The sequence below is a fragment of the Xiphophorus hellerii genome, chromosome 7 (assembly GCF_003331165.1).
Source record: "Xiphophorus hellerii strain 12219 chromosome 7, Xiphophorus_hellerii-4.1, whole genome shotgun sequence".
In the NCBI taxonomy this organism is placed as follows: domain Eukaryota; kingdom Metazoa; phylum Chordata; class Actinopteri; order Cyprinodontiformes; family Poeciliidae; genus Xiphophorus; species Xiphophorus hellerii.
In genome coordinates, this window is record NC_045678.1 from 7300342 (window position 1) to 7422237 (window position 121896).

The following is a 121896-nucleotide window of genomic DNA, read 5'->3' on the forward strand; positions in this document are numbered from 1 at the left end:
GCGCACAAATGAAGCACAGCGTTGTGATTCGTCTGGATTTCTCTCAAACCGTTTCTGGTCAGTGTATGATGTTGCTTAACCATCTGAAGAGAGGCTTCTGATTGATATCGACTGACCTAACATTTGCTTAGTCTTTAGAGATGAAACGCTTTGCATTAGCAGAATTTATTGCAGGTATAAACATTTGCTATAAACAGCTATCAGGCTTACAAGAAAAAAATATAAACCATGTTTCTCAACGGGCTCTACATCACACACACGCGCGCACACACACGTTTGCGTGGCTATTTTTGTGGGGACTTTCCATCGACTTCCATTCATTTCTACAGTCTAAACGTTACCCTTATCCTAACCCTAACCATTACATACCTAACCTTAACCCTAACCAAAACTCAATTCGCACCGTAGTCCTAAATCTGACCCCTGACCAAAAACAATGTTTCCCCTTGTGGGAACCAGGCTTTGGTCCCCACAAGGAGCAGTGGGTCCCCACAATGTAGTATAAGTCAGGAAAATGGTCCCCACAAGGTATTAAAAACAAATGTACACACACTCGCACGCCCCCATACACGCGCGTGCACACACACACACCAAACCTTATCGGCCAGTTTTCCGTTAACGTGTTGATTCAAACGTTGCAACATTGGAGTGCAGTTATTCTCCCTGAGTGTTATTAATCACAGCTTCTAGCCCAGATGTCACATGACAGAATGAGGTCTAGACACGAAGGAGCCAATCAGGATCAGAGGTCAGATGCGGTGTTTCATGTCCAGTTATGCAAATCAACCAGGAAGTAGCCGCTCGCTGCTCTCCTGTTGCCGTTGGAGGCCAGATGAGGCTCTAAGTCAGTCCGTGTTTAACGTCTGCCACCTGGTATGTGATGCATGCCGTCTGCAATTCGTTCTGAGAAGAAGAGACAGAATGTGAATATCAGCTTTTTTCCAAATGGGGCCATTCATTTTATGCTCTGCTTATGGCCCTTACAGATAAAAAAAAAAAAAAACATAATATAAGATAAAACATTTAAAAAGTCTCCAAAGTGTTTCATCTCTGTAGACTTGTTCTAATAAAACCAGTTTTATTAGAACGAGTTTCAACGTATAGTATAAATTTATCATTTTTAACCTTTTCAATGTCAGTTTTAATATTTGACATTTCTCTTCCTCTATTGTTGTTTAACAAAAGTGATTTTTTTCTATCAAATATACTTAAACTTATATGTTTAAAGAGATTCATCAATCTTTTAAAAAATGTATTTAATGTTATTCATATGGGGGAAAAAATGCTCTTTTAAGGATTAAGATCAAAATATTACGATTTTCTTTCCAACTTGTAATTGAATCTCATTATTAGCTTCAGTTCTCAGCATGCATGGCTAGTATTCACATGTTCAACAGTTTAATTAGCACTTTTATCAAGTGCGTTTAAAACCCTGACACTGCATTTAGTACGACGATATTTTGATCCACGATGAAAATTATCATCTTCAGCAGAAAATGAAACCAACGTAGAAAAAGTCAGTAGACAAAGACTGAGTGATTTCAAAACATCTTTATTTGGTTTTATTGTGGTACAAAAATACATGTTTTTCTTGTGAACAGTTGGCTGAATCAGAACTGATAAAAAAAAACAAAAAAAAAAAACAGATGGAGACAAAATTCTGATCAAATATATCTGGAGAAAATGTTTCGGGTGAACATGTGCAGACGTCAGCGAAATTTCTCTAAAGGAGCCGCAGTATTTTTAGAGAAAATATCCATTAATTAACAACACTTGGAACCATATTGATTATTAAGTTATTTTCTTTGCTCCTCTCAGAAGACCAGCATCATGGCTTGTGAGTGAAAATTTTAACATTTCCCGTCCTTATTTATAGAGATTAGGAAAATGGAAATATGTTGGGTTTTTTCCCCCCCACACTGAATAATTGCATTATAGCTCCGGGTTGATTGATTTGTTATCCACATAGATTTGTCCTCAGTTGGAAATCGCAGAAGTAGTCTACTTAGAATACTTTCAGGTTTAAAGAAATGATTGAAAATGCTACTGTAAATACAACTTGTCTTACAAAATATTGTATCTTTTGGTTTTCTCTTTGTGTATAAACTGAATATGCCCCATGAAAGCTGTGTGTTTTTTTGTTGTTGTTGCTTAAAGGTAAATGCTTAATGTAATAAACTGATAAGACATCGATATAATGTATTTTCTCCCATAACATCTCTACATGTCGGCGTACGTGGAAAAAGTCCTCTAAACAAGCAGAGTTGGACTGTAAGTGTCGGTTTTTACACGGAGCGAGTCGACGCATGAGCTCGCCTTATAAAAGTGCAAATGTTGCACCGAATCTCACTGCTGGAACTTCAGAGCTCGTTTTACTCCCATTACATGCCGTTCATCTTATAGAGTTGAAGCGTTTTAACAACCGTTGCTACGAATTTTGTTTTATTTTACAGTGTCGATCGACTCCAACGCAAGTAAAATCAGCTCTGAGATTCCAACGGTGAGATCAGTGCAACGTTTATGAGTTCTCAGGGTGGAACCGTACGGCGACTGGCTCGGTGTTGGAAGTGACTCTTATTAGTGTCGCAACAAACCCTGCTGCTTATTTTACTGTGCAAATCTCTCTCTAGATTGTTTAAAATCTAAAACACTTTGCCTGTCATTTATTCAAAAACAGGCAGCAACATTGATTCTTATTTTTATTCTGATTTTTTTTTTTTTTTAAATAAAACTGTTTAAGAAATGTCAAAAGGCTTACATATTTTTCTATCCCTTTGCCCATATAGAGCTTGTATTTACAGGACATGAAAATATCTTCAGCATAGAAAAACGACAACATTGTTTTTGGAGAGTTATTTCAGAACAATAGTGTTTTAAAAATGAAAATGACAGTCAAAATTGAATTTTATTTAAACTGCAACGTTGAAGTACTAGAAACGTGATCTTCAATGGGAGTCGATGGAACAAAAAGAATGTCAAATGGAAACAGATTGGCCATAACTAGCCTTAAAATAAACCCCCTATCAATCAATATAAAACCTATAAACTGGTGAAATGCGATGTTTGGTCTAAAACAGCCAAAGTTTGGCAGAAAGTAAAGTAAAAGAAACCAAAAAACACAAAATATTCCCTAAAGGGTTGGTACAAAGAAATCTAAATTAGGGGAAAGGTGAGCTAAAGATGTTGCAAAAATGATTTAAAGGGAGAGACACAGTCGGGCTTAAAAAGGACTCCTGCGTTTGACAAACACACTCACAAAACCAAACCAACGTGCTGGTTCTGTCCTGGCAGGTTTTTTTTTTTTTTGTTTTCTCCGAAGAGTTTTTGCGGCGCTAGTGACTCGTATTTTTTCAACAGTAGGCAGACAGGAAGGAGGGTGAGGAGAGGAGGGAAGACATGTGGTAAAGGTCGTCAGGACCGGGAGTCGAACCCGCGACGTCCGCGTCGAGGACTAAGGCCTCCAAACGTGGGGCGTGCTAACCCCCTGCGCCACCACAGCACGCCCCCTGTCCTGGCAGGTTTAAGCAGCAGCTGTTGAACCAGGTCACAGGCTAAAACTTCAACTTGAGTTCTTCGCTTTTTGAGAACGTCCTGTCATCCAAAGCCGGACAGAATTCCAGACATAGTTTCTGATTGGTAATGGATTCCTCCGCTGTGCAGAGCCAGCTCACGATTATCACCACATCTGTACTTCCATCTTTCCTGACAACATGAACTCTCCAGCTGTCAGTAGGATTTGGATGTTTAACGTAATCGACTGTGTTTGAAAAGCAGAGGAGACCCACACGAAGGCATAACCGACAGGCTTCCAGATCCCTGTTTCTCTGCCTTTGGCGAACGAGCGTCGCTTTTCTACACCTCTGATGTTAGACTTCACACAATTTGATCATCGGGTAAGAAAAGCTGCCACAGATTTTCCTGGAAATGCTGAAACGTTACGCAGCATGAGCAACTATTGTTACAAGTAATGATATTCTGGGAGTTGAACAATGCACACTCAGAGAGCCGTTCAATAGAAATATCAAAGGGAAAAACTAGAGTCCTTCTTGCTGACAGTTCTCATCCTTTACAAGCAGAGTTCCCGTTTCTTCCTTTTGGCCTCTGGCTCAGCTTTTCTGTGTAAAAAGTTGCAGCTACAGTGATTTCTCATTTTAATGGAGGACAGGATGAGTTGCATCACATTGTTGGGATTGATTGGCTCCTTTCTACATTTATTTATTCCACATATGGTACTGATGTTCGTAGTAATTTTCGGTTGATGATGATGATGATGATACATTGCTGGTACTCTCCCTATCTTGTATGGACTGATATTTGTATCATCCCTCATTTTTAGAACTTCGATTGTACGTTTCTTAGTCTTTATGTCATCGTCTTCTTTCTTTCTTTACTTGCTGTAACATTAATTTCCCCTTTGGGACTCAACCTCAAACCTGAACCTTATGCTTACAGAGTAGTGTCTGAAAAAGACAGAAAAGGAGTAGCAACTGAAGGAATCAGCTGTTACAACCAAGGAATGTGGATCAGTCTCTCTGATTGAAAAACTCAATCAGACCTTGAAGCAGATGGGCTACAGCAGCAGAAGACAACACCAACAGAAAACGGATGCTCACCAGCATTGGACAACTACAGGCTTTCGATTTGATGACTCTAGATTTCAGCAACAACGTTGCACGATAGAGTTAAAATTTGTGAACAAGACGAAAGCTTAGATCCATTTTACCTCGTATTAGAGTGTAGGAGTTACATTCTTGCCCAACTTAAGGGTTCTTTAGTACCAATTAAGTATCATTGAACGCCAGCGCTGACCAGAGTCAACGCCGCCACAACACCTCCAACCTTTCTGTCCCACAGTGCACCTTTCTTTTCAGGGTTACTTCGCCTCGAGCTGGCTACCCAAACACAACAATGAATTCACTTTCCTCAGCTTCAGCTGGTTGGTAAGATCATCTGGGCAGTTCAGAAAGATCCAACCGGACTTTGCAAATCTAAACGTGTCTCAGCAAAGGTGTTTTCAGTGAGGCTCTTCTCGGATTCGACGTTCCTGTTTTGCCAGGCTTTACTGCCAGTTTGAGCTCGCAGCCGCAGTCTCTTGCGGTTGTGCAAATAAAATCGACTCTTCGAAGCCTAAACAGTTTACATTTGCATGCCGTGAGGACACAGTAACATCCCCGCAACAAATACAAATACAAATGAGCTCACCAAAAGTAAAGCGAAGCGCAGGGTTCAATAGTTTAAGCGTACTAACTGCGACTGACGAAATGGTTTTATACCACAGTAATCTGGTATAATATGTCTCAGTGATTAAACACGGCGTATCTGTTCTGAAATGACACCGGATTGAACTGAAGGTGTGACGCTGCCCTACATTAGATAATCTTTTTCTGCCTTTGCTTAATATGCATAAAGATAAACGCAAATCCTCTCACAGCAGCAGGGCAACAGAGTCCACACAAAGCGCCGACTGGACTTTGAAAAGAAACAGTTCTCGTCTCTCTCCTCATTTGTCAGGTTGAAGATTCTCAGAAAGAAAAAGGGGGAGGAGGGAAAAAAGATGTTATCACTGGATGACTGAACTGCAGGGAAAGATGGGAGTGGATGCACGGAGAAAGAAAGAGAGAGTGAAAAATATAAACATGGTCTGTAGTTGTGCATTCGTTAAACAAGACGTCTTTGGGCCAACAAAGATAGAAATGTTAACTCTTAAAGGTTCCACTAAACATCTCTAGATTAAAATAAAGAATAAAGAGAGAGAACCACTCCTTGGAAGAAGAATTAAAAACAGTCTTACTCTAAAGTCTTTATGGAGGATTTTCTAATATGACGGCTCATAGACTGAATTTCTGGTTTCCACTGCGTTGCTTAAAAGAGTCCAGCAGATGCAGGAGACCCAACTTGTCTGGGTTAACAGGTCCAGCAGACTCTGGTAGACACTTTTAGATTGACTGAAGTATGAAAAAAATATACAGTAGATCGTTAAATCCGGGCTGCGCAGTTGGTAGCACTGTTGCCTTACAGCAGTGCTTCTCAATTCCAGTCCTCAGGCCCCCCTGCTCTGCATGTTTTAGATGTGCCTCTATTCCAGAACAGCTGATTCAAATGACTGCATGACCATCAAGTAGTGGAGAAGCCTGTTAATCACACAAATATTCAATCCAGGTGTGTGGCAGGAGGGAAACACCTAAAACATGCAGGACAGGGGGGCGTGAGGACCGGAATTGAGAAACACTGGCTTACAGCAAGGAGGTCCTGGGTTCGATTCCCAGCCCGGGGTCTTTCTGCACGGAGTTTGCATGTTCTCCGGTCCAAAAACATGACTGTCAGGTTATGACTGTCTCTAAATTCTGCTTAGGTATGTGTGCATGGCTGTCTGTCTCTGTGTTGCCCTGCGATGGACTGGCGACCTGTCCAGCCTTTTGCCTGAATTGTCTAGCTGGAGATGGGCACCAGCACCCATCCCGAACCCGCTAGGGACAAGGGTGTACAGAAAATGGATGGATGGATCATTACATCCAAAAATGCTTGACAAATGGGTGAAATAATGGACAACAAACAAACCTGTTTGTGTGTTGGTCGACCTTGTGGTTGGTTGACTAGCTGCCAGCTAGCTAATTGGATGTTTTATTGGATGACTGACAGGCTGAATAAAAAACGGAGTGAGTGGTTAGTTGGTAGAATGGTTAGTTGAATGACTTGCTAAATGTTTGGTTGGTTTGTTGGCACCTGAATGGATAGTCATTGATAGTCATTGTCAAAAACATGACTGTTAGGTTAATTGGTCTCTCTAAATTCTCCCTAGCTGTGTGTGTGTGTGCATGGCTGTGTGTCCTGTCTGTCTCTGTGTTGCCCTGCGACAGACTGGCGACCTGTCCAGGGTGACCCCGCCTCTCGCCCGAAACGTTAGCTAGAGATAGACACCAGCACCTCCTGACCCCACTAGGGACAAGGGTGTTAGAAAATGAATGGATGGATTAATTGGTTTATTTCTTACTGCAACTCCTTTCAGTTTGCTTCTTTCACTCTTTGTGCACTCTGAAAATCTATGAAAAATAATCATAATCCTCTTCTTGATTAAATTCTTCATACACCTATACTCTGACTGCTCTTTACATCTGAATTTCCAGTTAAAAAATATTTAAATATGTTATTGTTTTAATTCTTCTCTCTCACAGTCAGTGCCTCTCCACCCTTCTTCTGAGTCCCTGCTCTTAAATGCTGCGATTAAGCCGTGCAAAAACATCTGCATATTTTAGGAAGACTAATTGGACAGCAGGGAAATGTGTTGCTTTATAATAAAAATACGAAAAACTGACAACAATCCCAAAGTGCCTAATATTGAGAAACAATGCCGAAGTGATAAAAGCCATCTGGTTTGCAGACAATTCCTAGTTTTTGGAGGATTTTAAAAATACATTTTGCATAATAATCCTTGGTTATAAGAAGCAGAATTTTGGCAGAGGCTCAAACGGGTCAAAGTGAAGTGAAAAACAAACAAACAAAAACCCAGTGAATGCTTTGTAAATCCGGATCTGAAATTAAAATGGTATTAATTTATTGTAATTTTGGCAGAGAAGACGAATTTCCATCCCCCCGTGGCAGGCGGCCCACTGGAGAAACACAAGACACATGCTCATCAGATCACTTTGATTTCTGTCCCTCTTTTCCATCTCAAAAGGCGGCATTATGTAACACTGAGGCGGAAATGAAAGCAACAGATTCCATAATGAGGATCTGCTTTTCGTCAGCCGCATGCAAAAGCCACAAAACCGTGTCGGCACGACAACGCGATCAAGAAAAGGTGAAACCCTGGAACGAATGAAACAAATCGTTGTCCCAACTTCTGGAAACAAGCAGAAGAAAAATCTCTGAACAAAGCAAATGAATAGGAACTAGTCGACTTGTGTCATATCTGCGTGCACAAACATGTCTTTTGGGAGGAGGTGCTCAAGTGTAAATAAAAAAAGGCACAAATAACCCCCAGGCCACACACTACAGTGTTAGAAATAAAAATAAATACATTTCAGAAGGGCACTTTTTTTGTCTGGACAAAAAAAGTGCCAGTGCTCTAGCACCACCTAGTGTTTATCTGTGCACACCTCTGTCTACCGGGGATGTGTCCAGGTCCTTTTGATAATTCTGGAGAAATATTCAGTTTTGTAGAGTCTCTGTTGTCCCGTGTTTTCTCCATTTTTTTTTTTTTTTTACTGTAATTAACTAAAAAATACCTCAAACTCTTATATTTTATTTTTATTTTTTATTTTATCTACAACTACTACTCAGTGGTAGTTGTTATTGTGTCTTGTCTCTATGCTGTAACTGCGAAGTAATTTCCCTGCTGGGATGAATAAAGTACTTCTATTCTATTCTATTCTATTCTATTCTATTCTATTTCACTTTGGGTCACATCAAGACCATGAATGTACTGAAGAGCCGGTTGTGCCAGAGTGTATTGATAAAACCCTTTAAACAGCTCTCAAGTGTAGCTGTACTTCTTAAAATTAAATGATATTGAACACATTTTCATCTCCATCCATCCAAAGTCACAAATTTTGTGTGGCTATTTTAGACGCATTTGCAAGGAATTTTGCAATCGTCACATTTATGTATGGCGTTACATTTGACTTTTTGCTCTTCTCCATATTGATCACGTACTATAACTTGACATCGTTCAGGCTGAAGCAGCAGCGTCGTGTGAGTATACTTTTACGGGGCGTGCTGTGGTGGCGCAGGGGGTTAGCACGCCCCACGTTTGGAGGCCTTAGTCCTCGACGCGGACGTCGCGGGTTCGACTCCCGGTCCCGACGACCTTTGCCGCATGTCTTCCCCCCTCTCCTCACCCTCCTTCCTGTCTGCCTACTGTAGAAAAAAATACGAGCCACTAGCGCCGCAAAAACTCTTTGGAGAAAAAAAAGTATACTTTTACCTACAGGTGAGAGTTACTTATACCCAACGTTTTGTGGAAAATATGCAATAAATTCACAATTATGCATTAGCATGAAAAAATGCGGTGCTCCGTTGAGTTTGCGTTAATTTCAGCTATCGTGGATTTGTGAAAAACTGGGGAATTTGGAGGCTGGGCCACATAAAAAGCTATGGCGGGCCGGATTTGGCCCCCGGACCTTGAGTTTGACACTTGCTCTATAACTGATACTTTCAGACAAGCAAAACATTTGGATTCTTTGCTCTGCAAACTGTGGCTCTAGCTGAATAATGTATATGGGAAAATGGAAACTATAAGAAGAATCTATAAACAAAGTTAGCCAAATCTACCTATTGGTGTAAATAAAGTTGATTGGTTGATTTAACTGGAAAGCTGAACTAGAGATGACTGTAGCTTTTCTCATGTTTTTACATTTTCCCTTCTTGCCTTTCTTTTTGCTTTTTAGCTGTATTGTACAAACCAATTGTAACGTTATATGTGGGGAAGCTTTAAAATGATTTATCATGGTTTCATTCTGGCACATCACCAAAAGGGATGGGGAATTTGTTTAACTTCTGCGTCGTCCTGCTTACGACCTGAAAAACAGAAACAGAGGACACGTGGGTTGCCGTGACACTTGCAATTCAGATTCACACATTAAAGTCAGCCAGCTAAGGGGCGTTGTGGGAAGTTTTTTAAAATTTTTATTTTCAAATGCTAAACTTTTTGTTTACTTGGCAAAAAACAAAAAATCTTCAGGCTTTCACACCACAAAGCTTAATTCGGCACTTTAAAGCCCATTTGTGCTGTATGATTGGACAGGACAATCGCGTGGCATTTTTCACGCCAATTGCATAAGGCGACGTATTTTTATCTTTACTATTATTATTTTTTTCGGACATGCAGACCTAGTTCAGAACAACTTTCTAAACAGAGAAACAAGAATGTAAATGTTAACAACTCGGAGGTTTAAATAAGACCCTAACAAATTAGTGTTATAGTTTGTGGTCGCAGAGATTATTTTTTTTTTCCTCACGGGTGTAGAGCAACGAACCAGCTCCAAGTGTAAACACGGGCCGTTGCGAACTGCGCCGTACTTTTAAGGAACTACTAAAGAGCGGCATGCCGCGCTGACGTCAAATAAACTGAACACGTGCTTGCTTAAAACTGCACGAGCTCAACGGATGGAAAATGCCGCGAGCAAACACCAGGATCAGAAGCTGCAGCGGTGTTTAGTGAAGGAGGAATCTGCAGCAGCAAGTGGGGGTCTGCTGCCCTCTTGTGGCCGCTGTACAAACTGCTAGAGCAGGGGTGTCCAAACTTTTTGCAAAGAGGGCCAGATTTGATCAAGTGAAGATGCCTGGGGGCCAATAGTTTGTTCGGACATTTTTTAACTACAAAAGTTTCATGCAAATACACTCTGTTATAAAACTATTTTCATTGTCACAGTTATCTTTATCTTTCAAATGACAAAAAAACCAAATATAAGCCACTCAGGCAGATGAGAACAACTCTAAAAACCCAAATTCTGCCTTTCATTCATATCTGGAGAGTCAGATAACATTGAACAAACTGTATGAAATACCTTAAATTTACATGAGTTTAAAAATATCTTTGCCTCAAGAACATTTTAAACAGGAGTTATAAGTAATGCAAAGTTGTCTGTTATTATTAAATCTTAAAACAAGTTAATTTTGCTCTTGTCATTTACAATATCTTTCAGAAAGTAATAGTTTGTGTCACATCTACAGGTTCATAACATCAACAGTAATAACCAAATCTTACTCAAGAGTTTAATAAAAATAAGTGCCATAAATCCAAGTGCATAAATGTTCTTTTGGCTCTTCACTGTTGATAGTGACAGATGTTACCGTTCAAAATACTCAATTTCATGTCCTCAACTCTCTGTGCCACACTGTTACGTGCCAAGCAAACATTCGCAAATTCTTGCTTCTTCTCAGGGCAAATGTTCTCCACCATTTTCATAACACAGTCTTTGATAAATGTACCTTCAGTAGAAGGTTTGCCATGTTTAGCTATTAACATGGCCACTTCGTAGCTTGCTTTGGTGGTATTTTCTTTTGACTCAGGCCTGCGTGAAGAATCGCTGTTGTGATGCCAGTGCAGCTTGGAGCTGCTTCAGTTTTTCAGCACGGTCACTCCCTGTTAGCTTGTTGTATGCGTTAGCATGTTTAGTCTGGTAGTGTCTCTTTACGTTGAAATCCTTAAACAAGACAACCGTCTCATTACAAATTAGACAAGCACAATTGCCTTGATTTTCAGTGAAGAAGTATTGTAATTCCCATCTCTCTTGAAAGCGGCGGCCCTCACTGTTAACTTGTTTTCTTCGCAGTGGCCATGGCAGAAATGAGCGGAGAGGGGTTCGCTGCACGAAGGCAGACTGATAGTATTAAAGTGGTGCTGCCACCATTTGGTGAAAGGAGGAATTACAGTTTCAAGTTTTATGATTTATTTATTCTGTTTGACAGTGCAGGCGGGCTATAAATAATACATTATAAGACTGAAGCTGCGGGCCGTATGAAATCTGACCGCGGGCCATGATTGGCCCCCGGGCCGGACTTTGGACATGCCTGTGCTAGAGTTTGGATCTGTTGCTGATTTATGTTTCTGAAGTAGAGCGATGTGTACCAAGGCTATCCAAAGCCGCGCAGTCGAACAATATCAGGAATTACACTAAATGCAAAAATGAATATTTAAAGGGGCCATGTTATGTGTTTTCCAGCCCCATGCTATCATTTTACAGCACAATTAAGTACGTCACTTTCCATTGTTTATATATATATATATATATATATATATATATATATATATATATATATATATATATATATATATATATGACTTATGACAGAAATTTAACTTCATAATTTAATGCCTTGAATTTGGGCTTCTGTCTTTTTAAGAAACTCCCCCGTTTCAAATCATTGTAGCCAGCAGTAATCTTATTATTTATCAACAAGCTTCGGTGTATTTTATTGGTATTTTCTGTGGTAGATCGACATAAAGTTGTGAAGAGTTTTTTTCTTCTTCTTTTAAATGAAACACTCACTGATGAGCCTGTTCTCTTGTTAAGCTATAAGCTCATTTCCTCTCTTTCGTTTTGTCGGCAAATAACCGGGAGTCCACGTTTCTTTCTTCCTATTTAATGTGGATAAAACAAAGACGGAGGTTTACCCTGCGGCGTCTCCTACATCCCAGATTGCCATGGAGACTAACAAACAGCTGCGATAAGGTGAATGGCCAGAAGATGTCAGTGTTGCACAGCAGAAAACATTATGGTTCATCTTTTTTCTCATCTTTTATTTGTAAAAAAAAAAAAAAAAAAAAAAAAGAGTTACGACTTTAGCTAAATATCTCAGATTCACATCTTTTTTAATCACTGGGCATCTAAATTCTGACATATGTAGCTGTACATAAAAACATAGATAGATAGATAGATAGATAGATAGATAGATAGATAGATAGATAGATAGATAGATAGATAGATAGATAGATAGATAGATAGATAGATAGATAGAACAAGACATAGTTGTTCTCTTGTTCCAATTTTGCTTCTGTGACCTTTGAATGCTGTTTATGCAGGAACCAATATACTTGCAGACGCCTGAACTCGTCAAGGTGAACGACTGAACTCATAATCTTCAAACTAATCATTTAAAAACAAAAGTTGATTTAATAGTTGTCAAACAACCTAATCATATATAAGCGGTGGAATTTGCACACAAAAAAACAACAAAATTTAATTTTAAAAATGAGTTTTTCCTTGAAACGGAATGGACGGCAGTCGCAGGTCGCAGTGCAGCGATGACTGTAATCCCATTTAATGCACGACATCGCTTCCTAAAAACCGCCGACTGAAAAGCACACGGCAGAAAGCGAGCGGACATGGCCTCGGCGGGACAGAACGCATGCGCGGGAAGAATGTCAGCAACGTTAAGAGATGTTGGACGTTTTCACACAGGCGGCAGGGAGGACCTGGACCTCCTTTCAGGGAGGACCTGGACCAGTCCCAGCTGTCGGAGGAAACGGAGGCCAACGCTTTCTGCTGCGTGAGGAGGCAGGCCTGTAGAGCTGTGGACGGATCAGAGTAGAAGGGGGCAAATACAAACACACACACACCAGGTTTTCTTCACAACCATAAACCAGTTTGTGTTGGTTTATCACCTAAAATGTCAAAAAATAAAAAATACCCTGCAGTTTGTGGTTTTCATGTGGATTGCAACATTTTGCTCTCCAGTTTCAGTTAGAGAGATTTACACAGATCAGAGATGCAAACAAATGAATCATGAGTTGTTGTTTTTTTCTTTCTACCGCAACCTGGTGTCTAAACTCAGCCAGCTGGATTTAGTTTCTTCTCACCATATGCTTGAGAGGTGCAGGATGATGCATTCCTTTGAGCAGATGTTTAAGAGAGAGAGAGAGAAAAAAGATTAGAAAACCTGTGGCCACATTTCAGAGACCCCTGGCTATCATCTGTGCGTTTGTGTTGGTTGTCATGGGTTCAGGTTGGGGCAGGCTGCATGCCAGCGACTCACAGCCCACAGACGATGCATCTCTCCTCCTCACAACCACGGGCTCTGCTTCACAACACGGCTGTTTTCAAAAAGCCTTCGTTAACGCGGGCGGCCATATGAATGGAGAGCTCTTCCAGGAGATGATGTAGATGAGCCCCTGTGTTTATTATTGCTGTTGTGTGTTTATGAGACAAAATGTTGTAGTAATCACAGCAGCTCTGGAGGAAATTGGCGACTGGATTTGTCCAATATTTAGAATACAAAGTGATGGATCATATTTGCTAAACACATTTTTTTTTTTTTGCTGGGGGGTTGAGACGGTGTATTCTTTGTGTTTATGCCTTTAAATTCACTTTATAACTCTGAATTGTTTCCCGAGAGCTAAAACGTAATGGTTTGAAGGGAAAACATAGAAATGGTTTAGAACGATCCAGTCAAAGTTTGGGCCAGTCCTGGTGAAGTTTTCAGACTCAAAACATCGAGAATTAGCGGCGCAACCGATTGCAGTTTTCTGGACGATCACCGATCTTTTAAAAGGTCTGACCTGACTCGATTCCGATTTTAGCTGCTACCAATTTCTTTTCTTTTTTCTCTGATAAGTTGCTCAATCTAGCAAGAAAGTTGCTGAATTGGCTACAGTGGGGTGACTATTGTTAACTGTAAATGTGCAGAAGTGACCTGGTGGGCCGGTCTGTCAGCCAAACCTCTCTGAAGGGAGAGCAGAAGAGGACTGTGGGTGACTTTTAAACATTTGCTGAGCTAGATAAGATCGGCTTCACATGTAAAAATCGTCCCAAAGTGAAGGGAATCGGCACCGATAAATCGGTGCACCTCTATCGAGAATACGTAAGAATCCCAGTCTCTGGATGTGGAAAGGTGATGGAGACATACACCCGAACCAACTTGCAGCTGTAACCGCAACGAAATTTTGGTTCCACTAAGTACCACCTCAAAGGGCCTGAATACAAAAGCACTCCACACTTTTTAGATTTTTTCCTCCCCAAAGAAATCAGAATAATAATAAAGTACACTGAAGTGACATTACAAAATGTGAAGAATACTAAGCGTCAGCAAAGCACCGATGAACATAATGATCACGCTCAGATGGTTTGGAAAAGTCTTTCTCCATTTTTTTTAAAGGTGCATTTCAAAACTCTCCACTTTTTATGGGTTGCTCAGCTTTCACTTTGCAACACTTTTCCTGAATTTTGTTAACGTGTGGCTATATATGGTTTACACTGATATCACTTTGATTTTGATCACTTATTGCAAAGAGTTATCAGTTTAGAGCCCTACTAACTGCGTTTCTATAACCTGTAGTAGGCCTACGACCCATAGGATCATTATTTAAATTTAACATAACATATGCCTATGTGTAGTGAATCATTGCATGTTTCATAAAGCAGCAGGGTGAACCTCTCGAAATAAAACGTGATCCAGCACATTTACCAGAAGGGCCTGTAGGGCTGGAAGCCTCTCCTTATTGGGTGTGAGGAAGTTTGGGGTCCCTGGTCGGTTTGGACCCCGCAGCCAGCAGCTCTGCAGTTTGAGCCACCGGGTGAGGAGAGAGGAGGGGTGGAGAGGGGGTGAATCTGCAAGGCTCAGCTCACCACGCCTCGGCACGGTGAGTTCGTCAGCCATATTGACTACCTCCTCTGCTGTCGTGGGAAGCGGGCGAGAGGAACTCCGCTGGCCCGAAAAGCCTGCGTGCTATCACCGAGCCCTCCGAAGTGCGCTCCGCGTCCGGTAAGCAGCGCAGAGGGGGTCGGCCGGGAAGGTGAAACGCTCTATTTTTAAACCCCGCCGTGGATATATAAAGCAAGCGCTGCCGGCTGGAGGAGGTGACAGCACGGCGCATCCTCAGAGGAGCCGCCTGGCGTTAGAGGTGAGTTTTTATCGGCTTCACCTGCAGACCGCCTCACCTTTAAGCCGCTAATACGGGTGGGGATTTGTTCGCTCGTCTGAGCGTGGAGGTGTTTTAACTCGGAAGGGCCGGTAACAAGTTGTGTCGCAGCACGTAGCCGCCTGAGTGACGGACGGACGGACAGCCAAGCGTAGGGGCCGCGTGCTCGGACGGCGGTATCCGTCTCACCGCGGTACCAAACCGGCTTTCTAACGGGAGGACGGGTGAGTCAGCCAACACCAGGTGGTGTCGCTTGTCCCTCCGGTGCTGTGTGTCAGTAAATGTTACGCAACAGCGTAGCCTTGGTAATAAGATGCTGGTTGCTTCTCGCTGAGTGACTGGGAAGAGAACTCGCTCAGCTTCATTCACATCAAACGAACAGGGTCACAACACCGGTTCCGGTTGGTCTGTGTTCACGGGTTCTGTAGTTCTCTAGACGAGCCTGAACGAGTCGAGCTTTGAAATGGGAAACTCTGCGGTTTGCTCTGTAGCTCGAGTGGAATTCGTGTTTGTAACTTTTGGAGAGACACAGTTGAGTTTATAAAAATTTTTTAAAAATGTGTTTGGGTCGCTTCACATCCCGCTGTTAGTCATTTCTCATACACCTTTGTCGGTCAGCTCACAGCCGAAACTTTCAAAAGTTTCAAACTTGTCAAGGCGGTGAGTCTCGCCTACATTGCGGGCCCTTTTTTGATTAAGCCTAATTGTTTACTGTCCGTCATGGAAACCCTACCCAGAGTCTAGTTAAGCTTTCGGACGTAAACGTCAGTCTTGAATACGCCTCCAGCAGCGCACCCGCACATGTTAGCGGACGCTGCGGAGGCACCGCGCAGGAAATTAGCGGCCGCTGATTGGCCGCATTTGTGCGCGTGAAGTGTTTTATTGGTTCATGTCCGCGTAGCTCAAGTAATTTTCCCGCCGTCGATGCCGCCCCCCGCTGGGACCAAATTACAACTCATTTGAGAAAGAGGCTCGGAGCATGATGACATGAGATAGGCTACCTTTGACAGCTGGTTTTGGATTTCTCTCAGCTGGGCTTTGTGTGTGTGTGTGTGTGTGTGTGTGGGGGGGTGTGTGTGTGTGTGTGTGTGTGCCCTGTTGAATAATCATCCAGGTTAAGACCGAGGAAGTAGAATTTTACCTACTTTGCTTTGCTCATCCATTATTATAATGTTTTTCTCCTATGTACATTCTTATTTTGAACCCAAATCTCAAAGTGAAGATTTCCAAGGTTTTCTAAAACTCTTTTCTGTAACATTGTCCCGTAGTACATAATCTAGGGCTGCAACTAACGATTATTGTAGTTAACCGTAACGCTTAATTGATTGATCTGACAATAACCTTTTTTTTAAAAACAATATTAGAAATGCATTAAAATATGCAAATAAATCAATAATTTTTTATATTAGGAAAAATTTTATTGCCTAAAGTTGCAATAACTGCGTTTCTTTAGTGAACACTGGATCATTTGTAAAGGATGCATTTGCAGCTAAAACAGTTAGGCTTTTGGAAGTCAACATTTAGCATCAACATTTTAAAAAATTTGGTCCTTCCTGTTTGCTTGACTTTGCATCAGTACAGCGTATCGCTGAACTGTTGACTTTTTTTTTAAATTAGCTGGATAGCAAAATGAGCTTGATTTATATTTTTATTTTTAAACAATACTTTGAACCGGATGAAGCTAAAAGTGCCACTAGATGACTTTTGGGTATAACATATTTACAAAGTTGTTTTTTTTCTTTCTTTTTAATCGTAAATGCAAAATGTGTCTATTTATTTGTGCAGTTTTGACTTACTTACTGTTCTGAGTATATTGTTCTTTCAGCAAATGGCCTTTTATTTGAGTCTGTATGCTCCCATTAACGATTAATCGATTGACTAAATTAGTTGACACATATTTCAATAATTGATCCATGACGATTAATCGGATGAATCGTTTCAGCCCCAACACATTCCTCCTTCATGAAGCATTTTAAAAAGGCCCCTATGTTCAGAAACATGATCAGTGGTAATGGACAATGACGTCAATAAAAAGAAAAATCTATCAAACCCACATTAGCATTCTGAAACCATAACATTATGACCACTTGTCTCATTGACCCGTCGAGGCCCAGACTCCGAGACTCTTGAAAGTGGGCCACGGTTTCCGTTCCCGGTGTGTTTGCGGCACATCTTTTAAGTTTAGTAAGTAGCGAGGCGGGGAGTGGATGGATCAGACTTGCTTGTATAAGCTATAATGAGCCTGGTTGGGTCACATCCTTTACAACAGACACCGTTGCAGGATCCGGAAGGAAATGATATGTGTCTCAGATTCAGTATGAGAAGCTGACTGATTTTAGCCTTCACACACCAGCTGCTCTGTCTGAATCTGATCTCAGAGTCGGTTTTACTCCCAAGTGTGTGAGGTTTTCGTCTCTGATCTTATTATTGTTCTCGTGTTTCTTCATAAGTTGATCCTTCGGATAACTAAAGTGCAATGCCTGAACACGGCGGGATAATTCTCCTCCTACGAAGCATTCCACACCTAATGACTCATATTATAGTTTTGAATGAGCTTCTAATTAGTTTCTGGTTGATTTTTCTTGCTCCGTTTTAATTTTTATTTTTGTGATTTAAAATGTGCGAAGGTGACTCAGAGAGTTATTGAGTGCCATGGAAACATAAAGGATAACAGTGTGACATTTTGCCTGCGCTTTGTGAGGTCCCGCCCCTGTAGAGGCCATTTGTGCTGCTGAACAAACACTTTGCTCCATTCACACTGCAAGGAATCGGTGGGATCTTCAGCGCCACAACTAAAGATGCCAAGCATAACGCTGAGGAAAGCGTCCTGCTGCTTCAGCAGCTGTTGGATGTTGACTGTGCGAATGTGCTGCCAGATGTACTTCAGGGCCCCTAAATACACGAGAAACGTTCATGTTTGACAGATTTCTTTTTATATTAACATTATTTTTAAGTTCTATTGATTTGGTTGTTTTGTGAGCAGACGGCCTGGTTCGCCTTTCTTTTCCTGATCGTTAATGCCGTGATTTAATGCTATTTACACACACATTTTAAAAGTAATGTGTCTATATACTTACAAGATAATCAAATAGCTTTTACTTAAAACAGAAATCAACAACTGACGGAGTCACAATAATGTTTTGATATTTTTATTTCCGCAGAGCTGAGCAAAAGTGCTGCACAGCAGGGGTGGACATGTATCGTATCGTTTATTATCCATCGTGGTGCATTTATCGTAAGAGTTTTGATTGATTGTTGTCACGATAAATTCCAATTCACGCCGATCGATTTCCCCCTCAAACTGTTCGTATCGTCAACGTTGTTTAATTATTTTCTCCACTGTTGGTTCAACAAGAGTGTCGTATAATTAAATGCAGCTACTGTTTGCAGTTTTTAGCGATAACGGCAAATTATAGCCACGACTCGGCTATAATTTGCCGTGTCGTGGCGTCGCAGCTATTCAGTTGCCTAAAAACGAGATAATAATTCTTATCATCGCTTTTGTTGTCACAATGCTACCACAAAATATTGATTAAAATAGCTGCTATGAGCAGATCAGGTAGGAGTTTGGGACTCGGAAATGATGATAAAAGTAGTTGCATCCTTTTATGACTGGCAATAATTCATTAGTGCATGATGTGCCTGTTTTTCACTATTATATCTCATTGTTCATCTACTGACGGATGATCAAACCAGCCTAATTAAATCATACAAATAATTTAGATTTGCATGATTTATTGTTTTTGTCTGTTCCCCCTCTCTTTTGAACCTAAACTGGATGACATAAGTGTTCAGTTTGGTGCTTTGCTCTAAACTAGCCCTTTATTTGAAGGACAGTTTTGTTGAGAGGCTTCAGTGTCCATTTTGTTTGTCGTTTCTGTTGTTTTGTTTATTTATTTTAGATATTTGAAATGCCTCCCAGTTCCAGGGCTAAATGTTTGTTAAAGTTTATAGAGCGTCAATAAACTTTTTGCATTACCACTATATTGCTTAAAAATGGTCTCAAAACAACAGTGTTATCGTTTATTGCAATTTATCGTCAAGAAGAAATTGTTATTGTGACAGGTTTATGTGCGTCGCTGGGATTTAAGAACTCAAATACAAAATCAACATCATATTAAATAAAACTTACTAAAAAAAAAAGATGTAAAATTTTATGATTTCATTTGTTTTTAAATGCATTAAAAAGTGGTGGACACATTTGTCAACAAATGATGCGACACATCAAATGATCTAGGAATAATAATAATCAGTTACAGTAATATGACGCATTATTTTAGCATCACTACTAAGCAACTTCTTCCAAAAAGAACGCTAAACGTTTAACACTTGGCGTTGCAAAGGAATATGCAAACTAGTCAGTTAAAATGATTCTTCATATTCAGTGTGTGTTGAATGAGTACATTCATACTTTGTCACAAATGCACCAATAAAGAATGATCCACCATTTCCACACTACTACCGCCACACAGCAGAAATATGAACTCTGCACACGGCGGAAAAACCAGCAGGAAGCTCATTCTTGCATTAGTTTGGTGTGGGTTGCTTTAGAGAGCCGTGCTCTACTCTTCTTTTCTCGATAAAACACCCCGTATCTTCTCTTCTAAACGGCATGTCGTCACTCGATCGCATTCTTGGCGTTGCAGAATCTACACTCGAGCGACGATTATAGTTTGACAACCTCAGTAACACCGGGATTAGAGTTTTGCATTAATCATATCACATGAGGACATTCAGGTCGCAATTTCTTAAAACTTGAGATGGATGTGTGAGAGAAGAGAGGGTGCAGAGGAGAGGAGAGGAGAGGAGAGGAGGCTGCATGAAGTTTAAAATTCAGTGTTCGCCTTTAGAAAACAGGATGAAAGGGTGTAGTGTGCTCAGGGCGCAGAGTTTTTTTCTACATGAATGGTAACCTGGAAGCTCGATCTATTGGGAATAACCTTCTGGCTTCACTGAAAGAACAAACACACACACACACACACACACACACACACACCCTGAAGACTTGTATATCCAGGTTTGTGAGAAGGTGCACTAACATGAGGACCCAGTCTGCGCTCTCTACCTTTTTTCGTTAGTGACCTAATGTGTGTGGTTGTCGATGGATGTTTATATTTTTTTTCTGCAAATTGGGCTAATTCTGATAGTTATCCTAAAAATGCATAAAAGCTAAATATTATAGCTAATCTTGTAATTTATTTATTTAATTTTCTAGGTTTTTTTTTCTTCTCCGTCTTGGCTCACCAAATCTTCTCTGTGTCTTGGTTTGCATTAGAATAAGTTGGAGTTATTTCACCTTTCTGTTCCCTCACGCATCTCCTGGCTGCAGGTATATGGGTCAAGTAAAGCTTTGAATACTTATAGCCTCCCCCACATGGTCTCTTTTGTTTGGGTAATCCATTCATTCCTCTTCTTTTCTTTCTCTCTTTGGTAACTGACGAGATGAAATAAGTAGGAAAAGTAGCATTTTGGTTATGCACTCGTTACGTACCGGCCATTTTCAAGACATGTACTTTAGATTTAAGCAATTTCTTAAAGGACTTGGGGAAATATTTCACTTCCTCGACATACAGTTGCTTTGTGTAGCTAAATGGAGATGGTCAAACTGTTTGGTGCATTTTTATTTCCAGACATGAGTCAGATTGTCCAGCTTTTAGGACTTAATAAAACATCTAATTTGAATGATACAAAATTGTAAACGTTTTAAAAGATGACCTGCTTTACGGTACAAGGTGGAGACACACCGATAAAGGATTTGAGATCACTTCCTGATCCACGGATCTTGTATATTTCTGAGCTAGAGCCAAAAATATCCTTTTAGTAGATTTCAAATTCTTCTTAATTTGTAAATGACAGCATTTGCTTTTTTTTTTTGCCTTCTTGTCGTTGATGGTAGTAAGTTGTTTATGTTTGGAGAATAATGTTTTAAACAATTTTTTGGGGGGTAAAAAAAATCCCTCCATTTATTTCAAATAATCTCATTTGGAAACCATGTCTTTACAATACATATTCATCGTGTGTATTCCCCAGGGCGTGCATACCTTTCCTCCCCTTTCCACAAGGAAACTTCATTTCTAAAGGCATCATGTTCAAGGACAGACAAAGACTGAAAGTTTCTAAAGGCAACAATGTTATCTGCTGAGATCAGCAGAGTGTCGAGTTGCTCTTGGCCTGAATGACTTCAGGAAGACACGTATTTGCAATACTTTTATGACTATTGATTAAATTTAGTTCTGTTTTTTTTTTTTTTTTTAAGACAATTTATTAATTTTTTTAAAGTTTTGCGCAATGTCTCCAATTCCATTAGCTCGAGCAGCTCAGGTGCCAGAAGAATAGTTGAAGTCCATTCAGCTGGCAAAATATGCCACGACTATGCAAAGTGTAAATGCATTACACTTGAAATATTAAAGCCTACCAGATGTTGCACCAGACAGTCCCTTGTGCTGTTGCACACACGGCTTAAAATAACCCCCCTGCCTATTTGTGGTTCAGTATTTGCAGATTTTTCTGACTCCAAGTTTTTTTTTCTTTTTGGAAAATCCACCCATTCAAAGATATTTTTTTTCTGTAGAACGTAACTACAATATTCAAAAGAAAACGAAGCTTGGGAAGCTGAAATGACTGGACACAATACTGCTGAGTGCTCTTGTCTGGCATTTACAAAGTATCCCATCCAGGAGCGCCATTGGTTTTCCTTGGCACTGATTGGCTGACAGATGTTAGCTTCTGCAATAGAGCTAAGATGGTTTCCTCTCTGCTTACTAAGGTACATTTGATGTTTGAACTATTACAAAAGGCATCTATAAGCGTCTGAGAGGGGGTCTCAAGTCTTTGTGGATTTCAGCTATTGACGGACGACTGTGGGGTCCACTGTGTTGTGATTACAGTTTAAAGTTTGATACTTTAGGCAGCTCCTACGGACTCCATTGCCAGTTTGACGAAACATCCTCAAAATGGACACATCTCGAAGGCCAGAACGTTCAATTTCCCACCTGAACGAATTGACCAAAACTTGAAAAACAAAAATGGTGAAGGAATCAGATGACCGGCATCCACTGAAGCCTTGCTCTCTCTGTATCAGCCTGACATGCTGTCATAGAAAATATATTTTCTAATAGCTTCTTGCACATCCCTGCTTCCTCTGACTTCATTTTAAACATCTCTCTGATTCTAAACACGAGCTTCCCTTGAAGCTCTTTGATACTATCATCAGTGACTTCCTCTCCGAAGAGTGTTGTCGGCGTAACCTGGAAGCTCTCGTGAATGCAATCAGAAAATCATCCATGAAGTCTTGGCGAATCTATTGCAAGCACATTTATGCCAAATTCATCAAAAATGTTTTTTTCTTTCGGGTTCTGACCAGAAGAATGTTCTAGTTGAAGCCCATCAAGGCTGCATTGTCCCAAACGATGAAAAGATGGCATTAATGGAAACACCTTAATGGTAGAGATAAATAATAGTTGGTTGAACGAAGAGAAACTGCAAAGGCATCACATTTACACGAGACAATTTACAAAAACCCAACACATTACAGCTGTGCTCTAAAGCTCATTGTTTCCACTAGCTTACACTGCAGATTGTCCATTAGCTCATGACAGAATAATTGATGGGTTTCCATATTAGTGGAAGAGCACACGGTAGTTCAGGTGAACAAATTCTACTGTATGTATCAGATACGGACAGCACATTTATTTAAATATTCTTTCTCCTTTTTGGCTAGCAATATCTGCAGCAGCTAAAATGATTAGTTAAGGCTTTGGTGTGGAACATCTGGAATATTCTTCTGCAGCACCATAGGAACTATGACTGTCTCTGCAGTCAGTTTGACTGCTGCTTAACAAGTTTAGCTTATGGTCTCAGTCGTAAATGACTGAGACCAGGCCAAGCCCAGTCCCACAAGGGCCTGGGGGGTTTGGATGTCCGTTTGGCAGAAGTCATCAAACATGATGTAGAGAGCTTATTCACCAAGGTTTATGATGATAAAAGTTTGTTAGCTTAAAGAATATTTAGTGCTTTTCAAATATGTGCAAAACGTGGAGCAGAATCAGGAAAACATTCAGGATGGCTAAGGGAAATGCGAAGCCTGTGACCCACATTGAAACCAGTGGATTGTCTGATAGGGTTAGCATCGAGCTAAAGGTTTGTTTGTTTGTTTGGCAGGTATGGTCTAAATCTTTAAAATGCAAATATTGTTGTCCCCAGGTGTATTAAAGCAATAATATTCATGCTCCACCTAAATGGGCGTGAAATGATTAATCGGATTAATCGTGATGAATCTGCTATTGGAATAACCGCCAACTAATTTAGTAATTGATTAATCGTTAATTGGAATGCATACCCTGAGCCGCAATTAACCCAAAACTGTACAAAAATGTTTACATTTTGCATTTAAGTTGAAATAAAATAATGAAAATATCTATCCACGTCTCAAGTGGTGACTTTTTCACATAGTTCAAATTACTGTATAAATACATAAATAAAATAAGGAATCTCCTGTTAAAAACCTTTTTGCTAACCAATAGTCCAGGAGAGAGGACTGAACATTTCATATGTTATTAGAATTATTTTTTTCGCTACAGAGCCATCCTTTGCTACAAACGTTCAAGCCAAAGGAATGCTAAGCTATTGCATTTTAGGCAGTAAAATATTACTTTTCTAATTTAAAAAGGACATTTTGTCTTTTTATGTAACTCTAACATTGTATAAAAAGGTTTAAATGTGCAGAATGCGGCAATTTATTTATTTTTTTGTCCGATTAATCGATGGCTAAAATAATTTAGTTACAGTCCTACACCTAAAGTTTGCTTAAGTGGGGAAACAAAACTTTTTAAAGTTCTATAGAGTTTAGAAATGATTAAAATCAAATATTCCCACTACTGAGTATCTGCTGCCCAACCACCTGCCTTCAGAAGACGTCTAGTCAGTAAATGGAGTCCATCTGTGTCTAAACTAATACCAATAACAATCCAGCTGTGCTGCGAAGGCCTTGGGGTGTTTCTCAGGGAACATTAGAGAACAAACGGCATCATCAGCCAAAACACTCGTGGGAAATGGGAAGATCTGCAGAGATTGAAAACTCAGGTGGGAGAATCAGGACAACTGAACACTCTGCAAATCCAGCGTGGAAATAGCTTAATACAGGAAGAGCCCCTGTTGCAGACTGCACAAGACTTGAGACCCTCCAGCTGGACGGCTACTCAAAACATGCATTCAGAGATTCGACGGAACATGAATTCACTTTAGATCAAAGTGAATTCATGTTGGATTAACCCAAAGTTCAGAGTGAAGTCCAATAGGGAATTTGTGGCAGGATGAGAAAATGTATTTTGTTCTGATGTGCCAATCTGATGGATTTTTGCAAAGATTAAACTCTTCTGTGTAGAAAACCTTCACAATTGTGTTGGATTATTGCATAAAACCCCTAAAAAAAAAAAAAAATGGTTGTAATTAAGCTTGTCGCAACAATCAACAAATCCGTCGCATGATAAATTAAAGTGAGCTCATATTATTTGAAGGGCAATTTTGTTCACAGAGACTTCATGATCCATTTTATTTACGGTTTTGGTTGCAAGTGGTCTTTTTTTATTTCCGTTTATTGTTTTTGGTTGTTGTGTTTTATTTTGGTTATCCCAATCTAGCCATCTTCCAGTTCCAGTGTGAGGTTTTCTTTCCAAATTTAAAGTTTGTTGGTCTTGAGAGAGCAAACTTGCATTATAGCACCATTATCAAGATGCAAATTGCAAATGGTTCTCAAAACAACATTATCATTTATCGCAGAATAATTGCTGGGACAATTTATCGTGACAGGCCGGGTTGAAATGCTTCAAAGTGTGAAAAGGTTGAAGGAGGATGACGGCTTTTTCCCAGGGTAGTATTTGTTTGACATTATTGCACTATTTTCTGCCGTCTCTGATGGCAAACTGTTCAAGCTCGTCTCCATGTTGTATTCTGCGACTGTCCTCGAAGCTTTCCACTGAGCCTGGTTTAATTCTCCGCGCTGACACTTGAGAGACGTCTATTTCTGGCCCAGCACATTGCAGAGATCTGGCACCTTCGGGACACTTACCAGCTCCTCTCTTTATTGTACATTCCCACCACCTTAAGCGTCTCGAAGGTCGAGATAAAACTGCCCTCGCCGGCTCCTTGTGGAGAGTGAAAACCGGTGCAGAGTAGCAGAAGTTTGTGTTTTTCTTTCTCCCCGTGTTGCCGTTTCAGTTTCTTCCTGTGTGCTTTCTGTTGCTACAGCTGAGGATTTCTCACAGCTGCCACTCGGCCGCTTTTCTCCGTTTTTTTTTTTTTGTTGGCCATTGTCACGACTTTTTAATGGCGGTATGTCTCTGCGGCGTTCTCTGTTTGGACGTTTTCTGCTGCAGCCAGCGTAGTGGAGCTAGAGCAGCAGCAGCAGCAGCTGTGTGTTACATTGAGATGCTGCGAAATCTGCAGACATACCAAAAGAAATGGCAGATTTTGAACATGCTTTGATTTTGAAATCTGACCAGTTTTTGATTTGAAAATTTTCGATAAAGGAAGAAAAAGTTCAGGAAATTTTATTTATTTTTTTTTTAGTTTGCTAAACGGACACAAATGTTTAATTTCAAGCAGATGATCTTATAAGTAACTTATTTGCTTATTTGCCTTCACACACACATGCACTTGAGTGACATCCCATTCTTAATCCATAGGCTTTAATATGACATTGACCCACACTTTGCAGCTCAAACTACTTTAGCTCTTCTCAGAAGGGCTTCCACAAAGTTTTTAAGGTGTTTATTTGAATTTTTGGCCATTCTCCATTTGGTCAAAAATTATGTTTCATTTCCATTTTTCTTTTATTATGCTTCTAAATGACTAATATCATCTTAAATAGCTCTAAATGTTATTAATGCACACAACACTTGTAGTAAAAAAAACGACTTCTTTAGTGATCTTCATGTGTTTGGAGTCATTGGAAAGCTTAGACACTTTCAGAATCTTTGGATGACTCCAAACGCCCCAAGTTGACATGTTTATGGTTTTGTCGGAGCCAGTCTTATTTACAGAACACCACCAGCCTTCTTGAACGACATATTGTCACCTCAGGTGGCAAGACGTTGTGTTATTGCGGAGCTATTTTACGTTTGGTGGTCCGTGAGTGTTTAAGTGGTGCTCAGAGTCAATTGATGCTACGCTTCATGAAACTCCGTCCGGTACGGTTGATGTAAGGCCACAGAAACCCGTCCCGTTGCGCTCCGTACACGCTGTCCTCTCTACTCTGCTCACCTCAGCATCTGCTGACTCTGCTCTGGGATTTTGCGTGGCCTACCTCTTCGCGGCTGAGCTGCTGCTGTTCCCACTGGCTTCCACTAATACCTCCGACCGTTCTTTGTTGGGCGATTCAATGCATCACGGAGTCCTTGCTGGAGGAATTACTGTATATCTGACGTAAAGCCTGCTGGACCACCAGGCTTGTAGTAGACAATGGGGGGAAAAACCCTAAAAAAGAGCTAATCAGAAGAAATGTAAATTAATTGATTCATTATTTTTCTTGTTGTTGTTTCTAAACATATTTGGGTTTTTATTTGTGTTTTAGGCGGCGGTGCCCCAGAGTGCGGCAGGAAGACGGAGGACGACTTCTTTCAGTTTTATCAGCGACGGGGAACGGGAGGAGAGAGAAAGATGCCCAAACCGGTTAGTACCCGATGTGCTGGGATTACAGCGCGGATTAATTGGTGTTTCACAGTCAATCCTGTTCTCTGCCGACATGCAAAGTGCTGCGTGTGGTGCATGTTTAGACCCCCTCCACACTTTGTGCTATATTAAGTCGTCTCAGGAAGGAAGTTGTTCCTCTTCAATTACAGGGAGGTTGTTCTGCCATGCACCGCAAAAGCACAAGATCACAAAACTAACTTAAGACACTTCTTGGCAAGATGTAGGAGTTAGTTTTAAGACACTAATTTCTTCAATATTGATGGAAAATTATTAGTTCCACTGGAAGATTTTTTCATTTATAACAATTAGTTTTTTCTATGTTACAAGTGAAATAACCTGCCAGTGGAACTGGTATTTTTCCTCAATAGTAAGTAATTATTGATTTAAATCAAGGTCCTGTATCTTGCTGAGAAGTTACTTTTTAGTTTTGTCTTATTTCAAGTGTACTCAGACATCTGCACTGGAAACTAGACCAAAAGATTGATTTCTTTGCAGGGTGGTCCTAGTCTTTAAAGTCTTTTATTATCTGTGGTTCAGAGATGTTCCAGAGCTGATGTGAGCAAGGGGAAGTAACTGCATTGATATTTAGGATGTTTTAAAGAAGAAATCTACCATTTGTGGACTCCTGATTGCTTTCCACATCGTGAATGGAAAGCAATCAGGAACTATCAGTACATCAAGCTTTGCAATTCCACTTTTCAAAGAAAAAAGAAGAAAAAAAGCCTTGTGGGGGTGGAATTTATTGAAATGCACATTTTTAGACCCGCTTTTACGAGCTGTGTGCCAAAGACGCTCTCTTGTTTATCCCTGAATCACTGATCCCACATGAAGCTGTGGGGGTAACTGAGACTTGTTGTTTATCTCCAGAGCGTGAGTTAGGTGATTGGTGCCACTCATAACTACCATGCTGCTTTAAGTTTCATGCTGGTCTGAACCTTTCCAGCAGTCGGACACAGAATGTGTCCGACAGCTAGTTTTGGGAAAACACACAGATTCACTAAGAAGTACGACAGTCAGACACTTTATTTCTAGAGATTTGCACAAAGAGACTATTTTTACATTGAGGGACACAGGAAGCTTTCATGTTCCTGCGACACGTGGGCTGAGATTGGGCTGCGACAGAGTTACACTTGATCAGCTGGAAGCTAAAGTAGATGATCCATCCGTCCGCCCGCCCGCCCGCCCGCCCGCTTATCCGAGGTCGGGTCGCGGGGGTAGCAGCTTCAGAAGGGAGGCCCAGACTTCCCTCTCCCCGGCCACTTGTTCCAGCTCTTCCGGGGGAATCCCGAGGCGTTCCCAGGCCAGCCGAGAGACATAGTCCCTCCAGCGTGTCCTGGGTCTTCCCCGGGGCCTCCTCCCGGTGGGACGTGCCCGGAACACCTCACCAGGGAGGCGTCCAGGAGGCATCCTGACGGACTTAAAAGTTTGATCACAATGTTTTGTAATATTATCGTGATGACGATAAAAGTGAGATGTTTGTTGCTACTTTTTTAGGGACCTGTAAGGCTGTGACCGTGTGTCTGTCCCAGAGCGAAATTCCGTGAAAGAGATGTACGGAGCCCCGTGCCGGAAGAAAAACGGCGAGTGACTGAGGGTCACTGCGCGTAACGGAAACCCTGTAAATTCTAGACACTAACAGGTACCATAGAATTGCACAAAAATCTGTGAGGGACGGCGGAGTCCCTGCTCGAAATTCAGTGAAAGAGGTGTAGGAGCCTTGTGCCAGAAGCCCATTAAAATGCTGTTTACATCGTTTTAAACTGTGTGATTGTGAGCGTGAGTGGGAATAAAAATAGCAACAGGTATTTTGTTCCATATAACACAGTAGGAGTGTAACAGGTAAACCTTCTATGGATGCAAACTCGACTAAAAACCCACCTGTTTAGGATTGTATTTGAAACGTAATCAATTACAAATTTATTGATGGAACCTGAATTAATGTCGTGGTTTGATTGTTGATTCTATGTTGCATTGTGTTTCTGTGTTTGATATGATGCAAAGCACTTTGAAATGCTTTGCTGCTGAAATGTGCTATACAAATAAGATTTGATTTGATTTTGATTTCTGCTCTTGTAAAACATTGTGGTGCGCTTTTAAAAAAAAATGTAATTACATTTTTTTTTTAGGAAATGAGTTACAAAAAAGTGCGCAAAGGACCTGCATCTAATCATTTTCGCAAATTTATTAATATTTGTTGACGCTTGCTCTCATTGAACAAGCGTTTGAGAAAACTGTAAAACTAACAATCCTGATTCCCGACAATATGGACAATTTTACGGGGCTTAAACGTCATTAATTGGATTTTGTGACAACAATAAATTAAAACTCTTGTTGCGATAAATTTGTCACGATAGACGATACAATAAATGTCCATCCCTAAACTGAAGAAATATTGAAACCCAAGTACTGAATATTGCGGTATTTCTACTAGAGCACAAATGAATCAGTTGGCATTTTTATTTCTTTCATGCGAGACTCATTTCAAAGATAAATGCATTTTCCATTCTCCTTTCCCTCCTGCTGAACAGCATTTCTAACAGAAGACATCGACTAGACATCAGTGAAAGCTGTGATCGTTGTATACGGCTTGTTCTGACTTTTTATTTATCTCGCTACACGCTGGCTCCTCATGTAGTTACAGAGTCTGTGAGTGATTGTTAGGTGAGTGGTTCATTAATCTTGGTAATGGGGAATTTGGCCAGGAACAGTTTCTGCATAGAGTCCAGTGATATGTGATCAAGATGAAACAAAGCAGCAGTGAATCAAAGGTGAAGGATTAATTAAATTCAATAAATTAGTCATTCAAAATAGAGTTTTTGCTACTTTTAATGCTTATTTTAAAGTGTAACGTTAACTGGACTTTCTCTGGGATGTTTTTAGGCCCAGTTTTCAGCAAAACCGTAACATTTTTTGTTGCCGCTCGTTTACACGTCTCCAGTAATCAGAGACTTTCTTTTGAAACCAGGTCTGAGTGAGACTTTGCTGTGAAGTTCTCCGCAGGTTGGGAAGCGCATGTACAGCATGAGGTGGAGGCTAAGGGTTAAAGCGCATCGACGACATGCCAAATCACAGCGCCGTACAGTGGCCTGGCATGACAACTGCAGCTGATTTATTGTTTCAATGGCGACAGAGAAATGTTCACCAGTCAACAACACCACCTTCATATTCTGCTCCACACGTGTATAAAACTAGTTTTTAAAGATGAGTGACCAAAGGCACGCAGTCAAAGTCTCCAATAATCTCATGTCTTGTCTCTGTTGACGCAGAACCGACTTGCCGGACTAATATTAGCATGTTAGCTCTGTTGGACTTAATGACTTGTTGATGATTAGGCTCACGCAATATTTTAAGTTATTCTAAACTAACTTAGACTAATTTAAATTTTCCTTTGAAGCAAGGTTTGTTGCAGTTTATTTTTTACATGTTTGACCAAGGTAGTCAGCCTTATTGTTTCAGGTCCTTATTATTTATTTTACATTGGCCGTTTTACTCCTAATTGAACCGACTGAACAAATTAAGGTTGTTTTTTACATGTTTGACCAGGCTTATAATGCTACTGGTGTCTTTAAGTGTGCTGCGTTGGTGCAGGACTTTGATGTCTGTGTTTAAAGCAAAACCCATTTTAAGTCAATTCAGTACCGCAGCCAATATTAAACCTCAAATATCAGTATTTAAAGTGAAAAATGTGGATCGGTGCATCGTCACCACCTGGTAAACCATTGTATTTAATTAATAGTGTGAAATAAATTTGATTTGAACAAAAATGTAAGAGCTGTGCTTCAGAACGTGCAGTGTGAACGTAACCCAAGCGGTACCGGTGAGCTGTCTCCTCCTCTAAACGTCTGTTATTTTGCACCGCGATGGATTTCATGGGAAGCGATCGTCTGCTTTCTCTTCCAATAATTGATTCGGGGAGATTCTGGAAATGACAGCGGGACCGACGGGGTTTAAAAGCGACGAGAGCGAAAGAGAAAGTTGAAATGAAGACCTCGAGCTTAGATCATCTAAACATAGAAAATTAAAGTACACAAAGGGTAAAAGAGGATTTGGGAAGGACTGAGTGACAAGCACTTTGTCTGTGACCAGTCCAGAAAAACGATACCCCTGCTGCCCTCGGGGGGAAACCCCACTCCGGTTACATTAAGCCGCCCTTTGACATTAAACGTTACAGCGGGAAAGTAAACTCATCGGCTGCTTTTACCATTTCATTAATGAATCTTGTTTGCTATTTTTTTTTGCTTAAAAACGTCACTCTGCTCTGGGAGCTTTTCTCCATTAACTTATAGATGAAGAACGGCAAATAAGAGCTGCAGCAATTGTTTTGTTTTTACTTTATTGAATCCTATAGAAACCTTCTGCCTGCCACATAAAACCACGCACAAAAAAGAAAGTACTCGCAGGCAAAGCCTTTAAAATTGAATTTGCTCTGCACCTTCACCTGCCCTAGAGCTGTGTTTTAATGGTACTCTTGTGTGTCATGCTCACCTCTTTCATAAGCGGGGGGTTGTACAAACCCGCTTTTATGTAAGTAACTAGGAAAGGCTTGTTTTTTTTACAAAGAAGTGGTGATTAAATTGAATGAAGAGGATTCGGCTTAAAGCCTTTTACCTCGCATCCCATTGTTGCACCGCGCTGCTGTTGGTGGCTAAAAATAAACAGACGAGGCTGATGCGAAAGTAGAAGACTGACCAGTTTTTAGAAAAAAACCCCCATCCATTTATTTCAGGACCCCTGGTGAAGCCCCTGGAGTCTGTTGAGCTGAATTTTTGTCTTCAACGTTAATGTGATACACGGCAGAAAACACCAAATTTTACAACGTATTTTTGGTCTAGATTCTAGCGCAAACATCTTGGTCCACTTGAAATGAGAGAAAACTAACTTACAAGTAAATTCTCAGCAAGATATAAACTTGTTTTAAGTCAATAATTTCTTAATTTTGATTTTTTTAAAAAGTACTTGCTCCACTGCCAAAAGTTTGTCACTTGTAACATGGGGAAAGATTTGTTGATGCAAGTGAAATAATTTTAATAGTTTCAAGTCACTAATTCCTTAATATTGATTTTAAAAAGTCTTGCTTCCATTGGCATTCACTTGTAGCGACATTTTCCCCATACTTTGTGCCTCTTTAAATTATGTTTAATTCAAACCTAGAATTAAAGGCAACTATTTGCATTGTTGTTGCTCTTATGAGCAGCTGAATTTGTCTTTCCAGAGCTGATTTTCTGTATAAAAAATGACTTTAGACCAGATGATATATATTCATCTAGGTCCTGCAGCAGATCAACCATTCCAGTGTTTGCATGGTTAAAGTAGCTGCATGTTTTTTATTTATTTATTGTGCGTCAGTAAGGCTAGCTAAGACTTTGACAATCAATACAAACGTTTTCATGCACTCTGCATGAAGAAAGATCTACGTCGTGATTGTGTGTTTATGCTAGCAGCATTTATTTGACATCTTGAGTGCCTTAATTTGTGTGTGTTTTGTCCAGCGTTTCTTTTGGTTGTTTTACAAGACCTTTTAACGGAGGGTGTGTGAGGTGATGGGACATTGTGCATTATTAGGCCCGAGCAGCAAAGCGCTGCGAAGGCCTATTGTTTCTGTACTGTTTCTTATTAGGCCCGAGCAGCAAAGCGCTGCGAAGGCCTATTGTTTCTGTACTGTTTCTTATTAGGCCCGAGCAGCAAAGCGCTGCGAAGGCCTATTGTATCTGTACTGTTTATTAGGCCCGAGCAGCAAAGCGCTGCGAAGGCCTATTGTATCTGTGCTGTTTATTATTATTATTAGGCCCGAGCAGCAAAGCGCTGCGAAGGCCTATTGTATCTGTGCTGTTTATTATTATTATTATTAGGCCCGAGCAGCAAAGCGCTGCGAAGGCCTATTGTATCTGTACTGTTTATTAGGCCCGAGCAGCAAAGCGCTGCGAAGGCCTATTGTATCTGTACTGTTTTATTATTATTCTGCCCCCCTCTTCGTGTGCCTTTTTGGGGGCTTTATCATATTCAAAAACTCACCAAACTTGGCGGTCGCGACTAGAAAAATTAAAAATTTTGAATTTTAAGGTTGTCGCAAAAATCGCATAAAAAATTGCTCAACGGCGGCAACTAGCAATTTTCTGTTGACACAATGGTATGAACGTACTTCATCGTAGAGACATGAAATTTGGCACACTTGTAGAGCTCACCAAAAGACTCAGAACTTACATTTAATGTTATAAGCCAACTATCACAGGAAGTCGGCCATTTTGTATTGAAAGTCCATTTTTTACCTCGATTTTGACGTTTACTGCCTTCGTATTTGATCGAACTCCTCCTAGGGATTTTGATTGATCGGCTTCAAACTTGGTCAGTCTGATCATAAGGCATGTTTGATTTAAAGTTATCAAATTGGTGAGTTTTGGAGCATGTTGAAGGGGGGTTAGCAGGGGTCAAAGTTCACCTACTCGCCATGAAACACGAAACTCTTATATTTCCTATATAAAAACACATAGAGGGATCAAACTTTCATTGATTGATCGTCATCGGGTGCCCTACAATAACCTATGGTCAAATGATGACATCACTTAGGCCACGCCCCCTGAGAACAGGAAGTGTCATGTTTTACTGTGAACGGTCGCTATCTTAGCCCTTTGACCTAATCAACATGAAACTGTGTCCAGAGACAGAAGACATGTTGGTGTGTTGAGTAATCCAACCCCGACCGGCTGCGATGAAGCAGGTGGGCGTGGCGGCGTTGCGAACGCCGTCGAATTTCGTTTGGCTCTGAATTCCACAATTTCGGGCCCAGCTGCTCCAAACTCACTAGGATGGATCCTTATCCACCCACCGACAGGAATTCATAACAAAATTTGGTGGGCGTGGCCTAATTTCTCTATAGCGACCCCTAGAGTATTTTAAATGAACAGCCCCAGGCCATGCTTTATCCTAGAATTACGAAACTTGGTACATATGTGTATCTTGTCAGGACGTACAAAAAAGTCTATTAGAGCCATGGTCGAAACCCAACAGGAAGTCGGCCATTTTGTATTGAAGGTCCATTTTGGACCTCGAGTTTGACGTTTACAGCCTTTGCATTTGATCGAACTCCTCCTAGGGATTTCGATTGATCGGCTTCAAACTCGGTCAGTCTGATCATAAGGCATGTCTGATTTAAAGTTATCAAATTGGTGACTGTATGAGCTTGCTGAAGGGGGGTTAGCAGGGGTCAAAGTTCACCTACTCGCCATGAAACACGAAACTCTTATATTTCCTATACAAAAACACAGAGAGGGACCAAACTTTCATTGATTGATCGTCATCGGGTGTCCTAAAATACCCTGTGGTGAAATTATTTTTTTAAGTAGGCCACGCCCCCTGAGAACAGGAAGTGTCATGTTTTACTGTGAACGGTCGCTATCTTAGCCCTTTGATCTAATCAACATGAAACAGTGTCCAGAGACAGAAAACATATTGGTGTGTTGTGGATTCCAACCCCGACTGGCTTCGATGTAGCAGGTGGGCGTGGCGGCGTTGCGAACGCCGTCGAATTTCGTTTGGCTCTGAATTCCACAGTTTCGGGGTGAGCTGCTCCAAACTCACTAGGATGGATCCTTATCCAGCCCCCGACAGGAATTCATAACAAAATTTGGTGGGCGTGGCCTAATTTCTCTATAGTGACCCCTAGAGTATTTTAAATGAACAGCCCCAAGCCATGTTTAAACCTAGAATTACGAAACTTGGTACACATGTGTATCTTGTCGGGACGTACAAAAAAGTCTCTTAGAGCCATGCTCTAAACCCAACAGGAAGTCGGCCATTTTAGATTGAATTTCATTTGACCTCGATTTTGACTTTTACAGCCTTCGTATTTGATCGAACTCCTCCTAGGGATTTCGATTGATCGGCTTCAAACTCGGTCAGTCTGATCATAAGGCATGTCTGATTTAAAGTTATCAAATTGGTGAGTTTTGGAGCATGTTGAAGGGGGGTTAGCAGGGCTCAAAGTTCCCCTGTGATCGACTGTGTAATATGTAATTACAAAGGGGATCCTTTGTCATTCCGTAGGGCAATGCTGCCCTCTGGTGTCGAATTACTGAAATTACTGAAATAGTTTCATTATTTCAGTAATTCGACACCAGAGGGCAGCATTGCCCTACGGAATGACAGACACCAAACGTTCAGTTATGGATTATCATCTTGTGTCCAATAATATCCAATGGTCAAATGATGACATCACTTAGGCCACGCCCCCTGACAACAGGAAGTCTCATATTTTGCTGTGAACGGTCGATAGCTTCTGCACCAAACTTTGCACGAGTGACCCTGGTGGGATCCCTGACGACCCTATGTCATCATATTATGACGTCATCTAAGCCCCGCCCCCTCGGAACAGGAAGTGCCGTTTTTTTCCTTGGAAAGCTCCGTTTATGGCTCTCTTGACCTAATCAAGGTAATTCGGATGATAAACTCTGTCAATGCTCGCTTCTGGCTGAACCGTGTGGGCGTGGCCAAATGGCGAATATCAGTCCCTCGCCATATACATACGTTTGGCTCTAATTCACACATGGATCATCCGATTGGCGCCAAACTGGATATGTATGACCTTTGTTCACCTCTAAAGAGCCCGACGGGTTTGAGATGTAATTTGACTCCACTGCGCCCCCTAAGTTGATACATCGGCCGTATCTCCTCGACGCATCGACCGATCTGCACCAGATTTTTTGACAGTCGTCGGGGAGCGCCGCCGAACGCATTCACGCGTGTCGCCCGGTGGACGGGCGGGGAAAATGCGCGACAGCTTCCGCGGCGGCTGGCGGGCGGCGGTGCTGGAAACTGCGGCAGAGCTTCCGCGGTGGGGAGCGGGCTGCGGCTCTGGAAAACGCGCGAGAGCTTCTGCGGTGGCCGGAACCCCCGCGGTGGCCAATAGGCCGGAGCGGCGCTTGCTGCGAGGGCCGCCCGAGGCTGCTTGCAGCTTTAATTATTATTACGATTCTTCCCACCTCTTCGTGTGCCTTTTTGGGGGCTTTATCATATTCAAAAACTCACCAAACTTGGCGGTCGCAACTAGAAAATTTAAAAATTTTGAATTTTAAGGTTGTCGCAAAAATCGCAAAAAAAATTGCTGAACGGCAGCAACTAGCAATTTTCTGTTGACACAATGGTATGAACGTATTTCATCGTAGAGACATGAAATTTGGTACGCTTGTAGAGCTCCCCAAAAGACTCAGAACTTACATTTAATGTTATTAGCCAACTATCACAGGAAGTCGGCCATTTTGTCTTGAACGTCCATTTTTTACCTCGATTTTGACGTTTACAGCCTTCGTATTTGATCGAACTCCTCCTAGGGATTTCGATTGATCGACTTCAAACTTGGTCAGTCTGATCATAAGGCATGTTTGATTTAAAGTTATCAAATTGGTGAGTTTTGGAGTATGTTGAAGGGGGGTTAGCAGGGGTCAAAGTTCACCTACTCGCCATGAAACACGAAACTCTTATATTTCCTATATAAAAACACATAGAGGGACCAAACTTTCATTGATTGATCGTCATCGGGTGTCCTAAAATACCCTGTGGTCAAATGATGACATCACTTAGGCCACGCCCCCTGAGAACAGAAAGTGTCATGTTTTACTGTGAACGGTCGCTATCTTAGCCCTTTCACCTAATCAACATGAAACTGTGTCCAGAGACAGAAGACATGTTGGTGTGTTGAGGATTCCAACCCTGACCGGCTTTGACATAGCAGGTGGGCGTGGCGGCGTGGCGAAGTGACCTGTAACGCCGTTGCCATACGTTTGGCTCTGAATTCCACAATTTCGGGCCCAGCTGCTCCAAACTCACTAGGATGGATCCTTATCCACTCACCGACAGGAATTCATAACAAAATTTGGTGGGCGTGGCCTAATTTCTCTATAGCGACCCCTAGAGTATTTTAAATGAACAGCCCCAAGCCATGCTTAAACCTAGAATTACGAAACTTGGTACACATGTGTATTTTGTCGGGACGTACAAAAAAGTCTCTTAGAGCCATGCTCTAAACCCAACAGGAAGTCGGCCATTTTAGATTGAATTTCATTTGACCTCGATTTTGACGTTTACAGCATTCGTATTTGATCGAACTCCTCCTAGGGATTTCGATTGATCGGCTTCAAACTCGGTCAGTCTGATCATAAGGCATGTCTGATTTAAAGTTATCAAATTGGTGACTGTATGAGCTTGCTGAAGGGGGGTTACCAGGGGTCAAAGTTCACCTACTCGCCATGAAACACGAAACTCTTATATATCCTGCACAGAAACTCACAGAGACACCAAATTTTCAGTTATTGATCAACAATAGGTGTCCTAAAATACCCTGTGGTGAAATTATGACATCGCTTAGGCCACGACCCCTGAGAACAGGAAGTGTCATGTTTTACTGTGAACGGTCGCTATCTTAGCCCTTTGACCTAATCAACATGAACCTGTGTCCAGAGACAGAAGACATGTTGGTGTGTTGAGGTTTCCAACCCTGACCGGCTTTGAGATAGCAGCTGGGCGTGGCGGCGTGGCGAAGTGACCTGTAACGCCGATGCCATACGTTTGCTTCTAGATTCCACATGTTTCGACCGAGCTGCACCAAACTTGGCTTGAGTGATGCTGGTGTGATACCTGAAAATTCTATGTCATCAGATTATGACGTCATCTAAGCCCCGCCCCCTCAGAACAGGAAGTGCTATTTTTTTCCTTGGAAACTTTCATCTATGGCTCTCTTGACCTAATCAAGGTGATTCTGTGTTGGATGACAGATAGGAAGTTGGTCTCGCTTGCTTTAAAGTGCCAAGAGTTTTCAATGGCGGCAACGCCGTTCGTATACGTTTGCCTCTACATTCCACATATTTTGACCGAGCTGCATCAAACTTGGCCTGAGTGATCCTGGAGGCTTGCCCGTCAATCCTACGTCATCACATTATGACGTCATCTAAGCCCCGCCCCCTCGGAACCGGAAGTGCCGTTTTTTTCCTTGGAAAGCTCTGTTTATGGCTCTCTTGACCTAATCAAGGTGATTCTGTGTTGGATGACAGATAGGAAGTTGGTCTCGCTTGCTTTAAAGTGCCAAGAGTTTTCAATGGCGGCAACGCCGTTCGTATACGTTTGCCTCTACATTCCACATATTTTGACCGAGCTGCATCAAACTTGGCCTGAGTGATCCTGGAGGTTTGCCCGTCGATCCTACGTCATCACATTATGACGTCATCTAAGCCCCGCCCCCTCGGAAACGGAAGTGCCGTTTTTTTCCTTGGAAAGCTCCGTTTATGGCTCTCTTGACCTAATCAAGATGATTCGGATGATAAACTCTGTCAATGCTCGCTGCTGGCTGAACCGTGTGGGCGTGGCCAAATGGCGAATATCAGTCCCTCGCCATATGCATACGTTTGGCTCTTATTCAGGCATGGATCATCCGATTGGCGCCAAACTGGATATGTATGACCTTTGTTCACCTCTAAAGAGCCCAACGGGTTTGAAATGTAATTTGGCTCCACTGCGCCCCCTAAGTTAATACATGGGTTGTATCTCCTCGACGCATCGACCGATCTGCGCCAGATTTTTCGACAGTCGTCGGGGAGCGCCGCCGAACGCATTCACGCCTGTCGCCCGGTGGACAGGCGGGGAAAACGCGCGACAGCTTCTGCGGCGGCTAGCGGGCGGCGATGCTGGAAACTGCGGCAGAGCTTCTGCGGTGGGGAGCGGGCTGCGGCTCTGGAAAACGCGCGAGAGCTTCTGCGCTGGCCGGAACCCCCGCGGTGGCCAATAGGCCGGAGCGGCGCTTGCTGCGAGGGCCGCCCGAGGCTGCTCGCAGCTTTAATTATTCTTATTATTCTTCCACCCAAATGAATTGCCTTTTTGGGGGCTTTATCATATTCAAAAACTCACCAAACTTGGCGGTCGCGACTAGAAAAATTCAAAATTTTGAATTTTAAGGTTGTCGCAAAAATCGCAAAAAAAATTGCTCAACGGCGGCAACTAGCAATTTTCTGTTGACACAATGGTATGAACGTACTTCATCGTAGAGACATGAAATTTGGTACACTTGTAGAGCTCACCAAAAGACTCAGAACTTACATTTAATGTTATTAGCCAACTATCACAGGAAGTCGGCCATTTTGTATTGAACGTCCATTTTTTTCCTCGATTTTGACGTTTACAGCCTTCGTATTTGATCGAACTCCTCCTAGGGATTTCGATTGATCGACTTCAAACTCGGTCAGTCTGATCATAAGGCATGTTTGATTTAAAGTTATCAAATTGGTGAGTTTTGGAGTATGTTGAAGGGGGGTTAGCAGGGGTCAAAGTTCACCTACTCGCCATGAAACACGAAACTCTTATATTTCCTATAAAAAAACACATAGAGGGACCAAACTTTCAGTGATTGATCGGCATCGGATGTCCTAAAATACCCTGTGGTGAAATGATGACATCACTTAAGCCACGCCCCCTGAGAACAGGAAGTGTCATGTTTTACTGTGAGCGGTCGCTCTCTTAGCCCTTTGACCTAATCAACATGAAACTGTGTCCAGACACAGAAGACATGTTGGTGTGTTGAGGATTCCAACCCTGACCGGCTTTGAGATAGCAGCTGGGCGTGGCGGCGTGGCGAAGTGACCTGTAACGCCGATGCCATACGTTTGCTTCTAGATTCCACATGTTTCGACCGAGCTGCACCAAACTTGGCTTGAGTGATGCTGGTGTGATACCTGAAAATTCTATGTCATCAGATTATGACGTCATCTAAGCCCCGCCCCCTCAGAACAGGAAGTGCTATTTTTTTCCTTGGAAACTTTCATCTATGGCTCTCTTGACCTAATCAAGGTGATTCTGTGTTGGATGACAGATAGGAAGTTGGTCTCGCTTGCTTTAAAGTGCCAAGAGTTTTCAATGGCGGCAACGCCGTTCGTATACGTTTGCCTCTACATTCCACATATTTTGACCGAGCTGCATCAAACTTGGCCTGAGTGATCCTGGAGGCTTGCCCGTCAATCCTACGTCATCACAATATGACGTCATCTAAGCCCCGCCCCCTCGGAACCGGAAGTGCCGTTTTTTTCCTTGGAAAGCTCTGTTTATGGCTCTCTTGACCTAATCAAGGTGATTCTGTGTTGGATGACAGATAGGAAGTTGGTCTCGCTTGCTTTAAAGTGCCAAGAGTTTTCAATGGCGGCAACGCCGTTCGTATACGTTTGCCTCTCCATTCCACATATTTTGACCGAGCTGCATCAAACTTGGCCTGAGTGATCCTGGAGGCTTGCCCGTCGATCCTACATCATCACATTATGACGTCATCTAAGCCCCGCCCCCTCGGAACCGGAAGTGCCGTTTTTTTCCTTGGAAAGCTCTGTTTATGGCTCTCTTGACCTAATCAAGATGATTCGGATGATAAGCTCTGTCAATGCTCGCTGCTGGCTGAACCGTGTGGGCGTGGCCAAATGGCGAATATCAGTCCCTCGCCATATTCATACGTTTGGCTCTAATTCACACATAGATCATCCGATTGGCGCCAAACTGGATATGTATGACCTTTGTTCACCTCTAAAGAGCCCAACGAGTTTGAAATGTAATTTGGCTCCACTGCGCCCCCTAAGTTAATACATCGGCTGTGTCTCCTCGATGCATCGACCAATCTGCACCAGATTTTTTGACAGTCGTCGGGGAGCGCTGCCGAACGCATTCACGCGTGTCGCCTGGTGGACGGGTGTGGAAAATGCGCGACAGCTTCTGCGGTGGCTAGCGGGCGGCGGTGCTGAAAACTGCGGCAGAGCTTCTGCGGTGGGGAGTTGGCTGCGGCTCTGGAAATCGTGCGAGAGCTTCCGCGGTGGCTGGAACCCCCGCGGTGGCCAATAGGCCGGAGCGGCGCTTGCTGCGAGGGCCGCCCGAGGCTGCTTGCAGCTTTAATTATTATTCTTATTATTCTTCCACCCAAATGAATTGCCTTTTTGGGGGCTTTATCATATTCAAAAACTCACCAAACTTGGCGGTCGCGACTAGAAAAATTCAAAATTTTGAATTTTAAGGTTGTCGCAAAAATCGCAAAAAAAATTGCTCAACGGCGGCAACTAGCAATTTTCTGTTGACACAATGGTATGAACGTACTTCATCGTAGAGACATGAAATTTGGTACACTTGTAGAGCTCACCAAAAGACTCAGAACTTACATTTAATGTTATTAGCCAACTATCACAGGAAGTCGGCCATTTTGTATTGAACGTCCATTTTTTTCCTCGATTTTGACGTTTACAGCCTTCGTATTTGATCGAACTCCTCCTAGGGATTTCGATTGATCGACTTCAAACTCGGTCAGTCTGATCATAAGGCATGTTTGATTTAAAGTTATCAAATTGGTGAGTTTTGGAGTATGTTGAAGGGGGGTTAGCAGGGGTCAAAGTTCACCTACTCGCCATGAAACACGAAACTCTTATATTTCCTATAAAAAAACACATAGAGGGACCAAACTTTCAGTGATTGATCGGCATCGGATGTCCTAAAATACCCTGTGGTGAAATGATGACATCACTTAAGCCACGCCCCCTGAGAACAGGAAGTGTCATGTTTTACTGTGAGCGGTCGCTCTCTTAGCCCTTTGACCTAATCAACATGAAACTGTGTCCAGACACAGAAGACATGTTGGTGTGTTGAGGATTCCAACCCTGACCGGCTTTGAGATAGCAGCTGGGCGTGGCGGCGTGGCGAAGTGACCTGTAACGCCGATGCCATACGTTTGCTTCTAGATTCCACATGTTTCGACCGAGCTGCACCAAACTTGGCTTGAGTGATGCTGGTGTGATACCTGAAAATTCTATGTCATCAGATTATGACGTCATCTAAGCCCCGCCCCCTCAGAACAGGAAGTGCTATTTTTTTCCTTGGAAACTTTCATCTATGGCTCTCTTGACCTAATCAAGGTGATTCTGTGTTGGATGACAGATAGGAAGTTGGTCTCGCTTGCTTTAAAGTGCCAAGAGTTTTCAATGGCGGCAACGCCGTTCGTATACGTTTGCCTCTACATTCCACATATTTTGACCGAGCTGCATCAAACTTGGCCTGAGTGATCCTGGAGGCTTGCCCGTCAATCCTACGTCATCACATTATGACGTCATCTAAGCCCCGCCCCCTCGGAACCGGAAGTGCCGTTTTTTTCCTTGGAAAGCTCTGTTTATGGCTCTCTTGACCTAATCAAGGTGATTCTGTGTTGGATGACAGATAGGAAGTTGGTCTCGCTTACTTTAAAGTGCCAAGAGTTTTCAATGGCGGCAACGCCGTTCGTATACGTTTGCCTCTACATTCCACATATTTTGACCGAGCTGCATCAAACTTGGCCTGAGTGATCCTGGAGGCTTGCCCGTCGATCCTACGTCATCACATTATGACGTCATCTAAGCCCCGCCCCCTCGGAACCGGAAGTGCCGTTTTTTTCCTTGGAAAGCTCCGTTTATGGCTCTCTTGACCTAATCAAGATGATTCGGATGATGAGCTCTGTCATTGCTCGCTGCTGGCTGAACCGTGTGGGCGTGGCCAAATGGCGAATATCAGTCCCTCGCCATATTCATACGTTTGGCTCTAATTCAAGCACGGATCATCCGATTGGCTCCAAACTGGATATGTATGACCTTTGTTCACCTCTAAAGAGCCCAACGGGATTGAGATGTAATTTGGCTCCACTGCGCCCCCTAAGTTAATACATCGGCTGTATCTCCTCGACGCATCGACCGATCTGCACCAGATTTTTTGACAGTCGTCGGGGAGCGCCGCCGAACGCATTCACGCGTATCGCCCGGTGGACGGGCGTGGAAAATGCGCGACAGCTTCTGCGGCAGCTAGCGGGCGGCGGTACTGGAAACTGCGGCAGAGCTCCTGCGGTGGGGAGTTGGCTGCGGCTCCGGAAATTGTGCCAGAGCTTCTGCGGTGGCTGGAACCCCCGCGGTGGCCAATAGGCCGGAGCGGCGCTTGCTGCGAGGGCCGCCCGAGGCTGCTTGCAGCTTTAATTAGGCCCGAGCAGCAAAGCGCTGCGAAGGCCTATTGTATCTGTACTGTTTATTAGGCCCGAGCAGCAAAGCGCTGCGAAGGCCTATTGTATCTGTACTGTTTATTATTATTACGATTCTTCCCACCTCTTCGTGTGCCTTTTTGGGGGCTTTATCATATTCAAAAACTCACCAAACTTGGCGGTCGCAACTAGAAAATTTAAAAATTTTGAATTTTAAGGTTGTCGCAAAAATCGCAAAAAAAATTGCTGAACGGCGGCAACTAGCAATTTTCTGTTGACACAATGGTATGAACGTATTTCATCGTAGAGACATGAAATTTGGTACGCTTGTAGAGCTCCCCAAAAGACTCAGAACTTACATTTAATGTTATTAGCCAACTATCACAGGAAGTCGGCCATTTTGTCTTGAACGTCCATTTTTTACCTCGATTTTGACGTTTACAGCCTTCGTATTTGATCGAACTCCTCCTAGGGATTTCGATTGATCGACTTCAAACTTGGTCAGTCTGATCATAAGGCATGTTTGATTTAAAGTTATCAAATTGGTGAGTTTTGGAGTATGTTGAAGGGGGGTTAGCAGGGGTCAAAGTTCACCTACTCGCCATGAAACACGAAACTCTTATATTTCCTATATAAAAACACATAGAGGGACCAAACTTTCATTGATTGATCGTCATCGGGTGTCCTAAAATACCCTGTGGTGAAATTATTTTTTTAAGTAGGCCACGCCCCCTGAGAACAGGAAGTGTCATGTTTTACTGTGAACGGTCGCTATCTTAGCCCTTTGACCTAATCAACATGAAACTGTGTCCAGAGACAGAAGACATGTTGGTGTGTTGTGGATTCCAACCCCGACCGGCTTTGACATAGCAGGTGGGCGTGGCGGCGTGGCGAAGTGACCTGTAACGCCGTTGCCATACGTTTGGCTCTGAATTCCACAATTTCGGGCCCAGCTGCTCCAAACTCACTAGGATGGATCCTTATCCACCCACCGACAGGAATTCATAACAAAATTTGGTGGGCGTGGCCTAATTTCTCTATAGCGACCCCTAGAGTATTTTAAATGAACAGCCCTAAGCCATGCTTTAACCTAGAATTACGAAACTTGGTACACATGTGTATCTTGTCAGGACGTACAAAAAAGTCTCTTAGAGCCATGGTCGAAACCCAACAGGAAGTCGGCCATTTTGTATTGAAGGTCCATTTTGGACCTCGACTTTGATGTTTACAGCCTTTGCATTTGATCGAACTCCTCCTAGGGATTTCGATTGATCGGCTTCAAACTCGGTCAGTCTGATCATAAGGCATGTTTGATTTAAAGTTATCAAATTGGTGACTGTCTGAGATTGCTGAAGGGGGGTTACCAGGGGTCAAAGTTCACCTACTCACCATGAAACACGAAACTCTTATATATCCTGCACAGAAACTCACAGAGACACCAAACTTTCAGTTATTGATCATCAATAGGTGTCCTAAAATACCCTGTGGTGAAATGATGACATCACTTAGGCCACGCCCCCTGAGAACAGGAAATGTCATGTTTTACTGTGAACGGTCGCTATCTTAGCCCTTTGACCTCATCAACATGAAACTGTGTCCAGAGACAGAAGACATGTTGGTGTGTTGTGGATTCAAGCCCTGACCGGCTGCGATGAAGCAGCTGGGTGCGGCGGCATGGCGAAGTGACCTGTAACGCCGATGCCATACGTTTGCTTCTAGATTCCACATGTTTCGACCGAGCTGCACCAAACTTGGCTTGAGTGATGCTGGTGTGATACCTGAAAATTCTATGTCATCAGATTATGACGTCATCTAAGCCCCGCCCCCTCAGAACAGGAAGTGCTATTTTTTTCCTTGGAAACTTTCATCTATGGCTCTCTTGACCTAATCAAGGTGATTCTGTGTTGGATGACAGATAGGAAGTTGGTCTCGCTTGCTTTAAAGTGCCAAGAGTTTTCAATGGCGGCAACGCCGTTCGTATACGTTTGCCTCTACATTCCACATATTTTGACCGAGCTGCATCAAACTTGGCCTGAGTGATCCTGGAGGCTTGCCCGTCAATCCTACATCATCACATTATGACGTCATCTAAGCCCCGCCCCCTCGGAACCGGAAGTGCCGTTTTTTTCCTTGGAAAGCTCTGTTTATGGCTCTCTTGAACTAATCAAGGTGATTCTGTGTTGGATGACAGATAGGAAGTTGGTCTCGCTTGCTTTAAAGTGCCAAGAGTTTTCAATGGCGGCAACGCCGTTCGTATACGTTTGCTTCTACATTCCACATATTTTGACCGAGCTGCATCAAACTTGGCCTGAGTGATCCTGGAGGCTTGCCCGTCGATCCTACGTCATCACATTATGACGTCATCTAAGCCCCGCCCCCTCGGAACCGGAAGTGCCGTTTTTTTCCTTGGAAAGCTCCGTTTATGGCTCTCTTGACCTAATCAAGATGATTCGGATGATGAGCTCTGTCATTGCTCGCTGCTGGCTGAACCGTGTGGGCGTGGCCAAATGGCGAATATCAGTCCCTCGCCATATTCATACGTTTGGCTCTAATTCAAGCATGGATCATCCGATTGGCTCCAAACTGGATATGTATGACCTTTGTTCACCTCTAAAGAGCCCAACGGGATTGAGATGTAATTTGGCTCCACTGCGCCCCCTAAGTTAATACATCGGCTGTATCTCCTCGACGCATCGACCGATCTGCACCAGATTTTTTGACAGTCGTCGGGGAGCACCGCCGAACGCATTCACGCGTGTCGCCCGGTGGAGGGGCGTGGAAAATGCGCGACAGCTTCTGCGGCGGCTGGCGGGCGGCGGTGCTGGAAACTGCGGCAGAGCTTCTGCGGTGGGGAGTTGGCTGCGGCTCTGGAAATCGTGCGAGAGCTTCTGCGGTGGCTGGAACCCCCGCGGTGGCCAATAGGCCGGAGCGGCGCTTGCTGCGAGGGCCGCCCGAGGCTGCTTGCAGCTTTAATTATTAGGCCCGAGCAGCAAAGCGCTGCGAAGGCCTATTGTATCTGTACTGTTTATTATTATTATTATTCTTCCCACCTCTTCGTGTGCCTTTTTGGGGGCTTTATCATATTCAAAAACTCACCAAACTTGGCGGTCGCAACTAGAAAAATTAAAAATTTTGAATTTTAAGGTTGTCGCAAAAATCGCAAAAAAAATTGCTCAACGGCGGCAACTAGCAATTTTCTGTTAACACAATGGTATGAACGTACTTCATCGTAGAGACATGAAATTTGGCACACTTGTAGAGCTCACCAAAAGACTCAGAACTTACATTTAATGTTATTAGCCAACTATCACAGGAAGTCAGCCATTTTGTCTTGAACGTCCATTTTTTTCCTCGATTTTGACGTTTACAGCCTTCGTATTTGATCGAACTCCTCCTAGGGATTTCGATTGATCGACTTCAAACTCGGTCAGTCTGATCATAAGGCATGTTTGATTTAAAGTTATCAAATTGGTGAGTTTTGGAGCATGTTGAAGGGGGGTTAGCAGGGGTCAAAGTTCACCTACTCGCCATGAAACACGAAACTCTTATATTTCCTATATAAAAACACATAGAGGGACCAAACTTTCAGTGATTGATCGTCATCGGGTGCCCTACAATACCCTATGGTCAAATGATGACATCACTTAGGCCACGCCCCCTGAGAACAGGAAGTGTCATGTTTTACTGTGAACGGTCGCTATCTTAGCCCTTTGACCTCATCAACATGAAACTGTGTCCAGAGACAGAAGACATGTTGGTGTGTTGAGTAATCCAACCCCGACCGGCTGCGATGAAGCAGGTGGGCGTGGCGGCGTTGCGAACGCCGTCGAAATTCGTTTGGCTCTGAATTCCACAATTTCGGGCCCAGCTCCTCCTAACTCACTAGGATGGATCCTTATCCACCCACCGACAGGAATTCATAACAAAATTTGGTGGGCGTGGCCTAATTTCTCTATAGCGACCCCTAGAGTATTTTAAATGAACAGCCCCATGCCATGCTTTATCCTAGAATTACGAAACTTGGTACACATGTGTATCTTGTCAGGACGTACAAAAAAGTCTCTTAGAGCCATGGTCGAAACCCAACAGGAAGTCGGCCATTTTGTATTGAAGGTCCATTTTGGACCTCGACTTTGACGTTTACAGCCTTTGCATTTGATCGAACTCCTCCTAGGGATTTCGATTGATCGGCTTCAAACTCGGTCAGTCTGATCATAAGGCATGTCTGATTTAAAGTTATCAAATTGGTGACTGTCTGAGATTGCTGAAGGGGGGTTACCAGGGGTCAAAGTTCACCTACTCGCCATGAAACACGAAACTCTTATATATCCTGCACAGAAACTCACAGAGACACCAAACTTTCAGTTATTGATCATCAATAGGTGTCCTAAAATACCCTGTGGTGAAATGATGACATCACTTAGGCCACGCCCCCTGAGAACAGGAAATGTCATGTTTTACTGTGAACGGTCGCTATCTTAGCCCTTTGACCTCATCAACATGAAACTGTGTCCAGAGACAGAAGACATGTTGGTGTGTTGTGGATTCAAGCCCTGACCGGCTGCGATGAAGCAGCTGGGTGCGGCGGCGTGGCGAAGTGACCTGTAACGCCGATGCCATACGTTTGCTTCTAGATTCCACATGTTTCGACCGAGCTGCACCAAACTTGGCTTGAGTGGTGCTGGTGTGATACCTGAAAATTCTATGTCATCAGATTATGACGTCATCTAAGCCCCGCCCCCTCAGAACAGGAAATGCTATTTTTTTCCTTGGAAACTTTCATCTATGGCTCTCTTGACCTAATCAAGGTGATTCTGTGTTGGATGACAGATAGGAAGTTGGTCTCGCTTGCTTTAAAGTGCCAAGAGTTTTCAATGGCGGCAACGCCGTTCGTATACGTTTGCCTCTACATTCCACATATTTTGACCGAGCTGCATCAAACTTGGCCTGAGTGATCCTGGAGGCTTGCCCGTCGATCCTACGTCATCACATTGTGACGTCATCTAAGCCCCGCCCCCTCGGAACCGGAAGTGCCGTTTTTTTCCTTGGAAAGCTCTGTTTATCGCTCTCTTGACCTAATCAAGATGATTCGGATGATAAACTCTGTCAATGCTCACTGCTGGCTGAACCGTGTGGGCGTGGCCAAATGGCGAATATCAGTCCCTCGCCATATACATACGTTTGGCTCTTATTCACACATGGATCATCCGATTGGCGCCAAACTGGATATGTATGACCTTTGTTCTGCTCTAAAGAGCCCAACGGGTTTGAGATGTAATTTGGGGAAAATGCGCGACAGCTTCTGCAGCGGCTAGCGGGCGGCAGTGCTGGAAACTGCGGCAGAGCTTCTGCGGTGGGGAGCGGGCTGCGGCTCTGGAAAACGCGCGAGAGCTTCTGCGGTGGCCGGAACCCCCGCGGTGGCCAATAGGCCGGAGCGGCGCTTGCTGCGAGGGCCGCCCGAGGCTGCTTGCAGCTTTAATTATTATTACGATTCTTCCCACCTCTTCGTGTGCCTTTTTGGGGGCTTTATCATATTCAAAAACTCACCAAACTTGGCGGTCGCAACTAGAAAATTTAAAAATTTTGAATTTTAAGGTTGTCGCAAAAATCGCAAAAAAAATTGCTGAACGGCAGCAACTAGCAATTTTCTGTTGACACAATGGTATGAACGTATTTCATCGTAGAGACATGAAATTTGGTACGCTTGTAGAGCTCCCCAAAAGACTCAGAACTTACATTTAATGTTATTAGCCAACTATCACAGGAAGTCGGCCATTTTGTCTTGAACGTCCATTTTTTACCTCGATTTTGACGTTTACAGCCTTCGTATTTGATCGAACTCCTCCTAGGGATTTCGATTGATCGACTTCAAACTCGGTCAGTCTGATCATAAGGCATGTTTGATTTAAAGTTATCAAATTGGTGAGTTTTGGAGTATGTTGAAGGGGGGTTAGCAGGGGTCAAAGTTCACCTACTCGCCATGAAACACGAAACTCTTATATTTCCTATAAAAAAACACATAGAGGGACCAAACTTTCATTGATTGATCGTCATCGGGTGTCCTAAAATACCCTGTGGTCAAATGATGACATCACTTAGGCCACGCCCCCTGAGAACAGGAAGTGTCATGTTTTACTGTGAACGGTCGCTATCTTAGCCCTTTCACCTAATCAACATGAAACTGTGTCCAGAGACAGAAGACATGTTGGTGTGTTGAGGATTCCAACCGTGACCGGCTTTGACATAGCAGGTGGGCGTGGCGGCGTGGCGAAGTGACCTGTAACGCCGTTGCCATACGTTTGGCTCTGAATTCCACAATTTCGGGCCCAGCTGCTCCAAACTCACTAGGATGGATCCTTATCCACCCACCGACAGGAATTCATAACAAAATTTGGTGGGCGTGGCCTAATTTCTCTATAGCGACCCCTAGAGTATTTTAAATGAACAGCCCCAAGCCATGCTTAAACCTAGAATTACGAAACTTGGTACACATGTGTATCTTGTCGGGACGTACAAAAAAGTCTCTTAGAGCCATGCTCTAAACCCAACAGGAAGTCGGCCATTTTAGATTGAATTTCATTTGACCTCGATTTTGACGTTTACAGCATTCGTATTTGATCGAACTCCTCCTAGGGATTTCGATTGATCGGCTTCAAACTCGGTCAGTCTGATCATAAGGCATGTCTGATTTAAAGTTATCAAATTGGTGACTGTATGAGCTTGCTGAAGGGGGGTTACCAGGGGTCAAAGTTCACCTACTCGCCATGAAACACGAAACTCTTATATATCCTGCACAGAAACTCACAGAGACACCAAATTTTCAGTTATTGATCAACAATAGGTGTCCTAAAATACCCTGTGGTGAAATTATGACATCGCTTAGGCCACGCCCCCTGAGAACAGGAAGTGTCATGTTTTACTGTGAACGGTCGCTATCTTAGCCCTTTGACCTAATCAACATGAAACTGTGTCCAGAGACAGAAGACATGTTGGTGTGTTGTGGATTCAAGCCCTGACCGGCTGCGATGAAGCAGCTGGGTGTGGCGGCGTGGCGAAGTGACCTGTAACGCCGATGCCATACGTTTGCTTCTAGATTCCACATGTTTCGACCGAGCTGCACCAAACTTGGCCTCAGTGATGCTGTTGTGATGCCTGACAATGCTATGTCATCATATTATGACGTCATCTAAGCCCCGCCCCCTCAGAATGAATTAGAGAGATCTTCTGTGTAATTACATAATAAACAGTACATGTTCGTCGTTTGTAGGGCAATGCTGCCCTCTGCTGGCCACTGAAATAGTTTCATTATTTCAGTAATTCGACACCAGAGGGCAGCATTGCCCTGCAGATGAAATTCTTCGATTTTGTAATACACAGGAAAAAATGAAAAATTGGTATTTCTAACACAAAAACTCACAGAGACTCCAAACTTTCAGTGATTGATCGTCATCAGGTGGCCTACAATACCATATGGTCAAATGATGACATCACGTAGGCCACGCCCCCTGAGAACAGGAAGTGTCATGTTTTACTGTGAACGGTCGCTCTCTTAGCCCTTTGACCTAATCAACATGAACCTGTGTCCAGAGACAGAAGACATGTTGGTGTGTTGAGCATTCCAACCCCGACCGGCTTTGAGATAGCAGCTGGGCGTGGCGGCGTGGTGAAGTGACCTGTAACGCCGATGCCATACTTTTGCTTCTAGATTCCACATGTTTCGACCGAGCTGCACCAAACTTGGCTTGAGTGATGCTGGTGTGATGTCTGAAAATTCTATGTCATCAGATTATGACGTCATCTAAGCCCCGCCCCCTCGGAACCGGAAGTGCCGTTTTTTTCCTTGGAAAGCTCTGTTTATGGCTCTCTTGACCTAATCAAGGTGATTCTGTGTTGGATGACAGATAGGAAGTTGGTCTCGCTTGCTTTAAAGTGCCAAGAGTTTTCAATGGCGGCAACGCCGTTCGTATACGTTTGCCTCTACATTCCACATATTTTGACCGAGCTGCATCAAACTTGGCCTGAGTGATCCTGGAGGCTTGCCCGTCGATCCTACGTCATCACATTATGATGTCATCTAAGCCCCGCCCCCTCGGAACCGGAAGTGCCATTTTTTTCCTTGGAAAGCTCCGTTTATGGCTCTCTTGACCTAATCAAGATGATTCGGATGATGAGCTCTGTCATTGCTCGCTGCTGGCTGAACCGTGTGGGCGTGGCCAAACGGCGAATATCAGTCCCTCGCCATATTCATACGTTTGGCTCTAATTCAAGCATGGATCATCCGATTGGCTCCAAACTGGATATGTATGACCTTTGTTCACCTCTAAAGAGCCCAACGGGATTGAGATGTAATTTGGCTCCACTGCGCCCCCTAAGTTAATACATCGGCTGTATCTCCTCGACGCATCGACCGATCTGCACCAGATTTTTTGACAGTCGTCGGGGAGCGCCGCCGAACGCATTCACGCGTGTCGCCCGGTGGACGGGCGTGGAAAATGCGCGACAGCTTCTGCGGCGGCTGGCGGGCGGGCGGCGGTGCTGGAAACTGCGGCAGAGCTTCTGCGGTGGGGAGTTGGCTGCGGCTCTGGAAATCGTGCGAGAGCTTCTGCGGTGGCTGGAACCCCCGCGGTGGCCAATAGGCCGGAGCGGCGCTTGCTGCGAGGGCCGCCCGAGGCTGCTCGCAGCTTTAATTATTATTATTATTCTTCCCACCTCTTCGTGTGCCTTTTTGGGGGCTTTATCATATTCAAAAACTCACCAAACTTGGCGGTCGCAACTAGAAAAATTAAAAATTTTGAATTTTAAGGTTGTCGCAAAAATCGCAAAAAAAATTGCTCAACGGCGGCAACTAGCAATTTTCTGTTAACACAATGGTATGAACGTACTTCATCGTAGAGACATGAAATTTGGCACACTTGTAGAGCTCACCAAAAGACTCAGAACTTACATTTAATGTTATTAGCCAACTATCACAGGAAGTCAGCCATTTTGTCTTGAACGTCCATTTTTTTCCTCGATTTTGACGTTTACAGCCTTCGTATTTGATCGAACTCCTCCTAGGGATTTCGATTGATCGACTTCAAACTCGGTCAGTCTGATCATAAGGCATGTTTGATTTAAAGTTATCAAATTGGTGAGTTTTGGAGCATGTTGAAGGGGGGTTAGCAGGGGTCAAAGTTCACCTACTCGCCATGAAACACGAAACTCTTATATTTCCTATATAAAAACACATAGAGGGACCAAACTTTCAGTGATTGATCGTCATCGGGTGCCCTACAATACCCTATGGTCAAATGATGACATCACTTAGGCCACGCCCCCTGAGAACAGGAAGTGTCATGTTTTACTGTGAACGGTCGCTATCTTAGCCCTTTGACCTCATCAACATGAAACTGTGTCCAGAGACAGAAGACATGTTGGTGTGTTGAGTAATCCAACCCCGACCGGCTGCGATGAAGCAGGTGGGCGTGGCGGCGTTGCGAACGCCGTCGAAATTCGTTTGGCTCTGAATTCCACAATTTCGGGCCCAGCTCCTCCTAACTCACTAGGATGGATCCTTATCCACCCACCGACAGGAATTCATAACAAAATTTGGTGGGCGTGGCCTAATTTCTCTATAGCGACCCCTAGAGTATTTTAAATGAACAGCCCCATGCCATGCTTTATCCTAGAATTACGAAACTTGGTACACATGTGTATCTTGTCAGGACGTACAAAAAAGTCTCTTAGAGCCATGGTCGAAACCCAACAGGAAGTCGGCCATTTTGTATTGAAGGTCCATTTTGGACCTCGACTTTGACGTTTACAGCCTTTGCATTTGATCGAACTCCTCCTAGGGATTTCGATTGATCGGCTTCAAACTCGGTCAGTCTGATCATAAGGCATGTCTGATTTAAAGTTATCAAATTGGTGACTGTCTGAGATTGCTGAAGGGGGGTTACCAGGGGTCAAAGTTCACCTACTCGCCATGAAACACGAAACTCTTATATATCCTGCACAGAAACTCACAGAGACACCAAACTTTCAGTTATTGATCATCAATAGGTGTCCTAAAATACCCTGTGGTGAAATGATGACATCACTTAGGCCACGCCCCCTGAGAACAGGAAATGTCATGTTTTACTGTGAACGGTCGCTATCTTAGCCCTTTGACCTCATCAACATGAAACTGTGTCCAGAGACAGAAGACATGTTGGTGTGTTGTGGATTCAAGCCCTGACCGGCTGCGATGAAGCAGCTGGGTGCGGCGGCGTGGCGAAGTGACCTGTAACGCCGATGCCATACGTTTGCTTCTAGATTCCACATGTTTCGACCGAGCTGCACCAAACTTGGCTTGAGTGGTGCTGGTGTGATACCTGAAAATTCTATGTCATCAGATTATGACGTCATCTAAGCCCCGCCCCCTCAGAACAGGAAATGCTATTTTTTTCCTTGGAAACTTTCATCTATGGCTCTCTTGACCTAATCAAGGTGATTCTGTGTTGGATGACAGATAGGAAGTTGGTCTCGCTTGCTTTAAAGTGCCAAGAGTTTTCAATGGCGGCAACGCCGTTCGTATACGTTTGCCTCTACATTCCACATATTTTGACCGAGCTGCATCAAACTTGGCCTGAGTGATCCTGGAGGCTTGCCCGTCGATCCTACGTCATCACATTGTGACGTCATCTAAGCCCCGCCCCCTCGGAACCGGAAGTGCTATTTTTTTCCTTGGAAAGCTCTGTTTATGGCTCTTTTGACCTAATCAAGGTAATTCGGATGATGAGCTCTGTCAATGCTCGCTTCTGGCTGAACCGTGTGGGCGTGGCCAAACGGCGAACATCAGTCCCTCGCCATATGCATACGTTTGGCTCTTATTCACGCATAGATCATCCGATTGGCGCCAAACTGGATATGTATGACCTTTGTTCTGCTCTAAAGAGCCCAACGGGTTTGAGATGTAATTTGGGGAAAATGCGCGACAGCTTCTGCAGCGGCTAGCGGGCGGCAGTGCTGGAAACTGCGGCAGAGCTTCTGCGGTGGGGAGCGGGCTGCGGCTCTGGAAAACGCGCGAGAGCTTCTGCGGTGGCCGGAACCCCCGCGGTGGCCAATAGGCCGGAGCGGCGCTTGCTGCGAGGGCCGCCCGAGGCTGCTTGCAGCTTTAATTAGGCCCGAGCAGCAAAGCGCTGCGAAGGCCTATTGTATCTGTACTGTTTCTTATTATTATTATTCTTCCCACCTCTTCGTGTGCCTTTTTGGGGGCTTTATCATATTCAAAAACTCACCAAACTTGGCGGTCGCAACTAGAAAAATTAAAAATTTTGAATTTTAAGGTTGGCGCAAAAATCGCAAAAAAAATTGCTCAACGGCAGCAACTAGCAATTTTCTGTTGACACAATGGTATGAACGTACTTCATCGTAGAGACATGAAATTTGGTACACTTGTAGAGCTCACCAAAAGACTCAGAACTTACATTTAATGTTATAAGCCAACTATCACAGGAAGTCGGCCATTTTGTATTGAACGTCCATTTTTTACCTCGATTTTGACGTTTACAGCCTTCGTATTTGATCGAACTCCTCCTAGGGATTTCGATTGATCGACTTCAAACTCGGTCAGTCTGATCATAAGGCATGTTTGATTTAAAGTTATCAAATTGGTGAGTTTTGGAGCATGTTGAAGGGGGGTTAGCAGGGGTCAAAGTTCACCTACTCGCCATGAAACACGAAACTCTTATATTTCCTATACAAAAACACATAGAGGGACCAAACTTTCAGTGATTGATCGTCATCGGGTGGCCTACAATACCCTATGGTCAAATGATGACATCACTTAGGCCACGCCCCCTGAGAACAGGAAGTGTCATGTTTTACTGTGAACGGTCGCTATCTTAGCCCTTTGACCTCATCAACATGAAACTGTGTCCAGAGACAGAAGACATGTTGGTGTGTTGAGTATTCCAACCCCGACCGGCTGCGATGAAGCAGGTGGGCGTGGCGGCGTTGCGAACGCCGTCGAATTTCGTTTGGCTCTGAATTCCACAATTTCGGGCCCAGCTGCTCCAAACTCACTAGGATGGATCCTTATCCACCCACCGACAGGAATTCATAAAAAAATTTGGTGGGCGTGGCCTAATTTCTCTATAGCGACCCCTAGAGTATTTTAAATGAACAGCCCCAAGCCATGCTTTATCCTAGAATTACGAAACTTGGTACATATGTGTATCTTGTCAGGACGTACAAAAAAGTCTATTAGAGCCATGGTCGAAACCCAACAGGAAGTCGGCCATTTTGTATTGAAGGTCCATTTTGGACCTCGAGTTTGACGTTTACAGCCTTTGCATTTGATCGAACTCCTCCTAGGGATTTCGATTGATCGGCTTCAAACTCGGTCAGTCTGATCATAAGGCATGTCTGATTTAAAGTTATCAAATTGGTGACTGTATGAGCTTGCTGACGGGGGGCTACCAGGGGTCAAAGTTCACCTACTCGCCATGAAACACGAAACTCTTATATTTCCTATACAAAAACACATAGAGGGATCAAACTTTCAGTGATTGATCGTCATCGGGTGGCCTACAATACCCTATGGTCAAATGATGACATCACTTAGGCCACGCCCCCTGAGAACAGGAAGTGTCATGTTTTACTGTGAACGGTCGCTATCTTAGCCCTTTGACCTAATCAACATGAAACTGTGTCCAGAGACAGAAGACATGTTGGTGTGTTGTGGATTCAAGCCCTGACCGGCTGCGATGAAGCAGCTGGGTGTGGCGGCGTGGCGAAGTGACCTGTAACGCCGATGCCATACGTTTGCTTCTAGATTCCACATGTTTCGACCGAGCTGCACCAAACTTGGCCTGACACATCCTGGTCTGATGCCTGACAATGCTATGTCATCATATTATGACGTCATCTAAGCCCCGCCCCCTCACAACAGGAAGTGCCATTTTTTTCCTTGGAAAGCTCTGTTTATGGCTCTCTTGACCTAATCAAGTTGATTCTGTGTTGGATGACAGATAGGAAGTTGATCTCGCTTGTTTTAAAGTGCCAAGAGTTTTCAATGGCGGCAACGCCGTTCGTATACGTTTGGCTCTACATTCCACATATTTTGACCGAGCTGCATCAAACTTGGCCTGAGTGATCCTTTGACCTAATCAACATGAAACTGTGTCCAGAGACAGAAGACATGTTGGTGTGTTGTGGATTCAAGCCCTGACCGGCTGCGATGAAGCAGCTGGGTGTGGCGGCGTGGCGAAGTGACCTGTAACGCCGATGCCATACGTTTGCTTCTAGATTCCACATGTTTCGACCAAGCTGCACCAAACTTGGCCTCAGTGATGCTGTTGTGATGCCTGACAATGCTATGTCATCATATTATGACGTCATCCAAGCCCCGCCCCCTCAGAATGAATTAGAGAGATCTTCTGTGTAATTACATAATAAACAGTACATGTTCGTCGTTTGTAGGGCAATGCTGCCCTCTGCTGGCCACTGAAATAGTTTCATTATTTCAGTAATTCGACACCAGAGGGCAGCATTGCCCTGCAGATGAAATTCTTCGATTTTGTAATACACAGGAAAAAATGAAAAATTGGTATTTCTAACACAAAAACTCACAGAGACTCCAAACTTTCAGTGATTGATCGTCATCAGGTGGCCTACAATACCATATGGTCAAATGATGACATCACGTAGGCCACGCCCCCTGAGAACAGGAAGTGTCATGTTTTACTGTGAACGGTCGCTATCTTAGCCCTTTGACCTAATCAATATTAAACTGTGTCCAGAGACAGAAGACATGTTGGTGTGTTGTGGATCCAAGCCCTGACCAGCTGCGATGAAGCAGCTGGGTGCGGCGGCGTGGCGAAGTGACCTGTAACGCCGATGCCATACGTTTGCTTCTAGATTCCACAAGTTTCGACCGAGCTGCACCAAACTTGGCTTGAGTGGTGCTGGTGTGATGCCTGAAAATTCTATGTCATCAGATTATGACGTCATCTAAGCCCCGCCCCCTCAGAACAGGAAGTGCTATTTTTTTCCTTGGAAACTTTCATCTATGGCTCTCTTGACCTAATCAAGGTGATTCTGTGTTGGATGACAGATAGGAAGTTGGTCTCGCTTGCTTTAAAGTGCCAAGAGTTTTCAATGGCGGCAACGCCGTTCGTATACGTTTGCCTCTACATTCCACATATTTTGACCGAGCCGCATCAAACTTGGCCTGAGTGATTCTGGTGGGATGCCCGTCGATCCTACGTCATCATATTATGACGTCATCTAAGCCCCGCCCCCTCGGAACAGGAAGTGCCGTTTTTTTCCTTGGAAAGCTCCGTTTATGGCTCTCTTGACCTAATCAAGATGATTCGGATGATGAGCTCTGTCATTGCTCGCTTCTGGCTGAACCGTGTGGGCGTGGCCAAATGGCGAATATCAGTCCCTCGCCATATTCATACGTTTGGCTCTAATTCACACATGGGTCATCCGATTGGCTCCAAACTGGATATGTATGACCTTTGTTCACCTCTAAAGAGCCCAACGGGATTGAGATGTAATTTGGCTCCACTGCGCCCCCTAAGTTAATACATCGGCCGTATCTCCTCGACGCATCGACCGATCTGCACCAGATTTTTTGACAGTCGTCGGGGATCGCCGCCGAACGCATTCACGCGTGTCGCCCGGTGGTCGGGCGGGGAAAATGCGAGACAGCTTCTGCGGCGGCTGGCGGGCGGCGGTGCTGGAGACTGCGCCGGAGCTTCCGTGCTGGCGAGCGGGCTGCGGCTCTGGAAAACGCGCGAGAGCTTCTGCGGTGGCCGGAACCCCCGCGGTGGCCAATAGGCCGGAGCGGCGCTTGCTGCGAGGGCCGCCCGAGGCTGCTTGCAGCTTTAATTATTATTATTACGATTCTGCCCCCCCAAAGAGGCGCCTTTTTGGGGGCTTTATCATATTCAAAAACTCACCAAACTTGGCGGTCGCGACTAGAAAATTTAAAAATTTTGAATTTTAAGGTTGTCGCAAAAATCGCAAAAAAAATTGCTCAACGGCGGCAACTAGCAATTTTCTGTTGACACAATGGTATGAACGTATTTCATCGTAGAGACATGAAATTTGGTACACTTGTAGAGCTCACCAAAAGACTCAGAACTTACATTTAATGTTATTAGCCAACTATCACAGGAAGTCGGCCATTTTGTCTTGAACGTCCATTTTTTTCCTCGATTTTGACGTTTACAGCCTTCGTATTTGATCGAACTCCTCCTAGGGATTTCGATTGATCGACTTCAAACTCGGTCAGTCTGATCATAAGGCATGTTTGATTTAAAGTTATCAAATTGGTGAGTTTTGGAGTATGTTGAAGGGGGGTTAGCAGGGGTCAAAGTTCACCTACTCGCCATGAAACACGAAACTCTTATATTTCCTATAAAAAAACACATAGAGGGACCAAACTTTCAGTGATTGATCGGCATCGGATGTCCTAAAATACCCTGTGGTGAAATGATGACATCACTTAAGCCACGCCCCCTGAGAACAGGAAGTGTCATGTTTTACTGTGAGCGGTCGCTCTCTTAGCCCTTTGACCTCATCAACATGAAACTGTGTCCAGACACAGAAGACATGTTGGTGTGTTGAGGATTCCAACCGTGACCGGCTTTGAGATAGCAGCTGGGCGTGGCGGCGTGGCGAAGTGACCTGTAACGCCGATGCCATACGTTTGCTTCTAGATTCCACATGTTTCGACCGAGCTGCACCAAACTTGGCTTGAGTGATGCTGGTGTGATACCTGAAAATTCTATGTCATCAGATTATGACGTCATCTAAGCCCCGCCCCCTCAGAACAGGAAGTGCTATTTTTTTCCTTGGAAACTTTCATCTATGGCTCTCTTGACCTAATCAAGGTGATTCTGTGTTGGATGACAGATAGGAAGTTGGTCTCGCTTGCTTTAAAGTGCCAAGAGTTTTCAATGGCGGCAACGCCGTTCGTATACGTTTGCCTCTACATTCCACATATTTTGACCGAGCTGCATCAAACTTGGCCTGAGTGATCCTGGAGGCTTGCCCGTCAATCCTACGTCATCACATTATGACGTCATCTAAGCCCCGCCCCCTCGGAACCGGAAGTGCCGTTTTTTTCCTTGGAAAGCTCTGTTTATGGCTCTCTTGACCTAATCAAGGTGATTCTGTGTTGGATGACAGATAGGAAGTTGATCTCGCTTGCTTTAAAGTGCCAAGAGTTTTCAATGGCGGCAACGCCGTTCGTATACGTTTGCCTCTACATTCCACATATTTTGACCGAGCTGCATCAAACTTGGCCTGAGTGATCCTGGAGGCTTGCCCGTCAATCCTACGTCATCACATTATGACGTCATCTAAGCCCCGCCCCCTCGGAACCGGAAGTGCCGTTTTTTTCCTTGGAAAGCTCTGTTTATGGCTCTCTTGACCTAATCAAGGTGATTCTGTGTTGGATGACAGATAGGAAGTTGATCTCGCTTGCTTTAAAGTGCCAAGAGTTTTCAATGGCGGCAACGCCGTTCGTATACGTTTGCCTCTACATTCCACATATTTTGACCGAGCTGCATCAAACTTGGCCTGAGTGATCCTGGAGGCTTGCCCGTCAATCCTACGTCATCACATTATGACGTCATCTAAGCCCCGCCCCCTCGGAACCGGAAGTGCCGTTTTTTTCCTTGGAAAGCTCTGTTTATGGCTCTCTTGACCTAATCAAGGTGATTCTGTGTTGGATGACAGATAGGAAGTTGATCTCGCTTGCTTTAAAGTGCCAAGAGTTTTCAATGGCGGCAACGCCGTTCGTATACGTTTGCCTCTACATTCCACATATTTTGACCGAGCTGCATCAAACTTGGCCTGAGTGATCCTGGAGGCTTGCCCGTCAATCCTACGTCATCACATTATGACGTCATCTAAGCCCCGCCCCCTCGGAACCGGAAGTGCCGTTTTTTTCCTTGGAAAGCTCCGTTTATGGCTCTCTTGACCTAATCAAGATGATTCAGATGATAAGCTCTGTCAATGCTCGCTGCTGGCTGAACCGTGTGGGCGTGGCCAAATGGCGAATATCAGTCCCTCGCCATATGCATATGTTTGGCTCTTATTCACGCATAGATCATCCGATTGACGCCAAACTGGATATGTATGACCTTTGTTCACCTCTAAAGAGCCCAACGAGGTTGAGATGTAGTTTGGCTCCACTGCGCCCCCTAAGTTAATACATCGGCCGTATGTCCTCGACGCATCGACCGATCTGCACCAGATTTTTCGACAGTCGTTGGGGAGCGCCGCCGAACGCATTCACGCGTGTCGACCGGTGGACGGGCGGGGAAAATGCGCGACAGCTCCTGCGGCGGCTAGCGGGCGGCGGTGCTGGAAACTGCGGCGGAGCTTCCGCGGTGGGGATCGGGCTGCGGCTCTGGAAACCGCGCGAGAGCTTCTGCGGTGGCCGGAACCCCCGCGGTGGCCAATAGGCCGGAGCGGCGCTTGCTGCGAGGGCCGCCCGAGGCTGCTTGCAGCTTTAATTGATTTTATTGCTGCGTTACACACATGCTGCCTCTGCTAGCGATGCTGTCCCTGAGAGCCAGGGCTTTGTGGAAGTGAGAGTTGGAGGGGGTGGGGCTGCAGCACTGGGGCTTTGCTGGAGGGTTTAAATATTTCAGAGGGCCATTTTCATCAATATAATAGGAATTATCCAAGTCACTAAATCTAGCTCTAGGTAGGGTGTGAAATTCACTGGGAAGCTTACCCGCTCTCCTCAAATATCGCTACACTCTCTCGTGGAATATTTTGTAGCAGCCCAATGAATTCCCCTAAAGGAGCGTCAGCCTTTGAGATTATGTAGCTAACTCTGTTGTGCTGCTTCACTCCGTCTGACTCGCAGTTCAAATACCTCCGGACGGCATGATGGAGTCTTTGTCGAGTTTTGTGCCAACTTCAGGAGCAGAAAATGACCTGCGGTTTGAATCTTAACTGGAAAAATTCTTCAAAAAATATAATTTTTTTTTAGCATCAACTACATATGAAGATGTTGGGAATATTAATAAATTAACAAATATTTGAGTTGCCCAGTAGTAGCCTTAATGCAGTTTGACTTCTTCAATGTTGTCCTAAATTGTAATACTTTTGTAAATGGAGACGAGCTTCACTATCAACGACATGACATGCAGTCAACAATCGAGAAAACGGTGACAGACGCCACATTTTGACCAGTGCCATAATCAGACCCATTAACGCACGCCAAATATGTTGATCAATTTTCCATTTATTGTGGCTCAAAAGCAACTCCAACCAGTTGGGTTTTTAGCTTTGATTTAAAGGAGCTCAGTGTTTCAACTGTTTCACAGTTTTATGGAAGTTTGTTCCAGATTTGTGGCACATAGAAGCTGAATGCTGCTTCTCCTCGTTTGGTTCTGGGGATGCAGAGCAGAACCAGAACCAGAAGACCTGAAATGTCTGGAAAGTTGATACAACAAGTTTCTAATGTATTTTGGCTTGGAGCAGTTTAGTAATTTATAAACTAACAATATTTGAAAGTCTATTCTCTGAGCCACAGGGAGCCAGTGTGGGGATGCAACAAATATCTCCTGACGTCGCAAAATGTGCCGACAAACGGGTGTTAAAAAAGCTTTTTTTTTCCTTTTGTCTTTTCTTTTTACTGACTGCTGGTCATAAAGACAACACAGTGTATACATATAAACAGAAACGACATCATCCATGCTTTCTTGCTCATGTCAATTACATTCAGTTTTATTGCTATGGCAACTCCGTGGCTAAAGAAAACTCCATCCAATTGCAGTTTTGTTGAATATCTCTGAGTTTGTCTGTTGCAATAAAGCTGGATGTCGCTAACTTCTTTCTCCTTTTTTTAAAATTCCTTTTAATTTTTTTTTTTACAAAGCTTTCAACACACTGACTTTTTGCATTTCATAGACACATTTGTGTTCAACAGACTGAACATGCTGTCAGCACTTAAAGTATTAAAGTAGCACTAATCGATGCCCTTTGTTGGAATACAACTAACATTGGCAGCAGTTATATGTTTAGGTATAAGTTTAAACCTTGTGATATTCAAATGCTTTTCGGAATAGAAGTTTAATTGGAGGATAAATGTAGTCAAAAAGTGTCTGATTTTAATTCAGTGTTCAAAACAAAACATTTATAAAATAAAAGGGAGAGGAAGAGGACTAAATACACTCTAGTCGCACAGTTCTTGGAGAAAAAAAATACAAGCATTGATTATGTTCTCATCACTTTTCATGTCTGCATAAAATGTATTTTCTGCCAGTCCAGATCCGCCCACACAGCAGAGCCGTTTGCAAATTCTTTAAAATTCATCAGCTCCAGGAACAACTCACGGACCTGGCAGGACGGCGGCTCAATCTCATCTCATACATTCGTGATACTTCCTGAATCGTTTAACATACAAACTGCTTAAAGCCTCCTTTAACACATCAAATAATATAAAACCAGGAATTAGTTAGAAAGTAGGAGGGGAATGTTGGTTGGTGGAATACGAGTGTGGAGGAGTAAATGAGGGATTGAGGTGTAAAAAGCAAACATCATTGTGGAAGTGAAAATGAATAGCCGCTAACAGACGAGGTCAAGACGACATGACCTGGTTTGGCCTTAAATCCTGCATGAAGCAGCTCAGCAGCTTTTAATCATGGCTTCTCTCATTCAGTCTCAAACACAGTCAACAGGTGGGCTGTGGCGCGTGGGCGGCCTCCGCCTGTACACACTAGCCTGGTATTTAGCTGTCACTACTTGTACAAAACACAGAGTTACTCAAGGATGCTGGCAAACACAGACGGCTACAAACACACGGCCCGCATTGTTCCGTGGCGTTAACCAGCTACAATTTCAATCGGCAAACTGAAGGCGGGAACAATCGGTGACAACAGGCCTCCCCGCTGGGTCGCTTGGCGCTGAAGGACGGAGAAATTGCTCTCGATCAAACCCCACCCGCCCAAACAAGACCTCCAGCTGCTGCCTCGGATGTACAATCTGTGGCTGAATAGAAGCTCGGTCAGAGCGATTTTTGTTTCCTCACTGCAGATTCGCATGTTGAATTAACTGGAAGTATCACGAGTCATTTATAGACCTGGAAGACGAGAGAGAAACGGACCTTTTCAATATTGTTTATGCTTTTCTTTGATCAGATACGCATCTAAAAGATTGCCAGCTCTGCCAAGTTTTAAGATGTTCATAAAAGTAAGAGACGCTCCATTTGATCCACAGACTCGTACAAATACACACCATTTTCTGCATCATTTATCTGTAAAGTCAGAAAGTTTCGTCGTCTCGTTCTTGGAACACTTATCCCACAGCTACAAAATACGCTTTAGAATAATAAGCAAACATTCGTATCAGAGTCGCTCATTTACCTCAATTTTGCATTGGAGTAAGTTAATAAGAAAACACTAAATATGGTTTCATCAACATGCAACACTTTCTGATTGTGACTAAGGTTTCCTATTCGTAACAAAGTCAGCTGCAAAACCTAGGACTTGTTTGGGGTCAGGGGGAGTCCAACTTTTTCTTTTCCTCGACTTTTGGTCCCTAAAAAAAATATATGGTCACATGTAGTATTATGCACATGAGTCACAGTATCTTGAAATACACTTTTGCAATAAGTCTCTGTGCTATTGAAGTGATACCAGAGGTGCACCTGCCAGATGTGTCTGACTTAACAGATTCTGAAGAACTTTAATTTGCATCCTTTCACCTTTTATTATCATTTCTAGAGACCCCCTTTGAAACGCATATGCTTGCCTTTTTCAATTGTTCAAACTACAGTTTAAGTAATAATCCAACCCAACTAATTAACTCATTAGAGGCCCGAGCCTGAAGTAAACCCAGTACAGGGTTTCCCCTCAGTGTATTATAAGCCTGGTGGGCCACCAGACTTTACTTGTGCCCCCACCAGGCTAAGCATTGCTTATTTATTTAAGGTTTTTTTTTTTTTTTAAATGTTTGCATTTTTTAAGACTTTATAGTTGGTGTTCAGGTACTAATCTTCCAATCTTTCAATAATGCATAATTATCAAGTGATATCTTAAAATTTCCTGTCAACTTTAAACATTTTTTAACTCAAAAACACGACGGGTCGCTGGATGAATGCCTGCCCTGGCAACCAACCACTGGGCTTAGCAGGTTTTCTGGGGGAAACCTTTCAGTAAATACTTTAATTATTTTAAACTGCTGCTAGTTTAAAATGCCTTCAGGCTTCTTATTTTGCTCCCTGCTGGCCCAGTAGATTAACTTCTGTTATTAGCTTTTGTTTTATCATCTTGGCTCCATTTTGTCACTTGTTGCATCTTCAGGGAGAGTCGAGTGCAAATCTCCTGGGATGTGGGATTGATTATATGTTAGACCACTTGTCAAAGTCTAACATATTGGGACATCCCTAATCAATAGTAATATCTCCTATGGGCCCAAACAATCAGGCTGCTTGGTTTGGATGCTAACGGATGAGTGCTAACGGTAGCTGTACGCTTTCAATCAGAAAACCACATGGCCCGGTCGCTGCAGTCGGTGGTTTCTCCACGTGTTTTCGTGAATTTTCCAACTGTTTAGCATTGCAACACTTGTGCAATGCTAAGTGTGGTAGTAACAGCTTATGCACCACATTTCTGTTCTGACCTGCATGGAGTGAAAGTGCTCTTGGTTACTGAATGACTCAGTGGTGTTGATTATTTACATATGAGCGGAGCTCTCTGGCTCTCATTGGATCTCTGTAGTAGATCTTTAATGGCGTAATACTTATATATGTTTTCATGATTTACTGTCTCACTGTATAAACAATCTTTGTGGATAGAAATTTGTTTCACATGTGCAGCAGTTGTCCTTGACCATGAAGGAAAGTACATAGCTACAGTTTCTAGTTTTACGCAGCGTTCTTTAAGCGTCTCCTACTTTTATAGTTTGGAAAATATTTCAGTGTTGGCATCACTGGCCTTTGCTTCATTCATACTAGGAGCCAAAATAAAAGAAGTTAAAACAATAGTTTTGGCCGATATCACAGGATTTAGTTTATGATGTGAGTAACAGAATATTGTCTATCTCTGTGACACATGAGCAGGGAAGGTTTTATCAGTAGCACTGACATTATGGATTGCGGTCTGTGCGAAGGCTGAAACTACCGACTTTATCTGTTAACGTATTCGGTTATCAGGGAGAAGACATTGCTCTGCTTCCTTATCTGTCTCGCAAACTCGCTCACTTACTTGCATGCTAAAACATGCCTTCCTGCAGGTGCATGAAGGTCCTTGCATTCATCTTACTCTGCGTGTGGACAGCGTGCTGTTGCATTGCTCCAGGAATAAGCGTCATCTGATTTTATTGTTGCTCTCACTGCCACCCCTCCACTGGTGGGGTTAACCACAGAAGGACAGGGCTCGGCCTGTCGGAGTGACAAATTTTGCCGGACGACAAATTGTCCCAGAACTAATTGTGACAAACGATATTATTGTTGTTTTGAGAGCATTTTCAATTAACACAGTAGTAGTAATGGGAAGAACACGTTCTCAAAGATTCATAAACTTTAAATTCTAATGAACGTTTAAACACAGGAACTGGAAGACATTTGAAATATCCAAAATAAATTAAAAAAAAACAGCAGAAACAACAAATAAAATGAATTGTGAACAAAATTATCTTTTTAAAAAAAAAAAAGGGTCTCGTTGAGGCCAAAGCACCAGACTGAAGACTTGTATCATTCAGGTTTTGGTAGAAAGAAAAAAGCGTTAAATCGAGCAAATTAAAATGTCCTGTAGCCAAGCATATTAACGGAAAGTTGAGTGGAAGAAGGACGTGTGTAACTTAGACCCGACGCTGCAAGCACCGAAAGAACACTACTGATGCAGAAGTTTTATTTGTGCTAATCTAAAGGGCTGCTTCACTGTTTTTAAGGAACCTGGACAGCATTTTATCATGTCAAAATTTGTAGTTCTAGCAGTCAAATCTGAGCAGCATAATTTTACACTTAGCTTTGTTTTCTGTTTAAAATACTAATTGAGATAGCCGTATTAAAAAAAAAAAGTCAGAAGAGGCTCATTGGCCAGATTAAAAGCATGATTTTCATTAAGATCATAGTTTTTTCTGTTGATTTGATGTAATATTCTAATCTTAAATGTCAGGTTTTTATTAGTTGTAAGCAGAAAATCATAATTAACAGAAATAAAAGTTTGAAAACAGCATGTGTGGAAATGATCTATATACAAAAAAAGTAAGAGACCACTTAAAACGATCAGCTTCTCTAATTTTACTTTTTATAGGTATATGTTTGAGTGAAATAAACATTGTTATTCTATGAACTACTGACATGTCTCCGAAATTTCAAGAAAAAAAAAAAAGTATTAATTTGCAGACAATGAGAAATGGTCAAAATAAAAAAGACACAGTGCTTCCAAATGACGCAAAGAAAACAAGTTTATATTCATTTAGAAACGACATAACTAATGTTTTAACTCAGGAAGAGTTCAGAAATCAACATTTGGTGGAAGAACCAGGAGGTTTTCAGTGATGTTCAGTGCAGTGAGCTCGTCACCTTTTCCAGAGCTGTATAAAGTATTTTACTTGTGAACCGAATCACTGAAATAAAATGAACTTTTCAATAATAATCCAGTTTATTGAACATGACTGTGAACTACATAAATCTAGACTGAATTCTTCCTTTCTTGTTACATATGATTTTAAAAGTTTGTTTTTGCTCGCAGAACAAACGTTTCACAAATCAATATTGGGATTCTCCTAAATGCTTTTCATTAATACTCGTTCGCATGTTGTTGTTTTTTTTTGGTTTTTTTGGTGGCTAAAGCATAAAGAAAAATGCCTCCCTCTCCCTTCTGCCGTTCACTGTTGACCCCGTCGTGACCTTTTAAACTCGTATTGTTCAGCCTTTGCAGTCAATCCTCTCTGTGCCGCCCTGCAGAGTGTTAAAATCCCTCCCTGCGAAGCCACAAGGCTTTTTAGAAAATTACACTAAAATCAGGCCCAAGGACGTTGCTATGGAGACGTTATCAGTCAGACTTCAGAAGCTCAACGTGCGACTCTGCGCGCGCTCGAAACAATGAAACCCTGTGTGTGTTGTCCTTGCAATGTAAAGCAACTATATTGCTATGCTGCAGTACAGAGGCACTGGCAGCTGCCTCCTTGTGACACACACACACACACACACTGCTGCCACCACCATATGCTTGCGTTCCCATACTTCCCTGACAGCTGCTGCACAAACACATCGTCATATTCATCTAGAACTGAGTAGCTGCATACACACACACACCTTCATCTCCTAGAGAAATCATTTGTTGTCCCTCCTTTTCTTTGATGAAAGCAGGAAGTGACGGAGTGTGTGTGCTCTCTGTAACAATTTCGGCTGCTTTGTTGGCGTGCACGTCGTATCTTTCTCAGGTCACTGCACGGACCGCTCTCCTTGTGTTTTCTGGCTGCCGCTTGCCTGAGATTGATGCGCCGAGTTCACCACAGGCGTTATCTGTCTCCGTCCGTCTCCCTCAACAGCAGAGCGCGCATAAACCCCGTCCTGCTATCTCGGTGGGGGCTTTTTCCGTCGCGGAGTAAATAATACCTAGCCTCTAGCTCAGACCAAAAATAAGCCCAAATGCAGAGCTGAAACAAGCCCAAAACTTTATCTTAACCCTAAAACCTAATTCTCTTTCGAGAGTTAAGTATTTGCATCTTCTTGTTTTTAGACTGTTTGTGTTAAATCAAGAGCACACTTCCTCAGCAGTTTTATGCCCAAGGCTGCTGGATTCGTCTCTGCTGCCTTGCTCAGCTCCTCTGCGTCTCTCTGGGTCTTCTGCTCTGTGCCAGGGTTACTTGAGGTCGGTGCTGGTCGGCCATGCTGCAGAGGTGGGCCTGCGTATTGCAGCACAGAAAAACATGGAACAGTCCGGCGTAATATGCAACACCTCCCAAGGGAAGCGAACCACGCTTAGATGAACACGTCAAGTGTGTGATTGTATATAAATTATAGAGTTCGGTTCAACAGAGTAATCCCACAATAGAGTTATAGTACTTTTCATAGCTCTGCTTTCAAGTGTCAGCAGATGCTGATTTGTGGCTCTTCCCATCTGACCAAACCTCCGCCTGTGAACATTTTTATTTTTGCAGCTGTACTCCACCTCACTGCTGCCAGTGTCAACAAAACCCTACTTCATAAATAATTCAGTATGAGGCATCTCTTTGGGTAAATATTGGCTGAAATAGACAGAAATTCAAAACTGAAACGCCACCTGCTACAAAAATCCTTGCTTGTTGAGCTGCTGTTTATTTTATACGCCAAGCTATTAAATGGTGGCCATAGCCACAAATTTCAGAGATTTCTTTTACTGTCTTGACATATAGAAAAATAACAAATAGTCTAAGGCCTTGTAGCCGGTTCTCTATAAAAGCAAATGTCTCCCCCACATTAAAAAGTATAATGGTGCGTACACGTGGGAATGTTTTCATCCAGATAAATCTGCACAAATCTGCTCCTGTGCATCGTTTTGAACACACCAAACACGTAAGGGGCGGTGTAGCTCAAAACGAAAACCTTTTCCAATCAGGTTGTTTGGTAAATGTGACTGGCCTCGACAAAGCCATGAACACGTCTACTTGGGCATTTTGAGTTATTTACAAATTCTGAAATTGTCTAAGTTTTCCAATGATGTCGAAACACATAGAAATAAAAAGAAGTTGTTCTTTACTACCATGTAAATTAATAACATTTAGGGCTATTTGTGATTTAGAAGCACAATTGAAGAAAAAATAGACTTGAGTCTATTTTTGAGTTGAGTTGCTTTAACAGAAACAAAAAAAAATATTTTCTGCACCGTTAAGTATAAAAATAATTCAACTAATTTCTATCAATTGTATTTATTTAATTCAATATTTTTTGATGAAATAAAAATACAAATAGCTGTTGACCTGAAAGCAGAGTATCATTCATTACCAAGTAAAGTCATAAAAAACAAGGAACAGTTCAGACTGAGTCGACTCCTAACCCCTCACCGCATAGAGCCGTTCAAAGGAATCCAATCGCTAGTGAACGACACATCAACACTCAGCAGCTGTAACTTAGCTTCCTCTGATCATATAATGTTCCTGGAGTTGTTTTCTTTCCACCGGTATCTGCAGCTTTTCTTTTGAGTAACCCGGTTTTAAGCCAGCTTTCATCATTATTTTGAACGCAATCCTTTGGTAAGCTAGCTGTAGCGTCGCACTTTGAGCTGACGTCACGGCAAATAAACGGTCATTTACATGCAGTACCTCGCGGACCACTAGGGGGCCCCCGCGGACCACAATTTGAGAAAGACTCCCTTAAAAAACCCACAACTTCCTGTTAGGAATTAAACATGGCGCCAAGAGGTTAATTTGTGTAACAGATGTGTTAAACGACTTAAACTAGTAAAGTTTTTTCATTTATTCTCACGTACACTTAAAAACACAGAGATTTCTCGAATCTCTGCTTAGGTCTTAGTATTTATAAATCATTTTTAGTGATATTAAATAGTTTTCATGGGAACAAAAGGCCACAATGCGTAAAAGTCTATTTGTTTTACACGCTATGCGACTACGTGTGGACTGGGCATAATTCTTATGAATTTTGAGCAAACTTGGACTACCACTTGGTGAAGTGCACTTTTCTCTTAAACTCATGTGAGTATTCATGGCAGCGTCCCGAATTGGTTTAGCAAACAGGAGTTTTTCCTGTGGTGAAACGTTTTCATCTTGGTTTCTATGTACAAGATTAGGCCACCTTTGAGTCAGATTGTCTGAAGTTAAATCAGATCAGACTTCTCTCTCCTTTCGGGTCACTTCGAATGGTCAGACTTCTGATTTTGAAGACCTTAATAAATGCATTTCTGACGTTCTTCTGATTATTGCGGCATTTAGCAAATAAGATAAGATTTATTTGTCATAGTCATCAACAGATTACAACGAGATTGAGATTTGCTCGACTCGAGTTAAGATGCAGGTTATGTGTATATACATAATATACAAAGATAAAGAAATAAATAGTACAAAATGAGAAATAAATAGACATCAGAAGATGGTTGCAGCGCCTGGAGGTGTCGCAACAGAATTTACATTTTTTAACAAAGTGGTGTCAAGAGCAGAAGTTCTTATGCCTCTGAATTTAGTGCCATGATTGCCATCGGGTAGAAAATAGAAATGATTTTGGTAATTCTGATAGTGAGAGAAAAAGGTGGGACACAGTTACTCTTGTAGACTGTACAATCACTACTGTATAGTCTACATTAGTATTGCGCCTTTTAGGTTGTAGAGTTCTCAGACATAAACATGGAATATATCATACTTCTTTACTGGATCAATAAATGTGCTAAAAATAATAGATTTTCAAATCTTTTTTTTTTGTTTTCATTCGTCTTCAAGACGATCAGTAGTAAAAAATATTCCATATTTCCTTCTTTTAAAATAATATTCTCTAGCTACTGGTAACAAGGGGGAAATGACTGCAGGTGTTACTGCCTGGAATCCTCCTAATGACTTTTCCTCAGTAGAGCATTAGAGCCCTCTACTCTACTTCCCCTCTGCTGGCTGGCAGAGAGGAACAGTGTAAACATGAGCCTCCATATATGGGTGCTGGTTTGTGCACGTGTTCACTATGGCTGAAGCATATTTATAGAAGAAGTCCGACACCAGGACACACTCACAGAAATGACCGTGGCTGCCCCACCAGCTGACAGAAGTTCAGGATGCAATTTGTTTGTTTTTGCTTTGGATTTTAGTTTTCCTCAGTTTAATGAGGAAAACTCATTGATGTCCCTCTTTTGTGCCACACAGTACAACCCCACATTAATTTAACCCTAAACTTTCTATTTTCACCTTTGGTCAGCCACAATTATGTTTTCTCCTTCTTTTCTGAGCAAATTAAATCAGATTTCATCAATGATCTGTTTAGCTCCCCTCACCATCCTGTGCAGGTGCCCAGAGTGCAGCCAGACAGAAGCCTGTCGCAATAATCAGTGGTAAATTAAAATGAATGCAATCATTTTCATTCTGATGAAGGCAATTTTTTTGTTTAGAGACTTCATAATCGATTTCATTTATAGTTTCGGCTGTGTGTGTTTTTTATTTGTTTGTTTTTAGTTGTTTTATGTTGGAAATTTAAAATGTCTACCAGTACCTGTTTAAGTTTATTAATGTCTGAGGATACAAACTGGCATTATTATGCCATTATCAGTATATTACTAGAAAATGGTCTCAAAACAACAATATTATCGTGTGTTGCAATAATTGCTGGGACAATTTATCGTCCGGTAAAATTTTGGCTGAGATGCAGGACTTTGTACACACTTCAACCACATCTCTTTAGAGTTGTGTGAGGATTCTGTTGGGGACTGATTGTTTTCAGATGCATGAGAAATTCCTCTAGTGTTGTTCATCCATATTTCACAATTGTTAAAATTAGGCCTGTCGCGATAAACGATAAATCGATTAATCGTACGATAAATTAAAACTATCGACGTCATTTCAGTTATCGGCATTATCGTCTCTTCCGGCCTTTTTCTCTTTCTGTTGATGACACTGAATGAAAAAAGGCTCAACTCCGGTGCTCTCCACTGACCCTCCCTTCCTCATTTCCTTAGTGTGAAGCCCAGCGCACACGACACGATCTTAGAGCTGTCGGCCGATTGTCGGCCCATTTTCAAAACCTGACAGACCACACATTAGCCGTGTGGTGTCCAACAATGGGCACAAAATAATGGCTACAAGTCCAGTGAACTAATTTTAAAACCAGGCATTAATCAATGCTTTACTACAATCTACCTGCAATGCATGTAACTAGTGTCAGCGTAAAGTCCTGACCGAATGAAAATCATTATAACCTATTTACGTCACGTTAACGAAGAACAGCTGAAAAGTTACCGGGTTTATAAACTGCGGTAGCAATTTCGCTCCAACTCCTCCTCTTGTCATTTCTATATTCTTTGCATGTTGAATAAACATTAATGTTGTTTCCACGTCGGCTGGACTTCGGGTTGCGCCGTGTCAGCTGTTTGGGATTTCCCGACGTAATTTCCCCTCAAAAAACACAGAGGAGAATCCGCGCTTTCTGATTGGCTGCCTGTCACATTCAACAGGCTGCGTTAAGCTCCCAGTGGAGGAAAACCCCCTGATTTAGATCGGAGCGGCAACGACGATCTACCGTAACACACCACAATCTTAGAAAGACCAACGTTCTAAGATTGTCATAAGGGGAAAAATAGGAGCAAAAAATCATGTAGTGTGAATTATTGCATCAGGTAGTCGATGTGCCCATCTTCTCTATTTAAATCTAATTATTACTGAAGGGCAACATAGTATACAGACTTCATAATCTGCACTCTTTTGGTTGAATGCAGTATTTATTTCCACTTTGGCTTTATGTTGTTTAGTTTTTATCAAGTACATTTTTTGTTAATGGAGACTGAGAATCCATTTTGTTTTTGGTTGTTTTGTTTATTTTGTTTATCAGCTCCAGTGTTAAATATTCTTTTGAAAATAAAGTGTATCTATTTTTGGCAGGAAATCACATGCATTATTACGTCATTTCCATTAAATCAGTGTAAAAAGGTCTTCAGACAATATTATCGTTTATCGCAATAATTTTTTGAGACAATTAATCGCTCAGCAAAATTTGCTATCGTGACAGGCCTAGTTAAAATCATAGACCTGCTTGTTGGTGCTTAAGTGGCGTCACGATTAGTGATTTTCTCCATTTAGTTCATGTTTTGTCCCTTTCATCGTAAACCTAACACTTTGTCACTTCCTCCTGCAAATCGAGTCACAATTACTACGAGTGTCTCACTGCTTTGGTTCCATTTGCAGATTTAATGAATGAGTTTTCCTCCTGTGTGGACGGGCGGTTTTACATTATCAGTGTGAACAATAGAGGGCCAAACACACAGCCCTGAGGAACTGAGCATGATGTTGATGTAGGAGATGTTGTCTTGATTGCTGGATGGCTGGACTCACATTTGGGAATTTTCAAAATCCAGAGACTTGTGGCAATGTTCAGTCCAAGCAGGAAAAAATATTTTTATTAGTCAGTGTATTGACGATATTTAACACTGCTATTAAAAAGGCTTTTAAAACTTTTTTTGTGTTTTCCAGGTCAATGTGCGCGTCACCACCATGGACGCTGAGCTGGAGTTCGCCATCCAGCCGAACACAACAGGAAAACAACTGTTTGACCAGGCAAGAGTGTTTTACTTTACATAGGAAAAAAACATTCATATCTTCGGAAGCATCAGATGTTTAGATATGTATCCGAGTAGAATTAGACCTAATTCCATCTTAATTAGACCGTCTTAATGAATAAAGACTCTGGACTCAGAGTCTGAATAAAGTCTTAACAGGAAGCATAGCATTATTGTAGCTGCATGATATTATGAAATAATCAGATTAAGATATTGCTGTAGAACATTCTGATTTTATCAGCTGTGATAAATCCACATTTTCCACTCTTCCAACACTCTCTGTGACCTTTAGCGTCTCAGACAATACCAGCTTGGCCTCTACTGGCATGCAGAGTCTGAATAATCATTTATACCTAAAGAAATATTTCATTATCAAGTCTATTGCCATGTAATTATAGCTCACAGACACTGTAGTGAGCTGTAGATGTGATTCTGAGATATTGTGCGGCTCTAATTGTTGGTTGTCGTGTGGTTGTACCAGTCGGTGCTCGGCTGGTTTTAGATCTGTACACAAAAGGTCCTTTTGTTTTAATTGGGACCTTTTAGAAGACAGAGGATGGGTGGAAGTATTGGGTGTATTGTGCCCGCCGTGGTGTGTGTTTGTGTGTGTGTGTATGTCTGGGAAGTAAAAGGGCAGCTTTCAGTGCCGTTTCATGTCAGACTGTGCAGGGTTGTTGTGGTGACATGGAGGAAAGAAGACAGAGAACAAGAGGCCTTTCTTTGTTTTCTGCTTTTGTTCTTTGCTCTTTTCTGAGTTCTGCTTTAGTTTTTTTTTACGTGAAGGCAGAACAGCAAAAATGTGTTCTTTTAATTTGTTTGATAAAAATAGGGATTTGTCCTTGTCAAACATTTTAAAATGCCATTGTTAATGAACCAGCCTACTTTTATGAATTCTAACTGAACATAGCAATGCTAGAGGATGTACATTATGTTAATAAAGTTACTGTAAACTGTTTGCAAAGGTGCTGCTGTAGCAAACATCCCAGACTTTACTCATTTTTGGAGCAGAGCGTGGACAAGAGTAGAAGCTGGGCTTTCAACCCGGTTTTCCTGTCACATAGCGTGATACAATGACTATGAAACAAAGTGTTCATCACTTTCAATGACGAAGAGGAAGTTTGTAACATTTACAGATGTCAACCTCACACGAGCAAAGCAGAAAGTGGCTCGTGTTTTTCACTCTTGTTGGTGGTTAGAGATGATTCTCTCAGTCAAAATACAGGTTAATCCTGATATGTAATTTTAAAGTAATCACATTTGAACTGCAGTAGAGTAGCTTAAACTGTGAGGTGATTGGAAAAGTTAACCAGTAATAAATGCTTAGCACCTTTCCCCCTGCTTCCCCACCAAAGCTGGTTTACACATAGCCGTTTCTTTGTAGAAACTAGTACTTCCTCCATATTTTTTAAACAACATTGTACACACAGGATGTGTTTCAGAAAAGTTTTCATCCACATAAACCGACACAAATCTGCTCCTGAGCGTTTTGAACATGCCAAACCCATAGGGGGCAGTGTAGCGCAAAGCTAAAACCTGCCAGCCAATCAGATTGCTTCAAAACACCCACAACTTTTCATTAGGAAGTGATCATGGCACCAGGTTTATTCTCGTGAACATATATATATACTGCTCAAAAAAATAAAGGGAACACTTTAAGTGTTAAACACCTGTTTAAGTGTTCCCTTTATTTTTTTGAGCAGTGTATATTTATATGTATAGGTTGAACTACTTTTAAAATGGTGTATTAGAATGTAAAGTTAATAAGACACAATTGGGAAACGTGTCAAAGCGAGCATGTGAATATATTTGTCACAGACTGTAACACTAATAACACAAACACAGTTTCCTCAAATCTCTACTTTGGTTGCAAGTTTTACAAATAATAGTTTTTAACGATATAAAATGATGATCTGGTGTGGATGAAAGGCCAAAGCACAAAAACAAATTGTCTTTATTTCCCCAGATATCTTAACTTGACTCATTCCTTCTGTGGAAATAATGTAGGGTAAAAAAAAGGAAAACTATTCGCAGAACCAAGCTTCAGTTTTGCGTAGCAGTAGTTTCATATTCAAATGTTCGCAGATTCACATGAATGAGAAGGGAGTCCATTGACGGAGAGGCTGCAGAGCGAAATCTAAGCGGCCGTGAGCTCGTATAAACACACACTCGAAGAGATGAAGGCGGCCACTGTGAGCTCTTAAATCTAACACATCTCAGCTAAGCCGGCCTGAACACAAACTCTTTAATCTGTGACGATTACACAGCGTTCTTTTCCTCTTCTCTGGTCCACCTCTAACTCCTCCTTTCTCATCCTGAATGCATTCGTCGACATTTCGAGGCGTTCCGGACGATACTTCACGCACCGAGCTCCCCGCATTTAAACGAGCTGGACGTAGGACCGAGCAAATTATTCATTCAGCAGATTATTCATTCTCCCAGACGCCCCTGCTGAAGAGCATTTTAATGGGCAGTTTGAGTAAATTGCGTGTTCGTGTGATCACTTGATCCACATGGGTTTTTAATTTGTTTATGTGAGCTTGCCTCTGTGACGCCTGAAGCAGAGTTAATTACAGGCTGCGAGGGCTGACGTATTGACTGTAAATTCACTTTGGCATCAGAGTGTCCAAATCCCCTCTGGGAAATGGGTTGAGGTTTAGATGGTGTGATTTGAACAAGCGGAGTGTACTCAAAAAATTAAAAAAGATCAAATAAAAGATGAAAAGGAATGTTGGATTAGTCACCAGTGAGATCACATGTAGCGTTTTAACTCTTAGAAAACTTTATGGCGCCAGAATTCAAATTCTTTTTTTTTCTTTTCCTTTCGTTGTATTTTGCATCTTTCTCTCGACAGACAGGGTTCTTAATTTATATCCACAGCAATGCCTGTAACTAAAATGCGTTTGATATGAATCTGACTCCGCAGTAAACGCTGACATTTCCCATGTTTATTCATGTTACAGCAACAATCTTGTGTATTTATATTAGGATTTTTTGTGACAAACACAAAGTAGCACAAGTGAAATGAGAATTCTAGTTCTTTTTAGCATTAATCAGAAGCAATTTAGGGGCTCAGAGGAGAACCTGTCTGCACTTTGCTGCACAGCGGAGCAGACTCTGAACCAATGCGCTCCGATCAGCCCAAAATTGAACTCTTTGGCCTGCTTGCAAAATGCTGGGTGGCAAAAAGCTCACACTGCACCTAACCTCAAAGCCTCCAATCCCCACTGAGGCCGAGAAACTGTTCAAATGGCCCAGTCAAAGTCTCTGAGCCTCGCAACAACAGCTGCTGTTGCAGAAAATGGCGGTTCTACAAAGTCTTAAGTCAAGAGGACTGAATACAATTGCATGCCACACTTTGCAGACTTAAATTTGCTAAAACGTTTGAAAAATGTTTTCTTGTCTTTCTTCTAAGCAATTGGACAAATACTCTGTGTCCGTCGTCACATAAAATTAAATGAAATACATAAATTTTTGGTTGTAATGAGACGAAAAGATATAAATACCTTTGGAAGACACTGAGATTAGATTGCGCCAGACTGAATTGGATAGATATGATAAATTGATTTTATTGATTAATTAAATTTTCTGAAGATTTATTTTTTGAAAATTGGGATTTTTTTTTTTTTTCACCAATGTGCGTTGGTGAAAAATAAACTATCATCTTGTTTTTTTTGACAAACTTGTTTCATTGCTGATCAAGTCACAGGAGGAATGAGTGAAGTAAAAGCCAAATGTTTAAGATTTTCTGTCATTTATATATTTTTTAAAAGAAAAAACTATTTGGAAATCAAATTTTGAATTAAGAAAAAATTAAAGATTTGTCTCCCAATCCTAATTTGAGCAGAATTTTACACAACTGGTCTGTTTTGTTTTGTTTCAAGTGCCTCAAGATGACAATTGTTTTGGACTGACTTAATCTAAATAAATATATTAAATCAAATATATTATTATTTTGAAGAAAATGATAGAGGGACTGGATAATACTTGATGTATGCTACATTGTCGGAATAAAGAGTCTCTCTTAGGGAAACCCATTTGGCTTAATGGACGGTTTCCCACTTGCCACCCGGTCCATGTGCCGGTAAGTGGAACCAAAAGCCTTGTTCTTGTTTCAGGTGGTGAAGACTGTGGGTTTGAGGGAAGTCTGGTTCTTCGGCCTGCAGTACACAGACAGCAAAGGCTACGTGACGTGGCTCAAACTCAACAAGAAGGTGAGAAAACCCTCCCAGGTACCGAAATCCGTCCAGGATTTCTTCCACATGGAACTGATGGCGGTAAAATAAAAGCCGCCACACCTTCAGAATCAAGTTTTTTTTTAATATTCATGTTAAAACACTGTAAAGTCTATGAGATATATACATATAGAAATATATGTGGCCTATGTTTGGAGTCTTATATTAACCATGGTCAGAGTTTGAAATGAATTTAAACATCACGAAATGTTAAAAAGCTGGCTACTGTGTGCTGCGCTGCTCTGAGGAGTGAAGTAGAACTTGACAATATTTTGAGGTAGAGGGAGAGAAAAGGCGAAAGAAAGATACCTCAGGAAGGTTAAGTTGAATGTATTTTTTAGTTAAAGTCTGTGAGAACAACCCCAATGATGATGTATTTTGCATTTAAACAACAAAGTAGCTAATTAATATAGTTTTGGCTTTCAATTATGTTTAATGTTGCACAGGGTTTCCCCCAGAAAATGTGCTAAGCCTGATGCTAAGGCTGTCATCCATCCGGCCACCTGCTGTGTTTTTAAGTTTAAAAAATGTTTAAAGTTGACAGAAAATTTTAAAATGTCACTTGATAGCTATTCATTATTGGAAGATTGGAAGATAAGTTAATACCTAAACACCAACAATAAAGTCCTAAAAAAGGCAGTTATTAAAAAAACTAAAATAAATTAACATCACAAAACCTGGTGGGGGCACAAGTAAAGCCTGGTGGCCCGCCAGGCTTATAACACACTGTGGGAAACCCTGTGTTTCAGATTCGTTTTGAAGGCGCATCACTTCATTTCCCCCAACAGCCCAACAACACAGTTAAAAAAAAAAATCTTAGAGAAAACCCTGCTAGCCTCTTTAATCTCATTTCGAGTGAATTATATAATTGATGAGTAATCGTGTTGAATAATTTTTTAAAAGTTCCCCCCGTTCCCCCATCAGGTGACCCAGCAGGACGTTAAAAAGGAGAATCCTCTCCAGTTCAAGTTCAGAGCGAAGTTCTTCCCGGAAGACGTTTCCGAGGAGCTCATCCAGGAGATCACGCAGAAGCTCTTCTTCCTTCAGGTGCGGCGCAGTGTTCACCTCGTACGGTGACGTCACCACAAAGCAGATTTAGTCTGACTGGTTTGTTTCTACAACATGAAAGCGGCGCGCCGCGTGGAAACAGACTAGTTAATGCGGGTGAGTAGGGCGGCTGATCCGATGTGGAGCGATCGGGTCGTTTGGCAGCTTGTCGCCGATGGAGATCCCTAATGCAGTTAGCGGGAAGGTCGTTCCACTCGACCTGATTCTCTGTTTACGTTCAGTAAAGCAAATGTGTCATGGAATTCTACACTTTGGATTAGCTCATGCTAGACTACTTAATGCGGGATGTTTGTTTTGTGTTCCTTAATTTTTCACTGAGTCCTTTTAGTTTTCTGCCTGAGCTGGAAAAGTCAGTTTCATATTATGTGCTTCCGGTAGCCATTTCACTTTGGTGTTAAGGTCAGTGCAGACTCAGCAGGAACAAATAAACCTATTATTTTATATGAGGTAGAAAGAAATTGAGTATTTTTTGGCACGGACGTTTCATCTTTCACAAGAATCGAGTGTTAAAATGCCGTGGAGCCTTCATCGGTCGTTCCTACTGCAGAGTTTTTATATGATGGTTTTTGGAAACCACACAAGTAAAAAAAAAATAAATAAATAAAAGTTCTGCCCAGATGATCTGTATGGAACAAACTGCGTTAACAGAATGATGTCATTTTGTTTTTGCAGTCCTGGCAGGGAGAACAAACCTCTGTTTTTTGCAACAAAAGAAAAGTTTAAGTTTGCCAACCAAGCAGTTATTTTAAAAAAATCGTCTCCTGCTGTTTTGCAAAACTATATCATACACTGTGCAACTTATTCTGTAGATGAAGCCAATCTGGGTTTTCTCAAATGTTTTACGATGACGTTCAACTTAAAAGAACCATAAAAAATCCGGATGTCTGGCTGCACCTTTCTCTGAAATATCATTTAAAATAAAGCCGTTTAAGTCAACGAGCTGAGTTCATGAAGCACTTTAACAAGGAACAGTGAGTTTTATCAGCACGCGATTCGCTGGAACCTCTTGGAGATATGATTATGAGCTGAATTAGGAGCGAGTGAGTTAAACCCCGTCACCTAGAGGAACATAAAACATGACCTACCGTATGTCAAGACTGGCACAGAACATTATAGATGTAAAAAATAAAAATGGAATAATTAATGGACTATACTTATGGAGGGGGATGAAAGACCGAAGAGTAGGTTTTCAAGGTTTTTGAATTTACAATGGAGAATAAAACTATAAAACATTGAGATTTGGCCAAAGTTTTAAAAATGTGATTCAAATAAAAACCTTTAGGTTGGGTTATGAACACATTAATCACTGGTTATTTGGAATGTAGCTTACAGTCATAAGCAGTGAAGCCTAACAGACGTCTGCAGTGAAATTTGGGTAAATCTGAAGCTAATGCTAGTGCTAAGCCAGCACTGGAGCTGTTCTTTTGTTTCTGTCGTTCACACAGAAAGTTGACACAGTTGCACCTTTAACTCTCAGTAGATGTTGAATCTGTTCCCCCCAAACAATCTTTTAAACCCGACTGAACCAAGACTATTTCACAGAACGGTGAAGAAGTGATCAAAGAAGGCTCTTGATTTTTTTTTGTTGATTTTTTAAAAATCAGGACAATGACTGATAAAAAAAATAAACTGTACATTTCTTCTTGTTATCCAATCAGGATTGATGTTTAATATTAAAGGCCTCTTTGCATATTGCCCAAGCATTCCTGGGTTATTCTCGTCTCTCAGCAGGACAGGTTGGTACGCATCAAATGTTTGCCTGATTTAATTTTGATGTTTTTCCAAAAATCCTTCGGGTGAGATTTCACCCTAGTTGAGCTGAAAGGGGACACACCCAGTTTCCAAATCCATTGTGTTAGCCTAAATGTCTGGCTAACACTCTGTAGCTGTGCAGCTCTGTTGTAACTCAGAATAAAATGTTACATTTTAAGAAAACCAAGCTCAGAACTCCAAAATGAAGTTCTTCCAAAGCTGCTTTCCAGATTTTTCTTCTTTATCTGCTAGTTCACTGTGTGTCTGTGACAAACATCACATTACTGTTCTGATGAAGAGGCTGAATCAGAACAGAAATCCAAGTCAATACAACAGCTCCCTCTACTGGAAGACAAACTACTTGCAATCTGAGCAAATTTTCATACCGTCTCATTTCTCTGTTTCTCACAGATGTTTAAAATATTGGTTAAAATCGCAATATTTCAGCAAAATTCAACAAACCGCATCCAGAATCTGATTCTACCTTTGAACTTGTGTTTTCCCTCTTAAGGTGAAAGAGGCCATTTTGAATGATGAGAACTACTGTCCTCCAGAAACGGCCGTCTTGCTGGCCTCCTATGCGGTTCAAGCCAAGTATGGAGATTACAGCAAAGACGTCCACAAGCCCGGTTACCTGGCAAACGACCGGCTGCTGCCACAGAGGTACAGCAGAGACGCACACAAAGGCCGTCTTTTTGCTGTTTTTCTTTTTTTTTTTTCACAGCAAAACTAAAGAAAAGGAACAGAAATGTTCTTTTTTTTGTTTGTTTTGTTGAAAATATAATGTTGTGCTGCCTAGTTCTGTAGAGCTTGTCAGTATCTTTAAATCTGTATGTAGGCCTGAACAATACATCAATTAACCACATGATCAATAAAAAAAAACCTCAATAATTCTCATTTGCTCGATTTATTGTTTTTCTTTTTTTTTTCTTTCTACCAAAAACAGGATGATAAAAGTCTTCATTGTGGTGCTTTGGCCTCAACTTGCCCTTCTTTTAAGGATAGTTTTTTATTTCCAGAAACTCCATAATTCATTTTATTTGTTGTTTCTGTTTTGATCATTTATTTTGGATATCGGATAAAATGCCTTCCAGCTCCAGTGTTAAATGTTTATTAGAATGTAAAGTTTATTTGACGATGTGTTCTTGAGTTATTATGCCATTACGTGCTTACAGGCAGAATCTGTCCTTTTACCCTTAAAACAAACATTTAGTCGGAAAAAAATAAGCGGGAAGTGGATTTTACCCCCAAATTAGCAGGAGAAAAAAAAAAGCAATGCTGGGGATCTGTTATCCAGTATATTTAACTTACTATCACTTCATGCAATCTGAATATTATAAACAACAATAATTTTCATTCCTTTTAGTTTTGTAGCCATAAAGCACATAGTATAGCAGTGTACTGTAAATACCACCGCTGTTCTGCTCTGTGTTTGTTTATTCCAGCGTGCAACAATGAATGAATTTCTCTTTGAAGCATCAACATAACATTCATTTTTATAATAGCCAAAATTATTACAAATAACAACAAACCAACCAAGTCTCAAAATCTTTAACTTTAATGCACAAAAAGTTGAAAGAAGTACATAGTAGTGATATTAGATCTACAATTAACAATTATTTGTTATCGATTAATTTATCGATGATGATTAATTGGCAAAAAGAATATTGGCACATTCTGCATATTTTTCATTCAAGTCTTTTTATATGCTATTAAAATAGATTAAAAGACAAGATAAAAAGTAATTCAATTCTTTAAAAAAAAAAAAAAAAAGACTATAAAGATTTAGTTTTCCAGAATGCAATAAGAGGATTCCTCTAGTGAACAACTGATGGTTTGTAGCAAAAGATTCATCTGCAGCTAAAACAATACTTCAAAAATGGCTCGGCTTGTTCTGCTTGACTTAACATCAATGCGGTGGAGGTCTGATCTGTCGATTATGTTTTTGATTAATTAATAATTCAACAGCAAAAAGTTCTTAATAGATTTGTTTTACAGAGTTTGAACTGGTTGAAGCTCAAACTCTGCTATGTGTGGAGTTCTGGGTAGAACATATTTACAGACAAAGTTTTATTTTTTTTAAATTTTAAGTGCAAAATGTATATATTTTTAGTTTTGGTTTAATTGCTGCTCTGACTGACTGTGTTGTTCTTTGAGTCTGCCTAACCCAGTTAACAATGAATTGATTACTAAATTGGCGATTATTTCAAGAATTGATTAATCACGATTAATCGTTTCAGATCTGGGTGACATCAGGCCTTTAAGTCATTAGGGATCAACTTATTGTTGGTTTGGTTGGTACCATCAGGTTTGGTGTTCAGCGTCAGGATGGATATGTAGACATATTCCTAGTTTTATTAAAGCCATTTGCATGCAGAATGCCACATGTAATATGACTGTTTGTTCAGTTCTCTTGCTCTCTGGATGTTTCCTCATTTGTAACAAATAAATGTTGGCTGACGGTCTTCATGGTTTATGTTGTAAAATCTGTAGAGTTTTGGAGCAACACAAGTTAACAAAGGAGCAGTGGGAGGACAGAATACAGACGTGGCACGAGGAGCACAGAGGAATGCTCAGGTGAATGTTTTAATGGTTGTTTTTTTTTATTATTATATAGATTATTTCTATGATTCAAAGGATTGTGGCTAATGCACTTTCTACTAAATTCCAAGGTATTGAACGCGTGTCTCTGTTCACTGTGTCCTTGTGCAGGGAGGACGCCATGATGGAGTACCTGAAGATCGCTCAGGACCTGGAGATGTACGGCGTTAACTACTTCGAAATCAAAAACAAGAAGGGCACGGAGCTGTGGCTGGGCGTGGACGCTCTGGGCCTCAACATTTATGAGCACGAAGACAAGTAAAAAAACAAAAAAACAAATAAAACCTCAAACACATCATTAGGTCTAGTTGGTCTGGCTCGCAGGTTCTTTGCTTTAAAGCAGAGGTGTCCAAAGTACGGCCCCTTGAAATCTGTATCATTCTGACTTTAGTCCAAGAATGATACAGATTTGCAACACTTATTAAACTTAGCTAAATGTTTTCAAAGAGAGTGATCTAAATTCAGATTTTTATAACAGAAATGACTGTTTTGCTAAATTTTCTCAGACGCAAACATGCAAAAACATTACGTTTTGTATCTCTTATTTTCACATTTTCAATCCTGACTAATTTATGCGTTTCAAAACGCTTAGTTTGTTACTGGGTATGTACACGAACATTTCTTTTTGACCCTCCGGTCCTTTTGACTTCTTGATTTTGGCCCATGTGCCCAAAGGTTTGGACATTCTTGCTTTAAACGCAAAGCACCCGTAAACTTTAAAAAGACACTAGTCTTTTCTTTCTCTCTTTTCTTTTTTTTTTTGAGGAGTTGCATGTAGATGTGGATCTATGGTAGCGACCGCTGAAGTTAAAATATGTTGAGGAAATCAAAAGTAGTTAATTGGATTCTCTGTAGAGACTTGTGCTGCTTTTTTCCCCCCCCTCTTCTTTGCGGATCCAGAGGTTGGGATTATTTCCCGTCCTTCTTTGCAAAATAGTCCAAACTTGATCAGATTGGATGAAGGCTTCCTAACGGCATGATGCTGCCACCAACGTGTTTCACACTGGGGATGATATGCTCAATGACGTGCGGAGCTAATTGTGCCACCATCCGTAATGTTTGACATGCAGGTTTTGTATTAATGGATGTAAAATATTAACGTAAATTTACCAGATTTAGCAAGAAAAACTTTCCATGAAAGAAACACAAGATGCAAAAACACCATTAAAGCAATGTCATGAATTAAAATAAGAAATGCAGTAAAAATAAATAAAAACGATGCGTGGTCGGGGAACCCTACTTTAAGAGGCTGATATCAAAATGCTAGTGTCTTTTTAAAGTTACTGTTCCTGAACATTGTTTTAAAGTAAACTTCTCCACAGCTTCATCTCTCCTGACCTGTTCACCGTCTCTCACGGTTTTAATGAAACTGTTTGTTTATGAACGTTGTCCAACAAATTCCACTGAAATCTCAGGAAAAATTGCTGTTCTTTTAATCCCTTTTTATGTATTTGTGATCTGTTGAGAAAAACAAACCCTTTTCCTTCCGTTGCATAACTCTGCTTGGCAGAACGTGGGAAACTTCAGAGTTTTTCTACTTTTGCACCGCCGTGTATGAGGCTGAAAACTGAAAGAGGAGGAGAGCGAAACCACAACAGCTCCGTCACTCTGGATTTATTTACCCCTTTCATAACGTTGACAACCAGCAGATAAAACTCTCAGCTCAAGTGATTTTATTCTTATGCGTTGAGCTCTTGGCACCATTGAATGCTGAGTGCCGTTCCAGACGGGAACGGTAGAAACAAATCAGCACTACCGAAGCTGTGAAAATATGGAGGAAATTGACACCTAGCATTTGAAAGAGAATCATTTGTAAACTTTGTGAGCAAATCACAGTTTCCATCCTAAATGTTCACCCGACATCTCCTCAGATTGTCTCCGAAGATCGGCTTCCCTTGGAGCGAGATTAGAAACATTTCCTTCAACGACAAGAAGTTTGTCATCAAACCCATCGACAAGAAAGCTCCAGTAAGTCCAACCGACTGAACGGAAATAAATTGGTGCCGGTCCTGTGTAAAAATACGGCGATCATTTAAAGCGTAACCTGCGCCGTGCCCTCCCCCTGCAGGACTTTGTGTTCTACGCCCCTCGGTTACGGATCAACAAGCGCATCCTGGCGTTGTGCATGGGAAACCACGAGTTGTACATGAGGAGGAGGAAGCCGGACACCATCGAGGTGCAGCAGATGAAGGCCCAGGCGAGAGAGGAGAAGCACCACAAGCAGATGGAGAGGTACGGTGCCAATCAAGACTCTCATATCATCCTGAAGCTCAATTTGTACTTCTTCTGCTAGTTTGACATGTTTTTTTTCTTTCATAACTCCTAGTGGGCAGTAGGGGGCGGTGTTGTATCAGAAAAAAAATACTTTGTCACAGTGTGTTACTATTAGGGTGGATGTTACAGAAAGGAATAAATAAAATAAATTACACACAAAATAAATGGTATAATTTGCAGCGGGACCAATAAGCAATTCGCCTACGCAAGCCTCAACAAACCTGAGGCTTGCGGGCTAAATGCAGCCCACCATAAATGTTTATGTGGCCTTCTATACCCTAGTGTAGGGCTGTCAAACTCATTTTGGAGTGCTCTTAAAGGGCCGGTTGTGTGAATGTATTGCTAAAACCTGATCACTAACTGGTAAAATGTCAATGAATTCTTCAAATTAAATAATATTAGTGAACATCTTTTCAGTCCCTCTAGGATTTTGTGATTGTTTTGTGATTTCTTTTTGCAATAAAAAAATCAAAGTGATTGTGGTACTAACTTGGAAATATTTGTGATATTTGCTCTTATTTATGACAGTAAATGCGACTTTTTTATATAGATCATGGACTATAATCTTACATCAATTAGGGCTGAGGCAGCCGTTCAGTGCAAGTAAGAAAGTTTTTGACAAATTTTGAGAAAAATCTGCAATAAACTCCCAATTATTAGCACCGAGATTTGTTGGATTTTTTTTCATGAATTTCCATAATAATTCTCAAGAAACTGGAGGAACTGACTAATTTGCAGTAAACAGATAAAAACTGCTCTGATTTGATTGAAAACATAATTTTTAAGCACACTTAGTATTTAGTCTAGAATCTAGAGGGCCACATAAAAAGCTATAGCGGACCAGATTTGGCCCACGGGCCTCGAGTTTGACACACGTGCTCTAGAGAGTCACATAGCAGGAATTTTACGATAACAGTCGTGTAATTACATATTATTTTATCTGTCGAATAACATGAGTTTTTATTTCTATAATGCCAAATTACATCAAAAAGATGTTAAATATTGATGAAGAAAAACTTATCAAACACACAGAGAGGCATACATATTAACACTTTGTTAGATTTAACAGTTTTATGATTACATTCTGCCACAAATCCTTCCTATGTTGCAGTCTTCAGTTGTCTTCAGGCTTTGCTCAACAAACTCAATTCAAAACGGATCTGTAATGTCTTGATGTAAAACACAGATGTGTGTCTTTTAATGTAACATTTTCAATAACTCGACGGCTAACTTGACGTTTGGCTGCGATTTAAAAAAAAAAAAAGAAAAGCAAAGAAAAATCTAGATTTTGTTTTGCGTTTCTCTGACAGAGCGCAGCTGGAGAACGAGAAGAAAAAGCGCGAGCTGGCAGAGAAAGAGAAGGAGCGAATAGAGAGGGAAAAGGCCGAGCTGATCGAGAGGCTGAGGCAGATCGAAGAGCAGACGCAACGGGCTCAGAAAGGTACGACCGGACCGGGAGCGTGCTGCTCCCACGCCGTCAGTCGTCTTTATTGTCACTATATTGTTGAATAAATGACAGATTTTGAGCAGGAAGACGATCTCAGTTTGTTCGGGTAGATAAATTTCAATAAATATTGGTCTAAATTATTATTATTATTATTATTATTATTTCAATAAAAGTAAGATTTGTATCACACATGTAAATGCCATTTTTTTTTAGAAATTACATCCTATGCTAAAGTTTGCACCCTATGCTAACGTTTCAAATGGAAGAGCTTAACTTCCTTCTGTCTCCCTAAAGAACGGCGACACCTGATTGGTTCACCTGCACAGAAACGTTCTGCACCACATTAGCACAAGGCAGAACGTGCATCAGATAATTACTAAAGGTTTAAACAATAAATGCTGATTTATGACATTTGTGTGGTATTTTAAATCCCTACTCATTAAAGGTTATGCAAGTATATCATCAACTATAAACTGCTGCAATAAAAATGTCTATTTGCAGAGCCAAGTGTTTTTCCCCATGTGAATTTGCATATAACAGATAAAGAGTGAAGCTCCTTGTTACACCCTGCCTTTTTTTCCCTCCATTTGCTTCTTCAACTTGACTGCGATTTGAAAAAAGAAAAGAAAGAAAAACCTGGATGACAATTTCTCTTAGCCTCCCTTTTAGAAAAAAAAAAGGAAAACCAAACGCATAAAAGTCAAAAGTGCAGGAATAAAAACTTCAAAGCGAACTTTTTTTTTTTTAGCGGCTCGAGCCCAGAAAGCTCGCTGACCGCAGCCGGCACGTCGATCGGCCGTTTTACTCTGAATGTCCCCACAGAGCTGGAGGAGCAGACGCGCCGGGCGCTGGAGCTGGAGCAGGAGCGAAAGCGGGCGAAGGAAGAGGCCGAGCGGCTGGACAGGGAGAGGCAGGCGGCGGAGGAGGCCAAGGCAGCGCTGGCTCAGCAGGCCGCCGACCAAATGAAGACCCAGGAACAACTGGTGGGTTTTTATTTTTGATTCATTGACTCATCTGTTGCGTCCCCCTTTTTATTGTTATTCATCTCCAGGTTTCAATTTCTCACTTGTCGATGCGTCACAACACATTATGCAGAGCAACAAGCGAGACTCATTCCCTTTTGTTTTCTCAAACTTCTTGTTTTATCACCCAAATTATTTCTGCTTCCTAAATGCCAGAAAACTTGGCAAGGATATTTTTTTATAGAGATTTTTTATTTTGTTGATGTTTTTTTAAACCCCTTATAAGCCTAAGTATTACATTTTATAAGACAGTTTGCCATGATACTCACCAAACGTATGTCAACTTTTGAATTCAACAAAAAAGAAAATCTATAAAGAACATTCCTGCCAAGTTTTCTGGCATTTAGAAAATAGAAATAATTCAGGCAATTGTGACTAAGCTAAAACAAGGATTGATTTAACTGCACACAGTGAGAAAGTTTTTTTATTCCGTGTATGTAAACGTCTGGTTCAAACTTTATATATATATAACATTTTTCATTTTTTAAAGTCAGTTATTGTTACACTTCTATTCAATTTGTCCTTGACTTCAGCGGTGCAGTGTCTGATTACTGATGTCTTTCATGCAGGCTGCCGAGTTAGCAGAGTTCACCGCCAAAATCGCTCTGCTTGAGGAGGCAAAGAGGAAAAAGGAGGAGGAAGCGTCGGAGTGGCAACACAAAGTAATGAAACCTGTCGTCTGTTTGTGACGCGTTTATTGACTCGTTAAAGTGAAAGAGTGGAAATCTAAACCCGTCCCTTCAGATCCTAGATGGTCTTCTCTCCTTATTTGCAGTCATTTTGTCTTCTTTAGCATTTTTTTTTTGTTTAGATAAAGAACCTAGAACCATCCAGGGACAGACAAGAACTCCTAAATAGTGCATAAAATTAAAACCCACATGTCTCTCTCTTTTTTTTTTCTTTTTTTTTCTTTCTCTCTCCTGCGTTTCCCCCCCCCCCGCCGTAACCTTCCAGGCCATTTCAGCGCAGGAAGACCTGGAGAAGACGAGGGAGGAGCTGAAGACGGCCATCACGTCTCCGCCGGCGCCTGAGCACGACGACGAGCACGACGAGCTGAACTCGGAGGCAGAGGCCGAGCTGGTCAGCGACGGCGTCAGCAGCCAGCGCAGCGAAGAGGAGCGCGTCACCGAGGCGGAGAAGAACGACCGCGTGAAGAAACAGCTGCAGGTACGCACACGCATTCTTCTTCAAGAGAAGAAGAAGAAGAAGAGAAAAACACTGAAGGTGTGCCGTGCATCAAATGGCAAAAACACAAAATCGTACCAAGTATATTTTTGTCTTGTTTCCAATGCAGATATCTTAGTGCGCTTAATTTAAGAAAAATCTAACTCAAGAAATTGTCTTGTAATAAGTACATTTCTCTGCCAATAACTTTTTCATCAATACCAGGGAATTATTTACTGGAAACAAGCTCCTGCATTTTGCTGAAAAGTTAGGTTTGTTTCATTTCAAATGTAACAAAATGTACGCAGTCGAATCGAGACTAAAAATACTTGGTAAGTTTTATTGTTTTTACAGTGTAACATCCCTGCTTTGGGTGCTTTTGTGTTTGATTGAATCCTGTGTATAAATCCAGCTGCTCCGTTCAATCCATTAAAGAACATTAGTGAGCCTCTAGCAGAAAGCTAGGAAAGGGTGGTGGCATCAACCAACTCGCTCGCTCTGTGGTTACCTAGCAACAACCTGTTGAGTAACTTGCGCAGCAACAGTTTCAGGTTTTACCGCCGTGTCGCATAACTGCTTAAAAAAACCAAACGAACAGGAAAACCTCCCCAGAAGTATGGAGTGAAAACTATTGATCAATGCCACCAGTTTGGCCGTATTTAAGATATAAAGACCAACCAATAGTCATCAATGTGGACTGAGTCTTTACATCGTGACACGTTTTTCAGCCATATTGTCACACAATAAAACCAAACATAAGCTGATTGACTGGCGAAATGGATTCATAGTTTTATCGTAATATTTTGAAGTTCTGTCGTGATAACAAGAACCAAGATTATAAATAACATTTAAGTCTTTTGCTATTGTGAACCAATTGCGGAGAAAATACTAGATTTTAATGCCTAAACTCTTTCACTGTTTCAAAATTGACACCATTCATATATCCCTCCTTGCCGGCCATACAAGGCCACTTTTTCTGTTGAAAAAGGTCAGTGTTTTTTTTTGTCTTTTTTTTTTACCATTTCACATTCCTTTCCTAAGAGTCTTTACGCTTGGAAACTTGTACTCTTTTGCCTGATTCACGGGCCGCTGCCAATACATCTGTCTACAGATGTGATCTCCCTCTGACCCCATTTAGCGCGACATCACCACACTCCCACCTCTGATATGCAGGAACCTTTCTAGCAAGACATAGGAGCTTCTTTCAGGTCAATAATTCCTCAATATTGATGGAAGAACACCAGTTTCCGTGGCAGATTATTTCACTTAAAAACGGTAAAAATGTCTCGATGCAGCTGAAATAATCTGCCCCTGGAACTAGACGTTTTTTAAAAACAATATTAAGGAATTATTCACTTAAAACAAGCTCCTACATCTTGCCGAAAAGTTACTTCTAGTTTAGTTTTTGTCTTGTTTCTTACGTCTTGTGACCAAAAACTCTTCGTAAGCTGTTTGTGCAGGTTAATTACCATGTTTTGGATTCCACAGTTGGGAAAACGCACAAGAAATCAGCCTGGGGAAAGGAAAGCTCCAGGACGATTCCTTCTAGGAAAAAAGATATTCCACATTGTTTAGTTTGGGGCACAGCAATAACGGCGCTGCTGTCAGTTCCTCAAAGCTGGTTGTAATTATGCAGGCATGCATCACCACACAATATTCATAACCCTAATGTTGCGTAGCCCTAACCCTCCTAAACGTGCCAATTTCGCTTTTGTTCTATTTTTGCGACATTTTAAATGTTTGCTCAAAATTCGCTTGACAATTGGACACAAACGCAGCTAATTTAGCAGATTTCAGTGCTTTTACCAGAATCCTCCTTTTGTTCCTGTTATCAATCTCTAGTTGTTGCTGTTGCTTAATCTGGCTGGGAAATACGTGATTCCCCACTTCTGCTTTCAAAGTTCCCGTTTTTCCAACCTGCCAATTTGCTTTTGTTTTGCTTTTCTGCTACTTTTCAAAGAACCCGTGTAGAAATGATGGCCTTAAATCAGCCATGTGGTTAACATTAGGCAGGTATCATTTTACATTTTTCTTTCTTTTTTTTTTTAAACGAGCCGTCAAAGATGAATGTGGTCCGTAGAGTGTAGACGAGCAAAACGAACTGACAGCAGCATCGGAAATGAATGTGCACTAAAAAAAATCAGTCGGTTTTAAAATGTGATTGGATGCAATCACTGGTTGCGGTTTATATCACTAAAATGCAGAAGAAGCCTTTTGTAAATGTAAATGTTTTTCAAGGATAATGTTTGTTTTTCACTATTAATGCTGAGTCACAGTTATACAGTTAGCTAAAAAACATGCAACACAATTTTAAACATAATTCTTATTATCACAACAGCGCCACAAAATATCATAATGATATTATGTAAGAGCAGCGAGTCTTGGTGGTGGTTTTTATTTTTATCACTAGATGGAAAAACAGATTTGGAGTGAATTCAAAAGACTGCAGAGAGCGAGGATATATAGAGTCGGCTTAGACATTATTCTCTTTCTAGTCTGAAAAAAATTTGAATGAGGCAAAACATAAAAGACTGATTTGAAGGATGGAAAAAGTTATTTTTTTTTGTTAAATTTACGTCTTGCACGTGTTGTGCTTCCTCTGACTTAATTTTTGAAAAACTTTGCTGATGCAAGAAAAAACAAAAGTCTTCATGCAACAAAACCTTCCACTCTGAAGAGTGTTGTAGTTGGTGCAGTCTGGTCCAACTTGCATTCACCAATCGAATCACATCTCAAAAAAAATGTTAAAGCTTCATTTAATTTGAAGCAACGCCATTCGTCGGTGATGCAGTCTGTGTGTCTGTTTTTAGTTTAGTTCTGCGAGCTTGAAATCGGCCGGTTCATTGTCTGTGATGGATTGTGAGACGGCGTGTCCCTCCCTCCCTCCCTCCCTCCAGGCTCTGAGCTCGGAGTTGGCGGAGGCCCGGGACGACACCAAGAAAACCCAGAACGACATGCTGCACGCCGAGAACGTCCGGGCGGGGAGAGACAAGTACAAGACGCTGCGCCAGATCCGCCAGGGCAACACCAAGCAGCGCATCGACGAGTTCGAGTCCATGTGAACGCACGCGACGGTCGGTCGGTCTCATTGCCATGGCAACGCCTCACTTTACTTGTTTCAAAGCCCAAAAGCCTGCTCTTGCCACTCTGGGATCTTTTCTTTTTTCTTTTTCTTCTCTGCTTGTTTCGGCCCAGGAGGAAGAGCAGCAGCAACAGCAGCAGCAGCAGCAGCAGCAGCAGCAGCAGCTGCGAGGCTTTTTTGCGAGTTCAGCCTCATTAAAGCTCTGCCTGCAAGCAGCTGGCCCGTTGCACTCCTGTATGCTACGAGAGGCTCCGCCCTCAACCTAACAAAGCACTTTTTTTTTTTTTTAAATTCAGCTGAGGAAAAAAAACAACAAAAAATGTCGATCGGCAGATGTCCCCCTCTTGCACATCGCTGGTTATTTTAACGCTCGCATGTGCCGTAACTTAAACAATTACTGGACTCCGCCCTGATAAAACTTGAGACTGGACTGAGAATGGATGTGCTTTACTAAGTCAACTAAAAAAGAAAAAGGCCATTTGTAGCTGTAGCTCGCTGACGACGGTGGTACGCTTTAATAATGTACTTTTACTTCTTTCGTCTTTAACATAACTCTGATTTCTTTTCTTTTTTTTTTGTTGCCTTATTCGACCGTTTCTTTTCCGATTTGAGATTCCAGGCTCTTTATCTGTCGTCGTCACGTTAACGTATTCGTGAAATCAGAGTTTGCAAAAGTCACCGACATGCAAACCAGATCTGCTCGTTTTTCATTTCTCTCTGTCCAGTGAGACTTTTGTTCAAATATGTATTTTGCCCCATAATAATAAAGAATGACTTTATATTTCCAATTATGCAGCAAGAGTATGGTCCTCAACAGAAGTTCATGGAGCTGATTTTTGTTTTTGTTTGTTTTGGGGAGAGTCAAAGCATGACATGGCTCTGGTGCACAGTATTGATGAAAACTCAAAGAAATAAGCCTGGAATAGCTGCTTTAAGCCAGTTTGTCTTTTATGCTATCTATTATTAATTTGCATATTGGTCAGATATGACAGATATAGTGCATTGTAATTTTTTTTTTTTTAATAAAGTGAGAAAATATTTATTGGTTACGTATGATTTTAGACATTTAATATTGCCAGTGGCAGCAAAGAAATCTTCCGAATCCGTTTCTTTGAACTTAATTCACTTTTCTTTTCTTTCTTTTTTTAATGTAGATTTGGTTTAATTGTGTTGTTAAAAAAAGAGCCCAGAATAATATTAATTAAGAATGGTTTAAAATCTCAGCAATGTAAAAAGGTCATGAACGTATTGAAGTGTTATCAGGCCTTTATTGTTCTCGGTTAAGTCACATGCAGGACAGTCGGCTGAATTCATGTTCATATCAAAACTCTCATATTAATTATCTTATTTGGAGTGAAATAATTTTTTTTCAAAGACAAAAAAAAATACAGCCACTATGCAAGTGAAATGAACCAAACCAACCTTCAGCACTAAAACTTCAGAAAAAGTTGACTTTTCTTTTTTTTTTTTTTAAAAAAAACCAGTCATTTTTTGCGGGGAGCTGCAGAAATTTTATAATTGCAACATTTGCTAATTTAATAGAACATGTTTTTTTTATTATTATTTTTGCTTTTGTATAATCCGTAAAACAGCCATTTTTATCCAACGTCATTGATCATAATTATGACCGACCCGTCGGCACAGAAAAACCCTTTGGAGCCTCAGGATCCAGCATTGAAGCACATTTTACAATAAATATTTTTATATTTGAGCAGGATAGTTGGGGATACACACGCGGAAAAAATTGTTAGTACCCCTCAATGGTCCCTGAAGTGGCTTGAAATGGACAAAAGTAATAAAAACGTACAAGCTTGAAGACATCTCTAATTTGACGCTTTGCTAGCACCTTTGTTCAGTCGGTGACGTGGCCTGTTAGGGGCTCGACTTTGCAGGAGTGTTGGAGGATCATGTTTTCAAGAGGTTCCAGGTTGTGCTAATGACATTTTTTCGAAACCCGTCGAACTCATTTGATAATCACATCTTCTCAAAAACCTTGATTTAGCCGTTCGAGTTTAGACCTGCTCTGCCCTGACTTGGCGGCGCTTAAGGTAACCACGATGAGGCGGGAGAATAAAACGGCTCTGTGTGCAACTCACACCAACTCTGCGGTAGAGATAATTTCTTTATTTCAAACCACATTGTGTTACAATCTGCTCCCAAAAGTACACTTCTCGCACTACCGTGAAGTCGCAAAAAAAAAAAAATGGAAGGAATAAAAATCCTTCTCCAATAAAAACCTCGGTACCGCAGGTGGCAAACGTCGGCCACGCCGTCTAAAATATTCAGCTCCAAACCCTTTTGCTTAAACACTTTTGTATAACACAATGACTTTGTTTAAAAAGATTTAAGGATACAATTTGTATCAACATTCAGCTACTGTAAATTATGCCAAGCAGGCATGAGTTTTTTTTCCAGAAAGTTCCTCAAGAATTAAAGTAACCCAACTTCTGGATACATAAACCTGAATAATATTAATTTGAACAATTCCAGTTTTAAGTTACATTATATAATTTTAAGAAAAAAACAACTCAATAATAACAATAGGGGAAAACGTAGGCAACACTTAGGAGGCGGCTGGGCGCTAATGTGTTGTTTTCACACCAGTTCCAGTTGAGCCCAAAAAATTCAAACCCAACGCAGATTTTGATTTAATGCGACCAACATCCCTGTTCTCTAGTGGAAGTGATAATTTGGAGGTTTTGGATTAAGTTAATAGCCAGGAGGCCTTCTAATCTGGAAGACTCTGAATTCTTCACAACGATTCGTCTTTTTTGCTGCAATGCCAACAAAGACAGAGATTTTTTTAAGAAGAGTATAAATAAATTTGCATGCAATTTCTTAATAGAATGCAAGTAAATGTAGAAAATTTTAAAAATACAAAGATATATACCCTTTGATGTTTTTTTTTGTTGTTTTTTTTAAAATAAAAACTTAGTTAATTTTGAGTCGGTACCAGTCGGGGTTCTGAATAATTTTGGGCTTAACTGTAGAGTCAAGGAAGGTTGACAGAATTAACTAAATTAATTAATCACAGTATTATAAATTAAACAGCAGAACATTTAGAAAAAATAAAAACTTAATGTCATCATTATTGTCTTATGAATGGTGTAAGAATATATACATAGGAAGTTATTGTTTCCAATATAATTGTGTAGAGCTCAAACGTACGGTAGCCAGTCTTAGACAAGAGAAAGAATTCCCTCTTTCATTTCGAAGGTTTAAACAAATACAGAAAAGACGCCACACAAGTTTGCACAAAAATAAAGAAATAAAATAAAAATGTACTGGCAGAAATCAATACAATTATCCCCCCAAAACGTTGGAAATTTACAACAGAATCGCTCAAAAAGTTGCAGACTGCAGCTTTGCTGAAAAGCCGTGGTGGAACCGTAAAGGAGCAGCGGTCAAGTTTCAATGAACTGGATCTGTTATGAAGAAAATTTGTGCCAAAATTCCTCCAAAACAACAAATATCACTGGGACAGCCTTAAGGAAAACGACTGCAATGTTTTTCTGCCGCTAAACATGATCCTAAAAGCTTTTCAATCATTTTTACTTCATTTCTTTTGGGCGCGGCTTTTCTACTTTGACTTCGTCTCTGGGCACAAACAGCGTCGGCGCTGGATCTGTTGTGCGGTTTTACCCTTGAGGTTAGATTGAAGTAACCATAAATCAAATGATCTTCATGTCATGATAATGCAAAACCATAAGACTGAAAGAGGTACTTTCTTTTCACCATGACTGTTGGTTTCCATTGTGTAGGAGCTGCTTGTCTGGTCAAATCATCTGTAGGTTTTCTTTGCACAGGTTGCACTCGGCAGACACTGCAAGTCATCAGACGGTTAGAAGTTATTCCCCATCTCTGGAAGATTAAACAGACAGAGACCCTGTGTCTTACGCACCACAGTCGTGTAAAAGGCAATAAATTAACAGATTTTAAATAATAATGATAAAAAAAATCTTGATCCAGTATTGACATTTTGGCCCTATACTTTGAAACTATTCTTTTGATGTGACAAAAGAGGGAGGATGTTTGCAGCTTTAGGAAAACAAAATCTGTGCTAAGACATGGTGAAGTAGGAAGTTCGCTGACAGGGGAGTCTGAGCAGAGGAAATGGCTTTTTTCTCAGTGGTGAAAAACAGCTTGGGGTTTTCAAGTGGAGTTTTTGCTATCTCTTGCGGGCGCCGTTACAGTTTCACTTCCCTGCGGGGGGAAATCCACAACATCTCACAACAACCGATGTGGCACCTGTCGGCGCAGACTGAAAGACTAGATCAGCAAGTTGAGCCGGCCGAAGCAGAAATGCGATCAGAGCAGAACTGCATTTCCAACATAAAGAAGAAAGATGAGAGAAATAAATATATTATTTTACGCAGGCCGTGTTGACGGCTCAAGAGAGACGGTTCGGTTTATGCCCTGATATGATTGCCCCAATAGAAAAAGCTAAGACAAAAATAAAACGCACACAATAACAGAAAGTGCCAAAAACCTCATTTCAATAACTTAAAATATAACAAATAAATACGAAGAAGTGTCCCCCTTCAAAGGCCATCATAAACTGTCCATTATGAACTATTATGAAAACGGTTTTAATCCCAAACTTTTCCCATTTTAAGTGCTGAAATAAAAGACACATTTAGACAAAGATATGGTCGTTTTAGGACTTCTATTAGAAAAAACACCATTAGACGAATAGCTTCCCTAACGCTACAGTAGGCTTTCATTGCTGACTTGATTTTAAGAGATTAACCTGAAAAGTTTTAAGAAACACGCTGCAATTTCTCCATCAAAATTGAGGCTGCAAGCTCTTGAGCATCCGTCATGTGAGGGTTTTTGGCCATCACCTTCCTCACCAAATCTGGTGGGAAGATGGCGCATAAGTTGACGAAAACCCTCTCCCTTAGGTCCTGGTACTGACCCGAGGAAAGATGCCCCGAGTAGTGGTGCTCGTTCTGCAGGTGGCTCCTGTGAGTGGCGATGGACCTGAGGGACTGCTGTGGGGGCGGTGGGACACTTGAAGCTGATAGACCGTGGGGGGATGATGGGAGTTGCTGACCCCAGGGGGTGTGCCAACCCTTGCCGTGAAGTGGGGGAAAGCTCTTGTAGGAAAACAGATCATAGCAGGGCCTGGTTGATGGCTCGTGGTGGGGTTCCCAGTGCGTCTTATGCTGAGGGTGTTGGGTTGACCCAGAGTAGTTTCTTCTACAATTAACTGGTGATCCTTTGTACATTGTGGAGTTCTGGAGGTCACCTTCCCACGAAGTCGACGTGTTCGGACTGAAGGGCGAGTTCTGGCAGTGAGGATGAGCAGCAGATGTTTGAGGTAGACGAGGGGGCTGTTCCCCCAGACAGTTGCCTACAAGTAGATGCTGATGCTGTGGTACGATGTTTGCTGAAGGGGTCTTGCGATGGCGTGGAGATGCGTGAGAGCTAACTGAACAAGGAAGTTCCTCAGAGACAGACCCTGGAGGTCTCTGCGGCCTTTGAGTAACAGAGTAACCATAAGGGGAATGCTGGCCCGAAACCAGGCTTGCCACATGACCATACGAGCCATTATAGTGATGATGGTAGTGAGGAAGGTGATGTTGGCACTTGGGGCTGTTATCTGACATAGAGTCGGGGGAAAACGAATCTGAGCTAAAGCTGCCATCGCTGCTGCATTCGGATGGCAGAGAACCTGCTTGCAGATCAGCAGTTAAGAGACTTTCTGGGGTCTGTGGCACCACAAGACGGAGACTTGAGTAGGCCTTTACCAGAGACCTGCAGCCCACCTCTGGAGAATCACATCTGTTGTAACCTTCGACTAAACCCAAGCTGTAGACTCCACTGCTTTCCTCGAGTTGCGCCCAGCTGTCCAGATGTCCTAATGAGTGGGACAACCCTGATGAAGTATGTCCCCCGATGACTTGGCTTCCCTTGTACGCTTCTTGTTTGGAATAACTTTGGAGTCTGTCCTCAGTGAGATCAGAGGGCGCGCTCCGAGGACTCTGGTTTGGTAGTTTACTGCCCTGTCCCGGGTCGGCTTCAGGCATCTCTTCTGGTTGACTGCTACTTTGGCTCGTCACCATCATTGTATGTTCCAACAGGCCTCTGGAAGTTACTGACGAATTTCTGGCGCTGGCACGGAGCTCATCGGCCACCGAGCGCTGGGGCTGACTGCCTCTTTCTGGGTGGTAAAACTTACACTTGTGGCCATATGTGCATTTCTTCCCTAGGAAACAAAGAATAGATATATTTTCCTCATCAGTGTACTATAATCTGAAAAGTATCAGTATGTCTTGTTAATATTAAAGTATTTGTTGTTGCTGCAGCTCCTCCAGTGTTACGGTCACGTTTCTGACTGTGTCCCTTACCATTTTAGTCCCTTCTTTTTGCTCAATAAGGGAGAATCACTTCCTGTTTTTGTTTTGTCCCTATAAGTGGACTCTCTTCACTGCTCCCTTCGTGGCGTATTTGGAATGCTATGAATTTTCTTGCATCCTTCCCCTGCTTGATACCTTTGAACAATGAAATGCTTTTTATCCTTTGTAACCTCACTCCAAACTCTGCATTAATCACCAGGACAAAGGAGCAAGTAAAAGTTCTGAATGTTGGCGTCTAATCAATAAAGTATTAGTTTAAAGCTGTCCACCTTTGAGACTTTAGGTTATTGCAGGCTTCTATTTTTCAATATTTCCCCTTGCATAATTTAGTTTTTTATTTGGTAATTTTTTAAAACAATACTTTGCATTTCCACAAAAATATGATATTTTAACATACCATCTATGAAAGTCACCATAACTTCTTGTTTTATGGCTGTTTATGGATTTACTTTGATTGCAAGAGGAACGCTACAAGACCTGACAACTTCTTTTTGGGTTGATGACTTTCTCAGTTCAATTCCAGAAGTGGACCAAACATCTGACCAACAATTTGATGACGACAAAAATACCAACAAAAAAACCCCCCATGAAATACACATATATTAAGATACAATACCATAAGGACAGGGCTGCTTCCTGGGTTCAGGAGCAACAGGCCTCTTCCGCAGGAAATTTTCCAGGCTTGGTCCATGGCGTCCAAGAGGATCATCTGGAGGCATGAATCTAGTCGCACAATTCATAAAATTAGATTGAAATTAGAATAGTTCAAACACACAACAGCCAAGGTTCGCCTTTTTTGTTTTGCAATCAAAAGAATCAAAATCTCATTGTCTAAAAATCGAGTGCTCTCTGTCTGTCGTGAACGAGTTGCTCTTTCCATTTCCGTCAGTTTAATAGCCCTCAATTTTCCTGCTAATATGGAAACTTTATCCAAAGAACGTCCCAAATGTTTTCGGTGGTTGATTTAATTAAAGGGAAGGGGTCGTAAAAAAAAAGTTGAGGCTTAATTTTTTTTCCTGTCACTGACTGGATTTGCCAATAGATGCTTACTTGTCGTTGACAAAGGAGTACATCAGCAGGCGCTCATCAATGAACTTCTTCCACTCTGGCTTCTCGTTGGCTAGGTCTCTGTAGTTGTCATTGGAAACTATTATGCCATCGGATTCATATGCCAGTTTGACGATGAATCTGTCGTCATAGCAAACCACACGTCGCCCCTGCACACGCCGAGATGGAGTGAAAACCAGTATCTTGTCTTTCTCTAGTCGCCTCAGGATCTCTTGATCTACAAAAAGAGAACGGAGGACAAAACCCCAGAGGAAGAAGTTGATCAGCGCTTGCCTTTGTCTCGTGGAGGGTGAAGTTTCCCTCCAATAGTGAAGGCACATGCGTCATGCGGGGATTTAAGGTATTCCTGAAAGCGGAGGTGGGCGTTACCGGTGATGAGAGCATCAGGTCGCGACTGCTCCTTCCTCCAGGCGGGGACAAAAACCGTGATGTCACGGTGACCTCGATCCAAGAACCAATCAACAGCCAGCTGGATCCCTTGGCACGAGAACACTTCCTTATTTCCATGACTGCATTGGCAGAAAGAGATATAAGGTACATTTAGTTGTCGTTACATAAGTTGCTCTACAGTTTGACAGTTCAGTTGACTTTGAGCAATGTCTGCGTATGCTAAACTATTAAACTGGATGACTTTACGTTTTACCATGACAGTGAGGTGAGCTGAGTCATATCTAGCAATCAGTCACTGACATTTTACTACTCCCACAATGCAGTTGTGATAAACATAGGCACAGTGCCTTAGGAGTGAATTGAAAAATGGTTGAACCTCAACCGCCATTGGCTCTGACTGAAACTATTGAAACTGAAACATTAGCCATCTAGGAATCCAGAATCTAAACACCAGGAAATTCCCTGAACTTATTGTCCTGAAAGAAAAACATTAAACACAAACATCCAGTAAGTGGTCAATGAGTCCTACGTTAAATTTCACCTGATCCATCACTTCAACTAGCTTACATGGCATAGGGGACTTTTGGCAAAAAAAAAACACATCAAAAACGGTTATTGTAAAAAAGAATCGTGGAAACTGAACGTGCATCGGCCTTTTAAAGGACGTTCCCATTCTATGAAGGAATGCTGACCTTCTGCCATGCAAAAAGGTTGCTCGGTTTTCTGCTTGCTCTTCGGTAAGACTGATATCATTTTCCAAGGTTAAAAAAGTGACTATCCAGGTTGTCTTAAAGGTAGACTTGACTGATGTTTCTGTTGTCAAAGTTCATCTCCTGTTGAAAACCCAGCCTGCAGCCCATCATCAAGAGGAGAATGAGATGACGAGCAGGCACTGTTGAGTATCTAAAATCTTGAATTCAGGTCCCAAAAGACCAACCAGAGCTGTTTGGTTTGCTTTAAACCTTCCAGATTTTGTTTCCTGATACGTTTACCAGGTGTGAAAGCCCATCTGAACTCAAACTCTAGTATATCTGAAAAAGTGAGTCTTGGTTCACTAGCAAGAGAAGAATGCAAAACTGTATTATCAAGCAAACCAAAGACAGCAAGTAATACAATGGAAAGATATTAGACATTATTTATGAATATATCACTGATGTCAAAGCTTGAAATCCTTTTAGTGCCACGGCTTGGCGTTTCTGTAACCACAGCAGGACGCCATGCTCTCTCCCTCTCCGCTCTAGTTTTTGCGTGCAGAACAACGCTGCTTCACCTGTTGCTCATCCTGAGCGGCTTCTAGTGACGGCACTTCAAACGAACAGCTCGTTTGTTGCATTAGCTTCTCAGCATGCTCACGCTCCTTGTGGGACTGACCACGAAAGAACTTGGCGAAGTCGTGCAATGCCTGATCATCCCGGTCAAAGAAGTAGCCCATCGACAGGTAGACGTAGGAGGCATACAGCTCCAGGTTGACCCGCCTGTTGATGGCAGCCTCGCAGTCCTGACGGTAGATCTCGTTTGGTCCACTTTCAGAACTGAGAAAGTCAACAACCCCCCAAAAAGTTGCCAGTTCTTTTCCATAAAACAAGAAGGGGAAAATGCCTGATTTTATATTTTTTGAGCACATTTTAGCTCATTGTGTCTGGGAGAACGCATGTTTTGGAAATGTTAGCAGCCATCTTGGAAGACATTGACATAAGCTGGGAATCTTTGCAAACTAGAAAATACAAAAAGATACTCCTGCTGCAATTAGCGTTGTGCTAATGATCTCCTAGAAGATTTTTTGTGTCATATTTTTGTTTTCTTGCCTTTGTTTTAATAATTTGGTGAATCCCCTGCCTTATACTGTTTGGTTTTATTTCTCTTGTCAATGTTTTTCTGCCAAGTATCCAGAGTGGACAGCAGTAGTTTGTATTTGAATCGCTGTAACGTTCAGAGGTTTGTTGTGCCCAGCAGCCTCTCCTGCTCACCTCTCGGTACAGGGACTCCCATCTATTTGTAATCCAGTATTCACAGACTCACCTGTGCGTGGATTTGTCTGTGGAACTTAACTCGAAATTACCTTTTGGAATAATTTTGTAGAGCTGATTTAAAATATTCAAGAAAAGCCTAATGCTACTTGACGTAACATTGGCTGGCATTTACAAAGCAGCCAGTTGAGAAGCGCCTTTAGTTTTTCTTGCTTCTGATTGGCTAAGCCTGCAAAGACAGAAATGCTTGTAGATGTTAGCTTCTGCGGTAGTCCACTGCATATGCATATTAATGCATATTAAAGTATATTTAGTGTTTAGACTATTAAAATAGCCTGCTAGAAGCGCTACACTTTTTGGTAAAAGATTTCGGTTCAGAAAATATATCCAAATATATACATTGAGGATCACATCACAACTCAAAAAAAAAAAAAAAAATCAGATCTCAATAGTGTTTGCTAATGTCAAAATTCAGTTAGGTACTCCTATTATGAAACCTCACTGAAAAAAAAACTGATTATTGCCTTTTTGAAATAAATCTGTTACGCTAGAGTGAGCTGCTGTCCTCTGTCTGCGGAGAAAGAAGAGCTTTGCTCCTCACCTCATGGCTACGTTGCTGCCGTCTACGACGACGGGCCGAAAGTTGTCTTTGTCGTCCAGCAGGGGAGAAGGGGACGGCAGCCGGCAGGACTCCAGGGACGAGCTGGAGGCCAAAGAAGACAAAGAGGAGGAAGGAGACTGGGACACAGCTGGACCTTTCTGCTGCTCCATCTCTGTCTTTGTCCCCAGCTTGACCAGCTCTCCCAGCATGTCGTTAATAAGTGCGTCTGGGCCCAGTTTCCTCAGGACTAGCAGCACCAGATCCTCGGCGTAGCCCAGCTTCAGAGCGAACTCGACCTTGGTGCGTCCGTCCGAAACGAGCTCCGCAGGAGCTTTCGACCGCGTTAGATCTCCTGTGGAAGGGCGTGGCGCCAGGTCCAGCCTGACCTGCTTCCACTGCAGAGAGGAGCTCCCAGGTAAGCCCAGCTGATCTCGGTGGGAGACGTCGGAGCTAACCTGATGCTGTTCTTCTTCATTGTCGGAAATGGCGCTCTCCTCTGAAAAATTGCTGCTGCTGCTGCTGTAACTCAGGTTTGTACTGAGACTGTTTGTGCTCCCGGCGATGCTGTAGCCGCTCCTGCTTTGGGCTCCGCCTCGGACCTGCGAGACGTCAGAGGCCTTCAGTGTGTTTGGGGGCGTCTGCTTCTCAGCACCATCCACATGGAGATAGTCCAGATCCAGCCCCAGGCTGAGCATGTGGCCAGTTCCATCATCCTCCAGATGGTCCTTCAGGCCCATGAAGCCTCTTCATACATCCAGCTCCTCTTCCTCTGTGAGCTCCCAGGCACCGGATCAAGCCCACACCAGTATCCAGCCGCTCACAGACAGACAGACCCTGCAAGGGAAGCAAGGAGGGGAAAAACCCAAATTGCCAGTTAGTTTTAAGGAAAATACTGCAGAATTTGCACATTGGATTTGTATATTCAGGGCAACTATGAGCAATTTATGGGAGCTGAAAGAACTTGCAAATGGATTAAGTCAGAGATTACCTGAAGTGAAAGACACAGTTTGATTTCGGGGTTGTTCTCCCAGTGCACTAAACAGGCCTCTGCTTTTAATCCAGACAAGCTGCTGCTGGCCAAACCTCCCCGCGCCACAACTCTACATGTACAGTTGCACGTGAAAATGGCTGCAGACAGACTCGCAATCATACAAACGTACATCTTTGAAAAGCAAATGCGGCGCCTCCTGCAGAACCAGCAAGAATGCAAGTCGTTTCTGGGTGGTAAGTCATCGACAAAGCGCTTCTCTTTTCCAGCAGCCGCTGCACAGCGCATACAGCTGTAAAACCCAGATGACCAAACGTGCTGGAACTCGCTTCGGTTGCTAGGTAACGGCACAGTGCCGGTCAATTAACAGGGTTAGGTTTTTGAATACCTCCCTATAGTCAAAAACAGCTCAGTGGGGGTTTTGTAAGCGCTTGGGTTTTAGAAGCAATTGAGACCCAAATGGAAGTACGAAAACATGCAAAAAGGGATTTGAATGATTTTTTTTCCCATAATAGGTCCTCTTTAAGAAATGTAAGAACATTAATTAACTCTCTGTCAGTCGTGGACTGCTGGTTAACCGTGTTTCTGTGCAGAGAGAAGGACTTCTGAATCCTGAGTGTTTGCAATCCCTCTCCTTGCATGTGTGGGTTCTCGCTTGGTACTCCGGCTTCTTCACAGTTAAAAAACCCCCCAAAAAACAGTTAAATTGCAGTTGGGTAGGCGTGTGCGGGTGTGGGTGTGTGTGTGTGTGTGTGTGTGTGTGCGTGTGGGGGTGGGTGTGTGTGTGTGTGTGGTTGATTGTTGCTCTGTGATGGACTGGCGACCAGTCCAAGGTGTACCATGCCTAATCGGGACATGCTTAGACAACTCCCCCTGCTACACCCGTCTTATTTGCCTATTGGCTTAATGATTAATGATCTCTATCACTAAGCATTGATGCGTGATACTAGCTTGCAAAAGCAAACAGTGCATGTTTAAACTGCAATGAAAAGGAGAGTAAACATTCCAGGTGATCATGTACATGCTCCTTTACTAGATGTCATTTGCATATTTGTACTAATGAGCTCTGCTGTCAAATAAAATGACACTTGTTTTTTTTTTATTTTGGAAAAGAAAGCCAAAAGCAAACGCAGATTAGGAGAAAATGCAATCTGTTGGTCTGGACGAGAAGCAAACGTAAACTCGGACGACGTATAAAACTAACATGGCAGCAGAAACTTAGCCACAAGTCAAATTGGCGCAGCGAGCATGAGAAGTTCTTCAGGAACGATTTGTTTGATCCCTCCAGGTTCCTGAGAACCTGTGTCACAAACACAGACAGGTTAGTAATTATGGGAATAAACCAGTCTAAATCTGTAGATGAGTAGGATGTCATTTTCAAACAAATTTTTCAGGCGTTATTGGGAACTGTTAAGTGGAAAACTATGAAGTCACATAGTGAAATTAAAAGTAACAACCCCAAACTCCTCCACTGTAAGGATTAGAAAGAAAACAACAAAAAAACATGAAATTTTATCTTCGACCTCCAAATTATTAGAATAGTTTCTCTAAAAAAAACAACAAAAAAACAACTTTAAGTCACAGCTTGTGTGGAAGAGTTTTCTCCTTTTCATGAAGAACATAAAGTAATGTTCCGTGTCAACAAGATGCGAAACCACCAGGCAGAAAGATCGACCTTTGGACCAAAGCCAGATGTGTGTCAGTGATGCAAGTAATACAAAAAAAAAACAACAAAAAAAACCCCACAGCATATTTGGCTCAAGCATTTGTTTCTTTGGTGATCTGTCAAAGCCCAGGCACAAGAGGGGTAAGAGTTTCCATCCTCTTTAGTTCACAAATAATCAGAGCACACTTTGCCTTTAAATTCTTTAGCCACATTTGTCTGAAATGCATCAACACCACAGAGCAGCTGAAGGGTTAAGCCGCATCTGATTGAAATCAAAACCGCAACAAGTAGGTATGCAATATGCCCAAAACCTCAAAAGAGCATCTCTTTAGTTTGTGACTGCAGACCGACTGGTTCATGCTTGGACCGGCGGTGCGTTCAGAGACGGTTTTCCCGATGCCCTGTGGTTATTTGGGCCACTCAATATCCAACGTTTCTCCACATCCTCCTCTGATTTTTGACATCAACACGGCATTTTCTTCCTCAAGGTTGGCCCTCACCGACTGTTTTCTTCTTTTCAAACAATTCTCTGTCAACCCAAAATGTGGCTTTGCATAAAACTCCAGACTGTTGACCGTCATGTTGGATTTCACTAAAAATCCCCCGATTTCCCCGTTCTGCTGTGATTTGTGATTTTGGTTCCTTGCTAAGCAAACTGCACAGTTGTACGATGAATGTAAATATTAATTTGAGCAACTTCCAACTCGATATTGTAGTTTATTTTACTGCGTTCCTCCAGTATGCAGCAGACTAAGTCGAACTTGGGACACGGGCAACGAAAAGGTAGCGGAAAAGAACAAGTTGATATAAATAAAAGATTTTCTGAGTTATGATTTTATAAGTTAGTCAAGAAAATGCAAGGATTCAAAGAGTTATCCTAATAGCGAGATGTAAGGACGTTTCATGAACTGCTTTTTGAGCTAACCGGTTTCTGTTCAGATATGTCGGACTGCTTTGTAGCGCTCTGGAAAAAAGTAGCAGAGTGTTTTGTTCGCATGTCCAGACCACATATTAAAAAAAAAAATCCTTAAGGATTTAAATAATGGCTCTTTCTGTTACTATAATTCCCTGGATTTGGGTCAGTCTTTTATACGCTCGACGCTAAACAAACCTGCGTCTGTTCACCGACTGACCTCCTGTTAGCTGTGATTCAGTCACAAAGGAGCTGAGAGTTGCAGACGAGTCATTCGATAACTGCACCAATTTCGACTATATGGCCCCCTTTTTTTTTTTTCTCTTTCTGTCGCTTTTCATACCAACAAAAAAGCCTGTTTTGCTGCGTAGGTTTTTTGCCGGTGTTTGGAAATACCCTTCAGTTTATAGGGTACTTCCGAACCATCGCAGTGGTTTGTCTTAAAATTTCTCTGATTGTATCAGATGCTCGCGGATGTTGCTCGAGACTGAAAAGACGAGAGGTGGCTGACAAAGAAAAAAGATAAAAAATGAAAGTAGGACTGATAACATGAAAATACAGCAAGAAGTGAAAATTTAGACTGCAAATTGCATTTTAGTCATTTTACTCGAGGTTAAAAAAAAATCTGGCTGCATTCAGAGGCAATAAATCGGTTTTCCTTTCTAGGAGCTTCAGCTTTACCTGACCTGCTTTCTCAGAACTTGGAGCGGCTCGAGTTCATCTTCATTACCCTGACCCTCATTTTAAGAAAACTACGACGCTTCCTTTGAAGCTTCAACTGTGAATTGTGAAGTAGCAGAAAGGAGCTGAGCAACCGAGTGGATTTTATTTCTGAATTTTATTTGTGTCCAAAACAAAAAACCCCGGTGGGTCCTGGAAGTTGGTCGCTGCACAGTGGAGCCTGATCTCACTGCCTGACTTAAAGTAGCTAATAGCTAATAAACAAGCTAATATGAGAGTTTACACCATTTTTATTTATTCTGAAATAACGCAGAGAGATCTTACACCACTATGTATTTCTTGCTACGCATTTCTATTTATTGACGAGTGTCGATAAATAGTTCATATCTGCCACTTTTACACGTGTTGGACATGGGACTCAAAGACCAAGCGGGAATTTGTGCTTCGGATGCTCTTCCTGTTGTATTTCCAACTACGAACTCACAAATTTTTACAATAAATAGTATAAGTAAAATGCACCATAACAAAACTAAGCCTTTTATCAAACCAATAATTATTTTATTTTTCACAATAAATGTAGAAAATTTAGGAAAAAAAAGCTTGAAGTTAAAAAAAACCAGATTATAAACCTGCAACTTTTTTTTTTTTTTTTTTTACCACCATGTTATACGCCAAACGGCCATCTTGAACTTTGAACCTGGGGCTGCTTGAAGACCTCCAAGTTTTCAAATCTGACTCTATAAATGATTCTTTTTGGTTTTCCAACTGAGAGCGTGGGAATTCTTGCATCAAAGTGCAACCTGAATGCACCACGCCTTCAAAACTAAACTTGGGTCAAATCGAAGGCTATGTCAACGCAAAACCATGTTTGCACAAAGTAGTTTTTTCTATTCAACCACAAACAAAAGCTCCTGAATGACATACAATCAGTTTTACAAAGTTGTTCATCAATACAAAACCTGACATGCAAGGTCATATTTACAAATATTAAATGTTTACATTTTTGAATGAGAGCGTTTGCTGCCATTTTCTCGGCTGAACGACATCTCTGTAATCGACGTTGGTGGAGGCCACAGCGTTGTACCAATGCAAACTTTTAGGAGAGTTAATAGTTTCAATTTGCAACTTTCATTGTATGTTTGTAATTAAATTCGGAGCTGCCTGAACACCTGAAATCGGAATTCTGACTTCAAGTGACAATTAAAAATTTTTTTTTTTATTTAAAATAGCCAAAAGTAAGGATTTATCACTAAAAATAATACTTTTTCTTTTCAAATAAATCTTTCCAATCTGCTCCCTACTGTTTGAAAATGAGGGAATGTGGAGTGTTTGCACAGAGCATCCCGACCGTGTCTGGCTTTGGTTTAAGGTGCCAAGGCCAGGCACCTTAACCCAAAGCCAAAAGTTTTACTTGGCTTGTGTACACAAGCCAAGTAAAATTTTTCAAACCTGATCAACTATGAAACTTGTGTTTTTCCTGGTTTTGTAGTTGATCAGCCGGTGGGATAGACACACTCAGCTGCCTCAGCTAATGCAACTTCTTGTAGTAACATGAAAGTTGTGTGGTTGAGGACTGAGCAACAAACCCGACAACAGTAAAGTGACTCACTTAAAAAAAAATCAATTAAAAAAAAAATCTAAATTATCTTTTTTTTTTGTTGCTATAAGTCATATAAACGTATCACATTCTGTCTATCCTGGTACAAGCCAGTTCAAAAGATCAGAAAGCGTGCCTGTGGTTCCATTCGAGCTCTAATGAGTAATACCTAAAATTGCAGACTAAGGCACCGGAAAGCGGGGGCCTCCTCGTGTCCCGACCACGACGTCTAATCTGCCGTGGCGCTGTTTGTCATCCTGAATGCCACAAGAGAGCCGGAATAATTTAGACCACCGACAACAAAAGGAGTACAAAGGGAAGGAGCGAGAGTGAGCCTGTGTGTGTTGGGTGGGGCGGGGGGGGGGAAGAAGTGTGTCTGGCTTGCTGTCCTTCAACAATGCAGCTGCCACCCAATCTGTCCCCCTGTGACGGCAGTATTGTTCTCTCGGGTCCGGAGCAGCATGCACAGACGGAGGTGGCGGTGGGCGGAGGTGGGCTTTAAACCTGATCTCCCCCCCCCAAAAAAATACACACACACACAAACATAAATACTTGCAAAACACAGCTGGTGATGCAGCAGACACACCAGCATCAGCTGCACATAGGATCTTTGAGGAGTCAGCAAAAATGAAGACTTAGAAAAGCAAGAAAAAACTCCTGTGACTGTGAACGTGTTGACTAACGTAACCAAGACGACAAACAACTCTAATGGTTCCTAAATTTAAAAATTCTGGAAATAAATATATTTTTTTTTTACATTAAATTATGTATATAGATGTAAAGACAATGTTTTGATTCGCATGTTGCTAAAGCTCTAAAAGAGGTTTTAGTGAACGCCTTTTGTTGGAAAACAATCAACTATTTTCTAGAAATAGGAAATTTGATCGTATTAATCTGTCTGTACGACAAGAGAACAAAATCAGACTCTCAGATTAGTAACTTTACATATTTAATCTGGTTCTCATTTTCATAACAGACCTGAAATGTTAACCTTTCTGTGCTGAGCTATCAACGTCTGACAGACAAATAAAATAAAAATCAAAATCCAGTAGAACTGTGTTGCGTTGCATTATATTAATGAATTTGAATCAAAATTCTTACTTGTTTTTATTAGTCAAGCATAATTAACTACTGGAACCTTCAAAGATTCTGATTAGAAAAATTCTTGCTCACAATCATATTCATAATAAAATTTCTATTATGATAATGATACCTGATAATCCCTTTCTTATTAAGGAATTTCAATATTTAAAAAAAAAATGTATTCATTGCTTTATTGATCACCTTTTCAGTCACAGCAGCACCTGTTTCTGATCAACATTTTTTTTTGTTTGTCTTTGGCCTTGATTGGTTGAAGCAGTGGAATGTAGAGCCACACTAACTAGCTAATTATTAAGCTAATTACTATTACTAGTATGCTAATTCATGTCCCCAGTAGGACATGAATGAAGATCTGAAATAAAATATTACAGCACAAACATCATATCATCACCTTCCCAAAATAATAGCCTAATTAAAAAAAAATAAAAATTTTTTACCAAAAAAGTGGTGATTTATTTTATTTGACCAAAATCACTTTTAGGCCTTATTATTTTAGGAAAGTGACGATACAGAAAACGTAGCTTTTCTGACCAAATTCTCTCTAAGTTTCTCCACAGTGAGCAGATGCGGCAGCCTCCACCCTGCCTGCCGATGCCCTGCATGCTGCGATGGTCCGGGGTTAGGCCTCCCCGGGGGGGATGAGCTCCCCTGAGATCAGACCCTGACCGCTCCCTCAGGGCCCAGCGCCGCCCGACTGCCATTTGCCGGCTAAGCCCGGCCGTGAGCCGGTCCGCCACGTCAGCGACAGGCTAGATGGAGGGACCAGGGGGGCAAAAGAGAGGGGGTATCCGGGCTGGGGGGGAGAACAGATGCCTACTGAAGCCACAAGGGATCTCCCTAAAAGGATCCTCCTCCTTTTCTCCCCACCTTTGCCTCTTTCCCGCAACTGGTGGTGCGCAGATTCATCTTCCATGATACATATGATCACTGTCTGTCTGTTCTGTTGCCTCTGAGCGGGGTGGTGGTGGTGGTGGTGGTGGGGGGTGTTTGGGGTAAATCCTGATTTTTCTCCGCCAAGTTTTGCTGACTGAGTTTGCCTCTACACTTCTAACTCAAACCAGGATCACAGATGTTGCATAAAATACGGACGTTCAGAGTGTTCCTTGTTTAAAATAAGTTTTACAAAATGTGTTTGTTATATTGTCACCTTCCTAATAAAATCCCATAAGTAATCAGATTAGCCTAAAAAACACTTTTGGCAACTTTGTTTTCTTTCTAAAAGTTCTAAATCTGATTTAGGAGGGGAAAAACCCCACTTTTGGCAAAAATAATGACTTAACTTTTTAGGAAGGTGACAATATTAAACTCTTGGAAGAATATTGCATTTATTATGAGTTACAACAACATTAAATTACCTTTTGGGATCAATAAAGTAGAATGTGTAAGCAGAGAAAAACTCATTTCAGATTTAGAGCAGAAACTGATTTTCTCCCAAATAAAGTCCTGTGAAAACTGTGCAACTGCAGTAAAACTATCAAAAAGAAATAAAATACACAGATAAATACAACTCTTTTTTTTATGTACTTTAATTGTACAAAGTCTAGTTTAGTCTCCCACAAATAAGTTTTTATTTAAATGCTAAGTTCAGCAAACTGTGCGAGTCTCTCGACAAATTTCAAGGACTTGAATAATAGAAAACCCGTCGCACTGGCCGTGTTGCACTAAACATAGACACACGTTTGTGACCCGGGGTGGAAGGCATTTGTAATATAGGGAGGTTTCAGTTTGTGCATTGATTAAAATGCTGCAACCTGCAACAAATCGACAAAACATGCGCTAAATCAAGTCAAAAGAAAAATGGAAAAACAAACTTACCGCTCAGATCCAAAACCAAACCGGAGAAAAGTTCTGTCACGAAACACAACCTTTGGTCAATTCAGGAGCAAAGGCTGAAAGTCTAAAGAAGGGAACTTCCCAGTATTGATAGTGGCGAAATAAGCCCAGTATGCAAAGTTACTGGTAATTTCCCTTTTTTTTTTTTTTTAAAAAAAAAAAGGAGAAAAGTGCAACGGGATCCACCTGAGAAAATGAAGCTGAGATCAACCTTTTACATTCTCCTTTGTTGATCAGGAAACTCAGTGCAAAATGTCCTGAAGCTGCAGGTTTTTCAATGTGACTGACAACAGATGGAGTGTAACTCATCTACCATCCCCTCCCTGCACTGAGGCTGCTCCGTCTCCCCGTACCACAGCAGCTTATCTGAGAACTAGCTAACACCTCTCACTCCCTGACTTGAGCAAAGCGTCCTCTCAACACTCTCCAAACATCCCCCATCCATCTACCAATAAAAAGAGACCACTAAGATATGGTAAAATAGCTCCACCCCTTTTCTGCCCTCCCCTATTTTAACCTCACAAAAACACACACACACACCATGTCTTTCTATCATCACATGCACTTTGCATTGACTACCATTGATTTCTACAGCCCATTACATTAAACCTAGCCATTACCAGTACAGGCCTAACCCTAAAACTCAATGGAAACCTTAGTCCTAAACCTAACCCTTAACCCAAAAACAGCACTTCTTCTTGTATTTCCAACACAAACAATGTAGTGGTTTTTTTGGAAAAATGGGTCTTACATGGTGAAAAATGCTAAAACACACACACACACCAGCAGCCCGTCCGCCGGCACAAGCCATGAATGGACGAGAGTGTGTGAGTTGACAATGGTGGGGAGGGGGGTGCAATGGAGAGCCCTCAGAGGGCAGCTGCACAGAGACGCACCATATTTACAGGCATCAAACAGCAGAAAGCATGAGTTAAAAAACAAAATACTGAGGACCGAGTTCAGAGCTCTGTGGAACACCTGGCCCAGTGAGGTAGGCTGCTGCCTTCAACCCCCTTTGTCTGTGGGACGGGGTCGACTCAGAGAATGACGCAAATTATACTAAATGTGGTGTTTGATTCCAGACTGGATGCTAGGATGTGAGTTTGCATCCAAAGGAGGGAAATGGAAAAAGTATTGAAAGTACTGAGGCATAAAGGGAAAAAGTTATTTATGCATAAAATGTGTACAGCTTGCTAAAGAAAAAGACAATACGCTATAAATCTTTTGAGATGAAATAGTCAGATTGGGCTAAAGTGTAAACCATATTTTCATTGTCGATGTTCCCAATATATCAATGTTATCTAACGTTGATTTTTGCTTTGGTTGCAGTATTCAGCTTCACCACTAGATGTCAGAATATTCTCCACATTGCACCTTTAATCTGTCAAGTTAAACCAGTTTCAATATCTGACTATATTTGCTCTCGGTGACATATTAGTTTTTGACATATGGGTTACATGTCAACATGAGAAACACAAAAAAAAAAACACTGAAAATGGTTTTAGAAATAAATTAAGACAATTTCTATGACTTTTTTTTATAGTTGTATGCTAATGAAACTTTGTTTCTGTCATTTTAGTAAACACAGCTAACCTAAAACAAAAATAACTTTAATGTCAGAGTGGGGGAAAAAAAGTTATTCTGTTTCACATTGTATGTTGATTCCAGGTGACCATTTATTTCTGCATCATCTGTCTCGTAATATTGAATTTAAGATGTTTTCTTACAGCTGCAGTATGTAAAAAACCTTTTTATGTATTTGATATGACTGACACATTGTGAGCAGCACGTACACGATGTGACTGACAACGCTATGACCCGCCTCCTGTTTCCAGTTAGCACTGGGGGAAGAAAGAGGAGTTAAATCAAAAGAAAAGAAATGCATGATTATCTGTCTCAAATCGCACAACATAGTGATGGTATAACAAATATCTAAAAAAAAAAATAAAAAATTTTTTTGATAAAAGTTTCATTCTACAAACAAATATTTCCTAACACCTTCTACATGCAGAGCATACAACCAAGCTGAAATCACAGGAGTTCCTGTCTTGTTTACTTCCCCGTCTATGACTTTTTTTTTTTTTCCTTTCTAATTCAAATTATTTTTACAGTTTTTTACTGTGACTCAGCCAGCAGGTCTGGGCCGGCTCACTCCGTCCAGAGTTTCTATCCTGGTGGCCTGATCTCTTTGCAGACTGTGGCCTGGGGGTAAAGTGCTTCCAGACATGCCCAGTTAAGTCATTAACACGTTCTATAGAAAACAGTTTTTACTACAGCAACAGGAACCGTTTTTAACCTTAAACTCTACATGTTTCTGTCATTGCTTCCCAATTATTTTACTCCTTTCGCTTTGATCTGCTCCACCGCTTTCAATTGAACAAAAAATGATCACAAAAACAATACCTGCGAGCTGCTTAACATTTTTCACTTCCCCGTTGACATTTTCCTTCCTCGGGTTTTCCTCGCACGCCCTCCGTCATTGTCCCTGCGTTCTAAAACAAAACCGCAGCCCTCACTCGGTGGATATTGCTGTGGAGCAATTTTCGGCTCTAAAATAGCAGCCAAGTGTTTCCTGCCTGGGAAGCCCGGGTTATGCAAATCAGTCAGTCACATGTAGCTCCAGGTTACACACAGGAGCGTTTGTAGTATTTTCTTTTTCTTTTTTTGTGACGGAGCACTCAAAGGTTTTCAAGGTAAATGCCAGAAGGTTTACTATGCAAATCTGTTTAACCGCATCAAGAGGCTGGACCTGCTTCTGCCTTAACAAACACCAACCGCAGCACGGCGATGCACTGTGTATAACTGATAGGAGAACAAGGTGCAAATTTACAGATGTTTGTTAAATTTACACATTTATTTCTGGATACGATATTCAGGCGTTCATTGGTCCTAGATTTGTTTTTTTTATACTAAGTTTATTTGCTTGGTATTCAAATGAACACTGCAGAAATGCTTCGCTCTCTGTCAGAAACAACCAGTCAGAGCCAGGAGGAGGGCCTTAGCCGTGTCAGTGACGCTCGTGTATGTGCTGCTAAATGCGCTAACAGCAACGAAACAACTCACCGTTCCAGAACAGCTGTTTATTCATCGGTGGCTATGCTAGCCAGCCTGAGCTGCACCAGCTGTAACTTAGCAGAGAGAAAGGCGGCGCTTGTGTACATGAGGATGATTGACAGCGCTAAGACCCTCATCCTACTTCTGATTGGTTGTTTCTGACGGATGTATTTGTTCAGATGATGGGGAGAAGGCAGAGGAGCTAATCCCCCCCCCCATAAATTATCTGTCTTATACTGTCACAACATAGTGAAAGTTTTAAGAAATATGTAAAAACAAAACTTTTTTTTTCATAAAACCTACATGCTGCAGCTTTAATAAAGCTTAACTCAGTAGAACTTCTTTACTTTCCAGGCCACGGTGGTTCAATTTATTTATTTATTTTTTTCTTGTGACGGGAATTGTTTTTGGTCCAGAGAATTTGTTTTTCTCCTAAGAAAAGTCCAGCTACTCTCTGGCACTTTCTCTTGCATTTCTTTCAATGCCTTCAAGCCATATTAATGGAAAAAAATCTGAGGTGTTCTGAAACCAGCCAGTGGAGTTAGGTGCACACATAAAACCGAAAGAGAAAATCAAAAACAAACTAAACGGTTTCTCTAAATTCACGTCTTTCTCACATCATTTCCCAATCAGGGTGATTTCCTGCGGAGCCTCACATCCACCACCATCACCACCCCCAGCTCTTCTCCGACTCGGACTCCCTAATTGGGGCTCAGCTGACAGGTTTTCCCCTTGGGAAGCGGGAGCCATGTGGACCATCTGCTTGTAGTCGCAGGATGAACAGGTGTCCCGCTCTCAGCCGCCTGCCTGCACCTTACCAGGCCTGTGGAAGCCAGCGTGGAGCTAGCTGCTGTTTACGCTGGATAAATAAGAGCAGCTTCCCCTTGACCTGCACAGTCTTTCCTTCAAACATGGCGGCAAGGCAGATGGGGGGGGGAACTAATACCTGGTATTGTTTTTCTGCATCACCTAAACTCCGACTTTGTTCGTCTACGTCTGCTCCAGAGAGATTTGAAAAATATTTTACTTATTTATATATAAAAATCCTTTAGACGGTGTCTGTAATTATGTCGAACCTTATGTAGGAAATTCAAGTTTTAACCTTTATTAAATTCAATAGTTCTGAATGGAAATATTTTCTAACAGGCCAGTTCCAGGTGAACGTGCAACTATGAAGTTTAACAAAATATCAATCCCAACTTCTTTACACGTACTTCTTTTTTTATGGCTTTTTTTATTTAGTGTCTTTCTCTTTTTTTAACCCAGAAAATACTTTTTTTTTTTAGCCCCGTCCAACATTTTGATCGAATAAAAACGTCTTTAAGATTTATGCCGATGTTATCTTGTGAGGAAGACCTCTGACCTTCCTCTCACCAACAAATTGGATTTACATTCCCAGAGCTGCTTCGACATCCCAGCCGATGTTTACATACAACTACAGACACAAACTTTAATATATTACATTAGGGTTGTACGTTATGGACCGACACAAAGTAGAGCACAACTCTGAAAGGGAAGGAAAAGTAATGAATTGGTTTTATCTTTTCTTAGAAGAGAAAATCAGAAAGGTGTGTTGAGCCCCTCTGTCTTTTGCTGCAATGTCTCCATTAGCATCTGCAGACCTCAATTTTGTGGTTCGACACAGATTCCCAAAGATACTTAGTGCTGGACTTTGACTGGGCCATTCTTGGATATGAATATACATTGCTACAAATGATTCCACTGTATCTCATGCTGTATGTTTAGGAAAATGATCGTGCTGTGAGCCGAACTTCTGGCCTGGTCCCAAGTCGACAAGTTTTTATCCAGGTTTCTCCTGCAGAGTTTACGGATTTCACCATGTTACTGGGAGGCAGTGAAATCTGGGGGTTGTTCAGTGTTTTTCTTCCAGGCTCTTGCATGTAGGACAGAAACTCAAATTTGTTTCTCATCTGACCACAACAACTTCTACTACTAGTCCACCACAGTGTGCGGTAAGTCTAGAGACTTTCTTTATACGAATTGTTGAGTACACATCTAATAGCAGTTCTGTTGGTAGTTTTTTTTCTCCAACATATATTGTTGGATACCTTTGGTCTTTTGGTTTCCTTTCTGATCGATGCTCTCCCTGCAGGTCTGTTGTGTTGTAACTGAAACACACAGGATAACGTCCCTTGAAGACTAACTTTGGACATCTTTGGTTTACATGAAAACTACTGACTTGTTTCCACTGATCGGTACGACATGGGTTGGTATGGTTCAGAATACTACTTTATGTTATATCAAAGAAGGCGCTTCCATGCCAGTAGGACTCTCAATGCCTATAGCGTTGAGAGTCAACAAAAGTGACTCAATCATTGGACTGTACTGTGTGATGCGAGTATCTGCACTCTAACGATGCCATTATCCTGTGGATCTACAACTGAACAGTGCACTACAGTAGAGGTGCAGAAAAAAAAAATCAGATTCCATAGAGTCGCATTTTCTAATTCTGAATCGGTTCAAAATGCTCAAAAATGTATTTTAAAAAGCGTTCGAGTTGTACGTCTAGACTACACATTGCATTACGCGTCCACTTGGCCACCATATTTATCTCGAATAATTCTTGGAAGTTTTTTAAAATTTATTTAAGAAAAGGCCCGGCAGCTAAGCTGACCTTATATTAATAGCTTAAGTTAAAGAATTGGATGCACAATCCTATTTTTGTTCAATGTACAAGAACGAGTTCATAAAGTTGGTTTAAATGAAGGCTCTTTGTTCACACGGTCTTTTCCCGTTGCCGGTCACGTCGCTTGAATCGAATCTCTGGACCTTTTGAATAGAAACATTGATCTCCGAAATAAAAAAATTGCTTCTGAAACGAATCGCTAAGCCATCCTATCTTTGCGGTACGGGTCGGTTGTTTGGCATCTTACAACGAAAGCAGACAAAGTCATGTATCAAACCACACCGACCTGCGCCTCAGTTCATACATCCAACACTTTATACAGCGACTAAGAACAAATACCTGATGATAAAATGAACACTCAGTGAATCTATAAAGGAAACGTCAGGAGATGCAGCAGGCCTTCTTTCAGCCCACTGGATAAACATGGAGCCGAAGAGCAGGGATTATACCGGCCCCTTAACAAGGCCTGAGGGCTGGACATAGGGAGACCAAGAGGCAGTCCAGCTGGGGTCAGCCACACACACACACACACGTCACAAAATACTATACTAACAGCCTCTACACATGCTCCTACCTATGAAGAGGGAAACTAAACCAACCAGACCACTGGAGGGTGTGTGTGTGTGTGTGTAGAGGGGGATGGAACGGGGTCACCTAAGACTTTGAAGGGACAAAAGTTTGGCTTTAGGGCCGGTGACCTCGGGGTCACTTAAGGAGGCAGCATGAAAACATACAAACACACTCACACACACACGCACACACACCACCTGCTGTTTCTTACAGGCTTGTGTTTGGTGTAATGGAGATGGAGTGCTTCAGCGTCTACACAAAGAAAGACACATTGCTGGGATTTACCACATAACTCAGACCAATTAAACCTCCACGGCAACTCGCTAGGAAGCCTTCAAAGTAAAAGAGCCGTTGTTCTCTCGTCTTATTTATCAGAGCAGGAAGCAGGAGCAGAAAAAAAATTAAATCTCCAACCCGAGATCACAGAGAGAACTGTTCACGTTTTACACCATCAAATATTTTGTGTAAAATATTACACTGAAAGCAGAAATGTCCAAATTAAGATGGCTGAAACATGCAAGAAGCAAAGTGTTGTTCTTTCGGAAATCTCTGCTCATTTAGATGGTCAAATGAAGCTACTGACCTCACATTACTACAAGTTTTTACATGTATTTAAATCCACATTTAACAAAAAAAATCATCTGACATAGAGAGAAATATGCAGGCAGCTTAATAAAATGTCTCGAAAGAAGCGACTCACTCGAATGTGCACTCACTTACCCTGAATTCTCTGTTCTGATTGTTTTTACCAGGAGTGTAAAACTCTGGCCCCCAGGGGCCAGGAGTCCTTCAAGAACACGATGGCCTGCCAAGGAGACATTTTAACCTGCTGGGACAGATGTCCTGCAGGACAGACACAGCTAAATGTTGCAGGACAGTGAAGATGCAGAAGAATGGAGTTTGACCCTCGTGTTTAACGCTAAGGCTGGAGCTGCATACAGCTGATGTTATTTTTAAAAATTGTCATCAGACAGGCACAAAGTTTGAGGTTATGTTAAAAAAAAAAAAACAACAATAGGAATGAATAACATAATTACAAAAAATGAAGGCAGGAGAAACTCTAACTTTTAATCTAATAAAAACTGTCTCTGCAGACAGAAACTAACATCAGAACATCAAACAAGCTCAAACCAGAACTGTCACCTTCACATAAACTGTAGCTGGGGGTCGGTATCTGGTGCATTATTATTATTATTTTTATTTGGTTAAAACATGTTTATTCTTGGTTTTCTGAAGTTGCTCACAGTAGGTAGATTATCCAGAAATTGATGATACTTTATTATTACTTGACGAAAGTAAAAATGCATTAATAAAACCGCCCCGAAAAGTAATTTATTTCTTAAAAGGTTGCTCAAGTAAATGTAACAATTGGTTACTACTCAACTCTCCGTTCATAACTTAATCCGATTTCTGATTTTACTCAAGTTTTTCCTTCCTTCCTTAAAAATAAACGACAGAAAACAGAAATAGCTTTTATTTCTTAACTTTCCCTTCTGAGAACGGACCTGAACTCAGAGTGGAAAGGCCAAGTCCGCATTGAGCATGCGTGAGCCAAGCAAGTTGTGAGACCTCGGTGCGGTGTTCTCCCAAAACGAACCCTCATACAGAGATTATATTAGTTCCGGTTCAGGCGGACTTGGTGACTTGCTCTACAAGACCCTCCGAGTCGTTCTGCTTGAGAGCAAAGTGGCGCACGTGATCGGCGCTGATGAGTTACAAATACTCAGACCTGGCGCGCGAGGCCAATGCGTAGGGGCGGGGATGGCGCGCGACTCGGCACATCAACTGTAAAAATATATTTTAATAATAAATACAAGCAGCAAAACAAGATGGTAGGCGACGGTGAGCTGACAGCTCTCTGGACTACAGGAACCCAAGGGGTACAATGGCGAAAAATATCACATTTTCGAAAAAAAACCCATAATATAAAGAGTATTCGATTAATCGATAGAATTTATTTATACTCCAGCTTCAGTATTTTGTACATCCTGTCTAAGCTAATTTCTCTTGTGCATCATCCTATGTTTGGTAGCTACTTTATTTCATTTCAGATTCCTCGAACTGCAACTGGGTACCAAATCAACCTGGTTAGGGTTTTAAAAGGCAGATATTTTCTAAACGCAGCAAGTTCCTCACATACAGTTGAGAAAGTAAAATCATAATTACTTATTCTCTCAGCTGGATTGATAACATCTCTTGTCTGCATTATGCCCTGCAAGCAAGGAAAACCAGTTTTTAGCAGAACAATAATATATAATAAAACTAAGTAAAATCTCCTTTTTTTGTCATAAAGAGACTTCAATGTAGTTATGGAAAGTAATAAAATCAGGTTTTTGTCATTTTAATGCCAGATTTTCTCTATTTTACATATAATACATCAGCCTCACACACACTTAAGCTCACAGCTTCCTTATTAAGTCATGATAGATGGTCCCCCCCCCCCCCCCCCCCCCTGCAGGCCTGGCCTATTGAACACAGAGTGCATATGTGTCTCCAGTGCACTTCAGCACAGATCCACGTTTACGTATATGCTTGTGCATCCTTCTGTGTGCGTGTGTGTGCATGCGAGGTCATGTGTCTGCCTATCTGCAGGTGTGTGAAAGGGGGTGTGTGTGTGAGTGTCATCGGGGCGAGTGCCGGGTCAGGGGGTCAGAAGGGAACAATGGCGTGGAGCAGCTCCCAGCTGCCAGGCCGAACGTCATTCAGCCCCTTCCATCCCCCTGCCTTTTCTTTAGGAGTGTGCCATGGTGCTGCTCCTGCTGATCACGCACACACACACACGCACACACACACATCCCAGCCTGACCAGCAGCTTGCTAAAAAAAAAAAAAAAAAGAGAGGTAAAAGGGCACATGAGGACATGTGCAGAGCATGCACAGAGTCAAAAGGAGAAACAGCCTGAATTCATGCCTAAGAGCGAATCATATAAAAAAAAAACTCACTTTGTGATACTGCAAGGATTAAAAAGCTAACAAATTAATGCGTGAAGAAATCATTTTGAGTTGATTTAAAAAAAAAAAAATTATTAAGCTCACACAATATAAACAACCACACACGTTCAGCCACGTACCCGCAGCACTTCCCCTTTTCTCTTCTTTTTTCCCCGCATTATAGTGTTGCTGTGTATCTTGGGTAATGGGAAAATAAAATAATTTGATAAAAAGAAAAAGAAAAAAAATTGCATTGGAATAATACATTTGTAATGGCTGTAAACCACAAAGACCTTGTTTACTAGCAGCCAGACAACCGTGAGAATGTGCATGTAAATAGGATGAGCTCCTCTGCGCTTAAAGATAGAAGTGCATGCCTAGAAATTCTCCTTCACGGAAATGTGGCCCATGTGAAATACAGACCCATTCAAAAATACAAACAAACAAAAAAAAAAAACATTATTGAAAATAGTTCATTTATTCAACTCGGCTCACTAAGTGAAACAAATTATGTAGGTTAGTTACACAGGCTGACATTATTTCTGTTAATCTTTTTGCTTACAACTAATAAAAACCATCAGATATAAAATACAAATATGACATTAGCCCAATATAATAATAATAAAAAAAATATTTTGATGCAGAAATGTGACGTTAGCAAATAGCATGTTAAATACTTTTTACAAGTTATTTTCAATATTATTTTTATTGAATATGGCAGACTGTTGTAGATGACATAGAAAAAGGGACCCATTAAGGGATTTCTGTTTTTAACCCTCAGTTGGGAAGCAGTAGCCTGCATGTCTTCAAGCAGATAGTTATTAATTACTGGTTATTCACCAGTGAATCAGTTTATTTTAGTGTTTATTTTATTTTAGTATTTTAGAAGAAAATGTCAACAGGCTCTTTTATGCGCACAAAGTAGTACTTGAAAGCTGTTCGCTTGTATTTTGGCTTTTATAATCCCAAATCTAAATGACAGTTATTGTTATGGTTCATCTTAATGCTGCTCGATCAATAGGTAAAAACTTTTGGCAGCAGAACGGAACCAATTGTTGTCATAAAAGCAGTAAGATCACGTTGTGCACTTTGGATTATAATATACTGAGATTATTGTGATTTTTTTTTTCTGTGTTTAGTAGCATTTATTTCCCACCGAAGGTCATTTTCGGCTCTGACTGCGACAGAGAGAGGAAACTGTTCCCCTGTTTGGAAAACTTAAAAAGATACTTTTTCTTTCCCGAGCGCTTTCCGAGTTGGATAAACCTGGAGGTGACGGGTCACCACCTACCTTCACATGGCACCGCAGGCGTCTTGACTTAAGCCTCCATCATTTATTACAGTTCTCCTCCATGACAGCACAGGCTGTAGGAACAAAAGCCAGCTGTCGTTTCTGCAATGCCACATATAAAATACGGCGCGCGCTGACAGAACCGGAAGTGTTTCCCCCGCCGATTCTGTTGTAATGTCTCCATCTAGCGGCCGTAATCTGTAAGACACGTCTGATTGATATGTTATGTTGCGCTTCTGTTTTTTTTACATTCTCCGAAACAGCTCCAAATTAACCTAGTTAGCAATGTTAGCACTAAGTGAATGATACTAATGCGTTTTATTCGTTTATTTTACAATTTCGTGCCACGCATCAAAATAGTAGCGTGGGG

At 41.8% G+C, this 121896-nt stretch overlaps 2 protein-coding genes across 6 annotated transcripts; one reads left to right on the forward strand and one right to left on the reverse strand.

Annotated features, from left to right (window-relative positions):
- The first annotated feature begins 15046 nt into the window (after positions 1-15046).
- On the forward strand, positions 15047-92655 carry LOC116722832 (radixin). Of its 4 annotated transcripts, none has more exons than XM_032567167.1 (15): positions 15047-15340; positions 26928-27025; positions 73140-73223; positions 77341-77436; positions 78382-78504; positions 80789-80940; positions 82771-82854; positions 82990-83136; positions 84750-84846; positions 84947-85110; positions 86463-86593; positions 87422-87582; positions 88191-88283; positions 88576-88788; positions 91683-92655. In XM_032567167.1, the coding sequence occupies exons 2-15, from the start codon at positions 27014-27016 to the stop codon at positions 91845-91847; spliced, it is 1722 nt and encodes a 573-aa protein (XP_032423058.1). In that variant the 5' UTR covers positions 15047-15340; positions 26928-27013; the 3' UTR covers positions 91848-92655. The 4 variants fall into 4 exon arrangements, with proteins under 4 accessions (XP_032423058.1, XP_032423056.1, XP_032423057.1 ...); XM_032567165.1 differs by lacking the exon at positions 15047-15340 and adding an exon at positions 15415-15582 and having other exon boundaries at positions 91683-91847; XM_032567166.1 differs by lacking the exons at positions 15047-15340; positions 26928-27025 and adding an exon at positions 63201-63227 and having other exon boundaries at positions 91683-91847.
- Positions 92656-92887: 232 nt separating this feature from the next.
- On the reverse strand, positions 92888-121657 carry LOC116722831 (probable ribonuclease ZC3H12C). 2 transcript variants are annotated; one of them, XM_032567163.1, is made up of 6 exons: positions 121527-121657; positions 102256-103089; positions 99667-99806; positions 99280-99514; positions 98846-98952; positions 92888-98078 (listed from the first exon to the last, which is right to left on the reverse strand). In XM_032567163.1, the coding sequence occupies exons 2-6, from the start codon at positions 102990-102992 to the stop codon at positions 96628-96630; spliced, it is 2670 nt and encodes an 889-aa protein (XP_032423054.1). In that variant the 5' UTR covers positions 102993-103089; positions 121527-121657; the 3' UTR covers positions 92888-96627. The 2 variants fall into 2 exon arrangements, with proteins under 2 accessions (XP_032423054.1, XP_032423055.1); XM_032567164.1 differs by lacking the exon at positions 121527-121657 and adding an exon at positions 111017-112512.
- Between the last annotated feature and the right edge of the window lie 239 nt (positions 121658-121896).

Bases quoted from the DNA above. Each gene is read 5' to 3' on its own strand.
- LOC116722831 (XM_032567163.1), bottom strand. From the start codon at position 102,992: ATGGGCCTGAAGGACCATCTGGAGGATGATGGAACTGGCCACATGCTC. The intron at 99,807-102,255 runs GTGAGGAGCAAA...CTGCCAATGCAG, and splicing joins GGCAGCAACGTAGCCATGAG to TCATGGAAATAAGGAAGTGT. The intron at 98,953-99,279 runs GTAAGCATCTAT...TTGTGCGACTAG, and splicing joins TACTCCTTTGTCAACGACAA to ATTCATGCCTCCAGATGATC.
- LOC116722832 (XM_032567167.1), top strand. The intron at 77,437-78,381 runs GTGAGAAAACCC...TTCCCCCATCAG, and splicing joins GGCTCAAACTCAACAAGAAG to GTGACCCAGCAGGACGTTAA. The intron at 80,941-82,770 runs GTACAGCAGAGA...TAAAATCTGTAG, and splicing joins GACCGGCTGCTGCCACAGAG to AGTTTTGGAGCAACACAAGT.